At 33.9% G+C, this 126,738-nt stretch overlaps 7 protein-coding genes and 1 pseudogene across 11 annotated transcripts; 1 reads left to right on the top strand and 7 right to left on the bottom strand.

The window, feature by feature from the left end:
• Positions 1-409: 409 nt before the first annotated feature.
• LOC128177973 (mediator of RNA polymerase II transcription subunit 6-like) lies at positions 410-5,588 on the bottom strand. 2 transcript variants are annotated; one of them, XM_052844911.1, is made up of 8 exons: positions 5,474-5,588; positions 3,546-3,708; positions 3,021-3,112; positions 2,425-2,507; positions 2,059-2,098; positions 1,616-1,684; positions 1,336-1,476; positions 410-874 (listed from the first exon to the last, which is right to left on the bottom strand). In XM_052844911.1, the coding sequence occupies exons 1-8, from the start codon at positions 5,481-5,483 to the stop codon at positions 759-761; spliced, it is 714 nt and encodes a 237-aa protein (XP_052700871.1). In that variant the 5' UTR covers positions 5,484-5,588; the 3' UTR covers positions 410-758. The 2 variants fall into 2 exon arrangements, with proteins under 2 accessions (XP_052700871.1, XP_052700870.1); XM_052844910.1 differs by lacking the exon at positions 5,474-5,588 and having other exon boundaries at positions 3,546-3,724.
• A 143-nt stretch (positions 5,589-5,731) lies between these two features.
• On the bottom strand, positions 5,732-9,470 carry LOC128178419 (methionine synthase reductase-like). Its single transcript, XM_052845562.1, has 2 exons — positions 9,399-9,470; positions 5,732-8,720 (listed from the first exon to the last, which is right to left on the bottom strand). Exon 2 carries the CDS (start codon positions 8,690-8,692, stop codon positions 6,494-6,496), a length of 2,199 nt encoding a protein of 732 aa, XP_052701522.1. The 5' UTR covers positions 8,693-8,720; positions 9,399-9,470; the 3' UTR covers positions 5,732-6,493.
• A 4,372-nt stretch (positions 9,471-13,842) lies between these two features.
• On the bottom strand, positions 13,843-27,263 carry LOC128178000 (gliomedin-like). 2 transcript variants are annotated; one of them, XM_052844951.1, is made up of 16 exons: positions 26,736-27,263; positions 20,034-20,091; positions 19,683-19,709; positions 19,321-19,380; positions 19,125-19,142; positions 18,914-18,931; positions 18,513-18,530; positions 18,217-18,234; positions 18,042-18,059; positions 17,929-17,955; positions 17,803-17,820; positions 17,635-17,652; positions 16,927-17,469; positions 16,564-16,638; positions 16,226-16,321; positions 13,843-15,899 (listed from the first exon to the last, which is right to left on the bottom strand). In XM_052844951.1, exons 1-16 carry the CDS (start codon positions 27,027-27,029, stop codon positions 15,145-15,147), a joined length of 2,061 nt encoding a protein of 686 aa, XP_052700911.1. In that variant the 5' UTR covers positions 27,030-27,263; the 3' UTR covers positions 13,843-15,144. The 2 variants fall into 2 exon arrangements, with proteins under 2 accessions (XP_052700911.1, XP_052700912.1); XM_052844952.1 differs by lacking the exon at positions 26,736-27,263 and adding an exon at positions 20,783-21,071.
• Positions 27,264-30,558: 3,295 nt separating this feature from the next.
• LOC128177699 (uncharacterized) lies at positions 30,559-36,076 on the top strand. The gene is made up of 5 exons (XM_052844521.1): positions 30,559-30,739; positions 30,833-31,015; positions 33,678-33,938; positions 34,182-34,438; positions 35,376-36,076. The coding sequence occupies exons 1-5, from the start codon at positions 30,612-30,614 to the stop codon at positions 36,074-36,076; spliced, it is 1,530 nt and encodes a 509-aa protein (XP_052700481.1). The 5' UTR covers positions 30,559-30,611.
• A 31-nt stretch (positions 36,077-36,107) lies between these two features.
• Positions 36,108-44,597, bottom strand: LOC128177698 (programmed cell death protein 7-like). Its single transcript, XM_052844520.1, has 9 exons — positions 43,621-44,597; positions 43,323-43,466; positions 41,549-41,638; positions 38,242-38,373; positions 37,851-37,989; positions 37,197-37,309; positions 36,940-37,063; positions 36,536-36,623; positions 36,108-36,246 (listed from the first exon to the last, which is right to left on the bottom strand). Exons 1-9 carry the CDS (start codon positions 44,365-44,367, stop codon positions 36,123-36,125), a joined length of 1,701 nt encoding a protein of 566 aa, XP_052700480.1. The 5' UTR covers positions 44,368-44,597; the 3' UTR covers positions 36,108-36,122.
• Positions 44,598-51,366: 6,769 nt separating this feature from the next.
• LOC128179103 (limbic system-associated membrane protein-like) lies at positions 51,367-90,289 on the bottom strand. Of its 3 annotated transcripts, XM_052846601.1 has the most exons (8): positions 90,164-90,289; positions 75,033-76,213; positions 57,008-57,129; positions 54,205-54,421; positions 53,360-53,401; positions 52,536-52,823; positions 51,903-51,941; positions 51,367-51,542 (listed from the first exon to the last, which is right to left on the bottom strand). In XM_052846601.1, exons 2-8 carry the CDS (start codon positions 75,139-75,141, stop codon positions 51,433-51,435), a joined length of 927 nt encoding a protein of 308 aa, XP_052702561.1. In that variant the 5' UTR covers positions 75,142-76,213; positions 90,164-90,289; the 3' UTR covers positions 51,367-51,432. The 3 variants fall into 3 exon arrangements, with proteins under 3 accessions (XP_052702561.1, XP_052702562.1, XP_052702563.1); XM_052846602.1 differs by lacking the exons at positions 75,033-76,213; positions 90,164-90,289 and adding an exon at positions 69,842-69,971; XM_052846603.1 differs by lacking the exons at positions 75,033-76,213; positions 90,164-90,289 and adding an exon at positions 59,286-59,307.
• Positions 90,290-114,264: 23,975 nt separating this feature from the next.
• LOC128176945 (uncharacterized protein K02A2.6-like) lies at positions 114,265-116,386 on the bottom strand. Its single transcript, XM_052843458.1, has 2 exons — positions 114,603-116,386; positions 114,265-114,433 (listed from the first exon to the last, which is right to left on the bottom strand). The coding sequence occupies exons 1-2, from the start codon at positions 116,384-116,386 to the stop codon at positions 114,265-114,267; spliced, it is 1,953 nt and encodes a 650-aa protein (XP_052699418.1).
• A 1,644-nt stretch (positions 116,387-118,030) lies between these two features.
• Positions 118,031-118,875, bottom strand: LOC128176946 (putative nuclease HARBI1; annotated as a pseudogene).
• Between the last annotated feature and the right edge of the window lie 7,863 nt (positions 118,876-126,738).

The raw sequence follows: 126,738 nt of genomic DNA on the forward strand, positions 1-126,738 counted from the left end.
GGACTCAGGACCCCTGACATTGTGAGGATGCAATATTTGGTTTATTTACATTACCAAACGCAAAATGATCTGTTTTGGCCTAATGCTTACTGTAAACTTATTGGATGTTGCCAGTTAAGTGAATAACACAGAAAGATCGTAAAAACTGTTCACAAGTGATGAAGAAACGAAATGTTTAAGTTAAAAACCAAAACTTGTCCATTCTGTCAGTTATTGTACTCTCCGAGGCGTACGATATCTGACAAAATGGACAGTTTTTAGCTTATAACCATTGCTGAAATATGGTCCTTATGTATTTAAAATTACCTTTGAAAAATCACACTTTCTTCAATTTGAATACGTTGTAAATTGTTGTATGAAAAAAATTAAACAAAAAAATAGTTGTTTTTCTTTTTTTTAATTTACTTAACTTCCAGTAAAGCACAATGTACAAGCATAGTTAATCATCAGTCTGTCTTAAACTACGAAATCTACCATGGATTTTATTAATGTACAATGTAGTCCATGAGACAACCATTTATAACACAGTACATAGCACAACAAAATGAGGTGAACTTTCTGATCTGTATAAAACATGTACCATTTGTATAAGGTTTGTATACATGCACTAGAAGGGTCACATCTGTATGTATAAACTCAACAAGTTCTAGCACCTCACTGTGTCTTTGTATAGCTCACACACAGACAGTCATTACATGTACATGTAACTCAAAGTGGTGGACTACCAGTTGGTCATAGACCCACTGGTGGGCCCTCGGTCACCGCGTGAGCTTGGCCCGCTTCTCAGGGGGAGGTTTGATGCTGTTGGCTTTATCATCTGGTTTTTCCTGCTTTATCTCCTGTTTCACCACAGCTTCCTGTTTCACAGGCTCTTCTAAAAACAGAAATAGGGTTGTATTACTGTTAGCTCGTACCATACAACCCAGGCACTTCTTTCTGCAATGAGGTTAATCCCCACAGTATAATAATAACAACACAAGGATTCTTACTCCTAATTACATGGGGTATAACACTTCCGTTAATGGCAATTTACTTTGCTTTCAGAGGAAAAACAGCAAATAAATGTTTATTTCCATTCATCTTTTGGATAATTAACTACAAAATTATGTTTTGAATTATGCTATGAAGTAAATTTCATTGCAGAAGTGCCTGTGCAAAAAACACATGCCAGTATTTCTAAGCAATATTTTTTCCTGCAAAATAATAAGCATCACAATGGCTTAAATATAAATATAAAGATATGTGATTACCTCATAATAAATGTATTTTACAACTGTTTAGAAGTTTAAAGCTAATAATATCCACCTCTAAAGTTAAAGATAATAATCCCATTACCTTTGACCTCTGTATGAATAGGCTGTACAACTTTAGGTGGGAACTTTTTAGCAAGCTCTCCCAACAAATTATCCACTCTCTGTCTCTGAAAGAAAGAACTTGGCTCCTCTTTCTTTTTCTTGTCAGAAGATTCTTTTTTCTCTGTAACAAAATATGATGAATGAGAGAAAAATATTTTTCGAATTAATTAGTCAAAATGAAATATCGAACTGGATCCTTATTTCACTAAGACAAGGTAAAACAAACAGTTTGGAAATTATATGTAATTTAAAACACAAACCTGGTTCCTCTTTTTCTGAAAACTCCCAGGAGTATCCCTTTGATGGATGATATCGAGAATAGGACATTGCTGATAAGAAAACATGAAAACCCTCCAAATTAATTAAATTATCATTGATAATCTTCAAAATGTTTTACATTCCCTGAAAGTTTCCCGATTTCATTATAAAAAGAACCTTTTTTTTTCAAATTAAAAATCACTGATTTTAAGGCTTCAAAAATATTTAATATATAAAGATTTTGAAGCATTTTTATAATATCCAAAAGTAGTAATTCTTAATTGATCTATTCCTACACTGTTAAAACATGTTCTATTCTTTGCCATCAATTCTATTATTTACCTTATGAAAATAATATATATGGTACCCTAACAAAAAAAAAAATACATCGTAAGAATTTTTCTCAACGAATATGCAATATAACAATCAAATACAGTATATTTACCTTCATCAAAAGCTGACTGCAGACTGGAGACTGTGTTCAACTAATGTTAAAAGAGAAACAAAGATACATGTATATATCAATTGACCTGACTTAATTTACTAAAATGTAAATATACGTACAAGAAATGAATTTCTCAAACATGAATAAAGAGGTTACCGTAAATTCATTTAGTCAATTTTTGTAGTTATGAACAATGATATTGGCCATTTTGTAGTTATGAACTATAATATTGGCCATTTTTGTAGTTATGAAATATGATATTGGCCATTTTGTAGTTATGAAATATGATTGTCAAATTTTTGTGGTTATGAATTATGATTATGCCAAACTTTAAGTGTCATAGTTCAAGAATCTGGTCTGACTTACCAGTCTGGCGTTGATGACAGAGTAGAGATCAGGTGCTAGATGGACCACTCCATTTACAATGTAGTAATCTGCTAATGGGGTCACTGTAAACCAAATTCCAAACATTATAAATCCTTAATTTATTCTATGGGTAACAAAACAATATACAGTTTAACTTTGGTATCTCAAGCACCCGATATCTCTAATATAATGGATAATAGATATGTCGCAGTGATTTTCAAGTCCCAACTTCTTATTCTTTACTTGATTTACCCTTGATATCTCGAATACTTGGATAACTCTAAGTTTTTAACCTGTCCCATCTAGTTTGAGATAACGAGGTTTGACTGTATATTAATAGAATTCTATTGGTTGTGTAGATTCATCTTCTAATTTAACTCATTGTGTGTTCTATGTCATGAGAACTATGACAATGACATGGAAAAATAAAATCATACCACTTTAATTAATACAAATCATGGAGCATCTTTTTATCACATGTTATGTCACCACATTTTTCAAAAACTTATTAAGCATGATATCTGCAGTATATTGAGGCATGTGATAAAGCAATATGAACACATGTAGACTACAATCAATAACACTTTGTTTTATACCTTGTGTAGGTGAAAATCTGTGTTGTTTTCTGATGACATAAAGAATTGGCTCCTGAACATGGAGCAATATATATTCAATTCCCACCATGTTACTGTAAGAGAAAAATAATTGATATTGACTGCATCTCTATACAATTAAAATACCGGTATATCTAATCATGCAAATTTACAGTTTCCCTTAATGATAGGATTGATATTCAAATAAATAAATAAACAGAAACTTATTAAGATCGATCTGTAAATCATTTCATGTTTTAATGCAAATTTACCATAAATAAACCCAAATAGGCCCCCAGAAAATAAATGTTTCCCAGGCACTATAACAACTGCATGGTCAAAAGATGTTGCACCGAATAATTTCATTGCCATTTTGAAAAGGGGATTACCTTTATTTTTGAATATGAATATCAAGTTTTTCCCCTTTGTAAGTTCTGCAATAAAACGAGTGCCCTCTTGCTGCATTTTCTTAAAAATTATTTGCCTAATTTAAAATTTATTTGACCCCTGAGATGTTATTTTGCCTACTTGAGCTGCTCCTGACTGAGACGCTGGCTCTTGATGATCTGGTTGTTACACATGTGGTCATAGAATGGGTTACTACGCTCACAGAAATAGTCCAGTACATTGGTGGGGTTCAGGAGGGGCACCCAGGCACTGTCATACCAGCTCATCCCCAACAGGGGGTTTTCTGTCAAAGAAATCATCAGCAAAGTTTTATAGATTTCATTATTTATAGTCTGCCTTAAATCTTTTGATTAGTTCACTTTTTGAGAATTTTTAACTAAAATAATGATTAAGTTGACTGTTCAAATAAAATTAAAATGAAATCCAATTTTTTTCATTAACTTGTCATCTGATTTCACCTCAGGAAAAACTTACAGAAACATTGCAGATTCATAATGAAAAATGTTCATCCTCTTTCCTCTATTCAGAAGTACTAGGGACACCTTGCACATTTTTTATTATTATAAAATTCAAGGTATGTTCATGTAATTTGCAATGCAAAATTACAAACATCATTGACATTATTTTAAAACCCTGTACTGCAACCATTCAAAGGAGAAATCTGGCAATTTTTTCATACTATATTGAATGCATATCATTTGAACCCTCTTGCATTAATGTTAATAAATTATTATAATAAATAAGTATCTTGGGACAGAATCAAAGGCGCTTGTTTCTGTAATAAAAGTTATCACTTTAGTATAATAATAACGCAAGGTTTTTAATTCTGAATTCTGTGGATTAATACCTTTTTCCGTGAATTGCATCCATTTTTGCTTTTGGACAAACTGCAATGGGAAAGCTAGTGCTTTCTATAACTGTTTACATGTACATTTATTCTCTTCAATGATACCGATAATTTACCTACTAAATCATATATGGCATGCTTGCATTTATTTATTTCTATCTGCATAAACAGCATAAAACCACTGAATAAAGACTGGATAAGTTGTTTCACACATATGCGGTAAGTCCTATATATGAACTGGTCTTGGGCTAAATAACTATTTGTCATTTGATTTCATACCAAGTATGAGGTTTTGGGCAGGCTAAAAATATCGCAGATTATGATAAAACAAAGCATTTATCTGTTAAATAAGGTACACTTTTCTAATTATTTTGGTCGATATACACCATGGCGTGCTTAATTTTGGAATGTTTTAACGCAGGGACTGAGGGTATTTGTAAAAAAAAAAATTGTATTTGTTTTTATATTCCTGAATTCTGCCTTATATGTCTGCCTGAGACCAGTGCATAGAAGTTTGTGGTAATGCATGAAACAACTTTGGAGAAAAGATGTAAACATTTTCCTTTATAAATCATGTATATCTCCGTAAGAAATTACATTTCGTTCATGTTGTTTATCCGGGTAAATATAGATGAAGTGTCAATGAAAAAAACTTGGATTTCCCCCTTGTATCGATTTTAGTTGTACTTCTATGACAGGTATGCATATTCTCGTTAAAATTCGTCAAAGAGTCGTGAGCATATACATGCTTTCATCTGTTCATTCATGCTATAGACCAATCCACACTTTACAAAAGTTATGTCCCTTGTCCGCCATCTTTGGGGAAAAACCCATATATTTCTCACAGTAGCCTTTGTAGTTTAGAGGGTTGTAACTTCGTCATTTGACATTAGAAATAGGGTTCCTCTGTGAATTTTGATTGCCCCAAGTTGGGGCAACCCACTCATCGAAGGAATAAATTAAATTCCAGGAGATTTCTTCACAGGACGCCCAAATATTTGGTTGCATAAAGAAGGGAAAAGTTGTTTTTTTCCCTTTTGACCTTTGGGTTGACCCCACAAAGGGGAACAACTTTTGCAAAGTGTGGATTGGACTATAGTATAGAAATAATCCATTGTCCGGAAAGTTTAAACGCACAGGTAAGCTGAGCCAAAAACTACATCGCTGTAAAATTGACATTCTAAATTGTACCAACACTTACCAAGACTCATTTCTTATGTGTGAAAGTCGTCTGCAATAGGGATAATAAAAAATTCTTATTCAGCAACTTGGCAAGGCTCTCTTGTCCGCCATTTTTAGATCACGTGATCGTTATTGAGCGGTTACTACTCATTTCGGTCTGTATTACTTCGGCACGACAATTATAATCAATAATGAGTTCTACATTACTTTATTCTTACAGCTATAAAAAAAAACCCACACACACATCAAAAGGTATATTTTGTCACACTCTCCCATAAAATGTCTGTAAAAGATAATGCATTTGTTTAATTTTTTTATTGAAAACTAATTCATGAGAAATTGATAACAATAGAATATCTGATACATGATTTTATATTAGTTCAAAGATAAAATCTAAATGGTCAAGAAATGAAAACATGATTAACTATCTGGTTTATAAATAAACAAAGCTTTTAACACACGCGTGGTTAAAGGTTTTCATACATCATCAAATAAAAACCATGTTGTTTCAATTAATAACAACAACATGCATATTTTTAAGAAAGATTGCTTGAGAGAGACTGCATGGAACTAAAAATAATTGCAGTCACACATACATGTACATGTAATTACTATTTAAAGGGCTTGATATATTTCTTTATAATTCATTTCAACAGAATTTTGGTTAAAAGGAAATAAAAAGTAATTCTTAAAAATAATTTTTACCCAAATGTAGCTGGTATGGATTAAACAAACAAAATAAAATTTTGAGCACTGATATTAGCCCACTGTCAGCCTATTGAATTCATAAGAGTAAATGAATCTTGTTTACTTATTGCAAAAGGAGTATCTAAAATCATAAAGATTAAACAAAAGAATTGTTTAACTGTTATACATTGTACAACAGTATAACATTAGAACTATACATCAATGCAACAACTACTAGAATGAATTCCACTTAAAGTTCTACTTAATTCAACATTTTCAAAATAATTTTCGGTAAGAATAATTCAGAATCACAACATGCCATATTCTTGGAATCCGATGTTTCATTTTAAAGTTACGTCCAAACATCTTCTAAATATCTCCTCTCCAACCTCATTTTGGTGATGAAAGACTTTGCCTCACTCTCTGTCATTTCTTTCTTCTCTTGCAATATTTTCATAAAAGTTTGATTCACATCTTTGGCCATGTTCTTGGCATCTCCACATACATATATCACTGCTTTCTGATTGTAAATCAATTGGAGTACCTGCTCAGCATTACTTTTGATATTGTCCTGGACATACTTTGGATCCTCTTGTGATATGGCTTCACGAGAAAATGAGACATAGAGTTTACTTAAAATATCCACTTTCTGTAGTCTCATCAGCTCTTCTTTGAATAAAAAGTCTTGTGACCTGTTCCTGCAACCAAAGAAAAGAAATATTTCTCCGAATGCTTGGTCAGCAAATTCTGCTGAGTTTTTCTGCATCTCCCTGTGTTGAAGAAAGCCGACAAATGGTGCCACTCCTGTCCCTGGTCCAATCAAAATGAGTGGTATAGATACATCACTGGGCAAGCGGAAATACTGATTAGGTCTGGCGGAAATCTGTAACTGGAAGATTTCCGTATTAGTCCCATCTTCTGCTGTCTCTTCCCTGATTTGATTCTGATTTGTCACCCTATCCAACATACCAGTACATACTCCTTGCCTTGCAAAACTCCTGCCATCGCCCTCAGGAATATTTATCACATTGAAGGCAATGTCTAGGTGTTGCGGTGTCTTCAGAGGTGAGCTGCAGCCTGAGTAAGGTCTTGGTTGTAATTTAGGAAGAGACTCGATCAACCTGTCAACATCAGGATTACAGGATGGGAATGCCAGGAGGAGATCTAAGATACTGATTTCAGGATTCCTAATAAAGCTTGTGTAGTCACCCATTCCCTGTTTACTGCACAATTCTTGCAGCCTTCTTTTTTCCTGTGGATTTGTTGTTCCTTCGACAAGTTGTCGGATCACAGCTTTTTTGGGAGGTTCTCGTATGTCAATATTGTATGTGAATAAGGTCCTGAGGGTGGTAATGGTAGGAATGTGGAGTGGAATGGCCGCTTTGGCTTTCTTGGTGTCTTTCATCAGTTCTATTTGGCAGATAATGTCAGCTTTGTCTAGAACATTTAGTCTCTTTAGCAGCATTTCCACCTCTTTCTCTTCATTCTGACAGTAAACTGAAACAGAATCTCCTGGCTGGTATTCAAACTCTTCACCAATTTTTAGTCTAAGTCTTAATGTTTTCTTCAGTGCTTCTTTTGAAGTCAAAATATCTGTTCGAATAACTGTTGCCTCTGAAATAGTTGTCACAGCTGATGAATTAGATGGAAGAAGAGATGGTTTCATATCTTGATCAATATCAAAATTAATGGAGAGGTAGGCTGCTGGAAGTAAAGGAACAGTGACTGCAGCATCACAGAGAGGTGCAATTGACTTTCTGAGTGATGGTTCTGTTGATTCTTCTAAGGTTATACCTTCAATGTGCTTTACTAAGTCTTCTGTTTCATTCAATCCTTTACCATTACTAATAGTTGAAGAGGATTCACTTTCAAACTTATCACTGTTTGGTTCAGTTGAATCAGTGGTATTCTTTGCTTGACTTTCTTTTTCCTTAAAATGACCGTTTGATTCAGTAATTTTAGTTTCAATTTTCTTATCACTGGATTCTCCATCTTTATCAAAGTGACTTCTTTCTACTTCAATTTCACAGATTTCTGTTATTTGACTAGTGCCTGACAAATCTGGACAGTTGAAAGATAGGAATTTGAGGAGTGCTGGGAAAAGCCCCTCAATCCATGGTTCTACTACTTGTTCTAAACCCACTGCATCATCAGCCCAGCCTGATAAATAAAATCTCTTGGCCCCTAACTCTTCAAGTCTCTTATCCAAAGTTTTACCTGCATTGCAGAAGTTTGTATAGTTAGAATCACCCAAACCTAACAGTGCATAATTAAGGTGTGATAAATAATCACTAGAATGTGTTTTCTTCTTCAGTCGTCTGAAGAATTTGAGGGCTGTTTCGGGTGGCTCACCATCCCCAGTGGTAGAGGTCACAATCACAACACAGGTTTCCTTTTCCAGAGTGAATTTCTTCTCTGCCTGACTGAGGCAGTGTCTTTCACATTCCAGTCCATGGGCTGCTGAGTTATCAAGGATCTCCTCTGTTATAGCATCAGCTTGTCCAGTCTGGGATCCATATAAAAGTAAAAAACGCTTCCTCTTTAAAGGCATCTTCTACTTATGTCCTGGTCTCTTTATACTAGGGAAAGATAAAAAAGATATTAGGAATATTATATTTTACATCTGCCTGGTGTGAGCAAGGCAAAGCAACATGAACAAGAGATACCCTCTCACAGTCCCAGAGGCCTACAAAAGGGAAGCTTTCAAAACAAACATGTAGATGATATGTAATGATGTACATGTATATGTGAAAATAGTGAATAATTTAGAGAATACAAACTCCTGATGAACTTGACAATTGTTATAGTGATCCACACTATTTTTCAAGTTGAATCTTGTACTGAAATCTCATCTAAGTTGATTTTCTTCTAAAAGTTGATTATTACTTAGAAAAACAAAACACTCAAATTTCAAATTAAAACAATTCTTTAAAAGATAAGAAAAGTGTCCCATTCTCCTGTAACCAATGGTAATTGGTTGCTTTTATCTAAGTTTAAAATTTTAAATCGTACGGAACTTTGTCAATTTGACAAATGTCTTCAATTTGGCTCAATGACCACTGACCATGATCAAATGCATGTATAGTGACTGAAAGTCGAGTCCCTGCCATAACATACATGAACACGTATAGCTACACACATGTACACCTTCTGTGTCTCACTCTCAGCTTTTAGAAAAATATAAATAATGGAGAATAGTATAAAGTGGTTTCTCATCATTGAAAAAACTATAGTTTAATTCAATTTCATTCATTTACCTGGTAGAATATCAGAATGGCCTTCAGATCAATTACATCACTCACTGGCCGTGTGTTATTACCCAATACAGGATTCAGTCAATATCATACTAGGTAAGGGAAGTAAGAGAGAAGATTAACTATTTCCGGAATAACAATTTGAGAATGAGCCATCAGGTAGTATGACCCACGTCTATGTCTGACAAATCAGAAATAACTACCAAAAATCACAAAAATATAATTAAGGCGCTTTGACCACCCCCCCCCCCCCCCACCGGGCACCACTCCCAATGTACTGGAAACAATTTTACATGTTGTGTATCTTTAATATTATGCCTGATAATAACTATCTAACCAATAAAGAAGCTGTAATGTATACTGTACCTAAGAATTCAAAAATGCAATCATCTCATCTGTTACACTTTTAAAGTTCGAGGGAGGGGGGGGGGGTTAGGGTGCATGTATTGCAAACAAACTTAGCATCTTTGCTAATATGTTTTACGGTGCTACCGTTCTGGCGAGCGCAGCAAGAATTACACATACTGTAGCTTGCATCATTGTCAACTTTTATTGAGGTATCAAAGAACGACAAAGAATTTTTGAGAGAGTATTGCTCTACAATAAGTATGCAATGGTACTAATTTTAATGGTTATGATACATACAGCGCAACCCCCTACCCAGAGAGAGAGAGAGAGAGAGAGAGAGAGAGAGAGAGAGAGAGAGAGAGAGAGAGAGAGAGAGAGAGAGAGAGAGAGAGAGAGAGAGAGAGAGAGAGAGAGAGAGAGAGCCCGGTACCTATTTGAAGGTGTGTAATTTCCCACTTTTAAATTCTACATAATTTTTTTTTCTGTTAATTTTTCATTTTATTCCTTTTTATTTAGTTCGAAATGTCCTATTGTTTATTTCCTCCCTACTCATATACTTATCTGCCTACTGTACATGCATGCACAATTAGTTTAAAAATGGATCGATATGACAGTAAAGTATGGCTCTTGCTAGTATATATATATACATGTATATAAAATCTCTATATTAAAAAAAGACTAAAAACAAATCATATGTCAAAATGAGGCAGGTATCGCAGACTATACTTATTACAGATGTTTGATCCACCTCTAAATTTATCGCGGGAAATATCAATCGGCAATCCTCGGCTGATTCCGCTACGCTCCATACAAACGTTAATGTCGAGTGCGCGAGACATCCGAGTAGTTCCGAGTGGGGAAATATAGCGCGAGTGCACTGTGACGTCATTTATGACTGTTTACGTTTCTCGACTCAATACGGAGGTATGGAAGCATGTAACAAATCTTTCGAGTCTCGCCAAAGCATATGCGGTACTCAAAACGTGTCTTCAAACTTTAAGTCACCGTAAATTACGAGTTAAAAGTCGGCCATTTTTGGCATAGCACCACGGGTGAAAACATTAGAGAGCATTATGGGACGTAGACAAAAAATTTTGTTTGATGAACTGTAGGTTTAGCTCGTTCTTTTTCCCGCGCACACTGGTTCTTAGAGCTCGCTTCGCTAGCCGGCGCTGCGCGCCGGCGAGCTGCGCTCGCTAATATATCTATAATATGTTTTACGGTGTGACCGTTGGGGCGAGCGCAGAAGGAACCACACATCTGTCATCATTGTTAAATGCAACCCGTGGACTTGCCCTAACCAAAAAACGTTGGCTTTGTCTCGAAAACTTACCACCGCAAGGAACCCGAAGTTATCCAATGACCCCTTCCTAGTCTTATACACTTAAACAAACTACCACTGAGCATTAATAAAATGTTAAACAGACTTACATTGTATTAAAATATTTTGATAAACACAACGCCGTTTTTTTTTTATGTAGATACAATTATGTTTTATCTTTTCTTTACCTTTTAATAATGATCATTAAAATCAGTAAAAAAATAAATCTTGTCTGTTATTTCTCATTTCGTTCCTTGTTGTAACCTGTGTTTTAATTATTTTCCTCTGTGACATCAATTTTGTTTTAAATCTTTTTAATTTCTGTACGCTATATAAGCGAAGCTGCGTTGTAGACATGTGCCCTCAACCCTTTCTTAGTGTGTGATATCCAATATTATTTGACCACATATGCAACTATATAACAAATACATGTACCGGTAGATATTTTAACAGTTTAATTCTTTTCTTTTATCTATTCATTACAAAATGACGTGGCTGCACGTAGATCAAAACTAATCAGCCAAAGAGTCACCGTTAACACTGATACTGAGTACTTCCTACATGATCCAGTACATATGCTTGATCCACCTCTAAATGTATCGCGGGAAATTAAAACGCGAGATCTTTGTGACGTCATAGTTAACATTCTTTTGCGCTCGACAGTTTTCGTAAATTGTCGGACAAATTCGGAGAAGGAAATGACGTCATATAAAGTTCAGTTTTTTTACGTAAGCTTATTTGTTTACTGTAATGTTTTTAGAAGGATTTTTTTATTGTTAAATGAAAATGGTGTATGCGATGTAGAGGTAAGAATTTTCCGTAGAAACACTTCCTGTTCCACGATGTTGCTATGCACCGCAAAGGATCACTGGGATAGTATAGTCTGTCCCAAGATATTTTTGCTGCATATTTGAACGATTTTTAATAAAAATACACATACCTGTGACTGAAGTGCAATTAAAATCGATGGAAGGGAAAATTCCCAAGATAACTTCATTCACACATTATCATTTTTCCCTCGTAAGAATTCACAGCAACGAAAACAGATTTCCTACGGAGATTTATAATGGGGAATGTTGACATCTTTTCTCCATTCGGAAATACTCGGGACCCCTTGCGCAATTTTTCAACGTTATCATCCGGGCGTCTTCATCTCCTTGGCAATGGAAAAACCTCGTAGACTTTTTATTTTTAGCCGTGTATATTGATACCCGACAAGCTAGAGGGGGCGTTTCAAAGGGGAAATCTTGGGATTTTTTCATACTATTAAATGAACATCGTCTGAACCAAGAGGTATTTATAAATATTGAATAATTTAAGAAAATATGCGGCAAAAATATCTTGGGACAGACTATAGAACGTTTTCACGCGGGTCCACAAAATTTTCTTTGAACTATGTGCAGATTTTAACTCGAATTTCCTCCGTTCGTACACGTTGTCTATGGAGCTCGCTACGCGAGCGGCGCTTCGCGCCGCCTCGCTGCGCTCGCTATTAGCAGGGACGTATAATACTATATACTAGTATACGTCCCTGATATTAGAACCATTTTAACAAGAGCTTGGACTTTGGGTAGTTGTGTTAAACAGCAATGTGGCGTAGATGTATCATGTAGGCCTGTCTATTTAATTGCTAGCCAATCAGCCAAGGCTCTTTGAAATCAACAAAATTTGTCTGGCTTTAGAGCTAAGACTACGCAATCGGTGCATACTAAGTATATCGCTTGTTTTGACGCAAGAAATCAATAGATAGCTACGTCCTAATGAAAGTCCATGGTCTTTTTATAATGGTTCTATATGGCTGGCAAATATAATTATAACGTTGTTTTTGAAAGGGACATATCTACTCCAATATCTACCCACAAAACACTTGGTATCTGGCAATCATCAAACTCTAATCCATATAGTGGGCACAGTTATGGCACTTTTTATAAATTGTTTTCCATATAATTTTTACCCATGTCCAATGGTGTATGTACAAACCCTGTGGCTCTTGCACGGGTAAATTCTTCATATCTTCTTGTGGAAAAAATGGTCGTGATTAAAAGTATCAGTAATTTGTTATGTTGACCCCTTTATTCGAATCATTAATCGATTTGAATTCACCTCTACTTAAAATTCATAAAAGTCCGCGGAACCACCAAGTTGTCCGAGCATTTTGATATGAATGAAGTATAAATATATAATATTTGAAAGATTGTTTCAAAATTTTCAAACAGTTCGCAATACATCAAAATTGTGAAAGAACTAAATGATATTCATTTTATGGGGCCATTTTAGGCCCATATTAAATATAGTTCTTTACGTTTGGACGACTAGAGTTATTGCCATTCATATAACACACTATCTAACTGAGCTTAATGTATGTGAAAACAACAAAAGAATAGAAAGATACAGGGTTAATTTTCTTTTGATTGCGAAAAGAAAAAAAATCACAAACATGAATCTGTCCGAATCCTTACTAATTTCTTATAAATTAAACTGATTTTCAACTATGAAAATAGGTTAGAAACAATTTAATTAAAATCAGACCTTTCAACTCCCTTTTTGTTATATCTGGTAATCGATCGCAGAGGCCAAAACGACCACGTCAAAAACAAAGAGGGAGATGAACGGTCTAACTTTTTTCATATACATGTAGTGGTACTATTAATGGTTTACAATTTCAATGTTTGAAGAAACCACCACTAAATAACAAAATTCATACCTGCGTGAAGTGGAGCATCTGTCTGTGGATGATACATGTTCGGTTTTAAATCAGACATAAACAAGTATGGGCAATCCGAAAGCTTTATTTCTGATCAAGTCAACTTTGTTCAACAAATTATGGTTATTTTTCTGAATGGAAAACCAAGATAATCTTTAAGGTGGTATGGGACACCTGTCAATTTTAGTGTGGATAAAAGTACATAATCATTATCAGAATACTTTCATCAGTTACATGTATATAATCTTCAAATTTTACAATGATTGACCAAAAAATATAAATAAAGGACGGTTTAATTTTTTTCAACGGGTGAAAATTATTTTGAAAGTTTATTTTGAACACAATTAAACGATATTTTGTTTTATAAGTTTATTCCTCCAGGATTTCCGATGGGGGAGTGGTATCCTAAAACGAGAAAAAAAGATATCGGCGGGATTCGAACTCATTACTTACTGATTCGTAGTTAACGTTCTAACCCATTGCGCAACGCAATTAAGTATAACTTTAGGGGAAAAAACTTTTATTTTATACTTGATTTTTAAGTTTATTTCCATAGAACATATATAGAGATGTCCCATACGACCTTGAATTTATTGTAACACAAAACATTTACTCGCAGATAAAACAATACTGTGAAGGAACATTTTCAAAAACAAAAGCTGGATGAAAAATCAAATCACTAAATCTTTGAGGAGGCTCGGCGGTCAACAAACTATCCATCAGATCTACCTTAAATATTTACATGTATATCGCTTTTGTTTTCAACTATTGTCAAGTCAAAAAATATCTTAGATGTAAAATTTGAATTTTTTTCTTTTAGAAAATTTGAATTTTCCAGGAGGGGGCAGGTGTCCGGAACCCGACCCTCCTCTAGATCCGCAGATAGTTTGAAATTGCCGCGACCATCCAGCCCTCTTTGGTCATTAATTTTTCTTTTTCCGGCATACTTGTATATGACCTCTATCAAAGAAAAAAACGCCACTTTAATTTGAAATGAAGATGCACACCGCATTTATAACGAAACAGAACAATGCAAAATAACAGTCACTGCCTTTTTAGAGTACAAGCATTGTATGAAATAGAATTGAAAAGGGTTTTGTGCATAAATATACATGTATATGATATATATTTGCATAATTCATAAAATCTTCGTAAGAGAAAATACATTACATGCAACAGCAATTTCTGAAAAACCAATTAAGTGTTTTTCCTTATTCTGCATAAACCAATCATTATGATTTCAAGTAAATGTCTTTGTGAATAAAAGAAATAAACATAACGAGATGTACACTACATTTAAAATTAAGATAATCTTATTGCAACAATTAATGTAAAATAGATATGCTTTAAAACATATAGAATGTGTGGATTAATGTTTACTCGAAAAGTATTTGGTAGTCAATTTGCCTGCCATCGTCCCAGCCTAAGATTCTACTCAGTCGTGGATTCCTATTATTATAGAAACTTATCATGGAACTATCTGCAAACGGATTGATAAAATCCAATGATATTGGTATTGTTTTCATTTCGAAAAGATCATAAGCAAAGTCAATTGTAGTTCGTTGTACTGAAGCACTTTTTACCAAGTACAAAATTCCACAGGATATAAACCCGTTACCATATTGACGCGAGTTCACGGGGACTTTTATCTGTCTGTATTCTCTTAAAGTACCAGGATAAAATTGCAACACATACGTATAAACAGAATCGTTCTTCTTGGAAAAAATCAGCCACAGACCATTATCATCTGCTTCTAAATCATAGTACGAGTTGCTCCCCTTATACAAAGTTCTATCGTCCTCAAAATTTGAGTCATCTACGTCACTTGCCATGACAACGGATTGCAAACGCATATCATAACACACGATCTTCATCGTTCCCTTCCAGTGATAACAAAATGTGCCGTTGTACACAATGTGATTTGTTCCTTGAAAATAGAACTGTGTTAGGTTGTACGCAGTTATTTCCTGTGTGTTTTCTAAAGACGTGTACTCCTTTAAGAATTGACCACTCACACCTTCCGCTATCCAGATCCGCTCCGAATTCACCACCTGATCCCTCATCCAACACCCTTTAGCCGGCCCAGTTTTCATTTTAAAAAATGGAATTCCAATTTTCTTTATTAGGCAATCTATAACAGAGAAATACCGGTATTTTTTTAAACATCATAACTAATGCTTACCATTACTTTTGTATATCATGAATCGAATGTAAAGAGTAACTACATGTACATGTACAGATTTTGACAAGGAGACATGGATAATGAATCAATAATGCACTTAAAGTAATTTAAGGAATAAGAGATCAAGAGTGATTCTTTGTGACATTAATGAAAATTCCCATTTCAAGTCAGTGCCAGTTACATGTATACTGAGTATATAGTTTTATTATGATACGGATAAAGACATTATAAATAAAATAAATGTAAATATTTAGCACTGAAACAAATATACTGACAACTTTTCCTTGGCCTGGGCGTTGTTGGAATGGGAGTTGTTGTTGTTGTTGTCGTCGTCGTTGTTGTTGTTGAAGTGCTCGTTGTGGTGGACGTTGCTATGGACACACATTACAAAAATCAAATTAATCTCTTTTAGTATTTACGTAATTATACCTTACAAGTCCAAATAAACAAAATAACGATAGAATAAAACGGTTTTCACTTAAAAATTCAATACTTGTCTGTAAACTATATCAGACCTATGTATAATGAAATTAAAGTGCATAATTATATAACATGATGTTATTATCACGACACCACAGTTAAGCTAGAGTTGCCTGTGATATCGGACACATACGCGTGCAGGCTACGATGTCGGTCGTCATGTCCTCTTCCTGTATCATCGTGACGGGGCTGGTTGTTGGTGGCGTTCCTTGAGTGAACAAATTAATATTAAATCACTTGTGGGAGATCTTTAGTAATCATTTTTATTTATAATAGCTTGTGTTCTCGCTTTCACAATTAACTTAAGACAATTGTGTAAGTCTACAAAAGAAGTGCTATAATGTACATGATATACATGATGTCCTTCGTTTGAAGATGGAGAATTTTGTCAAATTGATGGATTTTAAAAAACGCTTCTTTTAAAACAACGTTAATATATACTGTTGTAATAAAAATGTGACAATTAAGTGCTAGGATATTTGTGACCCTGTCTTACCTAGGTATGAACAAGAACAAAGACACGTTTCATTTGACGAAGGCGACCATGCTACTCCTTGGGTCCCCTTCTCTCCGCGGTCACCCTTAGGACCGGGTTTACCATCTTCACCTTTAGAACCTGTATCGCCCTTCTCTCCTACAGAACCTTCTATCCCTCTTTCCCCTTTGGGACCTTCATTTCCTTTGTCACCTTTGGGACCTTCATTCCCTTTATCACCTTTGAGACCTTCCATTCCTCTTTCACCTTTGAGACCTGCTGCCCCTTTGAATCCAATAGGACCTCTTGGTCCTACATCTCCAGGTACTCCCTTATGTCCAGGAAATCCCATTTCTCCCTTTTGTCCGGGAAATCCCGCTTGACCGGGAAAACCCTTTTCTCCCTTTTGTCCGGGAAATCCCGCTTGACCGGGAAAACCCTTTTCTCCCTTTAGTCCAGGAAATCCCATTTGTCCGGGAAATCCCATATCTCCCTTTGGTCCACGAAATCCCCTTTGACCGCTCATTCCACTGTTCCCTTTCGGCCCTGGGATGCCTCGACTACCTAGCGAGTAATTCATCAAGTTTATGAAATAAAATGTAATTGACCTCATTTAGTTAAAAAGGACTTAAAACTGATTTTTTTTTACAGTTAAATGTCGATAAATTATGAATTTACTTGATCGAAGAAAATCAAAAACATGCATAGATTGAATGTAAATCATTTTACCTTGATTTCCTACCTCACCTTCAAAACGAAAATTATAAAAAATTATTTAAAACAGTGACAAAATGTAAATAGTTTAAAATCGAAAATATGTTTATTTTTTGTACGTTAATTCAAATAGATACTGTTAAAATACATACCGGAATGTTCCAATATACGAGGAAAACTTACCTTTTTGTCCCTTTTCGCCTAAGTTGGGAAATGAGGAAAACATAAATAAGGATTATATTTTCAATGGATGTTCATATATGTAATTATTAAAGCAAGTCGAGAAAAAGGAGATAAAAAAGTACTCACCTATAGGCCCCTCAGGTCCGGGGTCTCCTACAATAAGTTTTCAAGAATATATTATGTTTAAGGAATGTTTTTCGTTATCATGGATTCAAAATTGTAACTTTTTACCTACTCACCCATATTGCCCTTTGCTCCTAGAAAAATAATATTTCCAATTAGTCAATACTTTAAAAAACCAATCTTCATTTTTTGACCAGGAGATTGCTTTACTTATTTTTGCTGATAGTATAGTGACGCATTATGCTTAGAAGTGATGTTTGTATGGAAGATTGGAAAAAGTTCTATATTTACCAGATATGCCTTGGATTCCTGAAAATGAGAAAAGTTTCCATATGATGAAGACTATATTAAATTTTAACCACTGTGTGTATACCCCCATAAACTAAGTTTTTAAAATCGTATCATTCTATACTAGAATTTAAAGGCCACGTCATCAAGCGAACAATTAGGATCACGTGATCTGGTGTACAAATTGAAATATTATAATACAATTGGCCAGGAAAGAAAACATTCCCAACTTTTTATTGACAGAAGTCGGAAAATAACCTTTAAAAGACTTTTAACAACAAATAAATAAATCTGATTACCTGGCAAACCTTGCGATCCTGTAAAAGAGAAGTACATAGAAGGTGGTATCATTATTTTCCATACCTTGCATCATTATACACGCACGTGTAATTATAATAATTAATAATTTTATTATTATTTTTTTGTAAAGTTCAATGATAAAATGACTTTTAAAAGAAGTGCATCGGGCTCCAACACAGTCTAGCATTAAAACAATAAGTAAATGTACCAGAGATTGCAATCTATGAGAGCGAGGATAAATATATCCTTTCATTATAAGACGTTATTGATGCGTCTAGATCCAAATGAATTTCATGAAATGACAGTAATGAATTCTTATTGAAACATACAGAAAAAAACCCATCATGAGACAGCCATAGATATTATAGATAAAACGGATTCATATCTTAAAAGAACATACCTATATCTCCACGTTTTCCTGCAAAAAGTACATTAAATACAGCAATATATATTCAAACAGCATATGTTGTATACAAATCAAACCCAAAATTGTCAAATCACTGGTTATTAGAAGAGCGTCCAATAAATGTACGTCTCTAGAAAAAAAATGGTGTGTCGGGTTAACTAAATATTATTTTGAATACTCAGTAATATATAGTATCAAAACTCACCCGGTAATCCAGGCAAACCTATAAAGTTATTTGGAAAACTTTACTTAATGTTAAATGAAACGCAATTGCTAAACAACACATATTATACCAATACATGCACATAATCAAAGAAATGATTACATTAATTTAAATACTAGTAAGAGGATTTATTTTATCCGAAGCTCAGTTACATTTTCCCCTTTAATCATACGCTTACCTTCATCCCCTTTTTCTCCTTTGCAACCTTTGATGCCTTTCCCATCGATGCCTGGTTCTCCTATCAGAAGTGAGAGAAAAGATGACAAGACGAAAAATATTACACACAATTGTTGGATTTTATACTCAGTGCAACTTTCTTCTTAAGCTTTTCAATTACTGTTAATCGGCATTGCTTCGTTTAGCGTTTTGGCAATCTCTCCTGTTTTTATCAGACATTCTGCATTGATTGGCAGCTTTTGATTTATTTCGCACGTAGAATAAAGATCTCTTATCATCAACGGTATACAGTGTATGGAAATTAAAAAAGCGTTGACTAAAAATTGTTTTACTATTGCCAGCAAATGTAGCGCTAATGCTCACCCTTGGCTCCTTTTGGTCCAGGAAATCCTGAAAAACATACCCCCCCCCCCCCCCCCAAAAAAAAGCGCGGTTATAAGGATTTTAATGAATGTACATGTATACAAAAAAAGGTCATTGAACCGTAATAAATCAAAACAAATTTTACATAATGTATGTCAATTTTGCGTAAAATTAATGCGATAGATACAATAAATAATGAAATTAACGCTTTATTTTATATATTTTATATATTTGCTTTTGAAATAATAAACTTCTTAGAAATAACTTAACAATTGATCGAAATCAAGATCAATACCCCAGCTAAACTTTAAATAAGTATTATCCCGAGTGTTCATTGCCTAATTATTTTACCTTGCAGAAATTGTAGGTCACAGTCAGAAACGACTCTCGTGCAAAATTGTTCAATTGACTACAAAAGAAAAAAAATTCTTATATCTTGAACCAAAAGCGCTTGAAGACCCCCTCCCCCTCTAGAAAACCCCGGGGTAGTTGGTAGTTGATAGAAATTCCTTTAAAGTCATAAACAAAACATATTTCATTTTAAATATAAAAAAATGAAATGTACCAGGGGTCTAAATTGGGGGGGGGGGGGGTCCTGACCTCAAGCACCTGTGGTCTTGAATATATTATGCAACTTCTCAGTCTAAACAGGCACGTAGCATCGGGGGAGAGGGGGGGGGGCAAGGGGAACTTTTTTGCGCAGCAAAGATTTTTCTTAAATTTACATACAAAAAATTGAATTACCATGGAGTTGCTCCCCCCCCCCCCCCCCCCCCCCCAACTTTTCTGTGTCCATGAAAAAATGAATTGAAAATAAGGAAATAAACAGTGAAAGTGAAGTGAAAAGTATACCCCTCCCTCCCCCTGGATTAGGATTTTCAGAATTTTGGAAAGTAACCTTTTCCCTTTTTTTTCCTGTTCAAGATTTTTTGGATGACTCTGCCCCCCCCCCCTAACTTTCAAATACGATGCTACGTATACGTGCCTGCTAAAACATAACTTTGTAAACACCACCCTTGACTCAATTATGCTCTGGACTAAACGATGATATCCACATATTTATTATAAAAAGAGACCATGAAAGCGTTTTTACTACTTACCGAGTTTTTATGGGGAATGAAACTGCGCCGCAGACGATTAGTTTTCCGGCGTAATTTATTGACGTAGCTTTTGTAAATATTTATCGTCTGGTCACTAAGAGCACTAGGGGCACAATTGTTTCTAGTGGTAAGATACAAGACTCCAGTCAGGAACGTATTCACAGAAATCAACAAATATATGATTTTAATATGCAGAGCATGATCGCTTCGAACCTCCATTTTGTTTATGTAAGAGCTCTGTTCCAGCTAGCTTATCAGGCATTTCTCTTGATGGTTTCTACAGTTATTATAACACTGGAGTTTTTCACCAATCTTATCGAGCTACATTGGGTTTTTTTTTCTCTTTCACGTCGGAGTTATACATTGTTAATCTATATTCTATGGTTTTATATTTCTTATTAAAAAAAATTCCCGCCGGTTGAATGTCTATAGGAGTACGTTCATGTACGTATATAATTAGAAGATTGCATTAATTTTATTGTAACTCGTTGGAAATGGATCAAATATTTTGATGCTAAACATCAATTGGAATTTTATACAATATGAAATGTAACAGCTGATCTAATTCTTTTGGTTCAAGATTTTTGAAACATCCACAAAGCAAAGAAAAAATGAAATGAAATTTAAAAAGTTGAATACATGTATTGCCAAAATAATAAAACTTTAATTTACAATCTTTCGGGCTTATTAGGAATTTTTTGTACTCTAATTATTCAATATCTTTCCAGGACGTACATATATTTTGTATATTTAAACTAAATTTTCTAGTTGTCCCAGTCTTTTCCGTGTACCCCTTCAAACCCGATAATTATAAACTGCTTTTGTTTTATTTGGACAGAAGCATAACTTCATTTAGTTTAAACTTTATTTCATTTTGAATTGTACATCAATATAAACAATAAATAATGCAAACAGGATTCGGAAACAAGTTGTTACAACTTATATTAATCCGTTTCCTTAAATTGACTTTCAACTATTAAAAACGATAGTTGCCCTTGCTGAATGGCAAGTATATTAGGAACAACAAATGAAAAAAAAGATGGAATTGATGGAAAAATTTAACAAAAAAAAAATGAAAAGGGAAAAATATGATGGAAAATATACAGAGAGAGATATCATAACTTGAATTAACATTAGAAGTGACCGAGTAATAAACAGTCGTACGATGCAAGAATAACAAAATCGACAATACGGTAGCAAGTGGAATTAAGTTACAAATCGTTTAGTAGCAGAAATAAAATGATGTACATGTTTGAAAATGTTTGTATTATAGGAATAATTTCTATCTGGGTCTCCAAATAACAGAATGTTTAAAGTGACCGGTCTTAATGGGTCAATGAATTTTTTCCTTGCATCAGTGTATAGAGGACATTCTAATAAAAAGTGTATTGTTGTTTCAATTTGTCCACAGGCACAATTAGGATTATTTATTATATGTTTTTTGGATAAATGCGAATTAAGTATACTACAATTGAGTCTAAGTCGTGTGTGTAAGATCTGTTCTGTGCGCTTACCAAATAGAAAGTGTCTTGGGGTTTTACAACAGTTTGAGTTAAGCACACTTCAAGCAACTTCATTTGTTGAATATATTTTATAAAATATGTTTATTTTGAAAAAAAAACCCACTAAGATCTCGAAAACTCTATCAGTTTTGCTGTAACTTATATAGTTTAATAATAAAAAATAATATTAAATGACGATGCTGTCACAGCAACCGAAAACATATTAAGATTTGAATTTTTAAAAATCATGCTTCGGAATTCTTGGTCGTAATGCAATAAATAACAAAACTTAGAATAGATAGAAAATATGTAGAAAATATCTGTTGAAGTTTAAAACATTGTTATCATAATTTTGCAAAAGAACGCGCGTTATGTGTTTGTACTCAAGTTCAGCATACGAGGCTTAATCAAAAAGCTCCCAGAAAGTACGTACGGTGTCTATCTGCTTTTGGGGGTAAACAATATGCATTTTCTTAGTTTTAACATATTTTATTGTATATATAATATACAGTGAGTTTGAACACATGTTCTAGCAACTTACTAGGTTCTCACTCTAATAAAAATAATCTATAATTTTCTTGAAAATATGTAGTGATTATTATTTTAGATTTTGAGATGCATGAAATAGTATACTGTATTCACGTTAAATGACATTACGTGTTTATGGAGATGCTGGGTTTGTTGAGCAGCCAAGTTTAACGAATTAGAATAATCCAAATTACCAAACTTAAACATTTTTATCATTGGCTCAAAATCAGCCACAGAAGTTTGTCATAATTAGGAGGGTTTTTTTTCTTTCAGCAAGTGGCGTCTACAATATAATATATCCTCCAAATAAAATTCAAATTCAACGTCAAAAAGCAACTCAAATTGATAACAATAATAATTTGATAAAGGTGAAGATTGTATGTTGAAAGGGTCAAGAGCTATGATACGTGCCTGCGCCGGGTACACCGACCACCGACTTGTTTCTGTACTGTCATAAACAAACTATTAATTATTTTGTTATATTACTTTGCTGAATTATTCGTTTAGGTTCCTTCATTAATTATGCCAATTTTCATTAAAATTCGTAAATTCGAAAGAGAGATATTTGTGTTGTCTCAATAATTTCCGAAAAACCCTCGTATACAAGTGAAATACATAATTATGGAATCCGGATAGGGCCATGTAGCTCACTATCGTGCCATCGCACCATGGAGGTTGGGGTCGCGTCAATCGATCCATCATATAATATTTATCTTATTATCTAAGGTTGGTCCTATACTCGGCAATGTTTTGGTTTCTCTCTCTGAAAATCATAATTTGACACCATATGTAATTAAAAAATAAACAAAAAATGTCTAAATTACTGTTCTTACTAGAATATCAAAAACATGTATACCTCCCTTTTTTATAAAAAAGGTTTCCCGCCAATTTCAGTTCATTACAGTTTTATAAACGTTTTCAAATAAAACAAGTTTCCAATTTACATTTTTCATTTATTTTCAAGTGTTATGTGAGAAACACTTTTATACACTTGTCATTTTTATTGATAAAATGATTTTAAAAAAAGGAAAGATATTTTGTAGGGATAGCATGGAAATAAGAAAATCAAAAAATTACAAAATTTGCAAATACTTTTGTAATTTGATAGTAAACTGGATAATTTTTTCATTTAGAATTTTATTCTTTTATCTGTTGCTCTTTTAAAGCAAACACACTTATTTTTGCCACAGCATTTAAAACATGTAGGGCCTATACCCCCATTTTGTTCAATCAACTTACTTTTAAAACATGTAGGGCCTATACTCCCATTTTCTTCAATCAACTTGACCTTGGTGAAATGTCATTAATCATTTTTTCTTCCAACATTTTCTCAGTAATTTAGTTTGTATGTTTTAATAATATGTAGCTCTAAGATTGGTGTGTTTGTAAAACTTGTGTAAAATTTACATCTAAATACTATTCATGTACAAATACACTATTTTTTTAACGTATAGTAGTTAAAGATCAAAATCCTCTGAACACGCAGAAAATACTGACTGGTCTGATACTAAAGAAATAATATTTATTAAATAAAAGATCTATCCAAAAATTCAGTGCTTAATCACTAATGATAATTACATTTTTAAAGCGCTAAGCATAGCTCAGCGCTTTATTGTCGTTAGACTTCTACTTCCGGTGCATCGAATAACCGCCTCCTATGAGCAGAAGTTTACATCATTTAAACTGGTTAGGGAACCAGTTTCAGGAGTTTGTGCACATTATTGCACGGGCAATTGTGAATCCAATGTACGGGCTATTGTGAATGTAATGTACGGGTCTTACATACATCATTGCAGGGCTGACACGCAGTGATTGGAAAATATAGTGCGTATATATAAGCTGAAATGTTATATACATATATCTGTTATATATTTACAGAAGCTGGGTTAGCGCTTTTCAGTACTATCAGTACTTTGATTCAATACAGTGTCGCACTCAAAATTTACAACATGATAACCATTAGCTGCAATAATGTAGCCCTCTCCCGATTTTTTTTTTGGGGAGAGGGCTACAACTCCATAGGATCTCCGTAATGGTGCAAGTGCGGGAGTGATTCACTCCCGCAACGATTTCGTCTCAAATCGTATATAAATGACGATAACATCTGCATTTCTTACCTGAACTCAAATATTGTAGATGTCTTTGGCATAAATTAATCCAAATATATCAGGTATAGTCCATATATTGGTTATTTTTCGTGTATGTCAACAACGCTAGTTGAATTTGTCCGCCATGTTTACTGACCTTGACCGGTTTTATTTTGAGACAGCCAATGAGAATTTAGGAGCGGATCTTGAACTGAATATATAATTAACGCGGTAAATATGAATTTTTCAGTATCATACCAGTTCCTTAGATGATGTTTTAGTGATAGAACGAGGTTAGATAAATTATTTACAGTGACATTCACGTTATCAAGCCCATCAAAACTCCAAGCGTAAATCCCATAAAATCACGCGAGAACTGTCATGGCTGCTGAAAAAGACGACTGGTAAACATGCTGATGGGTTTTATCTGGTTTTGATTTTTATACGGTTAGTTTGTTCAACCTGAATTAAAAAATCATTTTATCTAAAGGAAGTCAAAAATAAAATAGGTCTTTTCAGACCGAAGTCAGTCGCATTAAAAATTTAATTTTGCACCATTACGGAGATCCTATGGAATTGTAGCCCTCTCCAGTATTAAACATCAGATATAAAAAATCGGGGAGGGCTACATTATTGCAGCTAGATAACCATGTACACACAGAAATATCCATGATGATTTTTATTGAGTAAGGAACCACTTTAAGGGGTAAATGTTATATGATAAAAAAGGTTTATAGTTACATGTTTAAGATTGAAAATATAAATGTGTAATTATTTGAGAGAGAGAGAGAGAGAGAGAGAGAGAGAGAGAGAGAGAATATAAAAATATTTTATCAAAAGATATATTCACTAAGTAGGTAATAGTAATTTTGTGTTAAAACTGTTTACAATCATAATGAAAACAGAAAATTTATTGTATCTTAGAACCAAAAAATTTTAAGTTGATACTTAAACTCAGTCCCAACGAAAAGATAAAGGTAGCTGAGAGACGGACTGCCCATTCCTCAAAGTTTAGCCCGTCATATTTGTGACATTTTGATATATTTTCTTCTTCTAATTCTAGTACAAAATTCCTTATCAATTGCATCCCCTTTCTCAATATTCATGATACAGATTTTCTTACATACAATTTATGTCTTAAATTTTAAAATGCATTTCTTAAGTTATTGTTATAGTAGCTCGTTATCCGTCTGTGGAAATTCTAATCAACGCAAACAGAATCGTATAAAATTCAAACAGTCCACCAACACTAAATTTTACAAACCGAACAACCACCCTGAACCACCCCGAGTCCACTTTACAGGTCGTAAAAGTCCTCTAAAGGGACAATCATCTACTCAGGGGCATTGTGATGGCAATTTCGATGACATGGCCGGAGATTTAATCAGAGAAATAAGGCGGTAAACTTTATGCTAACCTTTAACAAACTGTACAGGCTTTACCCACAAAGAAACCCTGTGTTTGAAAATTACTTCACCAAACGATATTACAAAGGACTGCTTTGATGTATTATTATTAAATAATTAATTAAAAGATTCGAACTGAGACAAACACAGTTACGTGCATTTTTTTGATGGACTAACTTTTGTTCATTCTTGTCAAAAAATCTAATAATACATATGATAAACTTTTATTTACTCGAAATTATTATCAAAACGTTGGACATCTGCATACATGTACAATTCTGCTGCATTCCTTTTATTCAGATAATTCAAACATCAACAAATCAACCAAATACTTTACTTAAAGAACACGTTTATAGTTCACTAAATATTATAAATAATCGAATAAACAAACAGTGTATTTTCTCCGCAAAAAGAAAAAATGTAAATTTACCATTGGATACAAGTCAATGCCTGAGGAGGAAAGTCCGGCAAATGTGACGTCCTGGAACATATCCGGTGGTTCCACGTGGTTCCGCTTGGCTCTTTGCATTTCGTCCTCAGTTATATTTCTATAGCTAGGATACCTAAACATTCTCCACTTCACCTTGTCTAGGCGTTTAAGTCCGGAATATGCCTCAAGAGAAACCCACAGAGCAGCGATGCTGAATGCGGACAATATAAACAGGAGGATGTAGATAATTCTCAGGTGGAAGAGCACACGGTGTGTCTCCATTGCCCGCATCATAGCGTAGAGGGTTCATTCATGTGAAGATGGCAGGAAAATCACGCACGAACTGACGGCAAAAATATAATGTAATAGGTGAGTCCTATCCGTTCAACGCCATTTCACTAATGGGTTTCGATAAACTATTGTCTGTCATAGTGCACATGCAGAGAAATCCAATATAACATCGTTAAAAGGCCAACGTATTTGTATCTTGCGGATCAAACGTTTATGATTTTATCATTCCAGTTCCCCATAACCTCGACAAATCTTTGATTTGGCGGTTATAATGAGCTCCTCAGTATTTGTAAATGTCTAAGGTAGATCTACCGATAAACCAGAGTAATCTCCTGTACTTGAAAGTTCGACTCCCTCGGTTACAAATGGAGCCCTGTTGCGTTCAGTAGTTTGATGGAAGGTCGGAATTATTACGTCATATTTTACAAATTACGAAATCTTATATAAAACCCTTTCTAAGAATGCTCATGTTAATGTTGAGGATGGCACCAGAACTGAGAATTTGCACCAATGTTTATCGGTATGTAAGCGAGGGCATTATGGTCTTCTTTTCACCTCTGCATATATGTGCGTAATCTGTTGTATTTAAACCAATTATTTATGATAATTCTGACATAGATGCAATATCTTATATTGAATGCTTTGAACGTAAAAAAATAGATTGCAATACAATATTATAATATATGACGAAATACACCTCTGCAATTGCGCTCGTAGATTTAAGCATTCAAATACAGCTATTTAGTAAACATACTCTCTTGAGACTTAATTTGCGGTGTACACCTGCCTAAACACATTTTAATTACGCAATCAGCAAATGCGCCTAGTACTTTTCTCTGATTGCCTTTTTCTTAACTCTCAATATCTTGTCTACTTTAAAGGAGTGTTCGATAAATCTGAGACATGAAGATTTTTTGCGAAAGTAATTGATTAATTGAACAAAGATGCTTATTATTGTGCACTTTGAATTAAAGAAAATGATAGAATCATTTTGGTCTTTGTACTCAATGTTGGATCATTTTGCGATTATTTTTTTCTCTAACAATTTTACAAATTTACACACCACGACTTGATTAAGAATATTAATTTTGACAATAAATGCATGGCTGTCCACAAATTGACAATCCAACGAACCACTATTTTTCAAACTAATCTTTTTAACATTAATTTCTCGAAATAAAAAATAAAAAAGCTACATAGTAATATATCAATGAAAATGTAAGAAATGATTGAAATTTAATGTCTTCCGAAAAATTTAAAATTTAATTTATTAACTCACCAAAGATCCACTGATGACATGTGCAAATTGATTTACATATACTTATACAATGTTTAAGTAAGATTGACCGTGAATGCGAAAACATGTAGATTTTTTACTTTAAATAGTTTATGTCTTGAAAAAAAATCATTTTTTGGATTGAAGGGCAATTTCGATGGGGTTTTCGTTGATTTACAAGGCCCATATACAATAAAGCGACTAAATAAATGTGCATGCAGCAAGTTATCTTAATTCTTACAAATTTGAAATATATTGGCTTAATCTTTAAACTTCAGAGGAATAAATGTTTATAAATCTTGCTTATAAAATAATTATAAGTCAATCAAGTCCTTTTTATAAAAATATAATGGTAAGTCAAACTTTCGTAACCCGTGCACAAAGTTTGCGAGTATCCTCTGTATCTGAAAACGGGCTACACACCTTTTGCTTGATTTGAATCTATTCACTGCTGAATGTACATAGTGTATTGTACGTGTTTTCCAATCCACAGTTTTTAAAAAGAAAACCATGATTAAACTGAAAAATTTATTTCAACTGATTTTCATGAAAACTTCTATATTTATTACATGAAAATATGTATAACTTAATCAATTCTAAATAAATGTTCCTATAGCACATGTGAATTAATATTTGTATAATCTTGTCGAACTCTTTGTAAGGTAACGATCTAAAGGTTGAAAGAAAAGTATATGAAGATTTTTTTTTATATGTCCAATATTTTGTGTAGAAAAAGTGGTCCCTTACGTTTATTCGAGTAGCAATTTTATTTTATAAAAACCAGCGTAATTGTGTATAAAATACTTGTGAAAAAACCTAGCGATTTTTTTTATGCGTTTTAATGATACGTTTAAGATCCTGTAAAAAAAAAATAACGTGTGAATATTTTTATCCCGAGCAGTCAATGTAAACAAAACAATTTCTCCAGGTTTAAAGCAGCTACCTAGAGTTGTGTTTGAACTTAAGATTGACATTTTATTGGTATTTTAGAGTTTTAAAGCCACTCGGGCCGTTTTTCTGCCGTCTCAAGTCGGACGAAAACAAACTTCATTTCAAAGAACATGTACTTTTAAACAACGTGTAAATAAACTTAAACAAACCCAGACAATGTTCCATAGTTTTGAAAAGAAAACATATTCAAACAAGAATTAATTTATAATTTACTATTGAGTTAAAAATAAACAAATCAAGGCTGTCTTTTTATATCAATTTTGCCACCACGGTGTTAATTCAACCTCAGCAAATGAAAAAATCAACAAATTGTTGAAGAGTGAAATAGTTCCCGTAAGTGCGAAGGGCGCGAACTGAGGATGCATTAATCGGAAGCTGGCCCTATTATAAACGTGTACGTATAGTGCAGCGAACAATCCCACAATTGGGAAAGAGAAAGGAGAGAAGGGGTGTTTTGCGGCGCTTACAAATCCTTTGTAATAGGATGGATAGTACAAGTGTTATCTTGCGGCTTATTATTGTTTATGCGACTTTTAGAAATTGGCATTTAGCAAAGTGTGAAGTTTTCTCGGAGTCTGAGCAATCCTCCATAGATGAGACGATAGAGGAATTAATGAAATGCAGGCAGATTCCAGGTAGGTCAGTGCAGGCTTGGCGGATTAATCGGGAGGCGTTTGTTGGAGATGATGCAGAGGAAAAATATAAATATCTCGTATTTACTTTGACACTGTAAATTAATGAAGAACATGTGGAGGCTTATGTTAGTAAAAATAAACAAAAGGAGGGAAGTAAACCGAAGGAATACAGAAACATTTTATAACATTTTTACCAATTTTACTCTGAAATCTGCAGTACAAGTCTATTGTAAATTTTAAAGACATGCATTATTTTGTTTGACATTGTAAATACCATCACATTTGCTTGTTCAATTACAAACATTCACAGAGAGAACTTTGGAATGTTCATTCTACTTCCTTACTCGTCGTAGTTTCGTAAACATCATCAGACTTATTTCCTTGAAAACGATTGTGAATATATTTTCATTAACATTGCAATGCAGCTAATATAAATTGTATATTATCATATGATTCTTATACTTCATCCTAAAAATTAAAGGGTACCAAGCTACAGCATGTAGAAGTTTCAAACTAAGTTGACGGGTTACAGAATAATTTTTGCTTAGAAACATAGATTCGACTAGAGGTACTAACAATTAATAGCTGTGCATACATTGATATTATTTAGTATTTTTAACGCCATACATCATCAATGGCGCAATTATCAAGATCTTACTTTACTTTACATGACTGGGATTGAGCATCACTAAAAAAGACCAGATTCTGGCTAAAGGCTACGGGATGGCGGACCTGGATGAAAACACCCCAATGACAGAAAACACTTTAACGTGTATTGGATCCGCTGCTAAGGCTTTTACCAGTGCTCTATTGGCTGTGCTCATCACAGAAGACAAAAAGAAACGCGGAACGTGAGTCTCCAAACCAGCGATATTTATATCTATTGCAAGGTCATAACACAAGATTGATAATACTTAAATTTAAAAAAAAATTGCTAATTGTAGCCTATCATGGAAAACTACCTTAAAAGAGATATTTGGGGAGGAGTTTCGATTGACCTCTGACCCTGTTGTCAGCTCACACACGACATTAGAAGACATTTTGTCTCATCGCTCGGGTGTTGGATCCGCCGACGCATTGCTAATGGCACAGGTGTATCCTGAAAAATACAGAGATGTTCTTCGAAGGTAAAACCGTTCATTGGCCCAAACCTAAATATTTATGTTAAAGATTTCTTCTCTTGAACAGATGTATTCTTGATTTAAGAAGGATGAGTGCCGTTTGCTTGATTTTGATGAATAACAGTTTGATAAGTCCAGTGCAGCACATATGTGTAAAATCAGAGGGGAATTTTACAGGACGTATATAACGGGATTTCCTTTATACTTTGTATCTAATTCATACAGTTTTAGGAATCTTATTGTGTTAATCAATATTTTAAAACATTTTAGCATCAGAAATGTAGAATATCTAGTTGAATATCCACAAGGATAACAGTTAAGCATATACAGATAACTACATGATCTTTAAGGATCATCTGATAACAAATCCTTTCCCTGAATTTCACTTTTTAAGTAATAAGCACCTAAAAATGCTTGTACTTCTGAGTTGATCCCTGCCAAAACAAACACCCCTTTTGTTTTGTTTTTGTTATTATATATAAAGCTTTCATTGTTAAAACATAGGTCATAGTAAGCATCATTTTATACACATGCATGTAATTATTTAGAAAAATACTTTCAATTTGAAAAACAACCAATTCACTGGTCAGAATATCTCTTATCTTATGTGTAAGAGGCTGATGTCTCAATACCCAGCCTCTAAATTTGCAAATATGAAAATGCTAGGTTCCAGGGAGGAAAACTTTATTTACCTGATGATTTTGCATATAAGCCTAATCTTTGATGATCATAAATATCGAAAAAATGTATTCACATTCAATTTATTGTTAGATCAGATATTAAGAATACAACTTTAATTCACTGTATCGTAATCATCACAAGATCAAGTTTTCTTTTGGTTTACCTCTACCTTAATAAAATTTCCTTTAAACCATTCTTGTAATCCAAATAATGGCGGGAAAGATCACGGAGAGTAAATTGGAACAAGACAAAATGTTTTTCAACTTGTAAATGGGATTCAGGAGAATCGAATAATGATTCAAGATAGTGCAATATTGTGGTGAGACATACGTATATGAAGATTTGATGATTTATAGGATAGTTTGTTGAACGTAAATTCTGCATTATTTCGCCAGAACATCAATAATTTAGGAATATCCCCATTGTTTATGAAGACTCAGCAGAATCTGTCCGAAATGTTGGAAATGTTGAACTTCCAAACAGACATATATAATACTTCATTGAAGATGGGGGAAATTTCGACAGTACTGTTTCACCAGAGACACAAATAACATAATGTTATTTATGTCTCTGGTTTCACATTGCTGTATTCAATACCCAAAACACAACAGTAGCCTGTAGGAAAGTTCAAAATTCTAAATTAATGTGATGACCTATGCTCATAACTTGAAACTGCTAGAACCTGTGACCTGGGAGGCCTCATGCGTAAACAGATAAGGAACTTGATACTGTCAGTGTGAAGCTGTCCATTGTTACGTACACAAGTGTGTGTTCTTTCTCTTTTTATGATATGATAAACTAATCTGTCCGCTATACATTTACTGTGCGTCTATAGCAATAAGCATTTCCGGTACCGTAGGTATTCTTTTTTGAGAAGTGGACAGGCATAGCCTACATCCAGGCTATGTAGGCTATGCCTGTCCACTTCTCAAAAGAGAATAGTACCGTAGGATGTAAACAAAAATCCGTTTTCTCATCTGTCAATCAAATCGGAGGAAATTTGAATTTCTGGATCACTTCAAAATTTAAAATGAGAATTTTTTAAAGAAGTAATGCATCAATAATGCTATATTACTAATCAGAGATGCTTTTCATTGTGCGTTAATTGCATGACAACATTTAGTTTATAGTTTCCTGATTAAAGTGTAAATTCGGGTAATTTCTTCTCTGAAGTGAAAGGTGGCAAGAACATTGAATTTCTTTCATTTTCCTCACTGGTTGCTATTTATACCCCAGAAAAGGTGTAAGAAAAGTAATGTTTAAATTTTGATAATAATTTCTTTTTGCTTAAAAAATATATAACTATAGAATGTTCTCCATTTTTTAAACATGTTTTCTAACTTGGCCTCCCCTTCAAACACCTTTTCATGCAACAATTTTTTTTTAAATTTACATAAGGAATTAAATTAATATGGAGTCCCCCTTCCTCCCCCTTTTTTGAGCAAGAATACGCACCCCTTCCCCCACCACGAATTATGATTTTTGTTATTTGCCTTTTTTCTATTTGCTTGTCAAGATATTTTGCCTTTCAAAAGTATTCACAGCGATAAAATCCAAAATTTTATCTGAAAACAGTATATACATTTATTCATAATCTTATTGATAAATCGTTCAGTGAAAAAATTCTCCTGTACTATGTTTTCAAAGGAATTGAAAAGAAGAATATATAATTAAAGAAAATATGCAACATGGAAACATTCTGCTTGCATCGCCGCATGAAAACACTATTGAATTAATTATAGCAGTCCTTTCTCACCAACAATTTTACATTCCAATTCCACCCGTTCAAGAGGGGTTAATAAGCACCGCCTAAATAAAAAAAAAAACCCACCCTAACTTACTTTCCACCTAATATATGTAACTGTGAAAATTAAAATCAACATAAAGAACCTTCACTATAAAAATAATCTAGTAAAAGAATTACACTTTCCAACCATAAAAAAAATCTGTTGACGATTAATTTGTATAATTCACGTTCTCGTTGCAGACGATTAATCCTCCTACCAAAGAAAGGCCAACTTAGAGGACAGTTCAGTTACAACAACTTGATGTACGGCTTGGCCGGAATGGCAGCAGAAGCTATAGGAGGGAAGCCTTATTTCGAGTTAATGAGGGAGAAACTGTTAGAGCCATTGAACATCACGACTGCCGTTCTGGTAGATAATCTGGATTACAGTCAGCCGCTGACCAGTAAACCCCATCAGATGATCAAGGGGTCGGTTAAACGAAGCGACCCCCGATTCTATAGGTATGTCAACTCATACCAACGTTACGTATTTTTTACAAACATGCGGGGGAGGGGTTTAATGTTCGGGCTTTTCCATTTAAAGATTATATTTTAAAATTAATACTTCCATTCTATAAGTGAGGATAAATACATAACTCATTTTCATAATCCAAATGTGGTACAAGAATCTTTTTTAAAATTATTTTGTTATGAATTTTGTCAACTAAAAAATGTCTAGCAAGGATTGATTTACTCATGTTCAAGATTAGGACCATTTTCGCCTGCTGGAGGCCTGTGTCTTTCCCCGACAGATCTGACAAAATGGTTATATTTTGTGAATACTCTTGGTACGACACCCTCTAAGAAGAGGTTAGTAAGCAGCTTCGATTTCATGGAAATGACCTCTTCTAAAGTGGCTCTGGATTTCCTGACCCAGCTGGGTTTTAGTCTGTTTGACCCCTATCCCCAGCCTTCCTACACCGCTTGGTACGGGATGGGCTGGTTCGGCAGATTCTATAGAGGTCAGTATAGGCTATTTAAAGTTTATTCAATAACGTTAATGTTCATTTCTCTTGTAAAAATATATCGTCTTGACCTTTTGAAAGTAAAATGTGGCTATGGATGGTACCGTTTTATGAAGCCAATATTGTGTAAAGCGTAAATAGGAAATTATTAGCAATGAATAACAATTTAAAAATACAAAAAATAATTTATTTCATTTGAAGTACGTTAATTAGAATAAAATTATTTTTCATGTGGAAACGGTAGCTTGAACGTTTTGAGGGGCAGTAAGTTTCGAATGGTAGAACCATTTTAACAAGACCTTGGACTTTCAGTAGAACGTAACGTCTTGCGTCAAAACATGTTAAAAATGACGCTGGTTTCAAGCGAAATATACACCGATTGCGTAGCCAGACAAATCTTTCAAAGAGCAATGGCCGAGTGAATGAATTAGACAGGCCTACGTCACATTGCTGTCTGACACCAATACCCAAAGTCCAAGCTCCTGTTAAAATACACGTAGTTCTATTTAAACTTGCGTTAAGACTTTGCACGGAAAAGTTTATCTTTTAAACAGTTTATTGTCGATTGGTTCTTGAGCAGGTATGACAAGCTGCTTGTCCGATTTTAAACTTCAGAAGTTTTATAGAAAGTGTGTTCGTGTAACGTTGAAGTTTGCATTGAAATGATTTTATTGCACTAACACTAAATGCAAAAATAATTTAGCGTTTCGTTATTTGATGTTTATAACTAATTGGAAAAGCAATTTAAAAAGACATGCATATACATGTATACACTCACAGCTAATATTACAGCAGGGACGTATATACTAAAACATATATACTATATACGTCCCTGTATTACAGAGAATCAATGAAGTATTAGCATTTAGATCAGTGCGTCATCATTATCAACAATATTTGGGATTACAGAGCTGAGTTTGTCACATATTTTCAGGTAGTGTCGACTTCTTCCACGGCGGATCCATGTTCTCCTACAATTCAGTGGTGGTCATGGACACGATCAAACAGACGGGAATTGCTGTGACGGTGAATGGCCTTAACCCTACCATCCTACAACTTGACCTTTACCCCCTTGCATACTACCTCAAGGATCTCCTTCTAGACAAAACGCCTTGGCTTAATAAAACAACCATTTGCTCCTACCCAGAACCCTGGGGGAACCCCTTTTTTCGACCACCGCCAACACAAAATGTCGAAGAGAAATACGTTGGAGAAACAGGCGAGTTTGTTGGGGTGTTTGGCCATACCTTGTATGGGGAGGTGCTGGTCACAGACAACAACCAGTCTATTGATCTTAAATGGGGGGAAGTAATGAAAGGGACTCTGTACGACCGCACGAACCTGCTTAGTTTCCGTTTGAGAGTAGATGATGATGTTTTTAGTGTACTTGGCAGTGAGATTGGAGATATTAAAGTTGTTTTTAATCAATTTTACTCAGGACAATATAACAACTTGGAAATCACATTTCAAGGCATGATGGAGAAATACAATTTCAGTAGGGATGTTGAATTTAATTTTTTTTTGCCATCTCAATCAACATCCTCATCCACAGCCCGACTGATTTCATTCACGACAGAGTTCTGTCCCTTTGTTTTAATAATGTCCATTCTTGTAAATCTTTTCAATAGATTGTGACATTTTAAATGTATCTGTCTCTCAGTGAGTAGCACGAGAATGAGAGTCAACTGTCCTTCAAAGCACTGGCCCACTGGTCTGATGACGGTTCCGCCGGGGTCACAAAGTGGGTGGGTATCCGAGTGCCTCCTGGGGCACTGTCAGGTACGACAAATCTGTCCCAGTCACATCTATCAAAGCAAGCAAAACTTGGTCTTTACTTTGTATACACACACAAGCATAAGGCAGACATTATACATACACACAAATGTTTAAGGGTCCTAATCTTTACTGTACATGTAATGTCAGATCTATTATATATATTTTGTTTTGTGTCTTAACTTTTCACAAGTATTTGAGCATTTTGGAATAAAAATTGTTCATTTAGTGATTTACAGATTTGCAATTTACAAGTAAAAGAAGCACTAATGATTTTAAAGCCTGATAAGCCTGTGGTTAGTTTTTGTTTTCAATAATTACCGGATTTGAATGAATGAGTCGTAATTGTAGTTAGCTTGATTGTAATACTGGTGAAACGGCAGCATCGGGTCCTCTCCAGAAAAGCTCTCTATAGAAAAAATCAAACAAGTTTTTACACCTCATCTAATACGTGTTCATTTAAAAAATAAAAATGTTTCAAAATCAATTTTTGTTTTATTAATGTTCAAGTACATGTGTTAATTTTGAGGAATAGAGAATATAATTTTCAGAGACACCAATACATGTAAATGACAAGTTGACATGACAACATACAGCTCTGAAAATTCAACATAAGTATCTGACAAGTAGTATGCCACCATAGAAAACTTTACATGCACCTCTGTTGAAGAAAAAAGAGTACTTTTGATTTCAGTATGATAAATAAATATATGATTCATTCTTACCAGACTTCCCAAACAGAATTTCCTCTGTTCTCTTGTTTTCCCGTTCCTTTTTCAATTTGTTCAATTTCTCCTGTTGCTCTCTCTCTTTCTCCTTACTTTCTTCATGTTCAGTTTCTAGCATTACCTAGAAAATATTCATAAAGATATACAACAATCATACCGTAAAATCAAACTACAAGATATATGTCCAGTACACAATATTTTTTTTTTATTTCAGGTTTTGTATTTAACTAAGAAAACTGTGCAAAGTTCCTCACCCGTAAGGCCCTCTCTTCAGCTAAATAAATGTCCTTTTGTTTCTTCACTGTTTCAAACTGTTCATCCATAACTTCTTTAAACTTCTCATCACTAGCAGGGTTTGTGTGGACACCTGTAATAAGAGGCAAATAACAAATGCTACTGCAAATTCCAAATAAAAGGCAAGAATTTAATATCCATGTCATATAGTGAGAAGCATCCCTAAAAAATTTAAAAGTCTCGCTTTCTGTTTTTTCCAACAGTTGCTATCTAGTATATGCAATATCAATAAATTTTCATCACTTGGGATTTCATGCAAAACACTAACGACAGCGTATTCGTAGTTCTAATTAAGTTTTAGCATAAAAACCTACAGTAAATACATGTTTTTCACCATGATTAAGCAATGCATGTTGTTATTTTTTATGAATAAATTGAAATTTATTTCTAATGCATGAATCTGATCTTCTGTATGATGAAAATTCTACATGTTCCAAATATGACAGAATGAATAAAATGCATATTATATTGATCTAAGACCCCTAGATCTTGCACTAGTGTACAACAATATTATGATCATGAACGATAAAATTTAATCATGAGGCTGTACACTCCAATTCTTAAATTCACACAACATATTATGTACATATTTGACAGAGGGAAATAAATCTCACCCTGTTGTTTGAGTCTGTCGCTTCGTAATTTGCGAAGCTTCTGGATTCCTTTTAATAAGTCCATGGTTTTTGTTACATCATTTATCTTCTTTCGGACTTCGTTCAGTATGGCATCTGCTGATTTCTTCAATTCCCTGGCCTGTAATGATAACAATTTATTTTCATGTACATATTTTGAAGTACACATTTAATAAAGAACCTAGTGTTCACTTTTATTTCATTAACTAAGAAAGACAACTCTCTATATATTGAGAAGTTTAGAACTAAAAGGGCGAATAAAAAAAAGGGGGAAAACTATTTCCCTGTATAAAGTATCTTCTCCACGTATGTTTCCAATAACATCTACAAAACTATATCGATTTACAAATCAATTCAAACAACTAACACTTACCTCTCTTTTCTCGTTTTCTTTCTTCCTTATTTCCCCTTGCCATGCATCAATCTCTGCATGTAGTTTATTCCTCTGTTCTTCAGCTCTCTGCTTTTCTTCATATATTTCTTGTCTCCTTCTTTTCAGCCTCTCCTGAAGTAACATATAAATAAGTTTCAGAATTTTTATCACTATTTTCACTCAAGCAATTTGAACTCTAGCACAATATTTTATGTCATTTATTGTGCATTAGTGATGAAAGACTGAAGTCGAGCCAGGTGAATGCTAGACAGTAAGACACCTATGATGAATGTCTATTTTGTCTAAAGTGTTTTATTCTGTTCATACAGATCTGAATATGAAGTAATTCAGGTGCATGAAAATTTCTGTTATAAACCATATTACTGTGGTTTCATTAATTTTCGAGGGCATCAATTTTCGAGGATTTTGTAAAATCCACTGTTTCGAGGATACGTAAATTCGTGGGTAACCATCCTTAAAAAATAATAATCATGTTTTTTCGGAACGTATTATATAGATACAGTCATGTACTTAAATGTCAAAGTTCAATTTCTTAGATATGAACATCGAGTCCGATTGAATAAAAGACGTATTTCGCTCATGAAATCAAAAATTCTTTTTTTTAATTACTAGTATAATGGCAGGGAGTTGTTTATTTAGCTTTAAAAAGAAAGTGGTTTTGACATTAAATGTAGTTTATTCTAATATTTCAAACAAACGTTCAGTTGAGTTTTATTTAATTTGTACTAAAGACCTGCCTGGGGCCGTGAGTATAATTCATCACTTATATATATAACTACCGACAGTAAGCCCCATAAACCATTAGTTCTTAGTTCTTAAAATCAATCGGATGATATCTTGTTTGTTATAAAAAGTTTCATAACAATGGACCTGACTTCGTGGCTGAAAACTGGTAAAATAAAGAAAAGGTTTCCGTCGGGCCCGGGTCTCCCTGATCCTAATGAAGAAAAATCTGAGGTGGAAGCTAATTCTGTTCAAGCTGCAAATGATGCTGTCGATGCCATTTTATTAAAAACACCGACAAAAAGAAAAAGAGGGGAATACGCTGCGTACGATGATGAAACGAGAGCAAAAATCGCAAGATATGCCGTCGATAATGGAGTCGCTAGAGCCGCCAGGAAATTTTCGGGACATCTAGAACATAAAGTCGCCGAGTCAACGGTCCGAAGCATGAGAGATATCTACATTAAACAAAAGAAAGAAGGTTCGTATATTTGATAAGACTTTTTCCTTTAACCATTTATTTTTTATCATTGATTTATTGACTATCGTTTATAAAGATTTATAAGAGTTTTCCCCCTTTGTTCATGTAATGTGTGGCGGATCACGAAACTTTACAAACTAAAAGACGAGAACTGTATAAGTAAAACTGTTATGTTCTTCTTTCAGGTAAAGTCGACACAAGTTCTCCAACTTTACCGAAATCGCCCAGGGGTAATCCATTACTTCTAGGAGAATCACTGGACAACGAGGTACAAAACTGGGTGAAGAAAATCAGGGTAAACGGGGGTGTTATCAACGCCAGGATTGTTATGGCAGGTGCCGAGGCTATTGTCCAAAAAAACGCGCGGTACAAATTGGCAAAATACGGTGGTCACATCAACATAACAAAATACTTTGCCGTGTCTCTTCTTAGACGCATGGGCTTTGTGAAAAGAAAGGGGACTAAAAGTGTGAAGCAGCTACCAACCGACTTTGATGAAATTAAGAAAAAGTATGTCGAAAAGGTTTCCAATGTCGTGACGAAATTTCAAATACCCGATTCCTTAATCATTAATTGGGACCAAACAGGGTGCCAGCTTATACCCGGAGGAGACTGGACAATGGATCAGAGAGGGGCACAACAAGTGAGCATAACTGGATTGGATGACAAACGTCAAATTACGCTCCTTTTGGCAATCACCAAGTCGGGCTCATTATTATCTCCCCAACTTATCTATGCGGGGAAGTCTGATAGGTGCTTGCCTAAGGGCGTTGATTTTCCATCGTCATGGGATATAACATACACAGAATCTCATTGGAGTAACGAAGAAACTATGGTTAGATTCGTCGAAAACATTATCATTCCATATGTTAATGGAATCCGTGAGTCCCTGCCGTTGTCAAAATGTAACCAAGAGGCCGTGGCCATTTTCGACGTGTACAAAGCTCATCAAAGCCCAAAACTGTTAGAATTGCTAAAACAAAATAAAATCATTCCACTATTCGTTCCAGCGTGCTGTACTGATAAACTTCAGCCACTAGACTTAGCCGTTAATCGGGAGTACAAAGAAATTCTAAAAGGGCATTTTCACGATTGGTACACGGAGAAAGTTTGTGACGATACTGAGTCTACCATAGTTGATCTCCGCACTTCAGTGGTCAAACCAATTCATGCGCGTTGGGTAATTAGCACCCACGAAGCGATGGAAGAAAAAGAGGTGCTAATTAGGAAGGGATTCGAAAAAGCAGGACTTGTTTAACTACTATTAATTAAATTTCTTTTTTGTCTCTTTGTATGATAAACGATTAAACGCTAGCTTATTATCTACTAGTGTGTTTATCACGTCTTCATGGTAATGATTCACTTTACTACCGAGGGACTTATGCATATACTATTTATACCTGTTCAATTTATATGTATATAATATGTCAAATGAAAATAAATATCATTAATTTTCCTTTATACTGTTCCAATTTATTTTATGTTTATATAACTGATTGAGACGATTATCAAAGTGTTTTATAACAATATACGGTACAGTAATTCGGATTTATTACGTTTACCGGAGATGGGTTTTCACATAGAAAAAAGCACGAAACTTCGGTGAACACTTGAATTCGTTGATCAAGAAAAAAACGAAATCCTCGAAAATTGGTGTTCAACGAATAATGATGAAACCACAGTACATAAATTCAATCAGCTCTGCTCCCTTATTACAAAATCTTTCTAAGTTATTTGGTGACAGAGAGAAACTTTCAATAATAAGTTCATAAGAAAGGATACACAAAATTTTTGCCTTGATATAAAGGATATGAAGGAATCAAAAGCACAATTATTTCAAAACAAGTCTTCATTTGACCATACTGAAAAAGAAGTTTCATTTAATTTGAAAGTGAAACATAAATAGAAGATCTTCAATACTTTCTGTTCTACTGAATTTACATATACATGTCATTACATGATGTCAAAATACATTAATTTAAGAGCATCAGACTTGTAACATAAGACTTTTTTTTTTTTTAAGTTTTCAATCTCCTTAAAATATTTAAGTTTGCATGAGTATATTCAGTGTAAAACTCTTACCCTTTTTTTCCTCTGCTTTAATACTTTTTGTTTCACTGTGTCAACTGTACTCTCCTCACTTAATTCTTTATGTATATTTTCAAGCTCCTTCTACATTGTATTTGTAAAAAAAAAAATATTAAAAGATGCATTGACAGCAAAAGTAGGTCAATTTTAATTTTATTCTAATGCAGTAAATATCACAATTTCATTGTATTATCAATTATCTTTGATTTGATCATTATTGTTTAACAAAATTTTTTATGAATATTAAGGTGGCTCTATACACCCATAGTTTATTCCAATTTTCAATAGAAGACCACAAAACATATAGTTATCAAATATTAAAATGATGAAAGGGATACTATAAGTATTTTTAAAGAATTTTTTAATGTTTTTTCGTGTTTTTGTAAAATATTTTTTAAAAAGACAGCTATTAACAAATTGAGAGAAGTTTTTTTGTCATATGATGGATATTTCCTTCGGACACATAAAAAAATTTATAACACTTCTTAACATTCAAAAATGTTATTATTGCAATTTTTTTTAGTATTTCCTCAAAACATAATTTTTCATATTTTCTTACTCTGTTGACAAATCATTTGAAAAAGTTGATTAATGTTATAAGAAAATGTTTTTTTATAAATGTAACATAAAAAATTGAATGAAAATCATTGCAAATAAACAAAAAAAAATATTTTAAATTTTATTTGGTATGAAAGTTCCTCAGGTAAGGGTTATCGTTCCTAAGTCCCAAGGCCCAAACACCTTGGGGACTTTTCATTTCTGAGTTGAAGAAAATTTCCTAAATACCACGATGGAATGATAAATACATACATACTTCATTATAGGCCTGTATATGTGGATATATTCGCTTTAATGCAAAACTAAGTCAAATAAATAAAGGGGAAAATTGACTAGCCTAATAGGATTTATGTATCCCAACCTTAGAGAAATTCAAAGCAACCCTCCCATCCCCTTAAGGTGTCGATATTAATGTGCATTAAAGTATATTATAATCGCAATATGTTCACCTGTTTAGAATTTTCTTTCACTGTATTCAAATAAAAAATACGTTTTAGAAAATTTTGGAAAGTTAAAAATATTATTGTTCTCAACGGGATTCGAATTCATGACCTACAGGTTTGTAGGGTAGCCACGAAACCACTGCGCTATCGTGCAACATGTACATGTACGAAATGGGAAAGAAACTATCTAAAAAATTACACTTGATTTTATTGTTTATTTCGATAAATAATACCACACAACGTGACGGTATCACATACCACATTACTTGTAAGTAATGACTTTTCCAATTATCAAATTAATTAAATCTATTCATTTAACAAATTTTTCAAAAGAGCGGTCCCCATACATTTCGCCTCATTTTAAATTAGCCAGTACCGGAATTACCTGCTTCCAGATTTACTTTTATGCGTACTGCGTCATCAAAAAGTGGTGTATAGAGCCACCTTAAGTACGGTAATCAATTATCAAGACAAAGAATTAAAATATGGTGTGAATTTTATTTTTTGCATCTCATACAAGATAAATAAACAGTATGTTTCCTTTGTATAAATTGTCTTTCTGGGGTATTGTGCACTCAATATTTAAAGTTGATTAAAAAAAATCAGAATATATAAGAATAGATGTATTCTTATAAATTCTAATAGAATTTTTATGAAACATACATTAAGTAACAATGTTTAATAATAAAACTATTTATGAAAAAAGTAGGATCACCATATACCTCAAGGTTTGCAGAATAATTTAATAATTCTATGTAAAAATTAACCTTTAAGGCCTCTGTCTTTTGTTTCTGTTCATCCCAGACTTCATCTGAAGCTTGAGTTCCCAAGTCGGACAAGACACTGGTTTCCTGTTGTAGCTGTGCCATCAGTAACATCATTCGCCTCATCTTGGATTGTAATGAGTGAATCTACCAAGAAGAGCCAAAGAAATAATTGTATTCTATTGTGCAAGTCATGTGGAATGGATATTTACATGTATCTGAACTCTTTTGGAAACCAGTTCATAATGAATGAATCATTTAATCATTTTTTGTTTCTCTTAAATGATTTTAACACACTTACAGAAGAAGATACTTGAGCAGGATGAGTGTAGGTGTCTTCTATATCCTCATTTCTCCTTTGTCTTTTTCTCAGCCAAGCATCAAGGTATTGTTTTCCCACACTAGCATCATCTACATCTGTCTTTTGTTCATGAAATGGGGCACTGCTTGACCCAAAATTAGGTGGTAGCAAAGGCTGACCTGGGTGAAGGGGAGGGGGTACTGAAAACTGCATAGGATTTGGAACAGGGGGTGGGGCATTCTGATGTGAAACCAAGAACGGTGGAGGTACTTGCATACCTGTATTCTGAAAGTTTTGAACACTGTTATTTTGTGGCATTGTCTGTTGGAAGTTGATGTTACTATTCATCTGAATATTCTGATTTACATTTTGATACTGGTCTGTATTTCCCAAGAACATAGGTAAGGACGTATTTTCCTGTTGTCCGGTGTTTTGTGAATAAGACGACTGACCCTGTTCGTACACATTATTATTATTTTGCATCGATGGACTAAATAATCCTTGTCCAAATGGTCTAAATGGAGGATGTTGCTGGAAATTATTTTGCTGGTTCTGCAACGCGTTTCCTTGCCATCTCGGAGTTTCAAAACTGTGTCTGGGGTCTCCAAACCTTTCCTGATATCTTGGCCTAAAGTTTTGAAAATCTGGTCGAGGATTTCTCCCAACTGAGGCATCATATCTTGGACGAAAGTTTACATTTTGGTCAAAACTTTGAGGGCGATAATTGTTTCGAATGGGCGCAGCCATTTTTTGAGGGAAAAATAAATGCCGGAACACCGATCCCGATCTAAAATTCTGTCATGAGTGCATAGACAAAATCAGTTTGTAGGTCTAAGAGAAAATGCTACACCAAATTTTTATTTTATGGATCGATAAGATATCATTTCTTTAGAATGGTTGCGTTGTTCAACGAAGGATACATGCCCTTACTTATTTTATGCGATTTATTTTTTTCTGGACAAAAAAGTGTAAACCTGTTTTGGTTGCAAGTAACACACTGTGAAATGTAAAGTTTTAAATGAATGAAATGAAATGCATGATATAATAAATATCTAATAAGCCATTTCCAGTTATGTCAATAAGACGTTTTATTTTATTTCTTAAATTATTAATGAAAACAAATAACTTCGTTTGTAAACATTTTTCAAACCTATTAATAAAACCGCCCAGAGAAACGTGTCCCGTTGCAGGCACGTAGGTTGGGGAGGAGAGGGGGGGGGGGGGGGGGGGGAGGCTCATCCAAAAAATCTTGATAAGCGAAAAAAAGGAGAAAAAGGCAACTTTCCAATCTTTCCAAAATCTTCAAAATCCTCATCCGTTTACTCTTCATTTTCTTATTTGCATTCCAATTTTTTACATACTCCCCAAAAAGTGAAGGGGGAGGGGGGCAACTTCATGGAAATTCTCTTTTTTATATGTAAAATTTAGAAAATTAGTTCCTGCGGAAAAAAAGTTAAGCCCCCCCCCCTTCCCCCCCCCCCACCCCCCGCCGATGCTACGTACCTGCGTTGAGATATGATATAAAGCAATCATTTTCAAACAAGAAATTGAATCAAATAGAATTAAAATTTACTACTTTCTGTTTTAATTTCTTTCTTTGTTGTATCGTTTGTTTATGTTTTGGGGTTGCTTGCCATTCGACCCCGACGGTATTTTTTGCAATCAAAAAGACAGTGCCTTAAAACAACAACTGGAAACTCATTTGACTATATGCTAATTTTTCCTGAATCAGCAATATTTGAGTAAATATCTGGTTCTAATAGTGGTATATTTCTCTAATTGAATATTTAATCATCTCTTATTTGATTCTTATCAATGAATTGATTTTGTCATATTTATTTATAAAAAATTTAAATTAGTTATAAGGAAAGTAACCATGTTATAGTCTTTAACATTTTATTTGGAAGGGGGGGGGGGGGGTCGAAGCTTTTATTTTTATCTTTGTTGCATATTTAATAGACGCATGCCAGGTTAGCAAACAAACAGCAAACACCTTTAAAGGCCTCACCCCAGCGTTCTTAGCGGGTTTTTTTAATAAGCCCAACTTGTTTTATATTAATATGTATTTGATTTTTTGAAAGCATGAATACTGTATTATAATAATAATGCAATACTTTAAGAGACTGTTTCCAGGGACCTTCGCTTGTGATTTACATGTACCAAAAAGGTCTCCCGACGAATAATGCTTATTTCAACGTGTATGTTGAGTTAGATTCATGAAAAACAATTATTTTTAATGCGATTTAAATTTATATGCTCTGATTGAAATTATGTTATCATTATATTTAGCCTCTAGGTAAGTTTGTAAATTGATAATTGTAAATTAATTATTGAACCTTCTATGTTTTAGTCATCGTTCTTTTCCTAAACTTTCTTTTTTAAACACTCATTTTTATCGCTGATCATCTTGTTATTAACTAATTCAAATTTTCAATGATTTAGACCTAGGAACCATATGCATCGGTTCTAATACACCATCGTCAGTAAGTAAAAGAGGAAGTAACTTCGATTCAGTCCTGGTCAATGATCGCCGCATGAACCAGTTGTGCTTTTCTTATATATGTTGCTAAGGCTACATGTACTTCATGTCCTCATCAAAACACATCAATCAGCTGACAAACAAACGCAGACGATCCAACAGGGAGCTAGGACTTATAGAGAGAACCGTAAACTCAACGTACTCAAACCGAACATGTCATTTACTGCCCGTAAAACTCATATATATTTCCCATTACTTTCAAAGTATATGATATATCAATTATTCTACAAGGAAGATAACTTTATCAAAGTGAGGTAAAACTGGTGTTGTTTATGAGAAAATTTCGGTTCCCGCGCACTCATTCAATAAATAATTGAACGCCCGTGACACAAGAAAAGGAGCCCAATACATCACATCGAATCCGCGTTTTGTCGGGTCCGTCACCCTCCTACCGTAAATCTTCGCCAATTTGTCCGAGTAATAAGATTCAGGGATCTCTGGGTGGGAACAAAGTGCAATTAGGTTCTGTCTTGCAAGCTGTCACATGGCAAACACATGACGATCCTATGTTGTACAATACGATTTATCTATGTAAGTGACATTAATTTAAAAATATATATTAATTTGAAATACCCAATGATCAATAGTGGTATAATTATTGTATATATGACTGTAACTACATTGGACCGTTGCAAACAAGAGTTAAATATTGTCAGTTGCAGACGACACTGGACAAGATTATACAGTACTCCTATCACGTGGTCTTCATTTTCCACGAGTACAGAGGGGCCCCGACCGACAATATGACAGAACTATAAAGGATTCTTTTTCGCCTGGTCGACAGGGGTCTAACTAACCCAAATATCAAGAAACGAACGTAAATACTAATTAGCACACTTACTCTTTACAATAATCAAATGTAAAGTAGGCCATGTTTTTTTCATCTTCCTCCTACTTAGTACACAGCCAATATATTTTATTTTAAAGTCACCCAGGTGTACTATTGCAATTGGTCTTCGTCCGTCGTCGTGCGTTAACAATTTTACACTTTTAACATCAAGGTTTGATTGCTTTAAATTTCAGTTCACCCTGCTTACGCACGGGTAATGCAAAGTTTATAGAAATTTTAAAAACTACAAAGCCAATTATTGCGATTTTTGGTTTGAAGCATAGGGAAATCTAAATAGTGAAATTCATGACTCTACCACCATCGGAGCGCCACAGTCGGGGCCAAACATGCAAAAAGCCAATTTTTCAAAAACTTTCTACTCCCACACGTGTGAGTACAAAAATGGATGCATGGTTATGAAGTCCACGAAGCCCTATACAAAAATTGAAATTCATGGCCCCGGGGTCAGAGGTTTAGGCTCTAGGGTGGAGCCATTATGACCATATACATGTAGTAAAAATATATCAAATCTTAGAGAACCTCTACTCCTTATATTTTTGTTATAAGCTAAATGTACGGTTATGATGTCCATGGCGTTTTCTGCCTAAATTATGAAATTCATGACCCCTGGGACAGGGTTTAGGCCTTAGGGTGGGGCCTATATAGCCATATAGTGAAAAGGAATTTAATCTTAGAAAAACTTTTCCTTTACTCCCACTCATGTGCGGAAAAAACCCTGAATGCATTGTTTTGATGTCCACGGACTTCTCTACCTATGTTGTGAAATTCATGACCCCTGTGTCAGGGGTTCAGACCGTAGGGAGGGGGGCAATATGGCCATATAGTGTTAATGCATATACTGTTTAAAAATCTTCTTTTCTACTCTCACACATTTGTAAGAACTGACTTTATAATTATGTTAATCAGGAAGTCCTCTATTAAACTGTAAATGTCATGTCCCAAGGAGCATGGGTTTTGCTGTAGGACAGGGCCAAATGGATATAATGTTTAAAAATTATCTTGTCTACTCCCACACACCTGTTCGAAAAACCGAATTTATTATTTTGTAGACCAGGAAGCCCTTTACCAAAATTATCAATTTCATGTCCTTCGAGGACCGACTCTAAGGCGGGGCCAAACTAGTCATATAGTGTTAATGCATTTAATGTTCAAAGAATCGTCCTCTTTACTTAAAATTCTGCTGGTACTGAATAAAAACTGACTGCTTATAAAGAAAGAAAATAATTTCAGAGCCATCCATCAAAATTTTAAATTACATGTCTTCCAATTTAGGGATTTGAATCTAGAGCGGAACCAAAACACTCATACAGTGTATAGGATAGGGGTTCTTAATGCAGGGTGTGGCCAAATGGTCATTTAGTGTTAATGTATATAATGTTTAAAAAACGGCTGCTGACATAGAATAAAACAATCGATGCAGAGCATGCGTGTTGAATGACCCAAATCATTCGGGGGACGAAACCAAATGGTTTCTTTTTCTAAACATTCCCGTGATGCATTTTGGTTTGTTTTTTCGTTTGCCCAAAGAGAAATTATTTTTATTTACTTTGAATATTTCTAACTTTGAAAGGAGATTGATTCTGCTGGTGTAAATAGGAGAAAGTCCATAACTTTCTACGATAAATGGTTTGTATAGAAATAATTTTGATACTGTGATAACAAATAAATCGGACCAAGCAGCTTTAATATTTCATGTCACCTACATGTAAGGCAAGGGTTAAGGCCGGGAGAGTGGGTGTATATTTGTCTTACTATTTTATTCTGCTCAGGAATTTCAAAAAAATTCACATATTTAGAAGAGAAAGAATAAAGCTGTCTATCAAAGTTAAGATATTGTGAAAGCATTTGGAGAGAGTTCAGGCGGGAGCTTTGTAACGGTTAATGGGGTTATCTTCCCTTGCTTCTTGATAATAGAGTTATCTTCCTTTGGTTATTCATACCTGTATTTAATAATTAATCATTGAATATAATGCAATTAGGAAGTTGTATAATCAAAAGAGTTATGCAAGTATTTTTATCATTTGAAACAAAAGCTTTCTAAATAAACAGACTTGTTAAAAGCAATACATGTAATTGGCTAATCAAAATCACTGATAAGCAGTACATGTAAAATGATTTTGGTATAAATGCCAGATGGTGATCATCCTTCACCGATGGTTAAATTTTTTTAAAAACTGGAACACGAGAGATGAATAACACATTATAGCTTTGAAAGCGTTTTTTAAAATGTCCACAGGGAACGTTTCAGAATCTGTTTGGCTCATGTGAATGGGGAATTGGAGGTTGTTTTAAATAAAACATGTATACTAGCCACCTTGTTTTATTTTATCTATGAAAAGATGCAAATAATGTACATAAAACCTATCTTTGGGAGTTAACAAATATATGAGAAATCTACTTCCTATCAGAATCTTGCACCTTTTCAATATCAGGTCACGCACTCTATTTTGATATTGAAGTTTTTCTCTAAAATTATAGGTTTCATAGTTCTTTTTGAAAGATATCAGGCAGAGAGGTTGTCGTCTCTATAATATATTTCAACTTTTCTACTCCAGAATGAATTATTTAATTAATTAAATGCATAAACATCCTCGACAAGTTTGTGTATGGGCTATGGTACTCAGTTGACCGTTAAGGCATATTGGCTTCTTGTTATTCACATGTACATATACAATTAACGATTGAAATAAAAATATACCACATGGAGTAAATTATATGAAAATCAAGACAAATCAACGCAATTAATCTTGTTTGATTTGTCTAGATAAGAAATTTAAGTAAAGAATCATAAACATGCCTGGACAAATTTCGTTTCCAATAATTCCATGTTCTTTGGTCTAATTTGAAAGTACATGACATTGTATATGAAATAATTCTGGTGAGACAAATTCCCTCTTTCTATATTGTTATTATATAGTGACAAGTAGCGGTAACATGTGTTTCCATGTATTGTGTCTCTTATTTACGGTTGTTGCCTCACTTGATTTAACTCTGGTCATAATAGTAATTTGTTTTCAGACTCTTTGTTATATCTACACGAGCTCCAGATCTTCATTGGTATATATAACATAAACAACAAATGGCTCGTTCCTTTTGAACTTGAAACTTATTATTCAAGGTTTCTGATCTGACCCTCAAATAAACAGCACAATGACCTTTCTCACTCAAACTGCTGGCTTCACTAGTACTTATTCTGAACCTTAGAACTTTTCACATCTCGCTAAGCTGGTTTTCCTTCCCTTGTTTAACTTTTATTTTGCCAATTCTATCATATTTATTTGGACCTTATTGAGTTCAATGTATTACTTTCCTGCAGTCTGATTATGTTCCGCGACAGTGTGCAGAAAATTCTCGACCTTAAAATCTGAAATGGTTAGCCTCTGATTATTTTGCTTGAGAGCTCTGAAATTGTTTGTGCAGTATATTCATTAACTATCACTGTTGGGGACTTTTTTCGTGAATGCCTCCATATCATTTACCTACATTGCTGATTTCGATGCAAGCTGATTGAATTCTAATCAAGTTAAGTATTCTCACTCTGAATTAGGACAATTAAAGTAGTGGCACATGTACTAGACATCAAAGATAAAAGTGCTAATCCATTGTCTTAATGTTCTACTTGCATCATCGAAGGAATGATGATTAATCCACTCCTTTTCCTTTTCAATATATTAAAAATATCTTAAAATATCTGCGAGCATTTGAATAAGCATACATGTACATATTATAAAACTTAGAAAATACCCGTTATCAATACTTAACATTGCTAATAAAGTGAATTTACTTCAGAGTCTTTGAACAGCTTTAGCTAAAAGTGAATAAAAGAAGAATCTATTATTCAATTTGCTTCAGTCATTGAGGTAGAAAATTTTAATTCTACAATAACAATTTCCGAAAAGAAATACCCCCGGTACTACAGTTCACTGCTTTCACCAAGTTATTTGCTAGAAAGTACATGTAACTGAAAAAAAACTCTATAACTAATGTTTTGTTTAACTTAATTCTAACCAACACCATTTTCAGTTGACGGAAATTAACAATAAATCTTAAATAAATAAAATCGCATTTTTAATACAGTATAGAGATCAACATACTAAGTTGTTAAGATTGAGTTTTTTTTAATCTATTCTGAATGTACATGTATTGTGTGCCATTGTAGCCCTGTGTCATTCATATCAGAAAAGTATAAAAATGACTTTTATAGTTGATATGGTAATATTGCATCTCTGAAACAAAATTAACTTCCACCTTTAAGTTATAACCGCCAGTTTAGTCCTTCGTTAGTTTAATATGCAATTCAGTGAATTAGAATACTGAATTTCATATTTAAATTACAAGAAAACTCTGCAAATATGTGGAAAAATATATTTATTGATAACAATGTAATGCATAGAAAAATCAATTCATTGAAAACAAGTAACGATCAAGTCCTACCACAATAGTAAACAACAAAATAGAACAAAAGATGCAACCGTCCTGGAAATGACACAAGTAATGACGATGCAGACGATTCCTGTGATTTTACGACTCTCTCTGAAATGGAAGAATTAAATATTCCATTAATTAATGAACAACAAATTACCAAAATCTATGAATTTGATAAGAAATGAATTTTCAAAAATTCAATAATAATTTTAAAACAAATAAGGAGCCGATAAAAAATAAGGAAGGAAAAGCAAGGTGAAAATAATAGAGTGAAACTCCTTGGTACCACTGTACAGCTAAATAAATACAGCGACTATAAATATGTGTCTTACCGAAAGACCTAGCATTCGAATTTCATAGATTTCCCTTCTCACTTCTATCAATATTTTAAAATCATATTATAATCATATCCTTTCTAAAATTTATTGTAAATGGAGATGGTATAAGTGATGATGTAAATTGTCTTACCTTCGCTATCTGTCCCTCGCTTCGAGTTGACCGACCTTGCTGCAAAATAAGTAAAACACAAAGTCAGTACAGGTAAAAAATGAAATCTGAGAAATGTTGTCTCTTTGAGAGATGGATGGATGAAGACTAGACATTCTACACATCTAATAATGACGTCTAAGGACAATTATAGTGTAATGCTACGTGGAAACAACATACAGCAGTACCAGGGAGATTTCACAATACAACAGCTGATGACCAATCAAAATCAAAACAACATTGCCCAGTTTGGCGTGTTTGGTAAAGTGAAATTTTGACGGAAGCTTAATGCAAATTGTGAAAGACTCTCTGTGATTGAGGGTAACAAAGCAAACCGCCATGTATATTTTGTATAATCATATAAAATGGCTAGTTAGTGCATGGAGTTCGAATGAATTGTGTTGTATTATGTTTAAAATATTCCATATTTGGTGCTTTCAATACAAATAGAATTCCTCAATTCAAGCATGTCAATTATTAAAATATATTCAGTTTAATGCACAATTTATTATTTGGTTTGCAATTCTCGTATGAATAGAAGCAATACAGAATAGTAAAATAATATCATAAATCTAATACACAAAGCAACCTAAAATTTAACGACACCATCCTTACCACTCAAAACATGAATTTTTGTGTTGGTGATCTGAGATTCAGAAGTCCGGCAAACATAGGTTCCGGCATCCTCGAGCTGCGCATGCGTAATAGTAAGTTTACTTATGATCACTTTTTCTACAAATGATGAATATTTTGTTATTGTGGTCCGCGAGTTTTCTCTGACTTTATGTCCGTCAATGAACCAGTCAATGTCGCCAGTGGGGAAATCTATGGCTGTGGCATTGCACATCACAGTTATTGTACGACCTACTTCAACAAAGTTGGAGCTGGTCGTAATGTATATGTCTGCAAAAAGTGAAAACAAAGAAAAAATGACAACATCAACGTCATTCCGTTGTTTCTAAACACCGAAAATTAATAAATAAAAGAAAATGACAACCACACAATTCTATAAAGGCTTTGAAAGGTTCAATTGTCAATGCAAACATCTGGAAAACATCATCAATAAAAATGAATAAATATCATTGGTCTATTCAAACATTTACGTTTTTAATGTTAAACAAATTAAAATTTAAAATCATGCCAGAAAATATCTACTTGTTAGGACGGATCAATGTGCAAAAATACAGAAATTCAACAAATAGAACGGTTTCAATCTTCATTGAATTGTAAATCGATGGTACAGCTAACTTTAACTTCATTAATCCTTGCAACTCTAACAAATATATTTTAAGTAAGATGCGTTAAGTTTGGTAAATATAACATTTCTCCAAACCTCATTTGTTATTCTGTAACACAAACATTGTTCATCAAGTTGAAACATCGATGTCAATAAAGATACTGAAAGCTATAAAATTAGACGAATCGGCTGGAGTGTTTACCTGGTGGGGACATTGTTTTCTGTGTCGTTGTAGATGGTGGCTCTTAAAACAATAAAATAAATAAAATATATATGCATAAATTAAAAATTCTTTATAACACACACATGTCACTTAAATAAGCCAATAAAACTTGTCGATTTAATTGTTTTATCATCCAATAGAAATGGAAAAGACAAGCTGTCGTGACTCCATGCTTAACCCGATCGCGAGAATGAAATCTCAAGGGAAGCGACACAATAACACGTTTATCTGATCGATTGATTGGTGCCTGATCACACAATTAGTTTACACAGTAAATGATGAATGAAAACAGCACCAGTTCAAAGACAGTGCAGCCCCCTGAAAGATAAAAGAGTGCCTATCTCGAGATAGATGCAATATGTGCATGTTGTACTGTTACAAACTAAATTGTGGTATGTCATGAAACGCAGTCTGTTGCCATCATGCGTTATGTGTCCCCAGACCCTCAAGACACCCCCCCCCCCAGTAGAAGTCGACCAGCAGGATGCAATAGCAAGTTTCAAAATAACAAAAAAATTCGTAGATTCAAATAGGGGCACTGCTTTTTAACATCGCACACTAATGGCATTACATTCAATTTTGAGAACCATAACACCTACAACAGTCAATATATTTGAACATATCTATCAATGACATTGTCATTTATTTAAAAAAAAAGAAGAAGGGAGACATTATCTGGAGATCTTCCCAAAACAATATAATTGTCTGTTGCTTTAGTGCTCACTTGACATCAGACATAAGATACAAAAATACTTTCAATAGACGAATCGCAGGCAAATCAAAACTTGCAACACTGAGAGAAACCAGACTCCAGACACACTTACCAAGGACATTGAGTAGAACGAGCCTCCTGGAGCCCGCTCTCTCTTTGGCACTTATTTGGCATTCGTACACACCCGCGTCATTCACATTCACGTTCTTAATCATCAGATTCCAGCTGCCTCGATATGGAATATGTTGCACGTGATATCTGTCGTCTGGTATGTAAATGTCCAGACCCACTGTAATAGGGTGAGGCTGAGAAGTACGCCTCCATACCACCTGTAAAGATAGATATACGAAAAGAGGGTACCAAGTGTTGTCAAACCTTAATAATCCACACAGAATCATTCGATCATCAATAGATGTATAATGTTGTTTTAGGAATCTGTAGATCAACTTTATCTTGACCAGATGGAAATGAAAGCTCCTGAACACTGTGAAAAAAACCCTTGACATACTAATACCTAGTTTCCTGGAGATGTTTTTGACTTATCGTTCTTACCTTTAAAAGCCACTGTTTTCAATACCTTGAGTTTAAGCCAAGTTCACAAATTCATGCAAGTTGTTGTTGATTTGTTTTATGTTTGATAATGCAAAGGTTTCATAGTACAGCTGCAAAAGTGAACCATACATTCACACACCTTTTGCTGTTTTGTTTAATCAAAGTAACAGTTAATTAGTACCACTGATTATCAGATTTACTGTAAATCAGAATAGCTGTTAATCAGATATATGTTTGTCAGAATTACTGTAAATCAGAACTACTGTAATCAAAATTTTAAAATTTTAATGAGACATTTAATCAATATTTTTCTAGATTTTGGGGTTTTTGGTATCATTGCTGTATAAAAGGTGAACACAACATAAAAATAGAACTTCCACTCAGGATATTTTTGAATATAAAAAATGTGCTTATCATATTTCTTTAAGAGATCACATTTTGAGCATTGAAGTTAAGCATTATCAAACAGGAAATCAAAAATGTAATGTTTTCCTAAGATACCGGGTATCAAAATAAAGATAAGACTTGAACAAGCTTACATTTTTGCTTATTTATTAAAAAATGTTGCTAAAAAATCAAAATAAACAAAACTTGAATTAATGCAGATTAATTCACTGTCTGTTCATTTTACACAAACGCTTTTTTCTTGATATCATTGATTTGAAAAAGTGAAGCCATATAACTGTTATTTTATTTGTTTATTGCACCATTGTTTGATAGAAGAAATTATTGAATCACTGTAATAAAAGAGTCCGTATTTGTGTTAAACCGAAAATAATTTAGGATTGAAGTATGAACGAGTTGGAGCAGTTATTTCTGGTGGAAACAGAAGCAAATGACATTTGGCAAGTAGTACATTTATATAAGTGTTTATCAATTCGTGAGGCAGCAACGGACGACACATCTAGTTGTTACAGTTCTAGATGAACACAACAAATTATAGTTTCTGGAATCAAACCAAGGAAAGACAAGTGTTACCAGTTATAGGTGTGGAGTAATTTGTTGTAATTACACGGCATCTTTGAGGAGGACAGGGTGCGTTGCAGCGTTGTAGAGGAACAAGTTTGTACCACCAAATGGGATTTCTAACAATTTAAATCCCTCATTCCGGCAATTCGCTGTGACAGACTTTGGTTAAGTTTCGTTATTCGCTCTCTTGTTGTTTCAAATGTTCGTTGATAATAAATATTACGAGAACTTTCGGAGAAAACTCTAGTTATCAGTACTGCAACGACTGTGCTTGATAAAAAGCCCCATTTCCCCTGGTGTCAGATATCCCTATCTCAGAGGAAACTGGTTTAAGGGGGCGTGAATTTATGTCTTAATTGTGAAAAACCTGTAATGAAAAAGTCTAAAATAATTTTATCAATTTTTCATTTGGAACAAAATCTTATTCACTTTTCCTTGTTTTTTTTTGGTAATCGGTTCCCAGTTAACAGAAATGACATAATTACTTATTGCGGAATCTGGGAATATCTTTGAGGTCTTTTCCCAGATGCCTCTTTTAAAATAATTACCAAGCGTGCTGCCAGCGACAACTCATGATTTGCTCAGTACATTTCTTCGATAGTAATGTTTAAAACCGTGTATGGTTTAAATTGTACAATTTTGTAGAACAACTATTAGTGAAGGAATCAATTTCTCTTTAAAAATCAGCCCCAAAAAAGCGAATTTCATACTGTCAGTCTGGCCCCACCGTCACCAAAATTTTCCAATCGCTCAACTCAAATCCTTGCATAAATTTGAGGTCAAAACACAGACTTGAGGCTAAGTATTGTTTTAAAGGGGCATTGTCACGATTTTGTTGAAATTCTATTTTTCTGTTTTTTTTTTTATTTACAATGCTTTAGGGATGCATTTTTTATGATCAAATGATATTTCAGAGTCAGTTGTTAAATTATAAGCATGATACAGAGCTTACAATTCTTTGTCATGTAAACAAGGCTCGTGCCCTGTTTTTGTTTACATAGGCTCAAAATACGAGTAAAACATCTTTATCAAGCTGATTTGTCTATCTTCTTATTCATTTTTAGGATAGATGAAAAGTTTTTAACGTTTAATATTCATTTTAGATCTAAATTTGGAATTTTCACTTCAACATTCAAATTGTAAACAAAAGCTTTGTTTACATAGCAAAGAATTGCAAGCTTTGTAACTTGCTTATAACTCAACAAATGACACTAAAATTTTGGTTGCATATTAAAAATGTCTTACCGAAGCATTGTAAACATTAAAATTTGAAAAATGATTTTTGATCAAAATCGTGACCATGTCCCTTAAAACAAAGTGCCATATATCTAACTGTACTATTATTCATTGTTGGTTTTTCTTATTATGGCATTCTAGGGCGGGGCTCTACTCACCACTTTGGTGCCCAAGTCCTTGATTCTACAGTACAGCGTGGCTAGGTCTCCAGCCGTGTAGGTATAGTTAAACTGGATATCCATAAACTCCGTGGACTGATGATGCTGACACAGCGATATGCCTGAATTAAAAAAGTATGAATCAGTGTCATCCAGAAGGCGAGAGATATGTGTTAATGAACTCAATATTGTTTTTCAGATTTATGAGATACGAGAGAGCTGAGTGATTTGTATGACTACTGACATTAATTGGCATGTTCTTCGCTTTAAAAGCTGGATGGGAATATGATGTGCACTTGTGGAGCCAATATCTTTAATTGAACCACAGGTACTTTATACAGGACGATGTTTATGGTCATTTTTGCCTATTCTCTTTGCATAACTTTTAATTTGACAATACGGTATCAAACTTGTACCTATGTTAAAAACTATTTACATGCCATTCATTTTCTTTTAAGAATCGACTCTTCGTTTTCTTAAATACTGAAAACGTACGGGAAAATGTTTTCTGCATCCTTTCATCTATAATACATGAGGATGTAGTTTCTACGTTTTTCATCTTTAATTACAAACTAGAAGAACATATGCAATAACAACCATGACTATATTGAAGCAGTAAATATGTTTTGTTTTTAATTTTCGGAATGGATCTACAATGTTGAAATGCAAAAACATACGGGTGCACAAAATCAGGTTTAATTTTGAAAAGAATGCCTCCACCTTTTTGAGCGCTTGCATGATCCCGATTTACCTCATTCCTTCTTCCGCTGTGAATGTTATGGGAACGCACGTTGGTGCAGGAGAAAATTTTAAACTGGCAGACTTCCCGGAAAATAATTAGACATAATTTATCAGTGAATCAACAATAGAGCATGAAGCATATTTTTCATGGAGATTGACTGAAGATTCACTCAGAGTGCGAATATATCCGCCCCAGACATTGAATGAAAACTCGGAAAGTATGAATGGAGCGATATTTGGATAATGAATAAGGAGTGAACCTTCCTATACTTTAGTTAAAAAATGTCTCCTGGAGCGCCATCCACATGCTTTAGTTCTTAATTGCAATCAAGATATTTCATAAAAGAGATAACCGCTAATCATGCAAGATAAGAGTTCATTTATCTCAAAACAAATTAGCAAAAGAGTTTATATATCTTAAGACAAGTTAACAAATTTACCAGATATTACACGTCAGTGGTAATTTAGGGAACATTGAAGAATATAGTTCCTTATGACATAACTTCGATATCAGACCATAGAGAATCTAGTTACCCTTTAAGATAACATCAAAGGAAATGTTAAAAGAATCTTTGTAAGAATAATAATGGCAAAGTGCACTCTATTCACCAGTGATAATTAACTTCGACTGGCTGGTCATTAGACAGATGTGTGTCTTCTCACACAGTTTGTGTAATGGACGAAAATAAGTGGGCAGAAACTCTTGACCATAGTCAAATATTGAAAGAAAGCTCGCACCTGTTCAATATATTCTACAAAACAATTCCCCAAATACATTGAATATTTCCGTAAAAAATCTATGATAATTCGTTTGGATAATGTTTCCTCCAAACTAAAGAAAATAAGTTAGTTTCTTGAAAGAGTTAAGAGGTATTGGGAGATGAAAAAATATTGTAAACGATATTGCAGCTGGTATAAAAGATATTATCGAAATTCTAGCTTAGATGGCACAGTTCCGATACCAAAGTGTTTTTGATCACATCTGTCAAAATAGACGGTAGATGATGTCAGAATTGGAGGACAATTGCTGCAGTAATTGGCTGCATTTGATTATTGAGCTCAATATATCACCGGCGGGAAGGGTAATTTAATAGTCACAATCACATAAAATTTTCCGATTGGTTATAAATAAAAAATAAGGTCCATGTTAACTGAAGCCACCTAATTTCCTGTTGGTTTTCTTTGCTAAGCGATCTGTTTCCTGGCTTTGCCCTTTCTCGACTTTCAGTTAGAATTCTTATATGATTCGTCTGACCTTAATTTTTCTATAGAATCAGTTCTGGTAATGAAATTTGTAATTTGAGATAGATTATTAAGTTTGAAAACAGTTGATTGCTGAATACTAAATATTGCTCTTAATATGTTCAAGACCATTGGACTTCATATATACATGTACAGGGACAAAGTGACACAACTTCATGATATCTATGATAATCGTTAAGTTAATAAGAACTTTTCGGAAATATTTAATTAAGCATCTAACAACGACAATATATATATACACACGGTATGTATTCATGTATGCATGAATACATACCGGGTGTTAAGGATTTCTCAAAACAAAACAAAAATAGCCGAAGATGAGTCGTGATCTGTAGAAGAACCCAGTCTGTGCTATTCCGGTGTTAACAGTGATTAATTATCGGAAGTAAGGTTACCGTGTCACATGAACCTCACTTACAAGTACAACCATCATCAAGACATATCACATGATTTAACTCAGTTATTTGATATATTCATTAAGAGAAGCCAATGTTTTTCAAACAAGTAATTGTCGCTGCAACGCTGAGTTTTATACTAATTTTCAGAATTGGTGAAAACTGCAAACAGGAAGATTGGTTGGTTTGTTATTTCATATTTTTCAAAATCTTCTTTGTTTAATGTTTTGAACAACAGTTGGTTCTTATTTTGTCTTACATTCAGTGACATTAATGGGGTTTTTACAACACTGAATTTATTTTAAATCTCAAATGCATACCAAATGTCTATAAATCATAAACGTTTATGATTATTGTTCGAGCAAAAATGCAAAATTGTGAAACACATAAAAGATTAATGTCTCTATGATCAAAACCCAACCCTGGTTTAAGTTGATTTTAACATCTTTTTTAAGCTTTCCTTGATGAGCTGCAGAGCAAATGTGTTTATTATTATAGATAATATGTAACAGGATACAACGCTTTTTAATACTTTTGCAAACATGTGGTGGAAATCTATTTTTTAACACTGACGATTCAATAAAACGCTCCAATGGGTTAAGTATTGTGTAAACAAACTCTACTTTCTAGCCATAAAGATAGATATGTCTGTCACAATACTCTTTCGATTGTTTAGTGATGCTGATGAAATTGTTCAATGTTTTTGGCACAATATTTTGTTACATTTGGGGATGGGGCGAATTTGGAGTTTGTTTTAGTTGTTGTTATTGTTGCGCTTTCGCTTCAGAGTGAGAGAACACTGATACAGAGGAATTAGACTGTCAAGTGGTTCCCTGACAGGAAAGGACTTCAGCTTCGTTATAACGTCCCCGAACCCAAATTGCAAATCAATTCTCCTTTCCATTGACTTGATTCTTAATTTTCATGGCCAAGACACGTTTATGGGTTATATCCGGACTTTGTCATGAATTTAGTTTTGCTTGAATCACGAAAAAGTTGTTTTTATCTGAACAACATTTTTCAACAACAACATAAAGTTTTAACAAGGAGGTCTGACAATTTATTTCATAACATCATTTCTGGTCTACACGTACGTCTAGTTGATGTATATGCGTGTGTTCTAATTTTAAAAAAAGAACCATCTATAAAAAATGTTCAGAATTTACATTCGGAAGTTTTTCGTCAACGTATGCACTTCATATCCTTGACATGAATTCATTATAGCAAGAACACTTTGGAAACCTTGAAGCCTCTTTTAACATTCATCAAAGTAACTATTTCAGGGAGCTCCAAAAGAAATAGTATAATTTCACATCTTATCATCGTCTCTTTTGATGCCTTTGAATTTTCATTGAAAGAAAACAGAATAGATCAAGGAATCTAAGTCGTCATAATCTAAAAAATTCACATGTTTATAGTTGTGTCTAACTTTAAAGTACATTATGTTTTAGCGACGAAACCTTGCAATTCTTTCAAATCATGTATTCTTTTTAGTACGTTTGTGTATTACATTGGCTATTTTAATATTTGTTGACATGAATATTAAGTCAAACTTGTATAAATCAATTTGCAAAATTTGAAATTAATACATTCCCACTCGTCCCATCTCAATTTTTTCTCTTTCAGTAATAAGGTTTGTATAATTGATGAATACCGATAATTTGATCTTACGTTTATTCGCCAAGCACGCTTTAAATATATACATGTACATTTCGATAACAATTTAAATAAATGTAAATATGAACGTCTATAAATTATGTAAATAATATGAATCCAATTTGTCCTCACATTTTATCTTTGAATCAACTGGGAATTATATAATGACGTACGACTGACTAAGATGTATTTTGAGCATGCACCTATCAGGTGTTCCGATCATATCATAGTTCTCCAGCCAGACCAATCACGTTTCTTGGTTTTGAAATCAATAATTTTTTATTGGATTATATGAATTGACATGTGGCTTTGTTTAAATAATTGTCACCAAGTGTTGATTTTTAGACGAGGCTCCATTTCCCATATCTCCCATCATCCGCTTTCTTGTTTTCAACTAATCATTTTACCAGAGCCTGTTATTTTCACACATCCCCCAGCGACCTGTGTTGTAATTTCCACGAAAATTATGGAGACGATGGTTATCTTTTAGCGAGTCATAATAATTATAATTATCTTGACGTTTCATAAAAACGGGTTGATGTGAAAATGAAAACCTGTTAAAATTTGAACAATTACCTGACGCTTGGTCGTTTTAATCTGACTCTGATTAGAGGAGCTAACATAAAGTGTTGAAATCAAATATCAATTTAGTTCGATCATCAAACGATAAAGCGGGCTGAGCACTCGTCTGAGTGTTTCCTCTGTCAGATTTCGTATCAAGCGTTCCAATTATCGGGGGGTATTTTACTAGTGTTATCTTGTGGCCGTCTCGATAGCAAGGACTTTGCAACATCTCAAAAAAGCAAACACGTGCTATTTTTATGTGCTATTGATAGAAATACTTAGTCTATGTCGATTTTTTAAGACGATGAACATTTTGTTTTTGTGTTGAGAAATCGTTGTATGGAGTGAATATTTTTTCTTCCTCTTATTAGAAAACCAAGAGTTTATTTCCCAAGACAATAAAAAAAGCGAATACTGATATTCGTTTCTTCGCTTGTGATGAAAATATGGTTTTCCTTTGCCCATCATTTGGTTAATATCACAGACATTTTAATTAACTTGCATGATGTAATCAACGCTTTTGTTTGAATAAAACTGATTGCAAAATATAATAAAGCTAACCTACTTACAAGGCAGTGAGAATAAGTCGAGATTGCACACCACATAAAATGCAATTATGTTCACATATGGATGAATAATTGTAAAGTAAATTGCATTGTACCTTTATATAGAGTTTCTCTCAAATCCAACAAATGATTCACGGAAAATGTGTAACTGTGTTTTAGAATGTTGAAGCATGAGATATGTAGTAGCTATAAAATGATGAGAGAGCATCTTGTCTGCAGATAGATAAACGCCTCTTCTAAACTTTTTGAATAAAAACAGATTTCCACAAAATGAGACACATCTCATTTTCTGAGAGCTTTTAAAGTATTACAAGGGTAAAACACGTAATTGCCCTTTAGTAACAGACCAACAATTTGTTACACTAGATCATAATGGAAAACACAATAATCAACCATCTTATTAGAATACACAACTTCATGTATGTACATGTATGTCCAGAAAGAAAATTTTATATCAAAATTCCATTGCATCTCAATTGCAAAAAAGAGAGTTTTGAATTTTATGGATGAAAATATATATTGGTGACAAATTGGAAATGAAGAATAATTTTAAATTCTTTTAAGGGTACAAACTTGCAAAAAATGCCACACACAAACCATAGTGTAACAGCCATCTGACGATTCAGTAATGAATCTGTAAAGCGTTGTTGGGTGAAAATAATGCGAAGGGGATATAAGGTTGAAAATTACCTTAATAATAAGATTAATGTTAAAGAAAATACAACAAAATCCCATTAATAGATTGTAATATACAAAATCTATGTATTTTCGCCTCTGTAACGTCAGGTACAGTGTTAATCCTGGTTGCAAGTGACTGCTAGTTTCTTTTTTAACATTTGTATAATACCAGTGCAAGGTTTCCAGCAAGGATACATGTATCAACGACCTTACAAAGCTATTCAAAAATGGACAAAACTAATTATCTAAATGTCATTAAAGAATGTAAATGACGGAGACTCGACAATAGAAAGTTTCGCCCTCAAAACAGCCCCAAAACCATGGCAGACACAATGGTGGTAGCCACAGTCCACATTTGCATTACATTGTGCTAAAAGGATCAGCAAACCCTGCCTACAGTTCCGAGCAGAATTCGACTCTCTAGGAAGGCCGAAATCTCATTTGTTTCGCCACGGGTTCCAGGAACGTTGCTTTTTCCATTGAGATGTAAATCATTTAAGGGAATGAAGATTTATAGGCCGGCCAGGCTTTCGAACAGAAGGTTGCACATACAAAATTGATCTTTATGTGGCCTCTTAATCACTACATACAGTCCGCTGTATCATGTATCCTAATGTAGCGGAGTACAAAAATAACTGGCTATGACAGACTTATTGGTTGCTAGGTGTCGATGCGTTTAAAACGATTTTGTGATGTATGCTCACAACGTCATATAATAAATAGCTGAATTTCAGAACCATGTGTTGTATACTGTAATATAAGAAATACTTGTACAATAAAACCAAAAAAAAATGTGTATAGTTATAGTTGCAACTATTTCCGCTCTTCATCAAGCAATGAATAAAGGTGTGAAGAAAAATTATATGAAACCGATAGTAACTTTCTAATGCGTCAATATTATAAAAGATTTGTTGTGTCTATAAATTCTAAATATGCAGTTGCAATATTTTAAGTACTTGAAATTGCAAGCATAAGTAAACGAAACATGGGAAACTAACAAATCATATGAGTATTACATTGAAGCTATCTTATTGTAATTCCATTCAAATCCATTATAAAATACATTCATATATAAATACATCGTCGGAACCCGACGGTCAGGCCTTAGTTGAAGAAAAGCGAGAGACAGACCATGAGTTTCCGACGATGACTAAAATATAGCTCTAGATAAAGGTTATTTGGTGTGAATTCAAATAAATATTTATCCATCTAAAAATTGTGAAGTATTTTTACTATATCCTTTGAATTATAGTAGGTTCTTCTCTACTTTCTGAATTCTTCAGACGTAAAAATCGCATGAAAAGTAAAAGAAATCATCCTGTGTCGAAATGTAAATACATAAGCTATATATTAAATACCAATGTTTCCACTATATACCATTTTAAACAAACCATCAGCAATGACGGTTTGAATTAAGAATCTCTTTATTCTATAACGACGAAGGCATCTATTATTAACTATCAAAGGGAATTATAAATAGCAGTTTTGCAAGAAACGCTTTTACATTTTGTTTCACAGGCTGCATAATTCATTTTTAATCACTACCAAGTACATGTATTTGCTTCGAAAGAACAAGTGCTAAATTGATGCAAAAACAACACTCTATTTTTTGCATAACAACTATAGATATAAATTTGAAATGTTTAGTGAGGGGAAAATGCCGTACATTCTTATAACCCAGGAATAGCGTGTGTGGCGGCGGTTCGATGCTAAGTTAAGAATTCAAATCATTCCTGTAGGTATAATAAAATAATGCCCAAGTCCCATTGGAAAACTTACAGATAGTTATTGTTGATGCATAAGACCTACATTGCGTAGATTCTTCTGAAGACGTTATTACCAACAACTCACTTTTCTGATAAATGTGTTTGACTAATATAAAGTACAAAACTATCTTATAAATCGCTATATTTTAATATCTGCATGTACCGAAGGTGTTTGAACAAGGACTTTTATTTCAGGGTGATTCATTCTTAGTTACTTTTAGGTAGCTGTTGCGACATAGCTATTTGTCTCGAGTTACAGATACAGGACACATTATTATAGTGCTTTGAGTTGAGCCCACTAAGAAAGAGCTGCCATCGATTAGCCTGATTCCGCTCAGAACGTGCTTCACGATACCATAATTTGTTCATAATTGGGGAATAACTCTGTAATTACAATCTGGGTCCAATAAGTATAAAATGTAAAGTCCCAGGCGCGGACGCGACAAAATCTGACACGATTTTCACACCTGTAAATGAAAACAGGTGTAAAGAACCGACAAACCTATTTTATGGTCATTGGAACAAAACCAAAGGAAGACTATGGTCTAAAAGTGGCAGCCAGTAAGTGAGCTTGTAAGAGGGCGAGGAAAGCAACAAAGTGAAATCTCTGGGAAAAAAATCCCGCCAATTTGCAACATTAAATATCTACATTGTACATAAATAATATAAATGCTAGTTGTAGCATTCGTTTGTCGTTTGAAAACTGCCAAGTCTTAAAACAGTAAAGTAAACAAAAATTTTCACCTTCTAGGGACCATGTACATTGCTCTTCGGACAATACAAATGCTTTCATTGTACGTTTATTGTCTCCTTTCTTATCTTCTACTTAAAATAGTAAAAAAAGTAAGTAGATAACAGTGGACAATAGCAAGAAATACCAGCTTTTATTATAGATACAAGATTAATTTTATTTTAAGCTGCAGAACTGTCGCTCCACGGGAAATTTGGGTTGACGGACCGTGGAGCTACAGGTCAATCCTTACAAAAACTGTACATTTATTGCGCACCAAAAGTTGCGCGAGGTTTTTTAATTATTAAACTAATTTAGGAAAATGTGAAACTTTCGATAAGTAAAACCTCCTGACAAATTTCAATACTGGTTCGCCAGTTTACTTGCCAAAACAAACGTTTTCTTAAACACCCTAACCGACCTCGGAAAGTGAAGTATGTTATATTCCCTCACTATCCCCGTAAAAGGAAACAGTGGGGTTTGGTGTTTATACGATATTTAGAGGCGAATATAAAAATGACATCTACAGTAAAATGTCTCAGAATTTTTTAGTACTAAAATTTACACAAAACCGCGCGAAACTTTTAGTGCGTATTAAGTATACATTTTTTTGTATGGACGGAACTGTAGCTCCACGATCCGTCAACCAACATTTCCTGTGGAGCTACTGTTCTGCAGTTATTTTATTTTCAATTCTTTGTTCAACCATAGGCCTTTTTTTCCAATTTGTCCTTTAAAAAACTCAGGTATAAACAGCATATTACCGAATAAAAGAGTTGGTTTTAAAGCAAACACATCACTGGTTTATTGGGTTTATCAAAGTTTGAGTTATGAGAAAACTTAGTACATTCTCTACAACTTATCCAGAAACCATAGCTGTTTTGTGTCTGCCTAGCCTCGACTCTATTCCACGTCTTCCGTGTGCCTCATAGACAATCATTTCTATCATTTAAAATTAATCCTGATAATACCCAGACTTTGAACTGTGCATACGAATTGTATCATCAGATTAGCTGCAACGCTAACTTAGGCATATTACAATGCAACAAGTAACCTGCGTCATAAACATTGAATCTGCGAAGGCAATTTACTAGAAGATCATTTATTGGGAAAATCGTTGGCACATTCTTTTATAGTCTTCTTCATTTTTTCTTTGAAAAATATGAAAATTTGTGTTTTTTATAGTTTGGTTTAAAAAATGGATTCGATTTCACAAGTTTGGTTTAAAAAATGGATTCGATTTTTGTGAAATCAAGAACGATCACAATGTGTTTGTAATAAGTTTATAAAAAGTACTTTTCTACAAAAGTCCTGCTAAAATGTCAAGACAGCGGAGATGAGACATGCCGAAGGAGTAACACAGAAAAACAAGTATTTGAATCAAATCAATAAGTTCTATTTTTTGCATTTCAAAGAAACTACAGTCGAACATCGTTATCTCGAACGCAATGTACTTTGAGATATGGTAAGATGCAGAAAGAAACAGTGGTTCAGGCTTTCAACTCTCTTTGATATATCAATGCTATTTGACATATCGCGGTTCGAGATATCAAAATTCTACTGTATTTTAATGCTGTTGTTGTAACCTAATAATATATTAATAAATCATGTAAGCATTAATCTATGGAAGACCTTAAAAATGTCTTAATATTTTACGTCGTTCCTTTAGTTGCCTAGTAGATAAATATTAAGCTTCCTCGAAATTCATGAAATTAAAGCCACTGGGAATACAGTACTGGCAAAGTATAAGAGATGAAGAGAAAACCCACATTAAATTTCACGGTTGATTCATATTACCATTGTATATCCTTTCCTTACTCATCATAGAAAAAAATTGGTATTTTAGCAACCAATGTGTGATAAAAGTAGTCAATTTGTTAAAATATGCATTGCTCCTGGGAGGGTTCAAAAGGCAAGTGTCTGATTCCTCTTCAGTTTGATTTAAATGTATCCATTATCATTTTATATCATAACAACAAAAGTAGCAGATATACAGGTTCTGAAACCTCAGTATGCTCTTACCTGCCAAAGAGTAATTCTTTCCTCTCTTTACGAGTAAAGCATAAAACACCAAATATGATTAATCTAATTTTGATTTCATCATTGAGTACTTTAAGTTTAACTTTGTACTATAGATTATTCATCCAGATACAAACCTCTTAAACCTACATTGTATGCTGATGGTGAAATTAAAGCATGCAATGACTTTTCTTTTCTATTTTTTTCTCTTGACTTCGGGGTGGGGAGAGATATTTCAAATGGGCTGGACTTGCAACAAAGACTTGAATTATAAATCGTGTTCTCTCACAGGCAATTGTGCCTCACGTGAAACTTTTGAATTTCGTGTGAAGAGCACTCGCACGAATTTCACGTGAAATTTTCACATGAATTTCACGTGAAAGGGATTTCCCGTTAAACTTGTGTGAAAATCATGTGAGCTTTCACATGAATTTCACGTGAATTTCGGATGAAACTTCACGTAAAAATCACATGAAACTCTTCTCACGTGAGGCACAATTGGCTGTGTTGTGCATTAAAAAACTTAAAATTATGCAGAATGGTCAACTTAAAACGGTATCCTTATTATTTAGACGTACATGGTGTATCCTGCCTTCAAATACAATAATGTTCGCATTAGTTGATAACGTTACGATTTTTTCCTCCTAACCATGACCTAAATTATCATTTATAGTCTGGAAAAGCCATCCTTCACTATATCTCTCTAAATTTAATAAATCGTTCATTAAGAGACACTACATTCATTCTATCTTTCGTCATCTTCAATCTGCTAACCATTCACAATGAACACAAACTCGATTTACAGTATCTTATCCCTACAGTTTTCAGACCGTCCATCCATTATTTTCAATTGAAGATAAGAGTTGCAAAAATTGTAAAAAATCATCTACATTTTTGTACATATTTTTTTGTTTTTGAAGAAACAATGATTTATCTCAGCAATGGTTTCTCTCACTGATGTTTTTTCAAGGCTAAATACAAAAGTTTTCCTTTCCTTTTTGTCTGGTGTAAAACTCTTTTGCGATAACGTGTTAGATTGATAGTATGAAAATACATACAGATGAAAAAACAAGGTTTATTGATATTAACCACTTGCACGATAATATTGTGCTACATAAGGGTGCCAGGCATTCATAGTGTATCGTTTATTTTACATTAAGATTGCTGATTTAAACCACTGCCGATTCACTCATTAAATATTAACAAAGAAGGACGAGATCCTCATGGTAGGCTATTAAATATATATGATTCTTAACAGCAAGGGGATACAATGTATATATATATATTAATACATGACGGATGCATGATACCTAATCGATATATAAGAACCAACATTGCGAGAACTCAGAAATATCAATATTTGATATTGTGGCGATTCGAGGAAATAAATCATCACCTATTCAAGTGCATGTATTTTTAACAGATCCCAATAACAATTTATCCACCTAGAAAAAAAATAGTGCTGTGGTGCTCTTCCTCCGCAATGAATATCGGCCATCTGTGCTCCGTTTGATACAGTAATTCCCAATCGGAAGCATAATTTGATGAGAAGCAAAACGACAGTTGTTATTTCGCAGCTCAGAGTTTGTTGATTTCCGAAGATAGCACGAGAGTTTCGTACTATTGCACGTAGACTACTGTGAAAACGCGCACTTGCTCCGCCCGTTTGATGTTCGATATTCATCGTGTACATATCAGTTTTTGAATATCTAATGCTTTCTCTAATTAAGTGAGATTAATATTTAGTTTTTTATTCTCGTTTACAGTTAGATACATTTTATATTGTAGTACTTTTGGTTTTAAAGACAAGTATTTGAATTCGGTGAAACGAAATGGATTACCATCTTTTTAAAAAATGTGCAAAGAGACTGATAATTTAAAGACTAGTCATACAATTTGAAAGAAGCTGTTTGATGGCAGATATCGATAATTTCATATCTAATAAATGGAAATCTATATTCGTCTTTCTTAGTGTCTCATTTCATAATAGTAAAATAAAGCAAGTTCGAAAAAAAACCAACAATATAAAACTGTAGCAAGCTTACAATTCACTTATCAAAAAATGAACTGCAATATAGTTCTGAAATGGATTGTTTTTCGACTGGCTGCGAATTCGAAGATGTACTTTATAATTCTATACTTATCAATTAATGTTTAAAAGACATTTTTAGACACAAAAATTAATTACGAGCATATAGAGATTGGCTTTGCAGCAGGCAAGCTTTATGAGAATATGATGCAATTACATCCTTGGGTCTTTCTTTTTAAAACATAGCATATATCCATCTAATATGATAAAATATTGAGGAACACGAGCTTTGATAGCTACATTCATCTCCATTAAGGTAGGTACTGTCAATTCCAGCCGAAGATCTATTGCGTTAGATGATGATCGTTTGCCTTGAGCAACCTAAGCAAAAAGCCACGCATATTGAGACAAGCATCGCTCTACTTACACGCGACAATATCGAGGTTTTCTATCATACATGGGTCTGTTCGCCTGTCCTGTGGTGGAAGATAAGAACACATCATCACAGAACGATACAGAAGACTCTCCTCTTTTGACGCCAGTAATCGTAGATACGTTTTCCCTGGAAGATAATTGTGTTAAGTTTGGTGCCAAGACCTTTATTCGTTAATTAGTCTACCCTGTCTGTGAATGATGCCCGTAAGGATTAAGCTCTATTAGATATAACAAACAAACACCGTAATTTCTGTATTGGATATTAACAATACGAACTTTATGAACATAAGAGTACAAACTTTAATAGATTATGTATTGAGACAAATTAATATGCACTCCGTTAATTTTATTTTGTATATATCATTATGCTCGCATCATAAATCAGATATTACAAAATATATTTCGTTTATCATGCCTTTACGCAACAATTTGTTGGGGTACAATGCTTTGACCCGACGGTGTTGTTGTTTTTTATTTTTTCCCCCTTTTTTAAACACCTCTTCTTTTACTGCATAACAGAAATTCTTGATACTGTACCTGAACAGGTAGGCAATGAAAAAACAACGAGTAGATGTGCAGAAAATAACTATTACGGTATTCTAACATTTCTTAAACTTTAGATTTTGAACTTAGAACTTTGGCCATTATTATATATAGTTTTCAATGGATTTTCAGCCCAACTACTCTTTAACCGTAAACGGTTGCATGGAATCAAGAAATTTTGTGGAAACATTATGGGGATGTGCATATTAATTACCAGGTACTTTCGATTTAAGTATTTTTCCAAATATTTGAACATAATTTATTTTGAGTATTTAATGTGTGCTCTGTCATACATTCATCATGTCGCAATGTCAACAAACGTAATGTATGTGAGCTTGCATACTTTTTCTTTCATATTTAATATGCATTATATATTCGATGTATGTATGATTGTATCAATATTTCGATTTGTTCCATATTTCAGTACTAAGTTTATTTTCGATTATTTTTTATTATGTTGGTTGTGTGCTTTGGACGATCGGAATGCATGCATATACAGGTCAAATTAATTTATTATTTTTTATTAACGGAATTATCTACCGTTTAAATTGTTATGAATTGATTTTTTAATCAAAATATTTTGTAAAATAAACAATTTATACTTCAATGGATAATGTGTGATCGTTTCTTTATCGTTAGGTCTTGGATAAAACACACAAAAAATATGTGAAACCGTTCTAATCATGCTGCAGATTCACACGTATTCGAATCACAGACCATATTATATAAATAGTGCCTGTTTAGGAGGGTAACAGTTGAAATTGACACCCCGAGAAAACCATTGTCAACCGACGCGATGCGGAGGTTGACAATGGTTTTCGAGGGGTGTCAATTTCAAATCTTACCCTCCTTAACAGGTACTATTTATTTTATTATACTGAATGTCTTAATTAAAAAAAAAACTTAAATACTTTTATATATAAATAACGTGAATTCTTTGGCGAACCGTACGCGCATAGTTTACGCGCATGTACATGTAACAATTTGTTGTGTTACCCGTTGCTAAGTGTGTTGCTAACGCTGAGGGTAATAGAACGGATTATCAACTGCGTCTAAACCAATCAGATTTCAGTATGTAACATGAAAGTATAAAAAAAATGCATGTGCCATCTTCATAATTGTAAATTTGTAATTAACACATGTAATTGAATCTTACAATAAAAATCAGTTGATGTTGTCGATGAAAGAAAAGCTTTTATTTAGAATGTGCAATTCATACCTTTGATAAATTTACTGTTTCAACCCCAATCATTTTGTTTGATCAATCATTCGATTGATCAATCAATCAATCATTTATGAATATTCATTAATCAACACTAAAACTTCAGAACAAAATATTGTAGGTACAATATTTCATTGACATACGGGATAATGAGTATTCCACTACCTCGGTAATTCTTAAATGTTACATTACTGGCATATATTCCTACTTTTACCATGTACTTCCTACAGGAAGTAGCCAGGAATATTTTAATGTTAAGACTACGGAAAACTTGAGCATCATAAATTCTTATCCTACCAGACCTTCGTCAGCACACGTCTATTAACTTTGCAAATAACCCATAACAAAACTTATAAAAAGTCTAGATAATAAGGAAAGCTTGGAGAAAGAGATTGCTATAAAATCGTCAAAGGATTCAAAGTCTGATAAAGGTTAGCAATTACATCCTTCAACGATAAAACAACATTTATATGTGAACTCACAGGGTTAAGGGTTAAGATTCAAATGACGATAGATTTTTTGATAACAGATTTGCCTGTTTTTAATGCTACTCAACAACCTTTCGGTATCTGTTGAAGAAAATGAAATTTTATAAATTAAACAAGGGTATTCTAGGCATTATTGACAATGTTGAAAAATGTTTGCGTAGCATGATTTTTCTTAATACTTCATACCACCGGCGGTGTCAAACAATCAAATGGCGCTTTATTGCAAAGATTTTAACATTGATTTTACAGTCTAATGGCATAAGATGGCTAGTGAACATTTTTGAGTGAAATCAATTTTAAGATTTATTTACACAGACTTTCCGTTACACAGATTCTGCCTAACTGTTTCAGCGGCTCTTGTAAGTATTCCTTTTGCGATGGAAACTCTGGAGTAGCCTATCGATTGTGATTCGGTATCCCTTTCCATGATTAGGATTAATTGGGATTAATTCTTTCATTCTGAGAAGAGCTAGGCCGAAGAAATCAAGAGATAATAGCTGATCTCTAGACCAAGCCAGCATTCCTTCTAACATATCGATAACTTTAGGTAGACGAACCCACCGCTATCTTTTCTTTATATTGGTACTTGATCTTTATTACGTACGCTAATTTGAACAATTTTTCACACAAAGCTATTATCATTGGAAAAATACTTAATACTAAATTTCCTTTAGCAGGAAAAACTAGACTTAAGCTGGCATTTTTAAAATCTATAAAATAAAGTTTGATATTGAATAGATTTCCCTCAAAATTCAGCAGTTTGTTTTTTAACCCACTGCTGATCCACCCACCCACTGGGCAATTATCTATACACGGAGGCCTGCTCTGTGTCTTCAGTTCGGAGAAATATCTGCCAGTGTTCAAATTTGATGCCACTCTCTACATTGAAACATTTATTTTTGTCATACTTTTGGGAGGAGATCGACTTTTTCGGTTTTTCGGTGAGCAAGAGATAAGATATTGACAGAGATAACCGCTCTCTTTTAAAACAACATATTTCTATTTATCTATGTCATAAATTAAAAAAAATATTATGTTAAAAATAGAGTTGTATTATATCAGACAATATTGAATTCGACTAACTTTACATCGCACAAATTTACATTGCATTGTTTAGGACTAGCAGACAATTAAACAACTTAACTCACTTACTTATCCGCAAATATTTTGGCTTATATTGCTGCTCTTCGGAAAAATAGAAGTTGTTTCTTGTTAGAACCGACATTGCAGAAAGGACAATCAAATCAATTTTGAAGGAAAATTGAGGAAACCTTTTGGATTGGCTTTATTGCTGTTGTTTAAATTATGAATTTCAAAAGGGTTAGAATCTAAAAGCAATCTTTGTCATAAGTGAATTAATTAAAGAATATTTAGTAAAAATCGACCAAATAAAACTGTTTTCTTAATTTTTATACGCTGGTCCAAGATACTTTGCTTGCTTTCAATATCACACGTTATTTAACTAATTTATTTCCTTTGGAGAATAATTTAATATTTTACGCTAAAAATATATAACATTTGTCGTTTGATACTCATACCGGTAGCATAACCTGTGAACAAAGGCGCCATCTATGTGACCAATCTACCATGAGTTGTCGTCTCCTTTTACTGACTAGTGAGGGCACTATAACATGGCGCACAGCAGACACGGAGAACCAAGACCAAACCCCGATCAGCATTTCTCGTTATTGATCAGATCGCTAAGGAGTTGTTAAAGCCATTTAACGGTGGCGATGAAAATGAAACAAAAAGAACAAGTTCCCTTGTGTACACACTGAAACACTATTGGCTTGCAACTGTGCGTTAATCGGAAGGAATGCTGAATAATAAGATCTAAATGGCTGCTTTATTGATATTGTTTCCTATATTTTGAAATGTTTTATTAACTCCTGTAAATTTTTATCATCACATTATTGGATGGAAATAATGATAGAGAGCAAAATTACAATTTCAATTGATATTTTATGAAGCTTATTAAAAAACAGGTGGTGTCTGTTCTTTATCTCACAGAAGTACAATCTTCTTAATCACACACTCAAGACAATGAATGCTTATTAGAAAAAATCAACTTCAAATCTATTATTGACCTAAATTAAGCTTGCTTTCGTGAAATCATCCAATTCACAACACAACTTCTAAGAGCCCTTTGATAATGATAACTATAGAACAATAATCAGAAAACGGACAGAAAGATGATATTTTCTCTTCTTTCCGCTTGTGATCTCGCCTCCCGGATTGCCTCTGGATCTGGCCTCTCTGACTATTATTGATCAGAGGTTTATTTCACGGAACATTAACTACCAACAATGTCCGGGGACTCAGACCGGCAAAGAAATCATAAACTGAACAATTCCGCGATTATTAACTTCATAACGCACGCCTGACCTTTTGAGAGATCTGTCTGTAATAGGGGCAACTCCGGATTAGATCCTTAATATTGATTACTGAGTAATATGGAAGGAATTACGGAATCAAATTATTTCTTCCTATGTCTAACATCCAGCGCTCTACCACGAAAGATTCTTCATTAAAGCGGCCTGCGGTTGACCATCCACTAAAACGTCCTATAGAAGAATTTTAAGTTTCCTCTTTTGATAAGCAGTTGCATGCAAATTGCAAAAAATAAATAAATGTTAACATATACATTAAGATTAATCTCATGCATAATATCTGGATTTTATATAGACAATACTAAATTTATTTTACAGGATTTGGATAATTTTGTGTTTCAAACGACGGACAAAGTAAAATACCTATATACTTTCGGTTTAACCGAAGTTGTTCACACTTTTTGTTAGATAACCATGATAAATTTGTCTCGACAAAATGCTTCCAAAACTTTTCATATGAACTTTTATGCGAAAATCTACATGTGTAAATCTGTTTTAAAAAATAAGGCATGATGTTTTCAAAAATATTTCAAAACTTACCTGGAATGGTGATAAGGATGAAAATGAAAAAAATCCATGCTACATCCTTGGAATGAATTGTGCACAGAAAAAACTTCAGAGTTTTACGGAGACATCGTCGGATATTCATCCTGTTTAGAGTTGTTTTGAATGAATTATTGTCCTATAAATAATATCTTTGGAAATTAGTAGAACCACACCATCATGAAACGTCTCTCAACATAAGCTTCTTCTTGGAGGTGGTTGTGGAGTTATAGAACATCGATAGTGTATTAAGGATTTGTAAATTGGTATTTTGTCCCTTAACACAGCTAAGTTAGTAATTCAATCAGGTTTAACACACGCTTTGTCGCCGGGGTCTGAGCCTGGGACATAAAAACTCGGAATTATCACCCTTTCTCTGTGCCCGTTCTCATCCTAATTTGTCTCTCCTTGGGAAGTCTCCATTAAAACGAACCTTGATTGGCACTCCCTAATTTAGATCTTCAGACAGCTTCTGGAAGTCTGTTGTTTTACTCAACAGTCATCGAGAGTGTTTTAAAATTTTATGACCTTCTTAGAACGTGGTTAAAACTCGACTGCCAAGACTAGCTCATATTTCACTGCAAAAAAGCACGGATCGCTAATGACATTAAAAAAATACTGCCAATTGAAAATCCAATTTCCAATGAATTTAGTACGTTCCCTCATTGAGAGCTTCTTCTGCAGTGGAAACTGTGATCATAGATCACTGCTTATAAGGATGGCTTGGGAACACACATGCACACTAAATACCCATTACGAAGAAATTAATCTTATTATTCGATATATTTACCTATATTGGAAAAAGAACAAATTCCATTGGCTCAAATACCACAATCCACACCAAAGAAAATAAATTGTTCTTTGTTTATTTAACGATTCACGAAAATCAGTGGAAATTCACAACATAGACTTTTTTGCCATGTGCTCCCAAATATCCGCCAATATTTCGCACAGCATAGTTTTTGTGAAGTTCCTATCCTCCTGAAAAAGCGTCCCTTATATCTGGTATCTCAATACCGGAGGGCTCGGGCATCAAACGCAGCCAATTGAAATATAATCACATCTACCTGCATAATTTATTAAGTATTTCCCTTTTATCTTATTGTTTTGCTGCCTCACCACTGGCGCTGTGAAGCCGCTTGTACAGGAGAGAGCCGAGCTGGTCGGAAATTCCACTGCTACAAGAAATGAGAAATAAATAGATAAGGGTACGTCAAAAGCATACATTTTATCTATATCGTTCAATAGCTGTTATATATTAAAAGATTTATTGATGAGAGGATATAGTGCTTTCCACTTGATTGTTTGTTAAGCGCCAAAGTTAACACTCCACGCTGACAGCAAACAGGGTCTCTGCATTAGAGATACACTTCTACACTGCCAAAAGACTACTTTAAACTGAGGTCTGCCATAATTATACCTACTTCTTTCGAGCTAGTGGGGGAGTTTAAGTAGAGAATCGTTTGCAATTTACACATGAAAATGAAACTGATTTTTGTTGTGTATGGTTGATATGAAACGACGATGTTGAACATGAAAAAGATGAACGAAATTAAAAAAAAACCACCATGCTCATTCAACAATTAAAAACATAATTTAAAATTTTAAGTGGCTTTTGTATCTATCTACATTGATGAGGGACTTAGACCAAATATTCGTCGGCAAATTTACAAGCCATTCGTGTTTTTTTTTTTTCAAGAACACGCAAGCGTAAAGTTGATGCAATAAGTTATGAATATTGTTTTCTGAAATTCAATGGATTAAATAAATGATTCAAATAAACACTATATTGTGAAGCCGAGCAAAGCGATAGCATACAAGTCTCATTTGTGTTTAATTTGTTTCGTGGTTGTCAACCCAAATACATTTTTGTACAATAAATTTGCATGATTCACCTAGAGCATAATACTGATCTCAAACAAAGAGTATTATGCTATAATCAATAAGCATGCTTGCTTCATGTTTTTATTATAAAGCTGAGGTTATAAATGCAAGTTGGCATCAGGTGTTTAGGTAAAGATAAACATCATAATTTGCATGTTAAATCAGTCGTTGTGCACATTAATTATCGTTTTTATAATTACTTCATAAAGCATTTAGAATATATTCATATTGACATGTCTTGATAACCGTAGTAGAACGGTATGCCGATTATTACACAGGCTAATACTGTCTGAATATTGCAATCATTGACAATATGTACTCTTTTCAGTTCGATTTTTTTTTACCTTTTAAGACGCAACATGCATTTAATTCTTTATTGATCCTGTGCATGAAACAAATATTTATGGAATGAAATTGTTTATTTTTTGACGATTTAATTCTTAAAGCCTTTTGAAAACATATTCTGTTAACATGATTCGACACTGTAGGAATCCTACGAATGGATTTTACAAAATGTTCATACATGTGTATGTCCTTACAGTTTTTCCTTCATGTGATATTTACAGAACTGAATTATTTCAGTGTAGAAAGAAGTGTCATTCGAATCTTTTACATTTAAAAAATAGTACAGTTGCTTTATTAAAAATAATATTCGTATATTCATGTTTTAAGTACATGTTACTCTAGTCCCCCTTTCTTTATTTACTTTACTTGCACTCTTTTTGACTGGTTAACCTTATTTCTATAGCGAAAACCAACAATTCGTCATGCGTTATTCGTCTCAGAATTTCTCCTAAACACGCTTGCAGACCTCGGAAAGTAAAGTATAAAAAAATCTCCTGCAGATCGAGAGTTGCAATCATTACATGTAAACTCTCTTTACGTGGCTGGTGAAGGTGAATATAATATTTCAGAGGCAAGTGACGACATCTGAATTAAAATGGTATGTTAGATTGCCGTAAAAATGGAATTTTATATATTAATTCAATTTAAGAAACGTAAACTTTAAATTTGCTATTGAAAATAAGCGATGTATATTTGTGATCTTTTAAAAGAAAAAAAGATAAGCTTTATTCGATATGTAGATATTGAAAGAGACTGTTGTTTACTTCTAACTCAATGCTATACTTCTATATATTCGAATAAATAACAATTATGAAAACAGGAAAAAAAGTTGACATTCTATGTAGTCAGATATTTCCTTCTTTTATCTACAAAATCTAACAAACTGTCATTTGCAGTGTTGGTTCTATTTAGAAATCGCTTTCTTGTTTTTTCAAATGAATAGCATCAAATTAAGCCTCAATTTATATCAAGGTAATGAAAGATTAAACTTTAAGGAATTTTTTTGTGACATGATTCCTTTAATCACATTCTAGTGATGTAGTCACATAAACTATTTATATTCAGAAATGATATATATGTTAGATATTTTCTTTAAAAATTATGGCATGAGTCAAACAAATAAAGAATAATTAGAATATTGAAGACCGCATCAAAACAGTTGCTCTCCATCTCGAAGTATGAATAAAACAATGTGTGCGAATTGCGTCAAATCTGGACATTGGCAGACATTTTTCTAGAGTGTCAAAGCAGAGCAGAATATGTAAGGAAATTATGTTATTCAGTAAATTGCAAGTTTTTATTTTTGCGGTGCTGTAGCTCTACGGCATGTCAGCCTAGCTGAATGTTCACGTTCAACTACAGATCTACAGCCAGCATTGGTCAATGTTCAGTAAGCATGTGCTAGATTGGCTGTCGGTAAACGAAAACATGCAAGACAGTAGAATACTTTAAACTGATTTGTCGAAAAAAAAAATCGTAAAAATATCATTTTGTTGAATTTTATTTCTTTCATTTATTTATCGTTAATTCACACCAGCTCGGTAAAAAAAAGTAATTTGTTATACATGTATTTATTCTCGTTTTAGTTTTTTGATTAAAAATATCATTATGATAAGCCTTTTTCAGATTAAAATTAGTCGTTTTAACAGGTACAAGTAACTATTATTTCAGTATTTTCAGTACTTTGATTATCGTTTAAAGAAGCTTCTATCGATATTTGATTCATACACCACAGTGTAAGTGAAAATTTGTCGAGGGACACAAACCAACTTTCATTTCATCAGTCAGTCCTTCCAAAGTAATTCTATTTTAGTAGAGTAAAATAAAACCGCTGTTTAATTCACGTATATCCATCAAGTCAGCTAAGTCTTAATTGATGTCCTAGTACTTAGGATAAATTGACTTTTACCGTGAATAACATTTACTTTTTGGGGATTAATCTCTTTGTGTGGGAGGGTCACATTCCCTCATAGCATATCCATTATAGAATAACAGATAATCCAATTAAGCTGTGATATTCGTAAAACTAGACAGGTTCATTAATCAAGGTCCATCGTCAAATCCCAGACAGTATATAGGGAGTTTGTCTACAGTGGAATCGGATTAATACCCCTCCTGATTACTCAAATTTACAATGAATTCATGTGGGATATGTAATGGTATTAAACACCAAAAGTGTTATTATATATTATATTTATGTAACACTGGCTGTTTTAATGTCATATTTCTAAAAGTTTTTGCAAAATTGGTTGATAATCAATAGAGCGTATATATGTGATTGTAATGAATTAGTCACACGGCTAGGGGCAGCGATTTTAGTCGTGTTATTGCCCAGAATTTGCCGGGGTCCCTTGAAGCCAATAACAAGGAAAAATGTGTTGTGTCTTCCACATAAAGGATTCTCTTCTCAATACAGGGATCAGGTGGTAAAGATAGGCTTTAATCAGGCGACTTGTGTCCAGTGTGCTAAACTATACTAGAAATCACGAGATGAAATTATTCCTTGTGCCATGTTGTATTTTAATGCACTATGCAAAAGGACATTCAACGTAAACAAAAAGGTGATATTTTGCTGTTGACACAAACGTGCTCGAGTTTCACATGCGCGCACCGCACGTAGCGTTGAAAATGTTGGGATAAGACAAGTTTTTTCTTCTTAATTTACTGGATGTTATTTTATTAACAAGATAAAAATTTTATGCTAAAAATGTACCAACACATACCACTAGACCTTTCACGATTTGAACTAGTAAAAAAGTAATTAATATTCGTGTCGAGCAATAAACTTACGAATCCATACACACTAGTTAGACATATTTTGTCCGTAAATCACATTCAGTTGAATTCTTCTTTTCATGAATGTCGAAAACACAACACGGCGATTTACAAATAATAGTATCTTACTGTGAAGCCTATATAATCAAAGACTAAATTTCGAGTAATGAGTTAATTAGGAAACAAAAACCCGCCCTCGTGCTCCAAATTGCACAATGTTTCGCGAATATGAGTAAAAATAGCAGTTATTTATCATTTTTTGATTTAGAAAAAGAAATTAGTTCACCCTAATCTAAAAATAATTTGTAAGGGAGTAAAATTTATCATCAATTCAAGTTTGGTCGTCTTATAACCGGGGATAAACATTGAGACAAAGAGGGGCCGAAAACTTTGGGTGATGAATTCATTTATTACACCCATTTCATCACAATGTCGAGGTGGGCTTCGATAGGTTTTTATTGACTTACGACCTAGCTTGGTTTGCTTACACTTTATTATTGAATTATTGCTTACCAAGGTGTGAAAGCAGCCGTCTAAGACTGAACTCTTTGTCTCTTTGTCTGCTGACCTGTTAACAGACTTATTATGTTGTGTTAAGTTTTGGCCCACGCCGAACCGCTGTCGTTCTAATTTACATCCCCATAGTGTCCGTCCGTTTCTGTATCATAATGTATGGAGTGTAATGCTGATTTTGACTTTTTTCCATAGTATATTTATTAAATACAATATCCTCCAATTATACTTTCTGCGTAGATATGAGGAACTGGTAGTCAGTTTCTATACTAGAATCGGCATCTTTTTAATTTCACATCCCTTTATATCTAAAAATGTTTTCACAATATTAAGTAATTTTACTTACTAATATGGTATGAAGGACATCTTTAAAAATATGTCTTACATGACATAGAGTAAACTTTGAAGTGTTTAAACGACAGGAGTTTGAAGAGCTTAACTAATTACTGATTTATGATTTCATTATCATAATGCTACTTCATATCTGCGAAATAATACGTGGCCTCAAACTTACCTTTAAAGCTTTTAAACTGTTAATGGCTTCAATATCTCGTGTAAAAATGACGTTTTCTCTTTCATTATGGTTAAAAGCCTGTTATAAGATTGTCGGTCTCGTGAAGAACGAATATAATAGGGGAGTCGTGCTGTAAATTGAGGGGTAAAAATAAATCCATTTGTTAATCCTTGGTGACTCAAATTCTTGTTGAAAGGTCTGAAGATAATTCATGAAATCGTTTTAGTATTCTTCCTTGCATTAATCTGTAAAACGATTGCTTTCAAACACATTTAGTGCAAGCAAATGTGATAAGATCAATATTGGTTTAAAACAATTTTTCTCCGTTTTCAATTCGAATTTCTTTTTGCAATTCCTTTTTTCAATTTTGATTGTGAAAAGGAAAGTGCTGGATTTCAAGTGTTTGTTAAAATACTGGAAGTAAAAAAAAACCAAATATGAGACGTTATATAGAATGCAGTGTTTAAAGGGGCGTGGTCACGATTTTGGTCAAATTCTATTTTTCTGCCTTTATTATTTACAATGCTTTAGGAATGCATTTCTAATGATCAAATGAAATCTGAGAGTCAGTCGTTAAGTTATAAGCAAGATGCAGAGCTCACAATTTTTTGCCATGTAAACAAGACTCGTGCCCTGTTTTTGTTTACATAGGTTCAATATACCAGTAAAATCAAGCTGATTTGTTCATCTTCTTATCAATTTTCAGCATAAATAAACAGTTTAACTTTTTCATTTTTGGTCTAAAATTGGAATTTCACTTCAACATTCAAAATGAAAACAAAAGCTTTGTTATCAAAGCAAAGAATTGTAAGCTCTGTAACTCGCTTATAACTCAACGAATGACACCAAAAGTTTGGTTGCCTATTAAAAATGCCTTACAGAATTATTGCAAACATTAAAATCGGAGAAAGAATTTTTGATCAAAATCGTGACCACGCCCCTTTAAGATTAAGCTTGTTGGTTTATAAATCATGTGTGTATGCTTTAAATGAATTGATTACGAAGATGGGCGAATAAGGCGTGTAAACTGCCCATATGAGGATAGATAAGATACTTTAAAATTAAAATATCAACAAAACTCATAATTTCTTTCTCAATTATTGAAAACAATGTATATTTACCATAACATCGATTTATGACCTTTAAATGTGTTAAATATTTAGAGTAGGTTGATTTAAACTGGCGTATGCGAGTCAAAACCTCCAAATAGTGTCATTTATAGAACTTCAATGCCTTTTCTTTTATAGAGTGGGTCTGGGCTCCATATTTTTGTCATAGTCTATATGAGGTTTAAAGGAAAGCAAACCGAATTTAATCAACAAAAACATGGAGAGATGATCCACTATACTTTAAAAATGTCATTTTGTACCCCAACAATTGAACGTTTTAGAGAAATACTACAAGTCCGTAAATTCGTGGTTGAAGTTGCATTTAGCATTTAACAATTGAGTTTGTTGTTACTGAAATGGCTCAGTGGTTAGAGCACCAGACATTAAGTAACATTATAGAGCTAGGGTTTTTAGGTTAATTGTGGGTTCGATACCACCAAAACTTTAGAATTTATTTTTTTTCTTTTCGTTTGTTAAAATATTCAAAACTGAATATAGTTAGAAATCGTGCTTTTTAAACTTGTAATATGACATCATATAGTATATTTGGTTGGAAAAAAATTAATTTGAAATTGTTTTTTTACGACAAAACCAAATGGGCATTTGCGCTATCTTGTTCCCCCATCTTCTTCATGTGTTTGAACTTAAAAATTCCAAAACTTTGTAATTTATAATTTATAATACTACACTTTATCAAGTAATTATAAATTCATTAGTAATACGGTTCGTGCCATGTTTTGTCAACATAATCAAATCAGTCCATCCGTCATGATGTGTGTCAAACCTTCGTTTCCGTGCGATATCGTGATCATTCTTTGAGCTGACCAAATCAACTTTTATTTTTAAACAATAATTGTCGTGAAAAAAAAGCCCTATTGAATCAAATTTTGAGGTCAAAATGTCGAAGTAAGATATCTCTACATTCTGTTTGTGTTTTGTCTCCATTGTTTCCGGAAATATCTAAAAAAGAAATAAGTTTTATATCATAACTCCTCATGGCCATGACCTGGGTCCCTATTGATTTTAAGGTCAAAAGGTTAAATGCTGCAGATAAAATATCAGATAAAAGTACAAAGATGTCACCCCCTCCCCATTAGTGCATTGCCTTAAATTCTTATATGTTTTACGGCGTGACACTGTTAATGCGAGCACAGCAGGAACTTCACAGATCTCGTCAACTCTACCTCTAAAACAAGTTCACTTCCTCTCAAATACTTTAAATTTTACTCCTACTCAGAGCCCGAAGCTTATTCGACCAAACTAATGAGATATATATTTGATAAAAACTTAGTCGGTTGTTTGACGCATTATTATACTAAAAATTTTTGGGGAAGTAATAATATGATCAGTAAAAACTGTTTCTATAATTGTTTTTGTTTAATTTTTTTTTTGTTCCCCGTTGTATCTGAGTTCTAATTTTTTCACCTTTTACATAAATTCTATTATTTTTTGTTGTATGCAAAATATATGGTGTAGGCATGTGCCCTTCTTTACAGGTGTGTAACTTCCCATTTTATTTACTGTATTACAATATGATGTCGCCATGGCACTAAGAGAGCTAGAAGATATACTGGGATGCTACCAAAAATTCTTGATGAATATGTAGGTTTAGCTCGTTCTTTTTCCTCGCATTGGTTCTTAAAGCTCTCTTCGCTCGCTATTATAGATAAATTCAAATTTGATTGTTTCCTTATTGTTTTTCACCAACAGAGATGGGGTAATGGTAATTTGTAATGGTAATTGACCTATTTTTCAATTATAAATTTTGATGTAATTGAAAGGAATGTGTAATTGACCTATTTTTCAATTACATGTAATGGTAATTAAATTAATTACTTCCGAAAAGGCATGTAATTCAAATTACTTTTCAATTACTTTCAATAATACACTGATAACTGTATATATGAATAAGAAAGCTGTCCACTATTCATTGACCCCCCCCCCCCACTTCTAATAGTACAAAGTTATAAAACAATACAAATAGAAGATCATGTTAGGAAAAGACTTGAAATGCATTTAACTTTTACCAAATATACATGCAGTTTTTTGTGTATATAAACATTTTCACTTATTCACTAATCATGAGGTTCCTAAATTTATGTCAAATATGAATATCAATGTTTCTAATATTTATCAAACTATTTATTAGGGACCTAATAGTTTTGATGGCATGCTTAATCTCTTTTACCTTAAAAATTAATTATTTCATTGATTAATGTATCAATTGAGTTTGAATAATTTTATTTCATTTTACAAATAAAATCAATGTTATCAGTTTGAACTGTATAAACTATTATGTCATGTTTTTATATTTCCAGTTTGCCTAGAGCTATGGCTTCAGTAGAGTTTTTAAGTTTTTCTTGCCAGATCTTGGTGGGTTCCCTAATGATCAATAGACCATTAGGTGTGAAATGTGTTTTGATAACAATTATACAATTCTACACCAGATTTACCTAACCTGTGTTTTTACAATTTATAAAGAAGAATTTAGTAGAGATAAATGTTTATTTTCAGTATTCCAGAAAAGACTTGTAGACATGACAGATGTAGGTTAGGGAACATGGAAACTGAACAATTAATAATCAGGAAACTGTAAACAAGTGTATTAAGTGTTGTTTTAATCATTGGTAAATATTAATGACAAAATTTGTACATGCATGTCTTACATGCTTTAATTCAATAATAAAATGTAATTTTTGCAAATGTAATGTGTAATGTAATTAATTATTTTTGCAAAGTAATTAATTACTTTTGCAAAGTAAATGTACTTTAATTAATTACATTTTAAAATCTTTGTAATGGGAATGGTAATTCAATTAAAGGTTTTAAGCAAGTAATTGTAATTTAATTAATTACTTTTGAATGTAATTGACCCCATCTCTGTTAACCAATTATTTGAATTAAAAGAAACTGTTTTAAATATAACGTGGATTTAATTCATTAACAAATCGGAATCATTGGTTAACCAAATTTAGAATGATTTAACAGAAAAGACAACACCCGAAAATCAACATATCGTAAATGTAGACTCGGCATGGAAAATAATTTTGGATGTGTTATTTGATTTAATTCGCGATATTTGACGCTTAACAATCTGAACTTTCCTACACAAAATCTGCATCTCACTGTGCGTAACATATATTTTTTAAATATCGTTATCGTGTAAAACAGTGCATTGCACATTTATAACATCCCCTGTAAATTTGTTGATCAAGTTATTTTTTTCTTATTGCCCTATTTGTCTTTAGAATTAATTCATCTCGTATAGTAAAGTGCCAGTCATATTGTATGCGTAAAACCATGCAGTCAATATCACCAATCTTTAAAGGGGAAGGAATGTCATACACATTTTATATTTAAACTAATAAAGTGGTTTAAATGATTACAGTTGGTCTTATTGTTTTGAAGTTAAACTACATTACTAGGCTTTGAATCGCGTTTGAAGTTTGAAAAATCAAATTCCCCGCCATTTTCTGGAAGCTGACATGATGTAGGACTCTTTTGTATAAAAAAAAAACCCCGATTATTTTGACGTCATACCATCCACTCTGATGGTTTACACATACAACAATGTACACAGTGCTGTGGATGAAACGCTGGTTTTTGCCGTTCTATCACTGATGTAATCAACTGAACAAATTAAAATTGATGATGTTTAGGTAAACATGCCAATATAAAGAATAATTATGCATTTAACAGTTACATTTTAATTGAATTAATGACCGCAGTTTATTTTTTTTAACAATGATCAATACGCTTCAGAACCTGTTGAAAGAAAACAATCCGACGATATTGCAAACAAGAATTAACAAGTTATTAAATCTTAATTCAAAACAATTGGTTTCAATATTCAGTGTTGATAAATGACCCCAAAGTAAATGTTCAAACCAAGTCGAACTGACATAGCAGACATTTTCCACGATTTTTGACATCTGTTGACAATTCCCACACACGCAGATTCCTATGACACTAACGCCCTATTTTTATATTATGACATGTGCGCATAATTATGTATTCGTCAAGTAAACGAACATGCTTAGCAGCAGGTCTGTAGCTCCTGTTTAGAAAAAAATGGGATGGACGACCTCGAAACTACAGTTTCGTTAAAAATTTGCATTTATAGGGCATAAAAAATGGGCTAATAAATATCCGAATACATTCTGTAAATATTTTTCATTAAAAAAAAGTCCTCAGACATTTAACTACATATATCCTTTCTTTACTAGTCTCTGATATTCTTTTAAACACCATCACTAGCCCCGCAAATTGAAGTGATGTTGTTTGTTCACATGCAAAAATGGCAACTCTTGATCTTCAAGTGAATTTTTCGAGGTCGATAAGCACGTTTATGACAAAGTCTGAGGCAAGTAATAATAGTAGTAAACTGCCTGGAGAGAATTAAATGGTACAAATTTTTGGTACAGAATTTTTGTGGAAATAAGGTCAATCAGTCCAAAACTAAATCGAATATTTAAACTACTACGGAACTGCAGCTCCCAGGTAGTCCATCCGAATTTGTTCAGACCGGAAGTTACGAACATGCTCTGTTCATCAATGGTTTGTGATCAGTTTCAAATGGATAATGTAATTTGCCAGAACTTGTCAAGTTAGAGAGATCTTTCAGGACGATCTTCAATCTCAGTAGATGCTTAGCAATTGATTAAATGCACTACAAATGTACAATTTCCTTCCCCTTTAAATCAGAATTTTCTCTATTTTAAAAAGGACATGCGTTAAAATAATACTGATAGGCGTTTTAAGTTTATATCCCCTCGCGCAAAGTGTTGGGGAGGGAATATAGTATTGCTTACTGAGTGTATATGGGTTTATGTGCTAATGTACTAAGGCTTTGGGACAAGATAGTCTTGATGAAGAAAAACTTACAATCAAAGGTCTTTGCTTACATGTACACATAATAAGTAAAATTCTATTCATTTTTTTCTTTCAAGTTATCTGTTAATTAATTCCCGAAATATCCTAGATAATAAAGCAAGTACATTTAGAGATTATAAACGAGTTTAAAAAAGAATTCAAAATAAACAAACAGACTTACATTATTTGAATATTATATGATACTACTTAGTTAATAATTTGTTGTTTTTTTTTTTCTGGTATTCTACTCTTTTCTTATTTCCTAATCGAAATGAAAAAAAAAACATCAAACGAGCCTGTTTTAAATAACATTGCATTTGAAGATCTTTAAAATGGAATTGACTTTATATTTGTAGTTTGTAAATTTGTCTAGTCTTCCATGATTTTGTCAATATTTTAGAACAGTACTGTGGAATCATTAGAATTCGTGGTGGCTCAATTCACGTGATATTCGTGGGCAGCCCCCCCCCCCCCCCCCCCACGAATTGAAATCCTCAACGAAAATAACTTCATACTGAGTTATCGTTTTTACTGAATCTGAAAACCGAAGCATCAATGAAATTACATTCCCAGGAATAAGCGAAAAATCCAAAATCCACGGATTTAAATAATTTCATAGTAATTTGAAACATGTTTTCACAATTTGATTTTTAAAACCCAGACATGACATAAGGGATCCTGACTTCAAGAATTTCACAATTTCGAGAGACGTCTTGTTCCTTGGATACTATGGGTATTCATTTTATAATTTCATTTTATAAAGAAAATTTAAGTATATTTAAATTACAACGTTTCCATCCGCTGAAATTTCTTCTATGAAATAAAGAAAATTATCGATATCTGTTAAAATGAAGCAAGAAAGTATTTTATTAATCAACAGATCGATGAATAAATTGTGAAAAAATAATTGAGATCCACATATATACATGTGTATCTTTTGGACATTTTTCACGGCATTTTAAGTCCTCAAATTAAAATAAATTGAATAAACTTTTCATTAAAAGGATTACCAACAGGTTGCACCCATGGTATTGGTAATAGTTTTCCAAAGTAACTCTAAACTGTGGATACTAAATAAACAAACTGTGTACTGTGGTTTCATTAATATTCAAGGGTATCAATTTTCGTTGTTTAAGTGAAAAACACAGTTTCAAGGATACGTAAATTCGTGGACAATGATCCTATCAATACAAAATGTTAGTAGAATTTGCTCTTCAATGAATATTTATTTTCATGGATAAACTTAAAAACGAAATCCACTAAAATTAGTATTCAACGAATATTGATGAAACCACAGTATTACATGGACTATTATATGCTGACATAAACTGACCTGAATTGACACTCTTGTTTAGAAATTTATAATCGTTTCCTCTTAATATCCTTAAAGTTTGGCGATCGTTAGTATGGTTTCATTCCGAAAAGTTTTCCTCCTATGTTTTCGAATAAAAGCGAATTGTGTAATCGAACTTGTGATATTTAATATAAACTGAATTGTCATATTCATCATTTGTCTAAGTTGTTTAAGTTATCTAGCCTTCTACCTATGATTATTATCATTTTAACAATTTTAACAATTGAAAAATGCGATTCGTCATGGTTAAGGGTAAGAAAGAGAACTCTATTTTCACTTTTCAATATACTTGGTCACAAATCAACACAACATAAAGTTTTGGAGGTATACACATATATACTTTTGTCTTTAACAACAGCGAAATTCAAAAATTTCCAGAAGTTAATGGAATAGGCATTTCTTGACACCATGCACATTTTGTACTAAATGATAGTTTCAGGCAATTGTAGGGTGCGTTTTAGAAGAGGTTGACAAACTGTTAATTTCTTAAGTCAATATATGGCCAAAATTCCAAGTTTAAAAGGGCTAAAATACCAAAAAATTATAGTAATCGAAATTTCCTGGTAATAAGCATATTTATACTTTGTGTTCTAAATACCTGACTTCCGTCCAGTAGTATAGAAGAAGGCACCCTAACAAACTATTTTATGTGTATATTCAATGTTTGGCCACGGTTCGAAGTTCAAAAAGCCAACACTGTCTAAAAATAAAGGAATTGGAATTTCTTGGTATTATGCATATCTACACATTGTGGCATAATTACCTCCGAAATTTCTCGGAATTCTGTGTAGCAATGTAAGATAAGTTGTGCTTACAAACCGTTCATTTCTATATTAAATAGGACCTACAGGGCCGAAATACTCGAAAATTATTGGAATTTCCTGATAATATACACATCTACACAATGTGTTCAAAATACCTTAATTAGTTCATGAAATTCTGTGCAGCGGTTTAAGAGTAGTTTCGCTTACTAAAACAGGATTGACCGACTGATTGACTGACAAAACATTAAATTTTAATGTTAAAAACATTATACCCCTCCCAACTAGATCAAGACACCCAAAAAACAACTTAGCCACAAAACAGGTTCAGCATTAAAGCTAGTTGAAGAACGTGAATATTGTTTGTTGTTTGAAATTGAGATATGAATGGTCATGAATTTATAATTCATACTTTAATAATTTGTTTCTTAATTTGAGGTTAGAGTAGGTTTTATAAATCTTGCATCCTTTCATAACTTAAATACATTTACTTTATTGGGTATATACTTCTCTTGAATGTTCACATTATCCGCTTAAAGCTATTTTTAGTACATATGTACATTTGTTTCATCAGTGTGCACGGCTACCTAGTCATTGCGACGTTTATGATATATGCAAGAAAATTATGTATGTCACTTTATACCTATGCATCTTTATTTGTTGTAATTGATTGTCTACTGCAACAGCGCTGGATTCCTGGAGCTATGTAGATCGTTTACATTCCGATGCCAGCTTTTGCTATTGACTGTTGTGTAAACCACGGTTTCGTATCTTGAACATCTTGGATTATTTCGTTAAAAGCAAAATGTTTTATAGATTAAAAAACTTCCTTAAAATTCATGTTTATATTATTATTCATTCTCACCTTTGCCGAGAACTAGGCGTCATATGTTATTTAATAAGTATCCCCTTTCTTACGTAAATTAATTAAGTTTGTAGGACATCGTTTGCTTGGCTATCTTAAAAATCATGCTAAAAATGTAAAGGTTATTGTTACTTACACGTTATGAAAACCTCCACCACAACTGCAATAAGTTATTCTGAAGCTTGGTGTCAAGAGTGACTTTCATCTCGCGCTGTACTGTTGCCTTGTACGACACAGGTCGGCATCACTCAGTGTATACCAGTGTATACAGTAACGTAATGCGCTTTGATTAGTCAAGCGTCATTGTACAATTATCTAATTGGATAATTCATAACACATGATTAGTTCTGAAAGCTAAATATACAAATAATCTGCCAGCAGATGGCAGATGATATGTGACGAGTTCACGAGCGCCAGAAATTCAAATGGTTCATCTAGCTTCTCTACCGAGTGTACACCAATACTACTAGTTACAAATGTATATATGAGATTGCGCACCACTATAATTGTCTTCCAACACACTAGAGACTGGAATATATGATTTCATAGTAAGTCTATGAACTTCCACACTCTTTTCCTTTTTCCCCTTGAAAATACAGCTGATGCCTCAGACCAGCATTAACACAAGATTTACTTGATGCTCACTCCTCCTAGGCACCTTATCCTACCTCTATCTATCTGGAGGTCCGTTTTGCTCTGCTTTGAATTTGTATTTTGTTTATGGATTTTTGAGATGGTTCAAGGTTTTTTATTGTCATTTTTCATTTACTTGATTGTGTTTAGCCATAATACTATATTAATGTTTTTGCCATCGATTTGTCGTAATAAATAAACCACTTTTATCATACCAAGCCTTGTCCTTTAATTAAAGTATTGCAAATAATTAAGAGCGGTATTCGGTCTGATATAAAACTCGTGCATTTTAAGCCCCCATTCTTTGGTGACCATCCTGTCAGAAATTTCAGTAATTTTAATCATGATTTTGAGGCCTCTCGAAAACCCTTAATCTAAAATTTGCACTGCATATTTCAGTCATTTTTCACAAAATAATTCTTGTATTCTATGTATTTCTCAACATGTATAAATTTTACTTCAGATAATTGATACAAGATTATAAAGTCTATTATTACAGGCCGCCAGAAGGCGGTCCGTTATTTGATATACATTTAGATATTGTAAGTGCGCTTCTGCGAGATAGTTTTATTTTTATAGAATTAATATCATGCTTATTTTTATGAATTAAAAGTAAATTTGCATGTAGAAATATGTTTTAAGCCTTTAAAAAATATTACATATTTTTTGTCTTACTCGTAAATGTAAAGTAAGTCATTGACTGGTGTTAGGCGCGTTTTTATCGAGACTATAATCTATTTGGAAAATTTCGGAGTTTTTCATTCTTTTCAAAACAATGTATCGAGATCAGTATACGGGACATCATCGTCGGAAACCCACGGCCGGTCTCGCATACGCTTACTGACCGTGGATCCTCCCATTCAACTTTTCTTGTTTTCGTAATAATTCATGAATATTCATGACGATTATTCCGCGAATGAAATCACCGCTTGCTAAAGCGAAACTCTTTAGTTTTTGGAGGTGTGAAAGCCAAATTCATGTTATGATGGCTACCCATACCGATACACAGTGTAAGTTCTGTTATTTTTGTACTTCTAAAATCGGCATCAAAGGATACCGATCCCTCTTCTCAACTCATTCCAAAGACTTTTATTCATATGTTTATGAGTTGCTCGCTATACCACATGACATTAAGGGATTTGCTTGCAATCTGTGCGCAAATAAGTTGAATCGTGTGAGAAAGTTAACGGACGACTTGAAAATAAAAGTGGACAGTATAAAGGCTGAACGACAAAAAATTGTCGAAGCGCTGAAGTCAATGCCGGGTTTGGCTGTTCAACCAACATTTATTGCCAAAAACTCAAACCGCGAAACTGGGATAAATCGAAGAGACCATACAGTCATGATACAGTGTTGTGAAACAAACTCCTACACCTAAGTCAAAGATAAAAAAGGGCCTGTTTCTTTCTCCAGGTGGCAGACAGTTTCAGGTATGTATAATTACATATAAAGGATGGTTTTATTTCACCAAACTATTAGTTTTATAATCAGATGTTAGGAGCAAAAGAGAGGGATGTTGCAACTAGCTTTTAATAGTGGGCCCTTTAACTGTTTAAGTAACATTAAATGTAAAATTAATATATTGTATTTGTATCAACAGATTGTACTGTACAGTACATGCACATACAATTCACATTAAATTCCAGTGCCTCTGCATAACATTTCTCATAAATCATGAGGTTATTTTATGTAATTTATCACATGTTTATCTCAAGATACGGTGGATATCACTCATGGGATAAATTTTTGATATTCCACTGTGTGTGCTGTTTTTTTCATGATTTGATAAAAATATGCTCAGAAATGGAATGTTTGTTAATCTTTAAGGACCTCTTTTCCGTGTTTAAAGTTGTTGACGTATTGTAGTTAATATGTTGTGCGGCCCATTATAATAATTCTTATAGGGAAAATTGAGGTTAAACAAAAGATGTGGTAAAACATGTGATAAAAAGAATCTCTCATTATTTGCGATGGTATATGATTTTTATCCAAATCGTTGTGTGTTTTCATCCCCGAGCCTTGGGATAGAAAACACACAACTCGTTGGATAAAAATCATACACCATCGCAAATCATGAGAGATCCTATATGTATACAATGGACCTGGGTTAATTCATAGGAGTCTGAACTTTTATCAGTATCAGAGCTATAAATAATACTGAATTTTCTTTTGGATGTTTAATTGGTTAAGCTTTTACTCCTGTGGTTAATTCAACAATTCAGGACTCTTAAGTTTGTTTAATATGACCATTTTACATAAACTTTTATTTTAAATAATTAAATCATCGTCGGAAACTCACGGCCAGTATCACAAACACTTACTGACAGTAAGCATATGCGAGACTGGCCGTGGGTTTCCGACGATGACGGGACATACTAAAGACCTGAAACAATACAGACCTGAATGACATGAAATTTTATGTAAAAGATATATTTCAATTTGTATGTTCTGCGACAAATAAAATGACTTTATGTGTGTATTTATTACATTTCCATGTGAAATGTGGTCGTAAAATATCATGAAATGACATCCCTATCAATCATTTACAAAAAAATATGAAAGACCTGAAAATTTGAAATGACCTGCAAATTTGAGCCGACTTGATTTCTTTTTAATTCTTTTGAGAACCTCATGCAATTAAATAACCATGGTTATCTTCATAATTTGAAGTGTAGATAAGATTTATAACTCCATCTAGGAAAAAAAATATCCGGTTTGTTTTTTACCTTTCAAATTGTGCAGTTTCTACCGGATGTGTATGATCTTACATATGTACCCACAGGGGCATCGTATCCGCTCTACACTCTATGACATATATATAATAATACACAAGGGAAGAATCGAAAGTAGGACACGATTTGTAAACAATGTCAAAAACAACTTACTTCACAAAAGTTACGCAAATCCTCGCACACAATGTTGCAAATGTTGTCAAAAAACACGTTCACACTCAAATATTCCTAATAAACTCGGTAAAAAGCGTTTTTATCCCATTAAAACCGCTGTCTGCTGCAGAAACCCAATCTCTTCGCCCAAGAAAAGATAACTGTACTTTCTCTCTATATATGTTCAGTAATGATAGTAGAAATTTCGGCAGTAAACTGTGTAAAATGTCTGGGGAAATATTCGTCGTATATGTTACTACCGTAAGCATAATAAGTTAACATGCGTTCCGATATATTTGGCATGTACTTTAATTAGCGTAATTTAAAAAACAAATTAATATATTTCCTATCATTTAATCTTTTGTAGAAACGTAAATATACTAGGCTAGTAATTTGATATTGACAATTAAAACAATGCTGAAATTCTTAGGCAACGACAATTAATTTTGAAGGTTTATACAATTGGAATAATTGCAAAGACAAAAAATGAATTATGAGTATTTTAATTATTGAATAAAAAAATAAGATAATTTTTTTTTATGTGAACACCAACGTAGTTTTCCATTAACATTTTAGAGAAGAAAAAAATATTTAAAATTTCCCCAGACATTTTACAGTTTACCGCCGAAATTTCTACTATCATTACTGAACATATAGAGAGAGAAAGTACAGAGTTATCTTTTCTTGGGCGAAGAGATTGGGTTTCTGCAGCAGACAGCGGTTTTAATGGGATAAAAACGCTTTTAACTGAGTTTATTAGGAATATTTGAGTGTGAACGTGTTTTTTGACAACATTTGCAACATTGTGTGCGAGGATTTGCGTAACTTTTGTGAAGTAAGTTGTTTTTGACATTGTTTACAAATCGTGTCCTACTTTCGATTCTTCCCTTGTGTATTATTATATATATGTCATAGAGTGTAGAGCGGATACGATGCCCCTGTGATGTACCTTTAAAATAATCCGTTTCTATTTTATTATGTGGTTTCTTGAAATCATATAAACTAATGCATTAAGTTTTAATTCAATACAATGCAACAAAAAATAAAAATGATTTGAAATACTTAATCTCCAAGAGAATGATGATGAGCTGAACTTTGTATTTGAATAATGTACAAATCAATGTGTTCTCCATTACTTCATAATATGGCAATGGTCATACAATTACCTTTAGAAATGCTTACAGTAACGAACTCGATTCTTAATGATAACAGTTATATGTTAAACTTCAAAACGTGTTGCTGAAAATATATTAAAATTAACCATCAAAATTAGTACAACCAACTCGTTGTTTTCTTCTCTGTGGTGTGTTTTTTATGATAAAAACCAATGGTGATTCATACAGCAATCATATTTTTGGGCCCATTTGACGCTTGCGTCAATAAGTTTTCTTGTTGAGTTTATTTATTGATTAACCTGAACCATTTCATCACATTTCCATGATCATCAATTTTAATCTGAACCATTTCATCACAGTTCTATGATCAGTTTTCAATTTAAAAATTCATCTTCATAATCATGATCAGACTTATCATCAAAGCCTTCATCAAAATCTGAAAAGCTTATATATTCTTGTTTTAATTTATAAGCTTTCACATTGGCTTAATATTTTTGGCTGCATTTGCAAACCTTTTGTGCTCAACCTATTCTTCGCCAGTTTAATGAGTTTTCTTTGATAACCTTCTTTTCTTCTTAGCAGTCAGCCATTTCTTCACAGCATTTGCGATTACAGAAGTGGGCATTTCACTTCCAGCTTCTTCTCCATTGATAGAGATTGCCAACAATGCATTAATGTTTGCTTTTTGTAGTCTTGATATTAGTCTTACTCTTAAGTCTCAAAACAACCGGTTTTACTGGCCATGCATTACAAACAGTAACTACCAGAAATGCCTCGGCAGTAAAGCTTAACCTTGGATAGAAGTGTGATGCCTCAACAATTCTTTGCAAACACCACTGCAATGATGTCACCTTGCAAGGTCCATTCTCAGGCTTACATTCTTTCGAAACCCATGCTTTCATGATCAGCATGTCATACTTCAACTGCCCGCAAGTATTTCTTCTGTCAATACATTCTTTCCTTTGGGATCTTCACTTGATTTTTGGTGAAATTATCACACAATGAAATGATTTGGGATTTTCTATAACTTTTAAATCCTGGCGAGTCTTTGCGTAGGACATTTGGAGGATAAAAAACACTAACAGCATTCAAAACTGGTAGACATTCTTTATTAAATCTTCTGGCTACATTTTTTTAAATCAATTCATCAAATTAACTCGTGATGTGATTTTTTATCAGCTGTACCTGGTATTCTGTTGAAGTTAAAATCGAAAAACAATTGTAAAGTCAGACAAAAGAAAATTTTATTCTTAGTCTTTTGTTACATATCGATCAATTTGTATTTTTATCAAAATTGACATGCATTTTAAATTGAGTCCAATATTGGTGAACCTGCACTAAGCGGAAAGCATATGCCCTTGCAATTGACAGTAATGCATAAACCCAAAACCAGTGGGTGAAAGCCATCAGTTTCAAAGCAACCGAAACTCCGTTGAACTTACCTTTCTGTTCACCAAGTCATCAAAAGACTAAACCACCTTGAGTCTAGAAGCCATTTAGATTTTGATAGGAGCAGCCCTCATTATAGTCATAGTACATGTAATTGGTAAATCTGCGACTCGCCCGACCTCTTCAATGAAGAGATTGCCCATATAAATACCAGACCCAGAACCAAAGGAGACAGGCTACAACTGGTAAGAACCAGGGCTGGGATTCATAAAGATAGTCAGTACTTAATTAAGTGTAAGAAAATACTTAAACCCATAAAAACACTTGAATTACGCTAAGAATTTGATTTCAACTTATGTCTAAGAAAAATATTAAGCAGTTCTTAAATATTAGTCCTGTTGAGGTGTCTTTAAGTTCTCAGAAAAACTTACGGTCACAATCAAAATATCTGCCATCGGCGCACAAAGAAGATGTTTTCGCAAAAGAAAAAACTGGTAAAGTACAGTGACGCTGAAATTGTTGAGAGGAGCCGGTATCCATTTTCTAGAGGGGTTGATTGGTAACGAATTTTGAGTGGTTCACGCAGCCACTGTGCAATTTCTCCACTGCAGAAAATTTTATTAACACTTATATTTCTAGCTACTAGAAAAATGCAATTGTGCAATGGACGACATTGATATCTCGCAGCCCACAGTTTCTAGGTATTTACTGCCACTCTTAGACGTCTCTCTTTTCCACAAATTTGTGCTCAGTGTATTTATATCTAAATCTAAATCTTCGCAAAAAAAACAAGAAGATTTTTTTTCAAAATTGCTTGGTTTCCTGGAATAGCTGGGGCCATCGATGGCACACATGTTCAATTTCCCGGGGTTGGGGGTCAAAACGCCAATCCCCCCCCCCCCCCCCCCCCCTTAGATAGGTTCATGTATTTATTTTTCAGTGAAAGGACAATAATTCATAGTTAATTGTTTACAGCTTAATTTCCATTGCTTTAGCAGTTAAAAAACCCCACCCAATATCGTTAAATACTAGGCCTCATACAACTTCTCATTTGTGGTTTAGCTTAACATGAGAATGAATAACACACCGATAATGTGCATTCAATAAAAAATGTTCAAATTTGGATATCCGCATTTCATCGGTTAGCAAATGAATTCGATTTGCGTTTATTCAAATCCTTTTCACGGCAAATTTTGAATTGTACAGGAAATGTTAAATGGATTTTTTTCTTTTTAATGGTCAGTGAATCAGAGTATATCAGGATATCCTTCAATGGCCATTGCTGAAACGATATTAATATGTATGCGAACTTAAAAAGCAAGCTCAACTTTGTATATTGAAACAAACCTGTTCCAGTTGTAGCTCTTCTGTTATCAGATATCTCGGATTTAGATATAGAGAAAAAAATATGCCATTTTTTCTCAACCTCTGCAGCAGTTCTACCGGGCCCAATACCCATGGCAGTCAATGAAACTTCAATATTTCGACACGTCCGGCTAAACATGTCAGCGATGGTCCTATTTTCTCTCTCAATATCTGTTTCTTTTCGTCGACTAGGTTTGTTAGTGTTAGCGTTTTATCGGCACTACAATTGGGTTTTCTTTTCGTCTGCGAATACATGGACATTGTTTTGATTTTTTCCCGTCTGCTAATTCACGTCACAGTCTTAACTTTTAACCTCTTTCACAAAAGAGCGCGTTTGTATGTTAGGAAAATTCCGGAAATTTGTAAGTGTTGTCATGAAGCTTTACTTAAGTACATGAATTTTTTAAGTTTAAACCCAGTTACGAGTTATGTTTAGTATTTTCATGAATTTTTTCTTAAGTTTTTTTCTTAACTAAGAATTCATTTAGTACTGAAGTGCATTTTTAAAGTAAAATCTTAGAATCTTTATAAATCCCAGCCCAAATATCTGTGATCAAAAAAGTGATATTAAAGAAGTTGACATCTGATTGGTACAACAATGGATCCCACCATATTGCATGTCTATACAAATAGTGTGTTAAAATTTCAAATATTTGTTTGAAAATTTAGGCTTAAAGTAAACACACTCGTCAATAAACAGGAGAATGACGTCCAGTTAATACAATCAAAGAACTGACGGGAGTTGATTTTGTCGATGTTTATTTATTTTAAATTCAATGATATGTTATTTTGCATGACAAGTACATGTAGTTTTTAATTTGAATTACACACATTTTTATAATATGAATTTTTGGACTTTTTCGACAAGAATGTCGAGAAACCTTCATATGAATCATGTTAAATAATATTTAGGGATAAAATTAATTCAATCAAACTATGTATCAGTAATAGAAATATTTCTCGAACATTGTATGGATCCAAGCAATATTGAACTCTAGTCTCATTCAACCAAACGCTCGGCTGACACCGTAAATCTCCGACAAGGATTTATGGAGACAGCCGAGCGTCGTGTTGAACGAGACTATATTGAACTCTGGCGTAAGAATACATACGACTACAAAAAATATTTAAATTGTTCGTACCATTTAAAATCTAACTATTTTCAAGGTATTTATAAGTTTTCTTGAAAACAATGCTTTAGCATACATTACATCGAATTTATCAATTATTTTCAAGAACTAAGTCTTGTCAGCAGCAATGATTTGTGCTGAGGTCCTAACACTGTTTCACTTTCGGTTTGTCTGAGTAACTGCATAGGAGAACTCCCAAAAAAGAATCCCACCATATGAAATGCCTTAACAAAGAGTGCGTTAAAATTCAAGCACCTGCAATGAATAGTTACTGAGAAAAATGCGACACAATTTTTGTTACAGACGGACAGGCAGACAAGGTTAAAACAGTATACCCCCTTCTTCTTCTTCTTCTTCTTCTTCTTCGGAGCGGGGTTATAATGAACATATTGGTACATATTGAAAGTTAACCTTTCCAATACCAGACCAAGAGACCAATCAATAACAAATATTTTCCCATAAATTTAAATGTAGTATTGTGTCTGGTGCAGGCAGATGCTAGAAGCTAAACATGCACAACAAATGTAATCTGTTTCATTCTTTATTGTGCGGTAGTGCAAACGTTTGGTTAAAACTACAAATAGAGATAACAGGTAATAAAATACATGTAGGAAATTTCATACCTTAGAAAAGATATGAAAATTACTTAAAAGACCATTATAGCGTATTCTAGCTGCTTTTAAGAAAGTTTTACCTGTAGAGTAAATGTTCAACTGTAATAATACCTTGAAAAAAACAAATCAGTGAGAAAACAAGAGATGTTTGTAAAACATTTACGCCTTGGAAGAAAATGAACAGAAACTACAAATAATTGAATTTTTTTAAAGTCCAACGCACATAACTCTGTCAAAAATGCTTGACCGTACCTAAAATTAAACTTGATCTAGATATTATAATAAAGTTAAAACCTGTAAATTTCATTTCAATATGTGCATCCTACGCGGCGAAAATGAATGGAAACTGCAAATAACTGGAACATTTCTAAGTCCAAGGTTCACAACTCTGTCGAAAATTGCACGATCGTACCCAAAATCAAACTTGACCTAGGTATTATTATGATAAAGCTGTATACCATATTTAATTTCAATATGTGCATTTTCTGCGAAGAAAATGAATGGAAACAGCAAATAATTGGAATTTTTCTAAGTCCACGGCGCATAGCTCTGTCGAAAACTGCTCGATCGCACAAAAAAATCGAACTTGATCTACATATTATTATGATAAAACTGTATATCAAATTTCATTGTAATATGTGCATCCTATGCGAAGAAAATGAATGGAAACTGCAAATAACTGGAACTTTTCTAAGTCCAAGGTTCATAACTCTGTCGAAAATTGCACGATTTTTTTAAGTCCACGGTGTATACATGTAGCTCTATCGAAAATTGCTCGATCGCACCCAAAATTAAACTTGATCTAGATATTATTATGATAAACCAGTATACTAAATTTCATTTCATTATATACATCCTACGCGAAAAAAATGAACGGAAACTGCAAATAATTGGAATTTTTCTACGTCCAAGAGGCACAAAACTGTTGAAAATTGCTCGATCGTACCCAAAATCGAACTTGACCTAGATATTATTATGATAAACCAGTATATTAAATTTTATTTCAATATGTGCATCCTACGCGAAGAAAATGAACGCAAACTATAGGTGGACAGACCGACCAACCGACCGACAGACACCAGCAAAGCAATAGCCCTCCCTTCTTCGAAGGGGGCATAATAGAGCAATTACACATAAAGACTTGCATAGTGGTTTGAGGCATTCATAAAAAAGGATGCAATAGGATTGGCAAATATGTGACAGAACTGGTCAATAAAGCCGACGGGAAGCGATGTGTCTGTTCTTTCTTCGTAGACAAGAAAAGGTCTTAACAAGGCAAGGGATCTAAAGAGCCACAATGGTAAGCGCCATAAGGATGCTATTCTTGCAACCAATGTCCCCATAGTGAGTTTTAATCTGAAAATAATTGTTTTAGTTATCGTATAACCATAGGGTATACAGATACCACACCCAACAATAGATAGAAATGCCAACATTTGCTGGATTGAAGTTAGTATATCCTCTGATGATGTATCAGCAATTTTAGATGACAGCGCCAGTTTCTACAGGGCTCATTTTGGAAAATAACACGGTGCTCTTCAATGATTTAAAGTATTGCCAGTTTGAGTAGATAGGTGGTCATCATTCAGTCTTGTTTCCTGCCATATTCATTAAAATTTCATGATCAAGATGAGTCCGCATAGAAACCAAAAGCAGTACACTTAGTGCCTAATTCGGACATAAGTAGCCTACCTATCCCTCAAAGTCCTCTGCCAACTGAGTCTCCCGATAGTCCTTAGAATACACAACCAGCAATGTCATTTGTGTCTGCAGCAATGCCATTTGTGTCTGCAGCAATGCCTGTACTTCCTCTCCCAGTGGTTTCTGTCTCCCTGCTAAACAAAAAGCATCCCACCTGTGACATCCACTTTTCCTTTCTCTATCACTCAGAGAACAACAAATTCAGTGTTATGACTTTTAATAGGGATTATCATTAATTGATCATTTTTATTAATTATTTGTTTTATTCAGTTGGGTTTTAGTTGGTTTTTTAACGTTAACGGAGTTTTAACTAGATATATTCTACAGTTGACGGCGACTGTCTGGATAATTTATACGAGATATGTCGGAGTGAGAGTGTTGGCTAAAAATTCCCTGTCGCTAAAAGAAAGTGTCCCATTTCCATAGAGACCAAAAAACAGATGAACACTAGTGGTTTGCAGACCTGAGATTATTGCAATATATCAAACATATTTTACAGCATAGACAAACAGAGGCGATATTGGTGATAATACCGCCGTTTTTCCTTATCAGTGTGACTATCATTAACGTCTTTATTATATCTAAAGGGTTGTCAGTCAAGGATAAAATGTACAACCAACAACATTTTTGATTGACATTAACAAAACAACCACAGGACATTTTCCTGCTTAAAAGAAATATACACCAAGCAACAAACCTTAGATTCTATGTGACTGACCATCCCCAATTAAAATACCAGGGTACACACCTAGATATGCAGGTTGATCATATCCTAGACTTTTGTATAACTCCATTTGGGCGTCTTTGAGAAACGCGATGGACAAGTTCTGGATTGAGAAAGAAGAAGACAATAAGACCAGACACAAAAAGTCTACAAACTTCGATCGGAAGACGTACTACCAATGTAAATTACATGTTCCTATTTTGCCTGATAGATGATCAATAGTGCACTGTTTTGTTTAAAAAAATAAATGCAAAATTACTAGTTAACCAATTTCTCTTGACTCAGTTTCAAATAAGCTGATAATGTTAGTATTAAAGTAAAAGGAAAGACGAAATTGGATTGCAATTGCTCATCTAATTGACTCAGGTGGCCATAAAATGCACAACATTAAATCAAACAAATAACATTAAAAATGACCAAGTATTTGTAATTTCAGCTGTCATTAAGTCGTATACTTATCTTGGATCCGTATGGAAGATCAGAGGTATTCATAGACACAGCTGGTGATGGACTTCGAGAAAATGGTGGAGCTCCTTGGATTACACAGACTCCCTCTACAGAATCTCACTCAGATAAAATGCCACATGCCTTCCACTGTAACGATTCCTTGCATCTCATAATCGTTTTTACCCTTCCTCGAATCTAAGGCACCTTGACAAAAATGACCCAAAGAAAAAAATTTCTTGAGGAACTTCAAATTCAATTGCCGTTGTTAAATTAATTTTAATTTTTTTAAAACAAAGTTATTTAAATTGGTATTTTATAGTAAAACCATTTTAATGATAAAGATAAAAACAAGCACAAACTGGCCATGGGCTAATTCATCCTCCTAATATTTTTCTTCACACAAGTTTGTTGATATACAACGTAAGCATCACTCCAGAGGAACTTACTAGTTTTTTCCCTTAGAGGAGAAAGCTGCAGAGAGTTACCCGCCAGGCAATTAGCAATCTCGTATCTAAGAATTGAAGTGTTGTAAAGGAAACGGTTTTTTCTTCATATATTCACATCAAAAGATCTGGATTAACATTTTAAATGGCTCCGAAAGGATTTTAAAAAATCAGAATTTTAATAAAAATCCAGATGACATCCTAGATTACTTCCCAGACTTTTTGATTATTATGTTAACATATATATATTTCAAATATCTCGACAAAATCTCTGCATTTAATTTTAAGTTCACAAATACAATTATTATAACAGAAATATAGCTGTAGTTTGGTTCAAAATGGTCAAGTAGTGTAGAAAAGTAGTTTAAAAAAACACCTTAACTTTGAAGAAAAGAAAACCAATACTAGTATATTTTGCACACATGTTCCTTCCTGTATTTCTTTTAACAAGTATCTTTTATTGGTAAGAACTAATCAACTCCCCTGAATCCCAAATGGTTATTCACTCTCCTTTTAAGAAGATTGAAGAAGGTTAACAATCTTTATTTTTCCATCAATTTTCAGTAAAATGATTTCATTTTGTTTTACATACCTTTTATTCGTTTCAGACAGTTGTTATTGAATTAAAGTATTTGTTTTATAGGACCTATACAATTAGTACTATTTCACTTGCAACTCCATCCACACTCATCTGCTCCAATTCATGCAGATTCTATAGACACTGCTAGTGAACCGATATCCTGACTTTTTTAAAGGCACATGGTTCTTAGTTGACCGTATGGACTGGTTTAAATACCGAGGATACAATAGTGGCTTCAATCTAAATGTATATGTCCAGTTTAATTACCATAATAGTCGAGCAACTGGGCAGTGGAATAGCTTCTGTCAATGCAGCCAGAAATCACAAACGAAAATTTGTATTTATGTTGTAAATTTACAAGAAGTCCAACGACTATGGCTGTCATCTGGGTACCATACCCGATTCTCATGATCGCGTTTGAAGCTTAATGTTAGAGTCCAAATTCTCTTCTGAATATTACCCTCGCTCTCATTATCTGATGGTTTACCAACGGCAAACGGCAACGAGCTTCTGAGTGACTCGTTTGTCCTAAAGTAATTCCTAGGTATCTCTACGTCATAAATAGTTATGAAAGTCAAAATCGATTTTGATACGGAATATTGTTCGATCGGATTGACATGTTACACGGCCAACTTAACCCTTTGTGTGCGGCGACCCAACATATTGGGTATGGAATAGCCGACGTTACCGTGCGGCAACCCAACATGTTGGGTTTGAGAAAGAAATCAGCACTTGGTTACTTTAGCCTAAAATAAAATAAAAACGGTCGAGTGTTTTTCTTGTAAACAATAAATTTAAAGACAATAAATGATTTCTGTTTAAAAAATGAAAAATATAAGCCTATTTTTAAAAGAATATAGCTTATTCGTCATCTAATTTTGGAAATAGGGAAATTCCGCGCCATTACTAATCTCTAAAACAATCGGTCAATCTAAAACTCTAACAAAGAAAACAAAATCAAAAACATATATAATCAAGAAAAAACTAAAATTTTGATATAAAAGTAAAAGATTACTTAAGTTAATGTATAAAAAAGAAAGAAGAGGAAATTTGGAGACTTTCTTAACATTGACCTTAACCTTGCGTATTTCTTCCGGTTAAAACGAAAGTAGGTTGTTTTTGTTCATTCGTGATATTTTCGCTAAAAAATTATTACACTAATGTGATTAATTGTTTTTCGGACTGTGTGTACATTTGATTGCTTCATCCTTGCTGTAAGTACGACATATGCCTTCATGATAATTATATAAACACGTTCGAAAACGCGCGAGATATCTCCAAACAGAAAACGCGAGTTATTTACATGTTATCAGTGTTATAAAATAAAAGTTTAACCACAATTCTTTCATCTTTTGTCCTTATTAGTCCCCTACCGGTTTCACCGGAGGGGACTATAGCTTTCCTCTGCGTCCGTCTGTCCGTCCGTCCGTTAGTCCGTCTGTCTGTCCCACTTCAGTTTTCCACACTTTTTTTCTTTATGCATTTGGGGAATAATATGAAACTTGCTGAACAGCTTCAAAATGTCAAACTACAGATCAAGTTTACACTTTTGTAGCATCTGATTGACATATTTTCGAGAAAATTAATTTTTTATATTCCAATTTTTTAATGTTCGGGTTCGGTGTGTACCTGAATAAACGAGGTCAGTATGAGTATGTAGTCAGTAATAATATCGTGCGTTACCATTCCTTTTCCTGTACCATTCCTTTTATCATTTCTAACAAACAAATAAATTCTATAAAATAGTGTCAAGCATTGTGTTGTAAATTTAATCGGCAGGGTTTTTTTGTAGTATTATTACAATCGGGTTCGTTGTCGGGTTGGGCTGTTTAACTGTTTCGTTTGATTCGGGGTACAGAAGACGGTAAGAAATGATATTGTGCATAACAGTGCATTGTTTTCACAAATTTTTACCAGCGAATACAGAATAGAATTGGCGAAATTACAGGAGATGAAATAAAGAGTATTATTTTACGTATTTCCTATTTAATTTCCTATTTAATTTCTATATCAACTATATAGTTTTAATTTCCTCTGTTCTTTTATCTCTGATTAACGCATGACATCTCGTTTACAATAGCTCTGAAATAGTTGTGTGCTTGGAACTTTTCATAGAATAATACAAACCGGTAGGGGACGTGTATTGCTTATGCAATACTCTCAGAATGCTTGTTATTTATACTCTTTTAAGTGAAAAGTTATTATTCATGAAAATATTATTTAAACCTAGTATGAACACAGCAAAAATCATGGAAAATGTAGCTATAATGAATGTTGCTATGCATAACGTCAACAGCAAGGAGCATCGATTTTGAAGCATTCTTGAATGAGTTTGCAGCAGAGAACAGTGATTTTGAATTTGACGATTTTGATTTGTGAGTAGATCGACCTACCAAAAGCTAAGAAAATTTTATAGATTCAGACAACCGGGTGGCAGGAGACGGGGAGCCCCCATCCCTTGACTATGCAAAAACTCCTGGCTTAATACCAGCAATTAACAACAAAGGTTCACCTCATGAATTTTTAAATCATTTTTCAATGACAGTGTTATTGAATTTCTTGCACAACAGACAAATCTGTATGCACAGCAATTCTTGAGCTCTGCTCAATTGACAACATGTAGTAGGTTTCACAAACGGTATGAAACAAATTCCTCAGATATGAAGTAATTCATATCACTTCTCATGCTGGTGGAACTTCTGCATCAAGAACTGGAAAACAGACCAGCTGACTGCAACACCCTTTTTTCCAAGTGTCATGCCAAGGGACAGGTGTTTGTCTTTGATGACTGTTTTTTCATCTCAATGACAACTCCGAATATGTGCCACATGGGGAAGATGGCTATGATTCTCTCTTTAAACTGGGTCCATTGTATCAAAAGATTTTGGAGGGGTAAAGAAAATGTAATGCATGTTAAAAGTCTGATGATATAGAACTTTATTTATTATGATACCTACCTGAAATGGAATTGGGGGGGGGGGGGGTTAGAATCACCTTGTCTGTCTGTATATTTGTCAGCTAGAGGACGTGATTTGTGCAGACCACTTCGATATTCTGTCCCAGGTTTCTACTACCACTATCTTTTGCTTAATATTTAGATAATCAAACACTTATCATGCTTATATGTTTGTGCCCTTCTGGTAGATAGAGATGGATACAATGTGTAAGATTTACCCATTATAAATCCTTGTAAGAAACATAAAATGTTGTGGAGCACATACATGTAGCTAAGTGGTCAAAAGTATTACCGAATGGTCACTAGTTCAAAACCCTTTGGTCAAACTTGATCTGAGGATGCATCATGTCCCTAATCCGAGTTATTGATTAAGTCATGGTCACATCACAATCAAAATTATATTTTACAGAGTGTGTTAGTCCGTTTCTTAAAGATATATCCTTTAAAATGGTCATAGTAAAAGAATTTGTTTACTGAAATAAATACTGATTCTGTGAATATATTTCAGCTAACTTGATTCTTTCAAGGTTTGACATTGCATGTGTATCAGCCCCATCAAAATTTATGCATAGAGAAAGCCATGGTCCCTTGGAGAGGAAATCTACATTTCCAAGTGTACAGTCCAGATAATTAAGCCAGACAAGTATGGGCTTAAAGCTTACATACTTTGTAATGCAGAAAATGAGTATTGTTTGAAGATGAAGTTGCACACAGGGAAATCTTCAGACCCCCCCCCCCCCCCCCCCCCCCAGTGACAAAGGTGAAACTTGCGACTTGGTTATGTCACTTTTATGAAACCACTATGCTTTTGGACACATTCTATACTGTGACAATTACATGTATTATTCAAGTCCACAACTATTCATGGATCTATGGTGTCTCGTAATGGGTGCTACTAGCTGGCACAGTCCGTTCTTATTGACGTGGGATACCCCAAGAGGTTTCCAAACTATTTTCAGATAGTCATTGCAGCATTCTACTTTCCTATTTTGCATTTGCTATAAACATTTTTTTTGTGCTCTGTTGATCTGAAATGTTTTCAACATAAACCAAACTTTACCAAAAATATAGTTAATTGATAAGCAGTTTTAAAATGCATGAATTGTTATCACTTTCCAACCATGCATGTGGAAAGTAAAATGTATTTATTAGGACTCTTGAATTGATCTTTGCTTGCAGTGAAAACTTTGAAATGGTGGGAAAAAGTATTTTTTCCCATTTTGACCCTCATCATTTTAAATACTTATGTCCTTTACAAGGAAAATTGTGAAGAAATCATAGGCTTTTTCAAAGAAAACTGATCCATAAGCTCCTGAGCAACTCTGGTGGTAATATTTAATGTGTGGTACAAAAGCAGGAATGAGCATATAAATACAATTAAAATCTGTGGTTGGACAAGGAATCGAACCTGGGACCCCTGCAACTCTAGTCTGGAGCCTACCATTGAGCTATCCAGGCCAATATCCACTGTCATATCATATAGCACCAACTACTACATTCCTCTCTCCTTAAATAGTCTTCGACCCCGAAGACGCAACACAAGTTCACCTTGTCAAGCCTTATATTTATATTGCCTGAACAAGGAAGGTCACGATATCTGTAGTAGGAAAGGAGGAATAAGCATATAAATACAATTAAAAATATATGGCTTGACCTAGCTGGCAACATGTGTTTGACTTCAGGTTGTGTTCAAGTTTAATATATTTTAATAGCATCAAATAATGGAGTATAAACAAATAATCATTAAGTATAAGGATGAAACGATGACATAGGTATGCCATTTCATAAAAAACAAAACCAGTTTTCCTACAAACGCATTAAAATGCATTACAAATAATATAATAATAAATTTAACTACATGTATATGATATAGCTTCATCATACATGCTTGGCCATTTATTCAAGTGCTAAAAGATGGGCTTTGGTCAAAAAGAAATATTTAAAATGAAAAGTAACCTTTAATTACCTAAAGGCGTGTTACCAAAATAATTAACAGGCGCCTTGCCTCTTGGTTCCCACCATAATAAAAATATAATAGAGTTCCACACAAAAGTAGCAGGCAGACCAGCAACTGGCAAGTCCCTGGAGAGGCTAAGTTGGCACCACTTTTTAAGAAAAATTGTTGTGACCAAGACTGTCTGCAGACTCCGTTTTGTATATGCTGCAAAGCGTGCAGATGAGTGGAAGGAAGAAAAAGGCCAGGAAGGCAGACTTTTTATGAATGTAGTTAATGCAATGTGGCATTGTGCATATAGCCATGTTTTGTGATATACCACACCAAGCAAGACTATGTTCTAGCTTATAAGAGGCTATTAGGCCAGCCCACTGAGAGGTGAACTCATGTCACTATTTAACTGTCCACATTTTTTCGGAATTTATAATTTATTGACATTAATTGACATTTGATATTCATTCTTTTAACGCATGCATTGAAATGAATTTTTTGAATTGAGTTCTGATAATTTTGCCAGCAATTCTTTTTATTTTCTTGATTTAATTTCTCAAAAGTACTTGTATTAATTTTCTTTCATTTTATTATGGGAAGTTTGATGTTATCCCCATATTAAAACATTGAATATCAAAAAATCTTCATTTTACTTAATTTATGTTGCCATGGTTACCGAAAAATGGGCATAAATGTAAAAATCCATCTTCATTAATTTGTGTCAGAGAGAGCTGATATTAAACAATATCTGTGACAAATTTCAACAGCGTAAGCTAACAACAAGTGAAAAGCTGTCAATGTGACAGCAAACCGGGTTTTCTTTTATGTAAACTGTATCCGTAATCCATGTCAACCCTTATCCAGTGAAATGGAGTACCCTACATGTATATGCAACATTTTGCCAAAAAATGACTAGCAATATGCACACCTCTGATATATGTACAATTGATCTGCAAAAGAACAACTTCCTATCTTGAGAACTGTAGGAGGAGTTATCCGTACAATGAGGGTACCCTATATGCAACATTTTGCCAAAAAAATGACGAAGTTCAAAAGCTGGTATTTTTTCGATAAATTATCGGAAATCAAAATCCTAGCAATATGCACACCTCTGATATATGTACAATTGATCTGCAAAAGAACAACTTTCTATCTTGAAAACTGTAGGAGGAGTTATCCGTACAATGAGGGTACCCTTTTGGCAGCCGCCCGCCCACCATTTTCACCATTTTAATAACCGGATTTTTCCGTTGGAAAACCCGGTTAATTACCAAAATTACTTAATGTTAAATACGATATGCTACTAAATTTGCTGGTGTTCTTAAACAACTCAGTACTGGGACATAAGTTGCCGTAAAACAAGTCAGCACACATAGGGTTAATATCCGGTATTGATAAATAATGGCGCAATATAACGGAAAGTTTTGTTGCTAGCGCTCGAGAGCGCTAGCAACTACGTTAGTCTTTTTCACTGGATTACGCATGCTCGACTCCATAGTAGGGGATTCTGGGAATACTGTACTTCTGTAGATAAACTGTACCCTGTGAATTTCGTTTTATCATCTTTACATGAAGTTTTGTGTTATATAGCTAGCTTTACCTTAAACTACCTTCAAGTTAGGAAAACAACCTTGGATATGTGTTCCGAGCTTGCCGGAAAGGCCCAAGAAAATACGATTGCTACAAAACAGTACCAATGGTTCTTTAATTTAAAATTTTCACCTCGAAATTGAAATTACAGTAGATGTATAGTGATTAAGGCACAGTCAATGAGATATGCAATTGACGATGTGAAGCCCTCTCTAGATTCACAATAATTGTGAATCTAGAGTGTGCTTCACATCGGCAATGTCATATCTCATATCATTATTCTAAATTGAGACCCCACTCCATCACAATTCCAGTACACCACTGTGCCTTCCTATTGTTAATTATGTCGATTCAGAAATTTAAACTAATGTTTTAGAAATCTGCATCTGTGTTTTATGATGGCTACAGCGCTAGCTCGCCAATCTTTTTCAAAAGATAAGCTTGTAATCATTCAAAGGGAGGGAGATTGAAACGTTTAGCAACGGCCAAAGAAGGAAGATGGACATAAAAACAAAGTTCAGAGCCAAGTAGTACTACTTTATTGTAGACGTTACCAAGGAACGTTATTGTTATATTTAAAACGTCTAAAGATTTAATGAAAGCGCTTAAAATTTTATACATATTTTTGTATATTTGTAGTATTTATTGGGTCTATGTATTACAATCACAACAATCCATGGGTATGGTACCGCTAGACTCGCCGGTCGCCTCGTCCTACACAGGTCTGGCATCTGTAATCGCCGGCTGCAGACTTCTAACTGGCGGTAACACATATCGTGCTGTAACTCACGCTTGGTGACGTAATGGGCTAAACAGCTTGTACATAGAATAAGTCCACAATCACTACATATTAGTAAAGCAAAATATTGAAATGGGTTTCACAATGTTGTAAAGGGCTTTATTGCCATCATGTATTAAGTTTTTCATCACGTATGTGTAAGTAGAGAAGATTTTTGAAAATTTAGCTTTTGGCATTAAAGGCCCCACCAACGAGACGGGTCATGAATTTCACAATATAGATTTCTCTTATCATGGCGCTGGTTCTAACCAAAAGTTGTAATATTATTTGGGTTGGAGTTTTAAAGAAGAAATTGGTAACGCACGACGAAGGACAAAGATCAATGTCTATAGGACACTTGAGTGACTCAGGCGACCTTATATATGCATATTCCTATATGACAATTGACAGTCCCTCCTTAAAGGCCAAAGCCCAGCAGAAACATAACAAATGTAGTACTAAAGTGTCAGGAAATTTACAAATCTAGAAAATGCTTCTTCATTATAGACACATTCTGTCATATACAACGCATGTGTGTGTAGACTGTTTATTATATTCAGCTTCAATAACATGTTTTACATAAAAGTACATTTTACCATATAATAAAACTTTTGGTTGACAATGATTATGTAATGAACTTGTACTTTAAATATGTCACATCTCCCTTTCTTTCAAGAATTTAGTTTAAGCCAATCTACATACAATTAAATTAAACGAAAAGAATTTCTAATTTTACTTTAAAAGTCTAATAAATGAAAATTTACTATTCTGTAAATTGTTCTGCTGTCATAGGTTCCATCTCTGAATCCTTATGAATCAATACACAAGTTGCATCGATGCTCTGTCTGAGCCACTACAACTTTCACTGATAATTTCAAATAAAGAAATAAAATATTGAACAGATTATGTAATGAATAAATAACGAGATGGTGTTGAATAGTTTAGAGAAAACATTCTCTCCGAGGGCCGAAGGCCCGAGGAGGGGATGTTTCTCTAAACTACTAGTATTCAACACTATCGAGTTATTTATCTTACTTAAAAAAAGTCCCCCATTTGAGCCTCTAAGAAGCATTGACCCATTCATATATCCAACTGTGATGTCGCACAAAAGTAAAATTCCAGCAATACCATACACAATAGCCTAACCAAACACACCTTTTTAATAATGGACGAGTGAACAGGTGCGCATGTTATAGAAAACCATACCGCTGTACTGAGCAGACATAGATTTAGAAGATGAATTTTTAACGCAAAGTACACACTTGTACAATGTATATAGAGATCCACAATTCCTGAAAAGACATGGATACCGTTTGAATGCATGATATTTTAAACTTGCAAGGAGAAAGGAAAAATCTGAATTTTGACGTCAATTAACAAACGATGATTTATCTAAAGAATTGATAGGAGTCTTATGAAGTCATAGTGCGACAATATTTCCTATATTGTTAAACTAATTAGAAGGAGTGATATGGTTCAAGGTTCAAAGAGGAAGTCTAAAAGTTTATGAAAGTGATTTATATGTGATCCCGAATCTATCAAAATTAAGAAAGGGAGATATTTCTGCAAAAATTTTATTCGTGGCTTATCGGATATACATTTATGGATGACAAAATTCTGTTTTATAAATTTGGATTTATATTGGAGATACACGTTTCAACATTTTTGTCAGTTTTCTTTGTTTAATGTCCTGTTGGATATTTGAATATCCAACTGATTGACGGTTGGATATTAAAAATATCCAACTCCTATTAGTTGGATATTTATATATCCAACACCTGCTGGTTGAATAGTGAAAATAAACGTTAACTAAGTACAATTGGTGACGTCATAGAAGTTTTTTTAACACCGATTTCACAACTAATCACGGAATCTTGATGGAAGTTTGATTTCACATCCCGACCTGGTCTTCATTGGACTCTGAATCTTTTGAGACATGTCCTTCTGTATCTCCTTTGCGTTACCAATAGTAGGTTTTCTCTCGGGTTTCCTATCCACACGATCCATCGATCCATGTTGGGCGGCATGATCCAGGAATGGTGTAATTTCCAGGTTTTCTTCTTCTTCCCTCACTTCCGCAGGATTAGAGTTTGTTGGCCTGAAGTCCCTTCTATTTCTGCGATAATTCATGTTTCTCTGCAACTGATCCATGTATCCACTGATTATTGTGTTTGATCATAACCTTTTCTCCTGGAATCAATGGTTTCAAGTCAGATTTTGGAACATGTTTATCAAATTTCCTCTTCTGCTTTGCCTGGCGAGTCTTTAAGCTTTCTTTGACAAATTCAGCGTTTTGTGGTTTCAAAAGTGTTGCTGATACAGGTAACTTTGTCCTTAATCGTCTCGCTAGAAATAACTGAGCTGGCGATAATCCAAGTTCTTCTAAAGGTGTGTTCCTATAATCCAAGATTGCCAGGAAAGGATCCTTTGCTTTTTCGAGTAAGTGTTTGATTGTTTGAATAATTCGTTTCACTTGTCCATTAAATTTGGGAAATGGGGACTAGACGTCAAGTGGCGAAATTCATAATCTTGGGCAAATTTCCTAAATTCAGCACTAGCAAACTGAGGTCCATTATCAGACAAGGCTTCATCAGGAATACCGTATCGTGCGAACAGGCTCTTTAGATGTTGAATCACACAACTGGAGTTAGGCTGTTCCAGTTTCGCTATCTCTGGCCATTTTGAATAAAAGTTTACTGACAGGAGATACTGGTGTCCATTGAATTCAAACAAATCCATTGCTATTTTAGACCAAGGTCGGTTTGGTATTTTATGAGGAATAAGACTTTCTCTTGGATTTTGTCGTTGATGGGTAGCACAAATGCTGCATTTGGAGATAATATCTTCAATGTGACTTCCCATAGATGGCCAAAACATGATTTCACGTGCCATTGCTTTGCATTTTACAATGCCTAAATGAGATTCGTGTATCCTCGCTAACATTTCCTTACGACAGGTTTGTGGTATCATTAGTCTAAGACCTTTGAAGATCAAGCCATCTATGCATGCAAGTTCATCTCTGTAATTCCAGTAGGTGCGTATTTCCACGGGAAGTTGATCGCGACTCTCTGGTCATCCTTCTAGAATAGCTTTTCTGAGTAGAATCATTTCAAGTTTTCAGTTTTCCTGTGTAATTTTAGAAACAGACTCCTAGCCAATCAGAATCCAAATTACTATTCTCGGCGATATTATCATGTCAGTGCCTACGGTTCAATTTGGGTCGATCGTGTTTTGACGCAGATTATGCACATTAGAATATAACAAAAGCATGCTATATAGGGTTGTTTAGATAATTTATTGTAGAAGAAAATGGTACTAAACACTTTTGCATTGCATTTTGTATAAAAGCGAAAACGACTGCAACACACGGGAGGGGTAGGTTTACCTCATTCGGAGTTAGATACCTTGTGTTATTATTATACTATAGGAATAAAAAAAAATTCTCAGAAACAAGTGCCTGTGATGATCAGCTACAACAAGAGTATTCCCAGGTTTGTATGTTACATCCAAGTCATAACACTGTAATGTAAGAACCATTTTCTGCAGTCGGGCTGGAATGTCAAGTAATGGTTTACGGAATATAGATTGAAGAGGTTTATGGTCAGTTTCAACTTGAATTCGTCTTCCATAGACATACTGGTGAAATTTCTGACAGCCATAAACTATAGCTAGGGTCTCCTTTTCCAACTGTGAGTACTTCTGCTGTGTTGTAGTCAAAGCTCTGGATCCAAATGCGATTGGTTTACCATCTTGAATTAATGCTGCTCCAAGACCTGTTGAGCTGCTGTCCACGGTAAGTAAGACTGGTTTTTCATGATCAAAATATGTCAAAACTGGAGTATTGGTTACCATCTCCTTCAGTTTCTGGAAACTTTTCTGCTTGTTTCCATCCAAATGCCATGCAACATCCTTAGAGAGTAATTGTCGTAAGGGTGCCGATTCCTAAGACAAGTTTGGAAGAAATTTGGCAAGATACTGAATGAATCCCATGAATTTCCTTAGGTCCTTTTTGTTAGCTGGCGGTGTCATTTCCATCACGGCCCGGACCTTCTCTGGATCTGCCTTGAGTCCCTCACTACTGAGAACATGTCCAACATGGGTCACTTCCTTTCTGCGGAATTCACATTTTTCGGAACTCAATTTCAAATTATAGTGTCTTACTCGTTCTAAGACTTTCTTTATTCTTTCGTCATGTTCTTTTAGAGTTTCACCCCACACAAGAATATCGTCTACGATGACTTCAGCACCGTCAATGTCTTCCACCATTCGTGACATCACACTTTGGTATACTCAGTATTTCCGATGCACAGTTGAGACCAAATTGCATCCTTAAGAATCTGAATCTTCCAAGTGGTGAGTTAAATGTACAAAGTTTGGAACTGTCCTCGTCCAGCTGAATCTGCCAAAACCCGGAAGTTGCATCAAACTTGGAGAAGTACTTGGCATTTGGCATGCGAGAGACAATTTCCTCAATGGCAAGCATAGGATAATGGGGTCTTCTTATGGCTTTGTTGAGATCTCTAGGATCAAGGCAAAGTCTCACTGAACCATTGGGTTTTATGACTGTAACAAGACTGTTGACCCACTCAGTTGGCTCTATCTGCCGAACAATGATTCCATTTTTCTCCATGGTTCTAAGTTTGTCCTTCACCTTTTGACGAAGTGCTACTGAGATACGTCTCGGTGGATGGACGACTGGTTGCACATCCTCCTTCAAGTGTATCTTGTGTTTGCCAGGTAAACGACCAACACCAATGAATAAATCTGAATAGTTCTTGCGTATCAACTGTTCGGTTAGGTTTTGTGAGGCCTGTGTTTCAAATTGTGCCACACTAAACATCTTCTGAACTAGTCCTATCTGTTGACTTGTCTCTGATCCAAGTATTGTTGGAGTTTTGATGTCTACAACTTCAAATGGAATGTTGAATGTTTCATGGTGAAATATGCATGGAAGTACTACTAATCCTGTGGATTTAATGGTATGTCCACTGAAACTTTTCAATACGGCTTCTGATCTCTGTATTGTTTCACTGAATTTCAGGCGCTGTAGAACATTCCGGCTAAGGACACTACATTTGGCTCCAGTGTCCACATGCATTGTTACACTATGATCATTCACTTTACAGTTAATTGTCCAGTATGATTCTGGATTTACAGAGTTAACTTCATGTATCATGCCCATAAATATTTCAGCAGATGTATCACTTTCTTCGTCACTTTCACTGACTGTATCTGATGATATATCTTGTACCATATTCACTTTCTTCTTCTGTTTATGATATTCTTTGGTTTTAACATGCTTGTGGGAGTACGACTGTGTTTTAGTTTTGCACATACTTGCGAAATGGTCAGGCTTCTGACACAAATTACACAACTGACCAATAGCAGGACATCTATCTTTAGAGAAATGTTCGTATCCACATCGGGAACACTTCTTCTGTTTTGCCTTGAATGCGCGAGGTTTAACTGCTTGCTGCTTCTTCTTTACAATCATATTCACATTAGGGTCTTCCCCTGATGAATTCATAGATTTCAATTGCTTCTGTGACAGCTCAAATGTTCTTACAATGTCTGTACATGTCTGTTGAGTCAGCTCTGATCCTTCACTAATGAGCTTTTCACGAACTTTCTTTGATTTCACACCAAACACAATGTGATCTCTCAACATCTCGTCCTCAATATCAGGAATATAACCACAGTCATTGAACAACACTTTCAAATCGGTATAAAACTGTTCAAAAGTTTCTTCTTCATCTTGAGTGCGACACTTGAACTTGTAACGTGCATATATCACATTAGATTTAGGCTTGCAATATTGTTCAAAACGGTCAAAATAAACTTTGAAAGTTTTCTTGTCATCACCCTGCAGATTCCAAGTCGAATAAATGTTTCTGCCCTTCTCACCTACCCATAACATCAGGTAATTGCACTGCTGTTCCTCCGATTTCCCTTTGAGAGGTCCACCAAACATAAATTCACAGTGAGCTTTGAATGACTTAAATGCACTCGGGAGGTCCTGAGATTCCCACGCCATCTTCGGATTTGGCTCCTTGTCCGATGCCATTTTTTTAAAATGACATGAAATATGACTTCAAATGGTCACTGTAAATGTCGAACACTTAATTTCCTTGAAGGATGTTTTCGTTTGGTCTGGGTATCTGGCCGATTTTGGCAGCCACTTCTGACACCATGTCATATACAACGCATGTGTGTGTGTACACTGTTTATTATATTCAGCTTCAATAACATGTTTTACATAATAGTACATTTTACCATATAATAAAACATTTGGTTGACAATGATTATGTAATTAACTTGTACTTTAAATATGTCACACATACTTCGTTTACGGCAATGCCTGCTAGATATGCACTACCGAAGAGGAAGATTTTCATAGGGTGTTCAATGTAACGCAATAGTATTGTATCAAACCACGGTCCGAAGTCTGAAAGCTCTCTTTACCAGCCACGGTTTCTTGAACACATGAAGTATTGAAAAGCCGTACTTTCACGCGTCGTCTGTTACGTCACGTTTTAACTTGTTATGTAGTGTTTTTCAATTTAGGGTTGCCAAATGGATTATGGATTCTTTTCATATAAAAGAAAACTCGATTTGATTTGGTGTCACATTGACGGCTTTTCTCAGGAGAAAAATGATATATTGAGAGAATTTTTGGAAATAATGAAAAAATTTAAATAAATTAAGTTTTTAAAAGTAATTTACTTTTTTATTTCAGATTACATTTCCAAAGTGCATGCATGACCAAAACATGGATTATAACTGCAAATTATATGAAGTTTGCAAAGAATTTTGAATTTTGTGATATATTTCAAAAGAACAGCTTTTATTGTTCATCTTGATGCTTTGACTGAGCAAAGTGGGTTAAAATTTATGCCAAATTTAAAGAAGTTGACCATTACAGCACTTAACAGTTTTCAAGAGATAGCTCTTTTACGTGTTGTTGACGTTTTCCTTGAATTTGAATTCCAGAATTTAGAAGTTTTTGTCCTGAAAAAATTTCCTCTGGAAAACTCCTTGTTTTCAGCATTTACTGCATCTCTTTCACATGTTCAGTTATCGGTATTGCAGTTTGTATCTTGTGATGAGGTTACTGTCGGACAATTAAAATGTGTTCTTGAACAGATCAAAACATTGAAATACTGTGCAATTCAGTGCAATTTAGAAAGTGTTTTAGATAAACATGTGTTTGCAGAATTAGCCAATCATTTAGTTAGGGAAGTAAACTTTAGTTTGAACAATCTAGAAGCAGGTTCAAACTTAAAATTTCAATTTTCCTGAATAATTGTACATTGATTAATAGGGGTTATTGTGATCAGTTAGAATTAAACAGAGAGCTTATTTTTTGGTAGGAAGAGGTTCTTTCAGTACAAGGTGCTGTAATTTGACATGTTGTAAAATTGCAAATGTGGTGATCTGTCATTATTTTAATTCTGCTACCTGAAAGTCCCAGAAATATTGTGTATTTAAACTGAGGAAGAGATATTTTTTGGTGAGCTTTCAAATATTTTTTATTTATGTGTATCTCCATATACATTTGCTTTGTTTTGTGCCATGAATTAGTTTATTGAAAATGTGCATTGTTTAATTGTTATATTTTTTGACTCAGGAAGAGTGTTTTCTCTTTTTATTTTGTTATTAAAAAATAAAGTTGAACTACATGCAGTATTGTATGTATTGTTTTAATTATTCATAAAGAATAAACAAAATTTTCATAAACACAAATCTTGCGTGGCATCATGAGTGAAGGATTCAGACTCTGGATATGTGATAATGCTCTTGCAATTTGAAGCCTTTTGAGTGACCCCTCTGTTCATCAAGGCCTGGTCGTATTCACCTGCACTGGGCATGACTTGAGGAACATGTTCATCTGTCATATCCTGGAAATCATAATTGTTTAGGATGCATATATTGTGTAATATACTTCCTGTCACTACAGTTTGTACTATTAATTTTGTATCATTTTGATCAAGGTACTTTAATCTGGTAAACCGTCCTTTTAATAAACCAAACGCACGTTCGACTGTACTGCGAATGATGTTGTGGGTGTAATGTGGGTGGACTTCAGTAAGATGCCCATTGTCTCTAAAAGGCGTTAACAACCAGGAAAGAATAGGCTACGCTGAGTCACCTAACAAATGACCATCTCCACATAATTCTGGTTCATTTTTAAACAAATTTGAATGGCGAAAAACTCGCGTATCATGGACCTTTCCTGGGAAACCAGCAAAAATGTCAATAAAGCAAAGATCTTCTCGTACAGCAGCTTGCAGTACAATTGAATAAAAATCTTTACGGTTGTAATAGTCAATTCCCCTGTCTGATGGTCTTTTAATTGAAATATGTCTGCCATCAATGAATCCATTAATGCTAGGAAAACCTTTACGTTCAAAATGCATATCCTTGATTTCTTGTGTCTCTGGAGGTGTGTGCCACAGAATAACTGCATCTAATAGATAGTCATTATTAAAGTTTTAAGTTGTGTATTGCGTATAAAGCTGTGCTTTCACTTTTTTTGTGCGCGGTGGTGGTCATTATCAAAATAAAAGGAGACCCATAAACAGGAGATTACACCCCCACCATTTCCGAACCACTGTTATTTACCGATTCACAGACAATTCACGTTCACCTGTTATTATGCGTGTGCGTTCGGGGAGGGGTGCGTGAGTCTTTTATACACCATTGCACAGTGAGCAGCACCCTAAGGTTAACCCGGGTTGAAAATACGTTTACTCTATGATACTATAAATCAACGAGTTGAATATATACCTATCATTCGTCATAGGGAATTTCCTATTAAGTACGTTTTGTAGCCAGAGACATGTACATAATGTATATATGTAGTTTCTACCCCTTTATTTGTTTGTACTGTTATAAGCTAAATTGCATTTATACTTACGAAGCCAATGGCAGTGGATATAAGACAAGATCATCGTCCCCACTATTATTACCGTCTCTGCTATCATCAAAGAAGACTGATATAAAAGCCACCTGTGCTATATTTTTATTTTTCCATTTCTCAACCGGAAGTGATTTTACTTCGTTCTCATTTCATTCGCTTGGTACTTTAACGTAATTTTTACGCATTTCTCATATTATATGTTCGACTGGTACTAAACTGATGAGAAACTTTTGACCGCTGCGCAGACTGGGTGGAGCCTATTTTTACTTATCAAAAAGTTACCAGTCGAATACGCCAATTGAGAGCTTTTCACTTGTTAAAGTGCTGCACCAAAATACTTCATGTTAAGGTATTATATAAGAAAATCTAATGATAGTCATTACATGAAAATAAAAACAGTCTTATTAATGTTCTAAAAAAAATGTATAAAAGATAATACTGTACATTTATTCTTCACATGATCTTCCAAAAATTTTATAAAGTGTTATTTTTGAAGTTTTCTCCAAAATAATATTGTTTACATACTATTTGTTTTTATTAAACATTGATTAATTGAGAGTTATTTTGTTAAAAAAAAAACATAGTTTATATTTTCGAAATTGACTAACTAGTTTTCGCTTAATACAGTACCGATCAGACCCAACCTAACAGAAAGTAAACCCCAACTAAACCCTGAGTTTATTCCAGGCTTACTAGAGTGGACATAAAGTAAACCCAGACTGGACACGGAGAGTAAACCCCGATCAGAAATAAATCCCTGGAAGCAGTAGCTAACTGTGTAAGGTAATCTCCAAGTAAACCCCGAATGGACCCAAATTTTCAAAAAGCAAACCCAGAGTAAACCCTAAAAGTAAACCCGGGGTTTAGTTGGGGTTTACTCTGTTGTTAGGTTGGGTCTGATCGGTACTGTATTTTCTTGAACAAGTATTCCCCCATAATTGTTGGTTTTACAAGTTGTTTTTTTTTTTGCAAGTATTAACAAGAATTAAAATGTACCAAAATGACGCAATCTCACTATCAGCTGGCATTATAAGTGCAATTTAAAGATAACGAAAGAGGCCTCCACAGAAATTATTTTATTTTGACCTTTAAACGAGCGGTGTGTTAATGTGGAAATAGAGAGGCTCTAATGGTCTTTTTTTTTAAACTTATTTCTTAAAATTATTGTGAATAATAAGACGTCCCTGTAGCAGCCTCTAATAATACAGTATCCACTGATGATATAACGTTGCATTAGATGTCAGACTTCTGACCGTTAATGACATACTTTTATCATTAACGAACCACCTAGCCGTCCACTAATGATACATTACCAAAATCATATCATTAAAGGTCAAAATTCACGTCCACGAATGATATAAGAAAAAAACGCAAAATACATGCAAGTACACCTCGTTGACTTGAATACATGAAGAGGGTGTGACGTCAAAATAATTAATTTTTAGGGGGGTTAATATGTACAACAGTTATCATTTAAAACCTTTGTCAGTTCTATTATAAAAATTTTATGACTTTCCTTCCACTTACAGTCTATAGTAATCACTTTGTTTCTGTTTGTCCGTCTGTCCATGTGCATAATTTTGGTCCGGTCCATGTTTTTCTTTTTAAAAAGCCATTGGAAGTCCCTATTTCACACAATAATTGCTTATGACCCGAGGGCGTGTCATGATGTGACCCAAAATTCAAGACCCCCTCCCCAAAAAATGCATAATTAGTGATCGGTCCATATCTTTCTTAGGGAAGAACATTTGACCTATATCATGATTTTAATCCAAGGTCCTTGGAAAGCAAAATACATAATTCGTGTCAGGTCATTTTTCTCTTATAGAGAAACAAAGGAAGTTTCTATTACACTCAAAAATTGCTATTGACTATGAGGCGTGACATGATTTGACCCAAGGTCATTTTGGCAAGTTCAAGGTGACTGGATGGAAAAGTGCATAATTCGTATCTGGTCTTGTCTATCTTATGGAAAAATATTGGAAGTTCCTACATGTACATCAAGATTGCTAAATATGACCTAAGGGTTTGTCATGATCTTAACCCAACTTCACTTTTGCAAGTTCAAGACCATTGTCAAGAAAATGCATCATTCTTGTCTAGGCCCTTGTTATGGAAAATGTATTCTACTTGCGGGGGTATGATTTGTAAATTCTTGACAGTACCTTTATTTCAGGCTGTCCTATTCTCGGCAGACTAAATCATAGAAAGTGTGGTTTAAAATGCTAGATCTTCATTACCAATGTTTGACATATTTGCTTCTATCAGTGTGATGATAGGAATTACCTATCTACCAACATATTGCTAACATTTTATTTTAAAGAGTTTTTGATCGAGTGTAATTGTTAACCATACAAAATGATGAGGGTATCATTTTATAGAGATTTCTAATGAAAACGATAGATACAACAAATCAACAGTCACTGGAGTTATTAAGTTTTTGTTGCCAAATCTTGGTTGGTTCCCTGAAAGACCAATAACCAATTTGCAATAGGTATGAAATGTGTTTTCATAACAATTATAGTCTGTTCTTTACCCCAATTTTACCTAACCTGTATTTTTCCAATTTGTGAATAAATTGGTAAAGCAAGTAATGGTAATTTAATTAATTACTTTTGTATGTAATTGACCTCATCTCTGATTATGGTTAATAGCATGATGCTAAAAAAGTCTTATAGGCGAAAAATTATGCAATCTTAGATGAAAGGTTATAATTCAATTCAGTAAATATAGAAAACAATCTCTAGAAGATCAGCGTTTCTTGGTATAAGTGAGTTACCTTAAACTCAATTAACAAAATTTGACCAAACAGAACAGAACTCAAATTCGAAACCTAACCTAGTAAGGAAATTTTACAATCAATTTCATAAAATATTGGTATACAATTCTTAATTAGCCGCGATGCTGGAGTGGAAAAATAATTGCGCATATACATGCTTTAATTAGTCAGAGAACTATAAATAAATATTGCTCACGTAAGCGATGTAGCGTTTAACCACACTTTCACGTTCTGTATCTGTGAAACATAATATATGCAAAATTTAACCAATGGTTTGTTCAGTTTATAGCCTTGACCTTTTCTGCAACCGCATTCTTCTACAATGAATCAAAATTGACGTAAAAAATATATATAAATTTATCGCTTATAGTTTATTGAAGACCAATCCCGATTGTTTCTTCGCATTCTTTAGCACACGTTTTACACGCGAAACAACGGTATCATTTGTAATTATCAGTGGCAGATTCAAGGGGGGTGGGCAAACCCGGGGCTTGCCCCCCCCTTAAAATTGTCAAAATAAAGTGAAATAACAATCCTTTTGGAAAAGAAAAAACAACATGTGAGCCCTATTTATTGATTTTGTGGAAACTCATGGGGTTTCTCTACAATTATCGATAACTGATTTCAACGGTATAGTATGAAGAAAACCCATGGGTTCAATTGTAACGTATAAGAAACCCATTTTAGTCACGTCTTCGAGTGTTTAAATGTGAATTATCAACCATCTTTGAGTAAATGGTCATACTAGCTAGTCTGGAATCAAGTCAAGTCGTACCCAACCCGACTTGCACCCAAACCAACTCGTACCCAAATATTTGAGTACGACTTCACTAGTCAACTCGTACCCACGGGAAAAATATATTTATACTAAGAAAATAAAATACAATAGTTTTCATTCACATGTTATGAAGCATGTTGATCTTCCAAAAGTGATGAAAATGTGTCTTTCTTCTTAATTATGAGCAGCATGTTTATTTTGTGGAATCACATAGAGCAATTAATTTTATTTTTAATTGATGATAGTTAACCTGCTCATAATCATTCTTTGATCCGTCCGCATTCAAGTACAGAACTATAGTATACTAGATTTTTATAACAAATTCTTTTAAATTTGTTATACAATTCGCATATTAATGTTATCGATAATATACAAAACATAACAAAATACGAATAAAAGCCATTCATTTTATTTTCTTATAATAAATATTGATCTGCCCGTATTCAAATACACTGAGATCTAGGACTAGGACTCGAGTGAACCACATAGTTTTGGGTAGTTCCTGACCATTTGGGTACGAGTTGGTTTGGGTGCGAGTCGGGTTAGGTACGACTTGACTGTAATTCGCTAGTCTTCCTAGTTTATTATGTAGCAGGTCAGTGCCGTATAGGTTTTTATCAGTACTTCGCGTTGTGTTTATTTTTGTTTTGAGACTGAATTTGACCTCTACATTAAGAATTAAACTTTACTAAATTATAAATAAGGTATGAAAACGACTTTACTCTCACTATAGATAAACCAGATATAATAAACCAAACTCAAAGTAAATGAAAACCAAGATTAACAACCCTTTATAAATTTATTATAACAAAATAGGAACACAAGGCAATAGCATATACTTAAAATCCCCCAACCCTAAAACCTAACTTAAACAGGGACCTTAAATAGACAGACGAGACGGGCCGGGACTCAGGAGAAAAGTAGCTAGCGAAACCAGCTGTCTCCCTCCCCCTCTCTGCTTCAGGAGAAAAGTAGCTAGCGAAACCAGCCGTCTCCTTCCCTCTCTCTCTCTCTCAGCTTCAGGAGAAAAGTAGCTAGCGAAACCAGCCGTCTCCTTCGTCAAATAAGGACTTACACGGCTTTATATATGGGACAGAACAATAGACAACTATCAATAACGTTATTGGCTATCGTATAAAGTGGGCGTTACCAAAGTAATAGAATAAATCACACCGGGATCGGAATACTAATAATAATAAATAGAAGCAAAACCCGATCTACCACATTCCTCCCCCCTTAATGACAAATGCTATGCATTTGATTAAAATCAAGTGGTGCATTTCAATCAAATTCCCTAAAAAACATACATTATACAAAATATAAGCAAAACATAATCAGAGGAATATGTTACATTGCTAAGTTCAACGTGGCTTCACAGTACCAGTCTTCGTGGTCCTCAACAATCACTAATGGTAACACATTCCGGAATATAATACTATAGGTATAACACAACATTTATACACACGATTAACACAATATTCACGGATATCGCTGATTGAACACAGTGGATACCGGTTTAACATCTGATATTATGAAGGCGATCAGACACTTGAAATATATCGAGTTGAATGTATCAGGTTCCAGTCCATTTCCAAATTTTGCATTGGTCAACATGGTGTCTGGATAAACTGCAATAAAACTGGTGAATACATGGTCTGAAAAATCAAAAGAATTTATTAATAAACATGTCATAAATATCATAACGGAATCCATATATCAAATCATCACACCGAACACGGAACTTCACAGTACATAAAAGTATTATGTTTACACGGGTTATTAACATGCATACTATCCCAGTTTTGTCAACAAGATCGACAGAGGATAGTTACTGTTAGACTAACCTACTAGATTTACGCGTGTTTAAAAATCTATTAAATTTTACAAAAAATCTAATTTAGTTTATAAGCCACAAAATAAACAAATCAACGAACACGTAAATGCTACACCGCTCTAACTTTCAACTGACATTGTTATATCAAAACACATTTAGCCAATTCCCTTCGGATGCTCAGGTCGGCAGTAAGGGTACAATACTGGGTCGACGGGATTGTACATAGAAGTAGTACCCACGAACGACAACTGTAAGGGGATTTCACCGCTAAGAGAAGAAATAACTTTACCAGGGGGAACGGTTCTTCCATCGAGCTTCCATTCCAGGATGGAATTCGCCATGTGCTCGTTCTCTCTCTTTTCTGGTAAATCTAAACAAGTCTGAGAGTTTGGTATAAATACATTTGCTTCGGGGTTCAAAGTTGACAACATTACGCCATTATCACTTAAATTGTAAACTGTTTTAGTCTGTAACTCAGTGTCAGAACACTCGGATTCATTACATGTAGAACTGGACTTAAAGTCAACAGGCACATTGTGTGTTTTACTAACTTCCCTAAGACATACATTTTCTTCAAAACATTGAACTTTATCCGGCGTTTTACCAGTTTCTGTTTGGTTTTGCGACTCTGCCTCGAATGGTCGACTGTGTTCGGTAAGGTTTGAACGGCCTGAAACTAATGACCCGACCATGGCATTAGTCCCTGAAGGTTTTTCGAGAGTAAGAGTTGTTTCTAACGAGCTTGAATTTTTAGAACAATGACCAACCAGATGGCACGATTTACTGGTAATATTAGGAGGAACGTTTTGGCAATCAGACATGTTTGAATTCTGTAAAGACTCAACTTCATCAACAAAATGTTCACAAAACGCTTTCTGAATTTCTTCTTTAATAAATGCTTTTAAATTAATAAAATCGCTGTCACTTGTGTGAACTGAAACAGGCATTTGGTTTGCGACAAAATTACTTACGAAACTCTCATATTCTATTGCTAAACCTATCGCTTTCTCAATTGTGGAGGGATGTTTAAACTGAACATGCTTTTGCAATCAATATCCCCTAAACCAAAGATAAACTGGTCAACAATATGAGGTTCTAGGTATTTATAGGGTATATGTGGATATGATTTTAAGGCTAACCTTTTCAAAGCATAACCAAAATCTTATTATTTCCCCATTTTGTCTACGCGCTGTTTTAAACTCAACTTGGTAAGCTTTCACGTTTTCTCCGGGATTGAAATAGTTTTTACAAATTTCTTTTAAAACATCATAATTGTCAGACATTGTCAAAGGAATTTCGGATAACACATGTCTTGCAGACCCCCGTAAACTCATAATAAGCTGACTTGCACATTCTATCTTACTCCACCCATTCCACTTACCAACCTGTTCAAACTGAATAAAAAATTCATGAATGTCAAAACTACCATCAAATGTTGGCGACTTAATTTCTTTTCTATACTTTGAATGACGTGACTGTGCCAAATAATTGTCAGATTGCACGTGCGTTCGATTCTCTCTAGCCTTCTGACTAACATTTTCAAAAGCAAAACCATTTTTAAAATACTTCGTTTTTAGCTCTCTCTCTAAAAAATCACACTTTGCTGATAACTCTTCTATCCGTCTATCGATAGTATTTACTCTAATTTCGCTGGACTTATCTGAACTTTCATAAGGGACACCATTCCCGGTCTGAATATGTGCTGGGGAATAATTTCTCTCACGCAAAAATTCTCTATCATCTCTAAACATAACTGCATGATGAAAAAATGCAGCGTAAAAATTCAAGTACAAAAATAATCTACTGAATATTTCAATTCACGAACAACATGAATTCTCAAACCCACAAATCCATTACACAGCTAAAGAAATAAAAAAAAACCACAATACAATAGAAACGGACAACAAAAGAATTCAGCCAAGTCCGAATCACTGAATAGGGCTCTCAAAGTGAGTAGCACGTGCCACTGACCATTGTAGTACAAACCCTATCCTGGTCACGGTTCACCAAATAATGTAGCAGGTCAGTGCCGTATAGGTTTTTATCAGTACTTCGCGTTGTGTTTATTTTTGTTTTGAGACTGAATTTGACCTCTACATTAAGAA

Source organism: Crassostrea angulata, chromosome 3 (genome assembly GCF_025612915.1).
Source record: "Crassostrea angulata isolate pt1a10 chromosome 3, ASM2561291v2, whole genome shotgun sequence".
In the NCBI taxonomy this organism is placed as follows: Eukaryota; Metazoa; Mollusca; class Bivalvia; order Ostreida; family Ostreidae; genus Magallana; species Magallana angulata.

Coding starts and splice junctions, on each gene's coding strand:
- LOC128176945 (XM_052843458.1), bottom strand. CDS start 116,386: ATGGCATCGGACAAGGAGCCAAATCCGAAGATGGCGTGGGAATCTCAG. Junction 114,434..114,602: donor GAAATACTGAGTATACCAAA/GTGTGATGTCAC, acceptor TGAATTCCGCAG/AAAGGAAGTGACCCATGTTG.
- LOC128179103 (XM_052846601.1), bottom strand. CDS start 75,141: ATGAATATCCGACGATGTCTCCGTAAAACTCTGAAGTTTTTTCTGTGC. Junction 53,402..54,204: donor CGTTCTACTCAATGTCCTTG/GTAAGTGTGTCT, acceptor TATTGTTTTAAG/AGCCACCATCTACAACGACA. Junction 51,942..52,535: donor AAAAATTCATGTTTTGAGTG/GTAAGGATGGTG, acceptor CTTATTTTGCAG/CAAGGTCGGTCAACTCGAAG.
- LOC128177973 (XM_052844910.1), bottom strand. CDS start 3,724: ATGATTTCTTTGACAGAAAACCCCCTGTTGGGGATGAGCTGGTATGAC. Junction 2,099..2,424: donor CTGTCATCAACGCCAGACTG/GTAAGTCAGACC, acceptor TTTTAACATTAG/TTGAACACAGTCTCCAGTCT. Junction 1,477..1,615: donor TTCAGAAAAAGAGGAACCAG/GTTTGTGTTTTA, acceptor ATTTTGTTACAG/AGAAAAAAGAATCTTCTGAC.
- LOC128177698 (XM_052844520.1), bottom strand. CDS start 44,367: ATGGCTGCGCCCATTCGAAACAATTATCGCCCTCAAAGTTTTGACCAA. Junction 43,467..43,620: donor CTGCTCAAGTATCTTCTTCT/GTAAGTGTGTTA, acceptor TCTTCTTGGTAG/ATTCACTCATTACAATCCAA. Junction 38,374..41,548: donor TAAAGCAGAGGAAAAAAAGG/GTAAGAGTTTTA, acceptor ATGTTACTTCAG/GAGAGGCTGAAAAGAAGGAG.
- LOC128178419 (XM_052845562.1), bottom strand. CDS start 8,692: ATGCCTTTAAAGAGGAAGCGTTTTTTACTTTTATATGGATCCCAGACT.
- LOC128177699 (XM_052844521.1), top strand. CDS start 30,612: ATGGCGGACCTGGATGAAAACACCCCAATGACAGAAAACACTTTAACG. Junction 30,740..30,832: donor GACAAAAAGAAACGCGGAAC/GTGAGTCTCCAA, acceptor TGCTAATTGTAG/CCTATCATGGAAAACTACCT. Junction 31,016..33,677: donor TACAGAGATGTTCTTCGAAG/GTAAAACCGTTC, acceptor TTCTCGTTGCAG/ACGATTAATCCTCCTACCAA.
- LOC128178000 (XM_052844951.1), bottom strand. CDS start 27,029: ATGATGCGGGCAATGGAGACACACCGTGTGCTCTTCCACCTGAGAATT. Junction 19,381..19,682: donor TGGACCAAAAGGAGCCAAGG/GTGAGCATTAGC, acceptor CACTTCTGATAG/GAGAACCAGGCATCGATGGG. Junction 16,322..16,563: donor CGACATCGTAGCCTGCACGC/GTATGTGTCCGA, acceptor GTGTGTCCATAG/CAACGTCCACCACAACGAGC.